Source organism: Pieris brassicae, chromosome 2 (genome assembly GCF_905147105.1).
Source record: "Pieris brassicae chromosome 2, ilPieBrab1.1, whole genome shotgun sequence".
Taxonomy (NCBI): domain Eukaryota; kingdom Metazoa; phylum Arthropoda; class Insecta; order Lepidoptera; family Pieridae; genus Pieris; species Pieris brassicae.
The window spans coordinates 13,642,974-13,787,152 of NC_059666.1; the positions used below are offsets into that span (position 1 = coordinate 13,642,974).

Here is a 144,179-nt window from a genome sequence, read left to right on the forward strand (position 1 = left end):
AATATATGATTTGAAACAATAGAAGTTCTCTCATAAAAATATTGTATAACTTTAGAAATTGTGTGATCATTTTAAGGTACGGTTATCTAGTGCGTTTATATGGTTATACCTGGAAAAGAACAGGTTCGATTCCCGATAAAACTGTAAATTGTTTAAAGGTCTTTTGTATGTTATAAAACCGGGAGAAAAGTTCTCGCAAGTTCGTTGTCAGGTTCTGAGAAGTGGTTTGCTCTTTTTGACCTTTATTTGACTTGGTTCGATGGGCAGCTGGTTCCAAATAATGCTGGTTGCTTTCATAAGAGATCCTTGAGTTCTTGATGGATATCGAGTGGAATTTAACCTCAAAGTTCGATACTGATACAGCAGGTATTATGAAATTGTGTTTACACTATGGTAAAAAGAGATAGATAAGAACTTTAATTTTGTTGTATAAAAAATTAGCCTTTCAATACTGTAGTACTGACATTTTTTAATATTTTTAAACTGTCATACATGACCATAGCTTTGTAAAAACAACGTTTTTGTTCGAACTGTCCACAACTGAAATGAGTGTTCGTGCCTGGCACGTTAAATAAAACCTGTTTTGAATTCAAATTTGTCTTTGTACAAGAATCCACAAGTTTGTTTATGACATTGAAACCTGGATATAATTTTGCATAGACTCCATAAAATGTACTAATTTCTTAAACTTTCTACTTCCTCCTAACTTAGTTATAATCTATGGATTATATAAATATTTCTTTAGTCTCGCAGATAAGCGTGTTCAATCTATCAGACAAACTCTAACGCGATTTTGAAAAAAGATCAGATAGATAGATATTTTGAAGTGAAACTTCTTAATCGGCGATGTAAAAAAAAATTACCGTCACATTTTTCTGTTGAGCGCCATCTTTTTCTTGTCCCTACCACGCTTGATTCGAAGAGATTCGAAGCCATTAATAACAAAAATATATAATAACGGTAACAATGGTAGTAATAATTGTCATACAATTAATTAAATTCTGTAATAATCTTAGTAGTAATAAGGTAAAATAAAATAATTGTATTATTTGTATTCATGTCTATGATAATAAAAGTCTTTTGTTAAACTTTATCTTATTTTACTTTATTTAACGAATTTCTGTAAAGTTGCATATAGTAGATAATTTTTCGAAAAATAAGGTCATAAAGAAGTTTCACGTCCTACGTATGAATACTAGTACACGCTTACATTATTTTTATTACAGCAACACAGAGTATGTAGTTAAATATTAAAAAAACAAATCACCTAATGCTCATATTCAGTTATGGAAACACAAATATAACGACGAACTGACCATTATCGTAAAAGTTATAAGGATGAAAAACACCGCCGAAATAAAATTTCAGGTGTTTTATAGAACGGAAAAGTAATGTTAGGTGACACTCTCTGTACCAAAGGGCTCATGAGCACCTTGTCGGCCTTTTAAGTATTGGTACACTGTTTTCTTAAAGGACCCTAAGTCGGATTGGTTCGAATTGGATGTGTGCGCGGCAAAAACTGTTTCATATATTGAATTTATTTCCACTAACGATTTTGATAGAATCAATGTATAATAAAATAAAAGATATAAAGTAGCAGTTAGTTTTACATTAAATAAGCCGCCCACCCGTCGTTTATTTGTTACGTAACAGCTTAGAACATTCTAAAAAGTAAGTCAACATATTAAACTTTCCAGGAACACGGGTTAATCTTGAACCGATAGTTAACTTTTTGTGTAGCAATCATTACGTGTAAGCGTTAGTTTGTTTAACCGGTCACTGGTCTATAATTATCCGTTAAAGGAAAGTTGATCAAAGTTTTATATTCGTTAAAATATCATTTATATAATTTAAATCATCATTTTGCCTCCATATTATTCTTAAACGCATTCGTAATAATACAACCTCATTATTGAACAAAAGCCGTGTAATTACGTGCGTAATGCACATTTAAATATAACGAGATTATTTGATCTGTGATAAATATTACATCAATTTTTTTTAATTACTAAGTTTGACCATATAGTTAAGGTACGGATGTAGCTTTTAAACAAAAATTGTTTTTTAATATTTTTTTAAAATTATTATTCGCATAGGAGGGCCAGGCTATACTACTGTCGTAGTAGGCCTGTCGACTACTACTTACGTATATTTTTTATCTAGGAAATTCCAGTCTCGTGGGACGAAAATATGCGATTATTTAATGGAAGTCAGTCCGTATTCAATCACATTTAGCTAATTAAATAAAAATGAAATAATACTGTCATAGTCCGCGTTTTATTGTAATTTTTTTTAATGTACAGACTTTATAAAATTTGTAGTGTTTCTTTTCACGTACGTGCACCTATTTTTTAAATCTTGGGTAACAGTGACTACAAAACAAACTATGCAATTAACTTTTTTACAAACAAAACCCAAATAATTACAACACTGTTTTACTCACTTTACGAGTTGTTAAAATTTTGTGACAACTGACAGCTAGACCAATTCATTTTTTATTTCTATGTTTAAAAATTATCATGTTAATTGACGCGTGAAGTCATAATATTTCCAAAAACAACATTGTCTTTGATGTAACATTGTTTTTAAAAAGAAAAATACGAAATCTTCCATTTCTAATATATACTACCTTATTCAAAGATCTGAATATTTTAAGCCTTATATTACGTTATCTGATAAAAATGTTGTACCACAATGACCGGTTAGAATTAAAAAAAATGCGAAATGTTTAAGTTTTTCCACTCTTTACTGAAAAACGTATTAAGGATAAGCACTTAAACTATAAACCGCAATCGTGGTACCATTATAAATTAATAATAAGGAGCTCCAAAGTTGCAAAGAGGTTTTACTCTTCACCTCTCATCTATATTTCGAACTGCATGCACAAAGCCTTAATATCGGTTAACGTCAGTACTCAGTGCATTGTCAACGCGGCGTGGCGTCGGTCGTGCTGTGAATCGTTTTCGCGCCTTTTTACGAACTTTTTACGGAACTATTGAACTTTAGTGTGTGTGCATTTTGACTTTTGTGAATTGTGATGGATTATTTTAAGTGAATTTAGGTATGTTTTAAGTTATTGTAAATTATGTTATACAATAGCATTTTATATTCTTGAATATCACTAGAGTACTGAAAAGGAGGAAACATATTTTACTTACATAAACATTAATAAAATTATAATATTTTTTATTACGACGTAGTGTACGGTGCATATTACACATTCACTTTTATAACTTAAATATAGGATATATATAATATGGTATCTTCAAACTTGATAGTATGATTGTCAAGATGAGAGATTTATAGTTATTTTATTAGGATAGACTTGGGATATTTTTCGTATAACATTTTAATTATTTAGAACTTCGTATAAAAATCTTTTTGTATATTTAGACATTTGTTTCTCACCTCCTTTATTAGATGGCGTTATGTGAAGCTTTTTATATTAACTTGAACTATTCATTTTTTTTGTGATCGAATTTAATTTTGTCTTTATTCAAATAACAGATAACTGAGTATGAAACTGTTAATAACTTTATTAGATATTCGTAAAAAAACATTGGTTTTTCTTAATTATGTCATGCTAATAGATCTTGTTTTTATAAAACGAAATATTAAAAGAAGCAAGTAGGCGATCTTCGATACAATAATTATTAAAGATTGTTTTATTCAGTCACTGTCGTGGTAAGTAATATATGTAAAATATATTTTTAATATAACGTTTCAAACCCTTTCTATATGAGAAATATTTTTCATCGGAACTTGTAAGACAGATTCAATTTCCGTTTCTGCACTATTTCTATTTTAGGTTTCGCAAAATTGAAACGTATTTTGCCCTTATATACCTCAGAAAGCCGTTGGTCGTAAGACACGTTAAAAACATATTTTTAAAGCTGTCTGGCAAATCAGTGTATGATATTCAAAGTGAATTTGTAATGTCAATTCTATTTCTATATTAGCTTTGCTGGTTTCTCATGCATTAATACAGTCATAGCGGGACGATATAACCTTCCTCAGTACAAATACAATTCTCACTAATAGTTCCTGACACGCACCATCTACGATGAAAACAAGTGAACGTTATTAGCATAGTTTTAAATGCTTGGGATAATTTTTCATCTATAAATACGTGTCTATATATTTTTTTTCACTTATGGCGCAGGCTAGACGCAGTCTATCGACCAATATAACCATAAAGATATAGTCTTTCGACCATAGCGTCTAGTCTTTCGTAGAATTTTTCGTTTACATACATTGTTAATTTATGAACTGTCTATATTATAGCTTACTGTCACTTTTAATAGGGTTGTGGGTTAGTTGTAATCGTGATTATCTTATGACAAAAATGTATTTAATACTTGGCGCAATGTCGCAATGCATGTTACCCTCCCACTGTTGTCACTGACAAAGTCTTAGGCTATACTTAAAGGGTTTTAGTTTGTATAATTGTCATGACAACAGTAAGATTTCAGACTTAATTGCTAACGAAAGCTTTGTATGCAAGAGACAACTGAAGCTGTATACATCCATTTTCAAACTCTTAATAGTAATTGATATTTGGATTTATTCAAATGAGTTACCCATCAAGAATCTGGCTGCAGCAAATAGTACTTAACTTCATCAATATTAAAGACAGTTTTTTATATAAGAACAGGCGGCAAACGGGCAAGAGGTCACCTGATGTTAAGTGATACCGCGACCCGTGGTCACTCCATGCCAGAGGGCTCGCGAGTGCGTTACCGGCCTTTTAAGAATTGATACGCTGTTTTCTTGAAGCACCCTAAATCGAATTGGTTGAGAAATACTTTAGCAGCTGGTTCCATATGGTGCTGGTGCGCGGCAAAAACTTCCTTAAAAACGCTTAATTGGGGATGATGAAACTTTCATAAAGTTGAAATTTCGCATGTAAGTGCGAATTCATATTAATAGAAAATGCTGACTGGCTTTATTTTCCAAGTAATTAAATTAATTATGCATCTAATCGGCTTAACTTTTCATCGTCCTAGTCAACCTAGGGTTGTACAAGGTTGTATTTACTATTTATGTTCGGTACGTAAGTGCTGTGGTATAGCTAGCTATCTATCTAAATAAATAAATATGGAACTCCAAGACGGCTGGACCACAGTGAGTATTGTTTTTATTTATTATAAACTCTATGGAAGGTTTAGTACTTTTTATTACTGGATATAAACAGTCTTTGTGGTAGCTAGGTAGGGAGCATAGCAGAATGTCCCATATGTTAGTATGTAGGTAGCTATTAGAAAGGTTGGCTACGACACAAAAATATTAAGTCGAAACAAACTTCGCGGGAAACTAGCTGGTAGTTTTCAAATAGAAATGATTAATAGTTATATTTGATGTTTATAATACAAATACGATAAAAGATTTTAAAAAGTTTATGAAATATTGTATAAACTGTCAGAAACAGTTGACAATTGACTGAGCTTGACTTTAATAATATAATTTTAGCTATTTTTATAAACTTTCAAGTACATTTGTTACTCGTAATTTTATTCTTACAGTGACTTTTTGAATATACTTTTGACCGAAAAGCTTTTGATTGTTTTGTTTTGAATAAAAACTATTTTATTAAAAATACAAAATCGACCGTTGACAACCATACGTAACATGTAATAATTTAATTAATTTAGCTCAAGTGCGCCCTTAGTTAAAAATTCTAAATGGCTTAATTAGTTTTTCTTGAAATTAGAAAAATAATGCGAGCATTTATTTATTTTCTTGAAAAATCAAATTTACAGTTACACCGCTTTTTTAACGTTGATTTTTCACTATACTAAGACCTCGTTTATAATTTATAACTTTAAGAGACTATTTATTTCGATTATATAATTGATGAATAGCAGTGATCCCAGAACAATGTTGGCCTAGTGGCTTGGCCGGAAGTCTCATCCTTGAGATCGTAGATTCGAACCTCATGGACTTTTACTTTACTTTCTATTTAACAATCAGTCACCATGCCTTAGGGTAAAAGAGGCGTGAGTTAGAAAGTTGATAACCTGATGCTTATTAAAACAAAGATGATTAGGAAACAGTTGTCCAAGACGATGGGTACTTAACCAGTAAATTAGGTTAAGAAAGATGGGGAATGGCAGCAGTAGATCTCGCTTTTCCATATATGAAGGTTTTCGTACTTGAGTTGGTAAAGGAAGAGTGGAATGCGCGAATAAAACTATAAACGCGCACGTTGTCTTAATTATTGGTATTAATTGTAATCCATTCAAAGACAAACATGTCCAAATTAAAAACTTGTCATGCACTTCATCTCTCTAATGATTTTTTTCAATTTTTTTCAATTAATTTTAATTTTTCATCTTTATGACATAATGAGAGTAAATTTCTTTAAACATAAATAATAATATAATTTTATATTGTTTGTATATGACTAAATATTTATAAATCGTAAGATATATAGAATATTTGTATGAAGAAGATTTCGCGACAATAAACTTTTTACTATTATTATTAATGTCATGAATGAAAACCTTGTTTTTATATTATTCGAAATGTTGTTTTATCAGTTTTATTTTACATTTAAAAATTTCTTGTTTACACTCCACTCGATTTGTGTATCAAAGGTATATAATTTACGTTTTTAGATTTAAGACAAGGACAGATTCATAATATTGTTCAAGAGACAAGATCGAGCAGGTGTTGGAAACTTGTTTGATCCGAGATAAAAAAAGTAGCCGAGTATATTCACATGTGGAATCGGACTTAGATTATAATTTTTTGGATCAAAATAGAGAAATATATTTATCAAAACTAATATCTTAGTCAAGTTGTTTTGCGGAAGGTTTTAAATCATTTGGATGACAGTTTGAAATATGTCTGTAATCTACGGTAATATTCGACAATCATAAGGGGACTTGAAATGAATATGGTAGCTAGTCGAGTATATATTATATAAATTAATTGCTACACAACAAAATTATATGTATCATTAAACGTTTTTAATATACAGGGTCACTATTGCTTAAGTAGAATGATGTTAAATGTGCATTGTTCAAATTCAGCTCGTTGTTTTACCATTGTTATCTGTTAGTGTAACTCAAAACCTCTCATATCGTTTTCCATAAACAATTTTGATGATTCGAAAATGACTCTTCAAAGTGTCTTTGTTCTACTTGATACGTTTAAGTAAAAGCTACAGTATGCACACTTGCACAGTCAAATTATATTTTGTATTGGTTTATAAAGGTAACACTCCTTATAAGATTTCAATGTATTATCTATAGGTATCAACGTCAATAATAATAAGATAACCCAAGTAGGCATTAAAGTTGACTAGTTATATTAAACATTAGTATATATGTCTATCCAAGGATATTATATAATAAATTAACATTATCTTACTATAAAATAATCATTACTTTAAAATCAAACGCCTCCGAAGCAAAATACTGTCTTAATAAGAATCAAGTAAAAACTCGTGAGACGAGATGAAACCCGCAAAGTTTGATTCCGTTCTATTTTTAAATTAACTCTATAAACAACCTTAGCTACTTGTTATAAGGGCGTGGCGTTTTATTAGAAGCGCAGGTAAATTATATTGTTTTTGTATGAGCAAGTTCTGATAGTTGATACGTTGGGGTACCGTAATTGGAGCAGGTGGCCGATAGACTTGATATACAAGGTTTGATTGTGGTTTAACTAAAAACTTGGAAGATATTTTAAGACAGTACCGATAAAATTATCGTATATTACAATTTACTGGTTGATGGTTTTGCAACGGCTATACTTGACTGCACATTAATTTCTCTATATTGGTGATTTAGGTTCTACTATTATTTTATGTTCTCCCATTTAAAAACAATTATAATTAATTACCCTAAAATGACGCGACAATGGATACGGTTTTGTTTGTGGATTTTGTCCAATAAAATCTCAACGGCCTAGTTGTAAAACGACGATTAAAGTTACCATGGAAACCATGTAATTTTCATATAAAAATTATACCACGGAAACAAACGTGGTACTTTAATCAACGTTATAAGACCGCGGTTATTTGATACAATAGTAACGCGGACGCAGTAACAAGTCGCGGTTTCAGGATATTAAAGTTAAGAACGTTGCATATTTTTTTATTATTTTTAACTGCTTTTAGTACACGTGTAAACAGCCACACGGCTTTGACAGATTTAGATCGGCCGATGCACGCAGTCCCTTCAAATAAAAGTCCAAAAAATTCGGCCACACCAAAAAATGTTTTATTTGAAACAAAAACGAAAAGTTCCGAGCATCGAAACATCGCATGTTTGTCCAAATTCGACATTTTCTCTATTTCCAACTTTTCACGATGGATATTTTGATTTGATTGGTTTCATATAACTTCATTTTGCTGATACTCGATTTTATTAATCAAATTTCGATGTTCTATCAACAATATTTAATTTACAGAATTCTTTATTTCAATCGAATGCGTCACTGTGATATTTGGGGTATACATTTAATAATAATTATTAAACTAATTATAATAATATTGATTTAAATTTGTGTTTGTAAACGCATATTGCGTTTAATATATATGCTCTTAATTAATCAGATAATTATCTCTAGTAAAAGACTCGGCTAAAGTAAACAATGAGAAGAAGGAGAAATCTTGAATTTGATAAACCCTATTGAAAGCACCAAGAGAATTTACAGAAAATGAACGAACTTATATTAATTTGAAATGTTTTGTTTGTTTGATACAATCAGTCTTTTAGTATTAATAATTACTTTTTCTTAAGCTACATAAAATAATACCTTTTTAGTTTCAGATTTCTGTAGCTGTTTCAAGATCATTTGTCTAATGGGCAAGTAGGTGATCAGCCAGTCACTTACACACGCCATCCATTTTTTGGTCGAGGTGGCAAGCCGGTTTCCTCACGATGTTTTTCTTTACCGTACGTGCGAATGTTAAATGCACACATAGAAACTCCATTGGTACACAGCCGGGTATCGAACCCTCAACCTCAGGGATGAGAGTCGCACGCTGAATCTACTAGGCCATCACTGCTCTTCTGAACCTACATAGTAATAATAATAATAATTAAATATTGATATTGATTGATGATAGATACAGTATCCATACATCGTATATTTTTTAATTTATGTAATTTAAATTTAATTAAAAAATATCCATTTCATTATTATTATATTATTTTACATTTTGTAAAAGACGATCGCTAAATCCAACCGAAATTACCAATTTAAGCCTTAACCATAAATATTTTTAGACAATAGACAAACTGTGACTGGTTGTTAAGAATCGTAAAACCGATAATTGATTATACTCAACGTAACACAGATTATAAAAACTCCATAATTGCACAGCAGTATTCTTGCTAAATTCGACTTTAAAGCTTGCTAATTAGGGTATAAAATTCCTGTATTTGGTAACGACCTACGCAAATACGAAAATTACAAAAGAATGCGTCGTTATAGACACGACATGCATCCAATTTATTGTGACCCCAGTTGTTCTATCAATTTGTGTATCTCTCTTGAACAATAGAGGTCTTTTTGGTTGGTAATTGGACAGCTATTGTGAATAAAAATTGAGAAACGCGTATTGATTTTTTCGGAATTCAATAGTAAAGTTAACAAGAGTGCAAAAATGGGACAAATTAATATTTATCTTTGTTGAATGAGGTAAAAGAGCTTTTTGTAGTCTCTGTATGAATTGAAATAGTTGGCTGGATGGATGTTTAATTTACTATAAGAATTATCCAATCAAACGTTACCAAACAACATCCTTTCTATAGTAGAATAAATGCCAGGGAAATTCACCATCGGTTTCAATTTCCAAACAAAAAGATCCCAGTTCCGAGATCAACGGTTCGTTCAATGAATTCTTCACTCACGGCAATTATGGCTTTCGACATGTCCGCGACAATCATTAATATGGACAATTAAACTGTATGGACGAATGTCGAAAACATGATTCACGTTAATCAACCTTTCCGCAGCGGACGTGTTAATATCGTTCAGTTAGCTCTCATTTTTTAGGTCCTTTTCGAAGTATTGTTTCGTTCATCCCAATTCTGAGCAAAATGTAAATGCTTTACTGAACTAGCGTTGTACTCAGACATACACACAGTAAATGACTATATAGATTTTTATAGCAGTTTTTGGTAACGATGTAACGATGGTAAAATATTTTTTAAGAGTAACTCTTTAAAAAAAAAATCTTTAATATAATAATTTATTATGTTTTATAAAATAATAAAGAACATTTAGTACCAACATATGCGTATTCAATATATTTACTTTTTAGTACCTACCAGTGGCAGTACAACTTTTTAGGTCTCAGATTTCCGTATCATTTGCTTTTTATAATAGGTTCCGATACACGCCGGAACATAATATGTTCACGATGTGTTTCTTTAATTCGCGCGAGTGTTTATTTCTTCTTATGACTATAATTTCACTATGGCTTATGTCAAAATAAATGAATAACGCACTTGCTAGAAATTGTAAAGAATAAAAAATGTAAAGAGGTTATATACATATATGAATTTTCGCTTTTCTGCGTATTAATTTTAATTAAGCTTTGTGTTGTGTTCATACTTATTTTGTAAAATTTAAGCCACTATGATAATAGTATATAATTTATTTTGATCTTATTAAAAACAGATTGCAACAAAATCTATAGGTGCATATTAGCAGAGTAATTGTTTAGCTTAGAAGCCGTAGACAGCTTACACTGGTCAAGTCTAGACTAATACCTAGATAATTACATGAATTAAATTAGCTAATGAGAGAACAGTAATTGTCAGCTATCCAAAATGTACTTTCATGAATCTAAGCACACACTACATATTGTTTTTTAATGTTATTTAAGAAACTTAATATTTCTAAAGATCTAGATAGTTATACATTAAAACTTATTTGATTACATAAGCTCGCCCACGCTCGGCACACTGATATATTAGTTTAAGAATTTTTATTGTGACAAGTACTTATAGGCAAACATATACAAACAAATAATAAACCAAACAATAAATTACGAAAGCTTATTTTGATAAGCAAGTTCTCAGTTATATTAAAGGTAAGTTGTTTAACTTATCATTCATTTACAATTGAATTCTAAAATCAGATAATTTAATTTAATAAATGATCCGCTTTCTTAAGACGTAATTAAAAAATTGCTAATAAATCTACGCAAAAAGTAAAAGAATCTGCGCCATCATATAGATAGAATACATTCTTCTAAACACGTTTGAGTGGAATTCAAATGTATTGGAACCGGAAATCCTTGTTTTAAGTTATTTGCTGATCGTAAAACCGTGAATGCAAAATGACATTTAATTGAATCAATTATCATAAATATGAAATGTATTGATCGTAATATTATTAAGCGAAATATTAACATTAATACAAAAAAAAATACCTTATAAATCTAATATTAACAATAATCACAAAAAAGCAAACATACCTTATGTATTAAATAACGGTTTTCCGTCATTAGTTCTGAAGGGAATTGAACATTGAACATAATTGCACCTCCGTATTCGCACCTTGCTAACTTGGATAATATTAAGGTGTAGACACACAAGTTATTAATTTTAATTAATACACGCCGTAAACTTTTTAGGTGTAAGTCAAACCTGTTTTGCTTACGATGTTTACGTTCACCGTTTGAGCAAATGTTAAATGCGCACATAGAAAGAAAGTCCATTGGTGCACATCTGGGGTTTGAACGACCTTAGTGATGAGAATCGCATGCCTTGCAAGATATTACCTTACAAATTATTCTCAAAACAAAACGTCAGCACTGCGTTCGATTTGCAATTTCCTACTGATAGCAGTATCTCTTGCACTGCTCGGAATTGATTTCTGATAGGGCAATACAATACCGTATCAGAGGTCAACCCTTAAAGGTGAAGTTATCTCGTATTTCCCAATAACGGGGCGTATTGGAGGCCCCTCTATACGGTAAACGGGCAGGAGGCTCAACTGATGTTAAGTGATACCACCGCCCATGAACTGGCGAGTGCGTTGCCGGCTTTTTAAGAATTAGTTCGCTCTCTTCTTGAAGGAATTGGTTCGGAAATACTTCAGTCGGCAGCTGGTTCAACATAGCGGTGGTGCGCAAAAATTGCCTTGAAAAACGCTCAGTCGTGGAACGGCGGACGTCGAGGTGATACGGGAATTTCGTATTCTGTCTCGACGTCCGATGATGAATTCAGCTGCAGGTATATACATTTTTATATATATATATATATATATATATATATATATATATAACCTCCTTGTGCTCGCTATCGTAGGACAGCGTTGTAGAATATTATACGTACATGGTCCACGCCATGTAATTCTCTAGTAAGCTAGCCATGGAACAGTGTAATCGTAGTAGTAGTCAGCGAGCGAGCTCTCATCCCTGAGGTCGATCCCAGCAATCCACCATTGGACTTTGTATCTATGTGCACAATTAACATTCGCTCGAACGCTGACGGTAAACATTGTGAGGAAACCGACTTGCCTTAGACCCAAAAAGTCGACGGCATATGTCAGGCACAGGAGGCTGATCGCCTACTTGCCTATTAGATTGACAAACAGATACAGAAATCTTAAGCCCAGAACAAAAAGGTAGTAGAGGCTGTGGTAACCTAGCCATTGTAGTCACAGCTTTACGCATTAAAAGTTCCCACGGGGCGTGCACAAATCGATTATACGTTAAACTGTCTCACACCACACGTCACGTGCCATTATCCATTAAGTTTTATCAATATTAGTTTTATCACATTTTTGCATATAACATTAATTAATCTATGCATATAGCATCTTTCGCTAAATAATTAGCTTTATTTTAAAGTGCAGTGACTTAGTAAAACACACTTATCTGGTCCTGAGTACGATTGCCTGCGAAACAAATTGATTACAGTCAAAAATGATGATATGCAACAGCATACAGAAACGTTATTACGTATCTTGGCATGACACTTACTTTCCAAAAAAAAAAACACTCGCACGCTTATAACAACTTTCAGCTACACTCCCAAATACATGCGCACTCACATGCATTCACACACTGACACATTCACGTATACTTAATGTCTTATAAGACTCGTGTTTGTTAAGTAACACTAAAACTACTTTTCGTCAACAAAACTGTTTTAAATGTGTACCATGTACCACAGAATAATTGTTATCTATTTACCCATATAACAGGGATATTTTTACAAAGTATTTTACATGAGTAAAGTTTTTATTATTAAAAAAATTATAATAATATATATATATATATATATTGGTTTGACCTATGCCGCTGTACTGTAAATACGTACAATCTATAAGTACTTATAATATAATCGTGTATAACATCTGATGAATATATAAAATATAATACGTATATTATACTTTGACTATAACTCACGAATTATAACTGATATATATATACGTAATTTAATATATTGCTTACAAATTTTCTTAGAAAAAATGCTTAATTAACAGGTGTCTTCTAATTCGTCGAAGATTTTGAACTAAATACTCTGTGTGAAAATAATTTATCTATAAGAACCAGTTTTGCAGCTACCGGCTGCGAATGTATGGCTTCGTTTCAACTTAATAAGATTTTAAACTATGGCTTCTTGAAGATGTAATTTGATTCGAAAAAGAGCTCGCTCCTAGAAACTTGCACTATTTAGGAATTTAAAAGGCTTACGGATTACTTTTTGACGCCTCGATTGCACGTTCGACTTTTAATCGATTTCTAATTGATTATTTTAGTGCCACTATTTGTTCTTTATTTTATTGTTTTGTTTCTCAAACAATTTTTGTCTCCCAAACCAAACAGTTTTTGCGGTGTATTAAACGCTTTAAATAGAATGGCGCATGAGCTAAATTTGACCGCTTAATAATAACGGCTATTTGTTCTAATGGTTGAGTGATAGGTTTTTTCTGTGTGATCAAAATATATCTACAAATAGTAACTTATTACACAGTGTATTTACGATTAGTTTTATTTTTGAATAGATATTATTTTTTCAAATACATATGCGTTTTTGTTGTTAAAGATAAGTTAATAAGTTTCATTCAAAGATAGCGCGAGAAAGTTTTTGAAAAAATCTAGGACACTGTCTGTATCTAAACTGAAATAAAACAATTATTTTTAGAAATGTCGGAAATATAAGACTATGATTTGCTTTTGAAAAAATTTTTTTTTCAAATCGTTATTTGTACGAAAAGGGAAAATTATAAGGAATATGCAAGCATTACAATAAGCATTGTGCAAATTATTTTGTGTCAAAGCCGCTGCACAAGTTAAACGAAAATCGACCAAAGTCCGTTCCGACCTATTAATCTATTCCATAGTGTTAAACGAGTAGAAATAAGTGCTTCCACAGTATATAGTACAGGGTAAAAAGCCTTAAATGCTATTTGCATAGATACGCTCGCAAGAAAACCCCGCTTGTATAGGTTGGCATTTAGTGGCTTCTGTTAATTTTAGTTTAGTTCTTGCTGGCATATCGTTACGTATAATATTGAATTACATTATAAGAGAGGATGTTTATTTTGTTTTCTATTAAAAATAACAAAATTCCTTCACCATTGGAATGTAATACACCTGAGTAACATTTTTTTGCTTCAAAATATAAGTCATTTAAAAAAATCGAATGCGGATTTATAAAAATAAAAAATTGCATTTATAGAGCAGTGTTGGCTTCAGTGTGCGACTCTCATCCCTGAGAGTCTATCGCTGAGTTCGATCCTATACACAATGGATTTTCTTACTACGTGCGCATTTAACATTAGTTCGAACGATAAAGAAAAACATCGTGAGGAAACCGGCTTGCATTAGACCCAAAAAGTCGACGGCGTGCGTCAGGCACAGAAGGCTGATCTCCTGCTTGCCTATTAGATTAACAAATGATCATGAAACATATACAGAAATCTGAGGGCCACACCTAAAAAGGTTGTAGCGCCATTTTATTTAAAAAAAATATTTTTTAAAATACTAGTACACGATCTCCGAAGGAGTGAAGGTCTCCTCGAAACTCTTCACTTATCCAATATCCCACTACTATTTACCAATCCTTCCTCGCTATATCTTTTATTTCATCTTACCTTTTTATTTCACTGGGCCATCCTAAGTAAGGACCATTTCGAGCCATCACAAACGGGGCCCATCACAAAACGGATTTAAAATATACAGAGTAATCATAATAATGATTATTGTAACAATCTTACAGCAAGTTATCTTCGAGATTAGATAGAAAAGGTTTAAAAAATATGTAGGTTAATCTAATCAAAACATCTTCAAACGGCCAAAACTAAAGTGTTTTCTATGTAAAATACGAAAGTTGAAAAATGTAATGAAATAAGTCGATGAGTTGAAACGGTATCGTGTTTCAAAAATAGACAAGATAAATAAAAATGATATAATTTTTAAAAGCTTTCATTCACACGTTGTCGATATTCTGGGTACAACTAAACATCTATTAGCCTATTAACGGCCGGGATTCAAACGCACCAACTTCCAAGTTCAGAGTCGTCCGCTTAGCTACTTAACTTTATTATTAAAATTGGGTAATTATTGATATTTATACTTAGTAAGGCGCCATATAAATCTTTTAATTAATTAATATTCAAAATACACTTGCTTGTAATAAATAAGACAGTTGCGTATCCTGTCCTAGATCCTAATTAAAATTCTTTGCTAGATCAGAATAAAATTTGAATAACGCTATCCTATTTATTGAGGATGTCAAAACACTATCTTAAAAAAATATATAAAATCTACGTGGGATTCAGTTTATATTTTATATAAATTAAAAAAAAAATGTTTTATGGTTAATATATGATGTGTTAGTGTTGGCCTAGTGACTTCAATGTGCGACTTTCATCCCTAAGGTTGTAAGTTCGATCCCCGGCTGTGCACCAATGGATTTTCTTTCTATGTGCTTATACATAATTTTAAATTTCTCCCATACATAATTTTAAGTCCGCACGGACCGCAAGTGTAGAAAGTAAGTCTAAACTAGTAAAGTCTAGTTAAAATCCACGAGAGTAATTAATTTCCTTGCCCAAGCAGGATCCTAGCTGAGCTCAACAGGATATTTATATAAGTACTAAGTACTGGTAATTGTAAATATGGTCAAAGCCTTAAGAGGCTTCAGCCGGTTTTTGAACAAAAAATGTTTGGATTTTCATATACCTGTTACGATCTCAAATAGTTTTTTTATCGATTCATTTCTGCAAGTTTTTGTTCTCATCTTATACATTAATCAGTAACGAATATCTAAGAGTGCCTCTTTTACTTATGTCTAATGGTATGTCAATACTATTCACATCATATAAATATTTAAAAAATGCCCTAATTTTTTAAATATTTATCAATTACCAAGTTTCAACCGTAAGGATCATAAGTTATTTTAAATACAATATACGCTTGATATGATACAGCTGACGTTTTGATAATCCTAACGAGTACTATAACAGATATATGATAGCATTGAATCATCGGGCTATGCACAATGGCATGGCATTAATTTTTGTCGTAAGACCGTAAACTATTATTACTATACGATAGGAGTATTTTAGTATGTATTTTTATGTGTGAAAATTAATTATAAGACCGCACCGTCGTACGTAGAGGTCAATCCAGTCAATCCAGACCAACCCCCACATGTAGCACAATAAAAAAGGCATGGTCACTAACCAAAGGTTGGCAGAGAACAGATGACCATTCAGGTATCCTGCTAATAAATATTCGCAGACGTTTCTGACCCGAGAGAGATCTATAAGTACTACTTTGAGTTTTAAAATGTTACGACATAATTATTAATTGTAAGAATCATTGAGGAGAAGTGTCCGATATCGCAGTAAAAACTTGTTTTGAAATTATAGAAAATTGAGACTCAATTATAAAACGGGTTATTGATCCAGTTCTGAGAATATTACTGTACCAATAATATGAAGTTGACAAGCCTATAACACAAATGTTTGATCTGTTGACACGTGTTTTTACCGGATTTTGTATTTGAAATATCGTTATAGTTTTTGTGTATGTATGACATATGTAATATTTTGGAAATAATAAGCTTATGTTGTATATATAGAATGTAGTATTCTAATAGTGATTTTTATAAATTGGTCTAGTTGTGAGTTTATTCACAATATTCGTCATAAAAATTCAAAACAAATTAAAAAAAATCAATGGCGCTACAACCATTTTTAGGTCTGGGCCTCAGACTTTTGTATCTGTTTCATGATTATTTGTATATCGAATAGGCAAGTAGGTGATCAGCCTTCTGTGCCTGACACAGGCCGTCGACTTTATTTGGGTCTAAGGCAAGCCGGTTTCCTCACGATGTTTTTCTTTACCGTTCGAGCGAATTTTAAATGCGCACATAGAAAGAGATTGATCCTACGACCTCAGAGATGAGAGTCGCACGCTGAAGCCACTAGGCCAACACTGCTCAATTCAAAACAAATAGTTCCTTTTAATAATATTAGTATAAAGTAGCTTCGCAGAAACAAGGCATGTCCACAGAAATAATATTTCAGATTTTATTTTATAGTGCATTATTACTTCAAATCCTTTCCAAAACTAGAAGCGCTAAGAGAATTTTAAGTTTGTAATTTTCCTGCCAATATTGTGAATGAAATACACTGAATTTTAAAATGTCACACGTTATGATTCCCGACATATTTTTAAACTATAATTAATTACACTTGCAATCAGGCCCATCAAATTATGCGAAAATCTCAGTTATTATTGGTAACAACGTTTAACATTTTGTCGTTGAAATGTTCAAACAGGATAAAAAGTTGTAATAAAATGTAGGAAAGTTTAATTTGGGTTAAACAAAATTTATTTTTTATAGAAAATTTGATTTTTACACAGACGAATTCTTCTGCTATTATTATTTTAACATACTTTTTCTTGTTCGTGAGGCGCAAACTAACAGTTGTGGTGTCTGGCAGAATGACCAGCGCTGTAAAAAAACGTCAGCTCCATAGCATAATGCTGAGCCAGGGCCACCACAACACACACACATTAGACACTTAAAATGTACATTATACTCTGAAATATTTTTTTTTTTTTTTGTTTTTTGATTAATATGATTATTATTTTTGTGTTTATGTGTGGGTGTTTCGTTAGTAATAAATGTTATGTCTATGCCTATGTCTATATTTATTAAATATAAATTTTCGTTTTACATGAACATTCACTCAAACGGTGAAAGAAAACATCGTGAGAAAACCGGCTTGCCTTAGACCCAAAAAATCGAAGGCGTGCGTCAGGCACAGAAGGCTGATCACCTACTTGCCTATTATATTAACAATTGATCATGAAACAAATATAGAAATCTGAGGCCCAGAACTAAAAAGGTTGTAGCGCCATTGTTTTTTTTTGTATATGAACGTTGTTCTAAGCTTGTTTTAAGCTTGCGGTTTCAACCCAGAAGTCATACGTTCGAACCCGGCCTACCACCTGCGGGCCGAACAGTCAGTAGTTCGACTGTTCAAATACCCTAGGTCGGAGGAAGAGTACACTGTCTTTTCTCCACAACTATGGAGAATAAAAAATGATGTGCGAATATATGAATTCTCCAAATATAAATAATTTTGATCATTTCTACTTATGCAAATAATTATGTAGGAATTTGCATTGCATTCATTTAAAATTATGCATTATGTTTAAACAAAATATTGAAATCATTAAAGCTTACGTCCATTAACTAACATAATCAGTTGAATTAATTAGTCCTTTATCTGTTCCAAATTCGCATTCATTATTATTAAATTACATTCTATTTTTACTTCATTAAATATATAATTACTAATTTTAGAAAAAAACGAAAACTATCTTAATATTAAAACGTATTATTCTACCGCATTTAGCACGGAGAGTGTTCAGAGGAGTTGTTGTCCTTCAAGAAAAGTCTGTATCAATTCTTCAAAAGCCGGCAACGCACTCGCGACTCTACTGTAATTGAGTCTCCATGGGACATATCACTTAACATTAGGTGAGCCTCCTGCCTATTTGCAACTTGTTCTATAAAAAAAAGTAATATTTCTTTTATAGACAAGTTGGTGACTAGCCTTCTGACACGTCGATGGAGTGGCTATACAAACAGATAACATATACTTAGATATGACCTTTGTACGAATACCTTGGCAAAACTGCTTTATTAACATACTTTTAGCGTGGAGGAACTAATTTAGTTGGCGCCTGGTAGACAGTACTGGTGGAACACGGCTCCAGGGACCAAACGTTTAAATTTGTTATAGGTTTTTTATTTATCCAGTTAAAACTATTATTACTATACCATAGGAGTATTTTAGTATGTATTTTTTATATGTGAAAATTAATTGTTTAAAAATTTGTAATAAATAAAAGCATAGAATATGGTATACTTTATTTTATTTATTTACAGTATATATGCCAGACAATAATTATAATACATAAACTGACTTCTAAACAATTTTTATTTCTACTTAAAAGAAAATACATTCATCTCTCAGTCTTCCCAAAACTGTTAAGCTGCGAGTGGTGAATTGGTGACTGCTGGCCGAGAACAGCTCCTGGACTCCAATCAGGCGTGCCGCAGGGATAAAGAATTTTCAGACACATACAATCTAACCGGCCCCATGCCGTATGTTTTAGTCCTCAAAATATGAAGGAAAGTAGATCGTCGATTGCTCTTTCCGTAGTTCAAGTGATTCTTACCACAACGTGTTAGCAAAAATGTAGAGAAGGTATAAAAGCAATATAATCTTAACCTCAGTCAAATATATATAAATATATGTATGTCTAAAATCAGCTACCATCTTATTTGACAACAGACCAACTGATTTTTTACACTTAATACTAAAAATAAGTCATTTAAATGTTTAAAGACATTTTCTCATCGCCAAAAAAGAATACGACAAGGATCACATAGGGGGAAACCTGTAACAGCATTAAGGCGGTTCTTTCAAAAATAACCCCCGCAGACAGGCTATTTTAGTTACCGATCTTTAAACAGCTGTTCCAATATAATACAATGTCTGGGTATCCGATACATTTATTGGTCGACGGATGTTTATGTGTTTAATCGGGATTAAGTTATACAGGATGTGATGATTCAAGTAGCACATCTAAACTTATATTTACGTTATAATAAAAAACAGTTCTGGAAGTTCTTATTTCGTGATAAATATACAATCGAAACCGTTTACGACGACATCGTTTAGAACAACATACCGGTTATATTGGCCAAAATCAAAGGTTCCGAATGAATATTATCTGATAGGTACTTATATTTTGACTTTAATACCATTAATGAGAGCTAAAAATTCAGCAATCCGTGAACAAAGCGAGCATTATGTAATTAATTATTTGTTGACCACAATTGCTGAAAAGCACTCGAAACGTCAAGTTATTTCAATAATGTTATGTACTCGCGGGAATCAAACACAATTATAAAAAATTATTTACAATAATGGAGATGATGAAATATCATCGGACGTTCCAAAACTGAGAGTTTTTGAGGATAATTTTCGCCGCGCACCACCTCTATGTGGAACGAACTGTGCACTAAAGGATTTCCGAAGCAATTCAACTTAGGGTCCTATAGAAAAGGGACCACCAATTCTTAAAAGCCCGGCTACATACTTTCAAGCTCTCGGGCAATGTGAGTGTCTATGGGCGGCGGTTGCACTTACTTATGCATCAGGTGAGCCTCCTGCCCGTTTGCCCGTGTAATAAAAAAATAGGTCTCCTACTATATCACTAAGAGCAACTTTTGGCTATTTTGAACTGTTACTTATTGAATTTTGACATACTCGAGTCATACTTAGTGCTAAGTGATGGCTCGGAATCTTATCCTTACGGATTGTACACTTATTATGTAATAAATGATAATATAACTCCAAAATCATAATAGTTTCACCAAAAAGATAAACATAATTCATTTTCACATTTAGAGATCTAATATTAATGATCGTGATTGTAATTTCAAGTATGCTATAATTAATATTACTAGCGAAAAGTGGTATTGAAATTTAATGATTTATATTTAACGCCTGTGTTTCGAGGATTTAATAAATGTAGTTCATTTAATGAAGAGTATTTATTTATTAGGATAATATAAATATAAAAGGAACATTAAAAAAAAAAACAGAAAAAAATAAAATATAAAGTTAGAATATTGAACGGAACTTTATTTTTATATTACACACAATGCGTAAGATTTCAGACACACTCAATTTATTTACACAATTATTTTTTCAAAATAGTTATGTTATGTTGGGTACATGTTAGGTAATTTTTGAAGTAATTTCAATATTTTTTGAGTTTATTCGATACAAACATACAAAAATGTATCCTCTACAAAGATTATTACGAATGGTCTTGTTTTAATAAGATCCCAGGCAGGTTTGTGAAAGTAGGCAAACTTGTCGTCTGCACTCATTTGTTTTGATAATGTGTATTATTTGCGTAGAACACGTTTAAAATACGGTTACAATAGAATGCTATACACTGAAAGTTTCAATTTATAAAACTGTTATTTTCATCTTGCTGTTAAAGTGAAATGTGTATTTAAGACATGTATTACTCGCGTGATGGAACACAATATTTCAATTCCGGAAGTCTGGTTACGTTTTAACAGTAATATAATATGAATTGATTGACCTATGTGACAAGATTATTTAATAACATGTATATATAAAAGGTAATCTTAATACGCTATGTAAGGCAAGGCAAAGTCTTAATATAGTTACATAATGCCAATGATCATTAAAATTTGTTAATGGATAAGCGTCCAGCACAAACTCATTTATTATATGTATTTAGATTTAAATTGAACAAAATAGTTCACCACCGCACGAATAAGACCAAATTGACAGGCATTAAATTTAAACCATAAAGTCAGGAGCAAAATTAAATGCTTAACGAAATTGCGCCCAAAGGGATCACTTCAACAATTCGTTAGACGTTTCCGGTAACGTAATGTCGCCGTTATAACGAGGTACCGTAGAGTCGTTATTGCCGTTGAATATCAAAACTGGAATGCTTTAGTACTTTCAACTTTAGTATATTAAATGAGAGTGCAGTTTTGGGTGGTATTTGAGAGTCTAGATAAAAAAGAATAGGGACAAATTTAGCAGAGACTATGCAAGTCCGCAGAATATAAGCCCAGACGTTCGCACCCTTTTTTGAGTACAGTAAAATATTAACGCTATGTTTTGGCTATTTTTTTGAATGCTTTTAGCTTTGAGCTAAAAAGTGATCTCTATACAGCTGAATAACGGATATAAATAAAGTTTAATTCACTCCTAATTATTTTTAGGGTCATAAATATTTCATTCTATAATATGCTTGCGGCTCAATCTGGCTTTGCATGATGTTTAATTTTTAAAATATTTGTAAAAATCCATACTTTTTTTGTGTATAAAAATGTGAGTGAATTACATATTTTAGATTTAGGATGGCTTTTAAGAAAAACATACCTGTGTAAAGCCCAGGTCAATCATAGCAACACTAATTAGATTTTACCGATGTACAATTTTTAATAATACAAAATTTAATTCCTTTGATTTTTTTAATAAGTGCAAATAGCCATCTTAGACGGACATCCTCTTATAAACAAAAGGGTTTCCTAATCTTACCAATAAACAGGAAAATACAATTTGATGCGCCTACAAAAATATTCTTAGCAAACAATATGCTTCAAAACTCTCATAACAATTATACTTACGAAAGTATTTTTATTTAATAGTTCAAATATTGTTCAAATATACAAATAGATACAGATCTTGTAAAGCTCGTGGCGTGTTTATCTGCTGTTAGTGTTACAATTACGATAGGGAAATTCACAATGTCAAATTAATTTATATTATTTTACTTTGTGTAAGTGTAATTTAATTGATTCCCATATTAATATTTAATTTGACTCTAATAATAGTTTAATTGAACCAAAAGTAGAGACGGAGAGTATATTCTCACGTTCGTTCTACGTTCGCCGTTGATTTAAAAATTGGCAGTAAATTTAGAAGCATTTTTTTACTAACAAGAAAAAAATTGATTGATGTCGTTTTCGTTCTTTTCAATTAATCATATCTATTTTTAATTAACTCCAATAAAATGGGGTGTTATGGCCTGTAGGTGTGCGACATTGTTTGATTTGATTATTTGAGCTTTATTTAGGCCTTGAAGCACATGTATTCAATTATGTATGTCACACAATTATCAGAAATTAAAAAGTCATATCACGATAATTTTATTGATGTAAGTCAGTTCTATAGTGGGGAAAAGTCCTAGTTTTATCAAAATCGGTTCAGATCGCATTCGAGATTTCACGCATTTCAGAACTTTTTTTATTTTTTCATTTTATTCAAATTTTATTACTCATTCCCAATACTTTAAAATATTACACCATATTTTAAACATGTAAAGTCATGTAGTTTATTCATACCGAATAGCGTGAGAAAATTAAAAGCATGTGTTCGTTAATTATTTTAATTTACACAGCGATCGTTGAAGTTCAAGGGATGTTTATATGTTCGCTACTTTGACTAAAATAACAAGACTGAATCTGTATTGTTTTGTAATTGTAATTAATAGTAAAAATACATTCATTTTTTTTCTGAAACTTTATGTAAAGGTTATATTTATGTGTTATCCGCAATCCTAGGTAGCACCAATGGACGTTTTGTCTATGTACGCATTTGACACTCGGTTAAGGAAATCTTCGATTTAAAAACAGATTATTAATTGATTGTTATTGATTAATTGAAAACTCGATGACGTGTGATGCTGTCTGATCTCCCAATTGCCTATTAGAGCAACGAAATCGGAAACCCAGACCTATAAGGTTGTAGCGCCAGTATTTTTAAGTATTACCTATTTCTGTTCTGAAAATAAAAGTGTTGTTTAAATATAGTTCTCTTAAATTCTTGTTTAAAATTATTTCTTTGATGTTTCTGATGTTCTAAAAGTATTTCCATCATGTACATGGGCCAACTTTTTGTGTATGTATGTCAAAATTTGTTAAATAAATATATTTTATTAAAAAATGTGTGTACTAAAATAACACTAATAAATTAGATATATGCAAGTGCAAGGGATGGAAATTTGTTTATCACATAACAAACTAACTTCAAAGTGATACAGTTAAACAAAAATTTAAGGGATAATAAGTACAATGAAAACCCGTTTTCTATCATATTAGCAAATTGACATTAATTAAATTCTCGTGAATTCTATGTTCAGCTGAACCAAACATTAGTAATTTTCTCTAGTCTAATTAAAGTAAGTTTCAGTAATCGCTACAATATTAGTACAATTAGCCATTAGTACAATGGTTAACATTTTGCCAAAATTTTAATGGCATAGGTCATCTACTAATACTGTGTCTGTTCACAATACCTATTGACATCACGTGACACTCACATCGAGCATTTTGTGGGTTCCAATATCCCAAAAAAAAATTAATTTTATAATAAGGTAATAATTTAACTAAACGTGCATCTATACTATAGCGTCCAGTATGAAACCGTGGGCGTTATAATAACGAAATTCCTGTTTGTTCTTATTGTGAAATAACGTATCGTTTTGGTCCAGACAGCCACATATGTCCAGCTTCCCTTCATCCTTTTTGAGATATTTAGAATAACCCCTCGTTCCTTCACCCTCAGCGGAAACTGTCCACGTGGTTTCAGTGTTCTTCTGAAAGCATTCAGGGGGCGTATTCTAAAAATACACGACACAGAATAATCAAAACGTACACCCAGTCGGGTTAGTCACGTCGCGTCGCGCGGCCCGAACCGATTCGAATTCCCAATTCAAATTTTGAAATGTGAGTGGAACTACAGTGGACCTTGTGACTTTGAACCAGGTGACGTTTATTTTGTTAGTTAAAAAAATATTCTGAAAATCGTTGGCTATTGTTTATGACGCGTTATTTTTGATATTGAGGGCAGAGTGGGCACAGTAATAATATAAATACGCGAGAATTAGAATTTGTAATTTAGCTCAAGATTTTTTTGGTCTATTTATTTATTTTCAGATGATTGCATGCAATTACAATAATTTCATTTGAAGGTCTAAATGAAACTCGTTTTTGCCGGATAGGACAATATCTTTCTGCATGAACAAGTTATATTCACATGCCAAAAAAATATACAAAATCACAGAGCGGGACATTTGTCCACAACGTCTTTGATTATATCAAATAAATTATCTAAATTTTCCTGTTTATTAACTGTTAAAGAACTAATCTTTGGTGTGAAAAATACAAATTTCATCACATTTCATATAAAAATGCCGATGGTGTAATGATGAAGCATCGAACGTCAGAGCTAAATGATCAATGTGGTCTGAACTGAAACTATAAAATTCGGCATTCGTAAACATTGTGAGTCAAAAAACAAAAATGTGCCTAAAATATAAACTTTTCTGGCATTGATGGATCGTGTGTTTTGTGACTCACTATAAGTATTGAGGATTTAAATTGGATTAATTTAAACATATATATCTCTCATCTTGTGTATGTGACATTTAAAATATACACGTTTAGAGTTGGTTAAAAACTTATTTCGAAGGATTTAAAAAAAATATATTTTAGGATATTCTTTTACTATGCACTTTATTGTTGGTATACTATAATAACAAGCGTATCAATTCTTAAAAGGCCGGCAACCCACTTGCGAGCCTTGTGGCAATGTAAGTGTTAAAAGACGACTGTCAACATCCGAAAGGCCTCCCGCTCGTATGTTATAAAAAAAAATATGCCAGGACAGCTAAGGATATTTAAAGTCATATCGGCAATTTATTGGTATATAATATTCTTAAAAACCAAAACTTCAAAACCAAAATTCTATAAACCATTTAAAGAGGGTATAAAAGAATAAATTCCGATGAAAATCGTAGAAGTACCGTCTTATGTATTTTTGTGTTTCCTTTGAAAAAACTACTAAAAATATTTGTAATTATGTAATTGTACGTGTTTGTAATTTCTTTTTGGTTCTTTTCACATAAGCACTTTAAACGATAGAATGCAGTCAATAAATACAATCATTTTCCATTAGAAGTAGGGCTGACATATTTCACAAAGGAATCTCTAAAGATATTCCCTGGGGTTCAACGTTCGTGTAAATATAGATAGATTGGGAAACAAAAGTAAAATAAACCTTGAAATGTGGCGTCCTATTCTAGAATCATGCGACCGCAGAAGGATATTCAAGTGATGCATTAAATCTAAGCATTAAAAGTCACACTGACTGTTACTAAATAGTTGTATTTTTTTTAAAGAACAGGCTACACACGGAGGCTTACCCGATGTTAAGTGATACCACTGCCTATGGACTGTTAACGCCAGAGGGCTGGTCAGTAACGTACTCACCGGTCTTTTAAGAATTGGTACGATCTTTTATTGAAGGACCCTAAATCCAATTGGTTCGTAAATACATTACTGGGCAGCTGATTCTACATAATAATAATTGCTATATATATATATATATCAAAACATTCTATATAACTACAAATTTTAAAAAAAATCCCACGGAAGTGATGTAATTGTAGTTAATAATCGTAGTGATAAGAAAAAAATACAGAAAAAGAATATACTTTTACAGGCTTATGAGCGCTAAATAGAATTACACGTATCTATTGATATTATTTATTCACGACATGCAATTTCTATTAATCAAACATGTACGAGTAATTTGCAGTGTTTATTCATTCACCTATATCTATATGTTGAAGAGAATCATTCCCCATATGACTGACATCCTATTTATATATAAAGGGTATCGAATTTTAAAACAGTCTAAGAATATCACTTACATAAGAATAGGGACCAGCTCTATTTCGGCTCTAATGTCTTTGAATATTAGGATAATTACAGTTTCCTGGTAAGCTTGTGCGCATTGAAATTAACGCTCAAGAAATTGATTGTTTTAAACATTTGAACAGTTGGCCTAGTGGCTTCAGCGTGCGACTCTCATTCCTGGAGTCGTAGATGCGATCCCCGGCTGTGCACCAATGGACTTTCTTTCTATATGCGCATTTAACATTCGCTCGAACGGTGAAGGAAAACATCATGAGGAAACCGCTTTGACTTAGACCCAAAAAGTCAACGCCGTGTGACAGGAACACTAGGCTGATCAACTCCTTGCCTATTAGATTGACAAATGATCATGAAATCGATGCATAAATCTGAAGCGCTAAAAAGGTTGTGGCGCCATTGATTTTTTATTTTTTATTTTTGAACTCGACCATAGGATACCTAGACTAGAATTAAAAAAGTTTTCGGGAACAAAACATGTTACCCTACATTCTTGTCCTATCTCTTTAATTTTTGTGATAAGAGATAAATATGATATTTAAATATTTGTCTGTATTTTTTGAGATGTAAAACACTCATGTTCTTATTCTGATAACGTTTTGTTATAGTATTGTCTTTTGTTAATATAGCTTTTACACATTCATTTTAAATTATGTAAATAATTATAAGTTTATAATAATAATACATAGCTTCAATCCGTTTAAAAAGTGTTTTCTTAACTTTTTTTATTATTTTACAGATATATAATACATATAATAAAATATATTAGAAAATTGCTGTAGTTTGTATAAGCCACAGCTGTATTGTGGTAAAGAACGCGACAATATGTAATTAAAAGTATTTTTTTAACTTAGTTTTTGTTGGTTTACGTAAGGGTATCTAATAACTGACTGGGTAGTCCATGTATTAGCTGAGGTAGCAAATATCTCAACGTTCTCGCGCCGTATACGTTGCATGCTGTCTATACGTTTATATTCAACTCGTTTATTTATGACATCTCGAAAAAAACTTCTTAAGATGTAATTACCAAAAATAAATATGTATACCATCTACTAAGTAAAAAGTTACACTAGACACAATTATTTTGTTTTGAAAGATGAAAGGATGAAAGCGAACTTCGTTTCGCGTAACATCATGTTTTTTACTAGGTCTCCTTTTTTAGTATATACCAACATATAGAACATTTTGATATGCTGCTACATAATGCTTTACCGGAATAAAAACATAAGTACTAAATCTTAAATTTTATTATGTTTGATTTCAAATATCCTCTGATCTCTATCCATTAAAAGCTATTAGTCCAGCTGTCTTCCATTTTTGCGCTTAGAAGCATATTTTACGATTCATTTTATAATACATTTAAAAAACAACCTGCATTCGTCGAGCCCTATAGAAATAATTCTCAGAAAGCAAAAACCGGCGAAATCTCCATTCTGTCAAAACACTTAAACTGATGACACTTAGCAAAAGATAAAACAGCACATGTTTTACCAGGAATCGAATTGCTGTGACATTTGATACATTTGCAACACGGCCACACGTGAGTTTATGGGCGTAAACGATCTATATATCTAAATTTTCGCATCGCTTTACTTAGTTTTTACGTTCATAAAGGTACGCCGAAAATATTGTGTCTATAATGAGTATGGCCAGTGTTGGCGTAGTGGGTTGGTCGGTCGCTCGCCTTTGAAATAAATAATAATATTGGCAATGTAGCCGGGACGTTTTGTCTCGCGAGATGGGCAATTTTCTGTTTCTTTTTTATGTACAACTATTTAATTCGAAACCTATACAATATAAAAATGTAACAGTGAAAGGAAAGTCCCTGGACACTATGTCATGTGAGTATATTTTAATAAACCCTCAGGACGTACGCTAGTTTGGCCGTCAGTCTCGTAAATCGTGTCTGTCTGTCGTCCTGTGCCGGATCCAGCAACTCTTCCGCAGTTGCAATGCCCGACCACTCCCTAACCTTACGAAGTCATGACAAGTTTTTCGTTCTACCAACACGTAACTCCTCTAACGAATTTTAACCATTATTAATTGAACGAGGTGGTAGCGGTCATGCCGCAACACGTGGCCCAAGTTCGCAACTTTTCGTTGTTCAATGTTCTGTATAACTTTTTTCGACATTCCAACTCGATTAAGAACTTTCTGGATCCAGCCTATACGAAATATGCGACGATTCATTAAAATAACTCTCTCGTACTTGTTTCTATGCATTACATTCGGCCCTAATAAACAGGGAAGTGGGTAGAGAATATGACATGGTCAGTCATGCTGTCACTGCTCATGCTGCTGTAATTAGTATTGCATTCATTCGGTAAAAGAGTAAAGAGTGTAAGAATATTTAGGACAGTATTGCCGGTAGTAACAGGATCAGTAGAAAGCGTGTAAATGAATATTACATATTTATTAAATACACTAATAAGTAGAAATATTTTTTTATAGATACCTACATTTTATAATATGGAAATGTATATTAACGCTTGCGATAGTCGTTATTGTAATGATGTCATTAAAAATAATATACCTTCAATAAAAACATCGTAAAAATATATTTTAAACAGAATCTCTTTGAATACATTTCTGGTATAAATTCTTATTGAGCTTCTACTTAGCTTAATGATGTGCAGATAATTGTCTAGTTGTATCATTCATAATACATATGATAAAACAGCAATCAGTAATAATAAAAATTTATTCATGACAGAATATAGTTGTGACAAAATTGATCTAACCTACATGTGGACTAGCCACATACTTGTAAGTGATTTTTTGGATTTAGCCATGTTCGTTTTTCTCACAATTTATTTTCATTAATCGCGAATACTTACTCATACACGGCTAGTCTCGATAATCTACCTATATAGACCACTAGTCTTAGCAGCTTCGGGCAAGTTTTTCCCTACTACTGCTGTTCAGAGAGCCTCTTAGATGATTAAAACGATATACTGTGTGTGGAAAAAAATATACAAATAACTTGAAATTTACATCAAAAAACAATTATAATATAGCAATTAATTTAACAATATTAAAACACATTTTATTAAAATTATACCTAATTAATTGTATAGAAAAATCATTATACCTATCGGCTTTGATTTCAATAATTTAAAAACTCGTTTCGAATGTAATAAATCATTTTGTTGGTAATTGATCTCGATCTATTTAAAAGAGGTTTTATATTTAAATATTTTTATATATAAAACCTTTTCGGTAAATGAGGACTCATTAAAGTATTGAAAAGATTTGAATCTTTTTTGTTTTAATATCGAGCTTAATTAAATTACAATGTAACCTATAGGCTATGTCTATTATTTATCAATAAAAATGCTTGCATTGGGAAACCTGTTTCGCGATGTGTTCACCGATATAACGGATAGTGTTTGCGACAAAATGGTTATATCTATTTTAGATTTAGACTTCCGTGGCTTAGTAGTTGCACTAGTAAAACCACGAAGGGTTTAAAGCGAGACAGTTGTCTGGAATTAGTAAACAGAACAGTCCAATGCCCCTGTCACTTAAACCGATATAAATAAATTGCCCAATCCGAAACCGAATAAAAATGCTTGTAATTAGTAAATATTAACTTCTCTAAAACTTAGAGGAGGTAAGTTAAAAATAATTATCCTACCATAAAGTTAATTTAATAAACTATAAACAAACCAAAAAATCATGGGAAAGTGAGCGCATCTTGGCCACAGACGTTAATTAACTAAAGTGCGTACAATTATAAAAAGGAGGCCTTAAAATAATATTTGTTGCGGCCATATGGTGGTCTATTTCCGCTATAGATATCTAGAAGTGGCTATTATATATAGTGGCTATGTAAATAAAACTTATTTGATGGCTACTACAAAGTGGTAGTCTTTATACAGACTACAGTTTAAAAGCACTGATCTGACACATGAGATATACATAACTTTGTAAACAATATAAACAGTATTAAAAAAATCCGTAAAAATATGGTAAAATCGTAAAATTCCGTAAAATTTAGCATGGTATAGTAACTTAATATAAAATTAATTATAAATAACTTTAACTCCGGTACATCAAAACCATACTTGCGAGATACAGGAGTCATAGTTCGTGCAAGACTCTTTTGATATTAGATGTAGATATTTATAAAAAAATATTTTTCGTTCGTTTATCATTCCAATACTGAGCGTAGTTTAAGACATTACTTTCCATGGACATATAATTATTTATACTATACGAACAAAGCAATAATCACCAATGGTTATGGTTGGTGGACTCAGTTTTCGCACTTAGACTCATAATTGGTCCGTTGTGCGTAAAGTCCTGGCTAATTTGGCCAGCCTAGCTCCTTCCAGAAGTATAGAAGTCTCCTGGGCACTTGCTGGTCTCACTGCTCTGAGGATTTCTACACGTTGTTTAGCCACAGCCTCGCATTCCAGGACTACGTGGGTGACTGATTCCTCTGCGCTGAAACAGCCTCTTCACATAGGGCTGTCTGTCACGCATAGGACAAAAAGATATTTAATAAACATGAGACAATGGCCCGTAATTGTCCCTATCATTGTTTTGAGATTGATTCTATTTAATCTGAGAAATCGCTTTGTCAATTGCGGCTTCACTGCTGGCACAGTTAACAGTTAAGCAATAATCACCAATAACAACAGTTTAATGGTTCATGCATTCCTAGACAGTTATATTATAGTTAAGTAATAAGTATGACAAATTATATTATCCATTAGTAACAGAAATTTGACTCATCATATCTAGCAACTTTATTGCTGTGTTCCATTGATAAAGTCTGTCGCCACATGGCTAAGCATGTGCGACACACAACGAATAATCATACTAAAATAGATTAAAAGAAATTAAATCTATATTTTAAACCGGACGCAAATTTGTACTTGGTTTTATTGCACTTAGTTTTTGTTATTCATGAAAGAATTTTTTTTATAGTATTTTTCTTAAAGAAATAATGGGGAATATTAACTGGTTTCGATAAGGAACTAATCTTGTTAGATAAATCTTATGATATCTTTTATAACATTTAACGAACAATTTACACGGTTATTGTACGCCGTGTTTGCATTATTTTAAAAAAATTATTAACAAAATTAGTTTATAGTTTTGCACAAGAATTAAATGACAATAAACTTTTAAAGAGAACACGGTACAACTAGCGGCAATATCGATACTAAGCGATCCCTTCCAGGCAACCCTGAACAATATAAAAATAATTATGAATGGAAATGAGGGCGAAACTTAATTTATAATACATAAAAATCTATGAAATCTTAGTATTAATAAAGACAACCAACCAAAAAACCAAATGTGATTTTTAAATAAATCTATGATATATGTTATTGATATTTTATCATCCCTCGTAATTATTGTATATATAGAATAAAATAATTTTAAATTTAAATTTGGATCAAAGATACTTTATTATCTCAAAGAATTACATTCACTCAGTGAGAAAAATTTAATTTTTCATCCGAAGAAAGCTTCTATGTTGGCTATTTATTTTTTAGTACAAAGCTTAGAAATTTATGCGGTGGCGCCAGAAACACGTGTCATACATCCGCCTAAATTAACACATACTAATTTATCTTTTTCTTTTCCAGATAATATCATTAACTAGATGATAAGAGTGTTCAAATGTCTCAAATTTTGGACCACGATGCGCCGAAGTAAAACAAAATGGCGCTAATCGAATCTGAGTTACGAGAAAAGCGCGCGCGGGATGATTCAAAACTCAAAAATAGAACATCCATCGCAAAACGGAAATGGGGGACGGATGTTTGGTTCCTGTTAGTGATCTTTGTTACCGGTTGCCATGGTTACGAGGAACAGAGGTTCGCGATGGAGCCACAAGATCAGGTAATCTATTTTTCTCGTCATTTCCTTATTGCAGAATGAAGAATTGCTTTATAGGAAAATCATATCAATAAAATAAAAGTTCTATGTTATTGGTATGAGAAGTATTATGGTATATGTTTTCCTTCATTTTGATCGTGTGGAATGCGAATGTTTTATGAAGGACTTTTTAAAGCATGTAATAAAATATAAAGTATTTTATTATGCATTAATGTTTTATAGTCGTCTTCATTTTCTGTTGTATCTTTGAATCCCTATTTGACATATGACACTTTTTATTGAATATTTGTTTACGAACGAGGTGCCGTTGTAACTATTGTTTTACCGGGAAATAAACCTATTAAAGTGATACTGAACAATTATGTGTATATAAGAAAACGTTTTCTCATCACAAACACGTCACCAACGAACGCTTTATAAAGCTTCCACGAGCTTTATATGAAACTCATAAAATAACACGTCCGCTGATAAATAAATAACGATCCTAAAACAGTTATAAAATTAAGTTTTATTACGGTATTAACTTATGTTCATAAGATATTAGGACCCAGGAGGGCATTAACCTCCAGGGAGCTTTAGCAAATGTTATCTTATAAACTGTTTAAAAATATCTAGTTTAGACTTTCTATTTTTTTTAATTGTCGTTCATTAATATTTATATGAATAAATTTTAAAAGGCCGACAACGCACTCGCGAGTCCCCGTTCGTTTTATATAATTTGCGTCAGCTTTCTTCGTTCACCGCAAGTTATCCGCTCTAGAAGTTTTATTATTGGACAATCTATTATTAATTGTAAAGGGAATAGTTTTTAAAGATAAGAAGAAGCATGGTAGTAGATACCTAGGAGCTATATTCCCCGGTGAATAATTTGTTTTCGAAAAAAACATTTTACAACTTTTATTGGTCGCGACTGCCTTGTGGTGTTTTATCTGGAATTCGCTACTGAGCATACCCCCTAGAACCCCACTTGTCCACCACGGTCACGGTAACAGCGTAGCCTTGTCCGGAAACGAGCCCCATGCCCCATCAAGTTGTGGGACCTTAAAATCACAGAACCCGTTTTCTCTTACATGTAACACGTTCGATCAATTTATGCAAATAATGTAATTACTTTCATACATCGTAACAATAAATCATGGTACGGGCGTATTAAAATCAGATTGATATATTAAATTTGAATAAATTACACGAAATAGACCGCGTTAATGAATATTCATTAGTAAATAACGGTTCTACGATAAAATTTTTAGGTTTACGTTTATTTAACAGCCGTATTTTCCATTTGGCAAGTATTCTGTATTTTTTTTATTGTAGATGAGGCAACGGGTAGGTGGTTTACCTGATGTTAAGTGATGTTACAAAATCTTACCAATAAAAAGTGAACGCGTGAACGAAACACTTTAGGTAAAATTATCAATTTCTGGCAACGGGGAAACGGGCAGGATACTCACCTGATGTTAAGTGTTAGGCCCATGGACACTCACTCACACGCAATCGTGCTGCCAACATTAAATAACTAATGGACGCTATAAAAAACTACTAAAACAACACGTGAAAGTATATAAATATTAATTAGGAAGATTGCATCGGTTTTATTATGTATGAGATTAGCGAAAAGCTTGATGGATTTTGATCAATATGGAATTTCTAATACCGGTAACTTTATTTATGACAAAGTGAAAAACTGTGAGCGTTTATGATTGTGGTTTTGTTTCGTCTGCATAAGGATTAAGGTATCTAAGCTATACAGTGCAAGAAAGTTTCTTTCGAAACGGTGCCTCATCTGATGTTAAGTGATATCACCCATGGCCACTACCTATGCCAGAGGGCACGCGAGTGCGTTGCCGGTCTTTTAATAATTGGTACGCTCTTTTCTTGGAGGAACCATGAAGTCGAATTGGTTCGGAAATACTTCAGTGGACAGCTGGTCCCACATTCTGTTGGTACGAAAGTTGTATTATTAGTTTATTTATATCAGTACTTCAACTTATACAATGTATATATAAGTTGAAATACTGATCGGTATCTTACAATATACAATTTATTAATAATAAACGTAGTACTCAACTAGTAAAGGATAATAGAATTTTTACATTATGTTTAAGTATTTTTTAGTTACATTAAATATTATATTGCTGGTAATTTGTGGTATAATCTGAGTTACGTAAATAGTTTGTATTAGACCGAGGAATCTGGAATAGTTGGATTTGCCTTGTATTGTATGAAGAAGGGATGTGAAATAGTAAAAGCGACAATAAGTCGGGGCAGGCATAGGGTGTAAAAACATCAAGTCGTATTGTTTACGTCTACATTCTAGGGTTTCAATACCAAAGGACTTACAATAATCTATAGAGCAACTGTACTTTCGGAAAATACTTTAAATTTTAAAAACGTAACAACTTTTTTTAAATGTATTTATTGCTTCAATGTATTTCTTATAGATTAGAGACCAAACAGTTTAGATATAGATGTTAGTTATACTACTTATTGTCCGCGAGATAAAAACCGTACTTACGGCGTACACGTATGTTTAATATATTTTTAAATATAAATATGTTTATATATGAGTCAATAAATCTAGATGGTTGTAACTTTAACGGTCTATTAAAAATAACTAAAGAGTTGTTTACCATATTTGCAAAACACAAATATTTGTTAAAATCTTGACATCCATAACTTGCACCATACTTAACGTCGAATAATAATTATAATTCTAATAATTAACATACCTATGTCGTTTTGTTTACTGGTCTTATCGCCTATTATAATTAACAGGTTTTGACATAAAACACGAAGCAATATCCATAAAAACTAAGATCTAAATCTATTCGTAGAACTAATAGAGTTCATAAAGGTAACATGGATTTCATTACATGATTAGAAGACAGATGTTCAGATCAAAGATACAAAGACACTATTAGGACGATTATTTGAAGGTCTTCATGTTCTAGAAACATTCAAAAGCATTGATTTGGGAGTTATAAGTCTTCAAGTCTATATCTAAAAATATGATCTCAGATATTCCATCCTGTTCAACCCTAAAACATCTTCCTTTCTCAAAAATGATTTCAAATTTTTGGGAACCCATAGCACTCTTCCGAAAACTGTGTCCTTGATATCCCATCTCATAACTAGGAGTAGTTAGTAGTCCTTGGTGAATCTTTTAAGATCTCTCGATACAGTGAGTCTATGGAATTCACTTCCCGTCCCTATTCGCTTAGCTCCTTCTCTATCTTTCTTTAAATCTCTACTTTCACACATTGCTTGACCACATCGTATTCCTAACTTTCGTACTAACTGATTTAAAATTATCGTAATTCATTGTTTGGATCACCGCTTAGTTTTGTTTCATTAGTTTTGTCTAAATAACTATATGTATTATGCATTTTTGGACTTCTTGCTTAGATTAAGTAATTTAATTTATATTTCTCACAGTTGCCTAGAAGAGATTGCTCAAACTGATAAGGCCGCCAGTCGATAAAGCCTCACATGTTTTAGTTGTATTATGTTTCTGAACTTGCAACGTGTTGTGAAGTGTTAATAAATAAAGAATTAATCAAAAATAATTTAGTATCGTAAATGTGTTAATACAGAGGCCGCTGCTGTTATCTTTTTAAATAATGAATGAATTTCGTAAACTGCTTTAAACTTGACTATACTTATTCTGTTAGTGCAGCAAACTACTCCCTAGGGTGCCGCAACTAGCAAACGACTTTGACCTTAGATAAGAGAACGTTACATTCGACGATCTTGCGCTGTTTGCTAATCGTCAATTAGAAAGATGAATCACTAATCGTGAATTTGTTTCACTTAACTTTGTATTCGTATTGAAAATGGAATCCGCCGATCAAAGTTCTTAAATTAAAAAAAGGATTGTCGCTTACGTGCGAATTGTTACATCCCTAAACTGTCAGGTGTAGGGCATTCATTTATTTATCATCAGCAGTTAGAAAATAGGAAGGTGATTTCAAGATAACAATTACAGTCATTCTGCGGGGGCCATTGTAAGAGAGATGTTGCCTTATAGTAAATGAGTAAAATTAACACTTAAATAAAGTTTCTTTTTCGTTAAAAACCTTTAAATTGTTTGGCCTAACAGAACGAACTATCTTAATTAAATATATTCAGAGGCATTGACAAATTGGAGAATGGGCTTATATATTATAATATACGTTTTAATGCGGTCTAATTATATCGTTAATTTATTTTGAAGGCTATATATTATGACGTCATGTCTGATATTAGCAGTATTGGCCAAGTGGTTCCAGCGTACGACTCTATGCGTAGGTTCGATCCCCGGCTGTGCACCAATGGACTTTTTTTCTATGTGAAAACATTGTGAGGAAACCTGCTTGCCTTAGACATATATTTTCTCATAATAACTTTATGTGAGTTTCAAATAAACGTTCGTTAAATATAAACCAAGTACTGAAACAAGTTATTTTATTATCGTACCATCCCAATTAACACATGCAATGTGTTGTAAGAACTTGATTTCTTCCTCTAAATTATACGTCACGTCACAGTACATTACCAATCAGAGTATCACGATTGTCATATAGGTCATTGATCTACATGTATCAGTCATGAAAACTAAATATATCAGTGGTGCAACAACATTTTTAAGGCCTGGGCCTAATATTTCTTTCTAATAGGCAAGTAGGTAATCGGTCTCCTGTGCCTGACACACGCCGTCGACTTTTCGGATCTAAGGCAAGCCGGTTTCGTCACGATATTTTCCTTCACCGCTTAAGCGAATGTAAAATGCGCACATAGAAATAAAGTCAATTGGTACACAGCCGGGGATCGAACCTACGACCTCAGGGATGAGAGTCGCACACTGAAGCCACTAGGCCAACACTGCTCTTACATAAAGATTACACCAAAACATATATTTTTTCCGGGCATATGGAAACAAAACTGCTTAACATAATAATACAATGGAAAGTATTATATTTTTGATTATTATCATGTTCGGTACAATTGAAGAATATATCGTACTGCGTTCAGCATTACACGTGAGGATTGTGGTTTTAACCAGGTGACGCTTTGTAGTAACCTTTAACTATCGCCATAAGTTGATATGTTATAGCAATTTAAGTTTAAGCAAACTCTTCTTTTCAGAGCGCGATCGTTGGCTCCCGAGTCACGCTACCATGTCGAGTTGAACATAAGGCTGGGACCCTGCAATGGACCAAAGATGACTTTGGGCTCGGAACCCATAGGAATTTGAGCGGCTATGAACGATACTCCATGATTGGGAGTGATGAGGAAGGTATGGTAATTTCATGATGGAAATGAAATGTTAATATATAGTTTCCAATGTATATAGGGATACTACCTTTGTTTCGGTACATTCGGTTTTTAAAATAATATTACGATGTTTAAAATTTATATGTTTTATTCATTAAATTACACAAAAATACGTCTTATAACATATCTTGTTTGCTGTTTTCGTCGTGTGTACGGTGGTGACTGTTTTTCAAATAATAGTTGGTACAATTGGTAGGTCATATACTTAGTCTGGCTATAAATTTAAAAGAAACAAAATATTGCATTTGAATTTGGAATCTGTCATTTTTATATGATTGTTCATTGAGTTTTCGCATTTTGGCGCCAATACATTGTACAACGAGACCTCCTCTGTTTGTGACCTGGCCGTCCACGTAGTGTTCGTACGAAAAAGGTGGTCAACGCAGTATGGGAAAGATTTCGAAGAAATCCTGTCGAAAGCAAAAGATTTTATCACGGGTGATGAAGACCTACCTCGCTTACCTATATTAAAATATGACTTAGGACTCGTAGCCTATAAGAAAGGTACTGGTCATCTCGTAACTAATAATTATGTCAAGACTAGATATATTAAGTGAATCCACATAGAAATTCGTTTCTCAAATAAAAAAGTACGGAAGGCATAATTTGCAAATTAAATGTTTTTAATAATCAAATATATGTTACGGTTTAATGAGAGATGCAAATAGCCAAACAAATTTTACTAGACTACTAATTTACATAATTCGGTACTTCATCAGAAATGATAGTCATTATTTAACTCGATATAGGATACCTAATTAGATAGTAGTCACAGTTGGAATAATTTCAGTTGTTTTATAATTCGTGACCTCAAATGATACACACAGAATTTAGAACATAGTAAAAACGAGTAACAACATTACGTAGAATTTATTTTGGGAAGTAATTTCTGCCCACCGAACTGTTTTTGTCTGTCGACACGCCACGGCATGTTTGAATTTTTAGGCAGGAATAAGCGATATAACATTTTTGTCTCATTGTTTACAACAAATACTTAACGTGACGGTTATTTACATTAAAAATTATAGTAGGTTGTAGTTTATATAAAAATGCTAGCCACGATAACGTTAATATTAAATAAGAACAACCCAGCGGCGTCACTTGTCTTCCATCCGGTTAACCTTTGTATTAGACAGAGGTGATTAGCCTTTTCCAGCAATGATATAGCGATGTTTGCCTTTACTGTAAGAGTAAGTGTTAATAGCGCTGAAAGAAAAATATGCACATTCGATTCAAACAAGATTGGTATTGAAAGTCCCTTCAGCTACTAGGCCAACACTGATATTTGTCTGCGTATTATTAAAATAAAAACTGATTGATGAAGCTTTCCATGAAATATTCCAAATACTTAGGTTAGTAGCGTAACATTTATGAATAAACAGAAATTATTTAAAATATTTTAGGATGGGAATAAACTAAATCCCTTTTAGATTTAAATTTGTTCCAGTTTTTTATAACCTAAATACATACTTCTAAACAGTAAAATTCCAGTTTTAGAACTATCCAACAATATGTCCGTGTTTTTACAACTATTCCCGCTAAAAGTATGGAAATTACAAACAAACAGAGTTGTTTGCTCCCGAACCCTTACAAAAACTCGCAAAACCCACTCTGGAGAGGTCAAACGAAACTTAAACACGTGAAATATTCAATAAAATTTACCCTCTTTAATCTAACTATTAAAACTTTCGAGGGACTAATCTATAACATTTTATCGAAAAGACAAGGGGGGTTATAGTTTGTTTACAGTCCATAGTTTGAGGTGTGTTTTTAGATAATCAGCCCCAAACGTTGCATTAGTACTTTTATTAATTCTTAGACATTCAATTTTTCAAAGTTCTTTCACCCTACGAAATATTAGTTACGCACGTACAAATATTTGGGGTTCGAAAGTGTGAATCGCGTGCTTACCTAGGCTCATGCTGAAGGATAGAAGGATCAAAAAATAATTTATGTATTCGTAGCAACACAATGTGAAATACTGTTATATGAACGGCCTTGAAGGGATGCGTCAAGCAATATTTTTCGCAACTCCATAGTGCAATAACCTCTAGCGTAATACCTAATAATATATTCTATTTGAAATGAGTTTTAGCTCTTGAAACGAAATACTTTGAATATATAAATAGGTTTTACCCGCGGATTTGCTTAAGTCTAGTAGGTTAGTCACCTTTGAATTTTCAGTTTTCAGTTTCATAATGTAGAATTTAATGGACCCCGGGAATATGTAAAGAAACAATAACTAAGAGGAATACAGTGTTAACTCTATGTAACAACACTGAAGAGACTGCATTTTATAGGGTTATAGAGAGTTGTTAAATGTAGAGAAGAAAATCGTAGAGATAATCCATGACTCCTACTTATTAGTCATGGTCAACAACAGTCTACACGTGCAAGCAATCCCAGTTAGTAAACAAAAGAACGAATTTCTTCAAGTTCGTATATGTGATGCCGACATTCGAGTTTATTGGGTGCTAGCATAATAAAGCGACAAAAAAACGCACACATCTGCGCAGTTTTTACTAATTTTAGCAACTTAAAAAGTACTTTATTACTAAATTTTTGTTGTGGTTATGTAGAGTGGAACATTGTATAGAAGACAAGCTAAACTAACCGCAGCCAATAATTGATCTCGACGCGACGGTAGATGGAGTTTGTAATAAATTATTATTTTAATATATAAACCAAGGGTTGGGTTTGTAGAAAAATATAAAAGTTTACTATCAGACTACGCAATTCATATATTTTTTAAGTTACTTTAAATAAAAATTACTATGTATTAATAATTTACTGGATTAATGTAACCAGAAATGAAACGGATATTAAAACATTGCCAGGTATTACACAGTTACTTTAAACAAATTCGTATCTTGTTCAAAAACTGATATTATTTTAAATATCATATACATACACAACTCATTGAACAACAAACTCACCGATTTATTCAAGTTTAATATATTTCACGATGACCTCAGAAGTAAAGACATTTATAACCAGTTATGAGGAACACAAAGACCTTATTTTAATTTAAAAATAGTTTATATTTAATATTTAGTATTTTCATAGTTAAACTAACCATGTTATTTATTTTACTTACAAAAGCTCTTCAACAATCGGCACATTGATCCATTGGTACATAAATAAAATAAAAGATTTAACGTGACAAGAGCTTTTATGCTAACAACACAAACACGAAGAAAAAACGTCAATTCCTAAATGAAAATAGAAAATTGATTTCAAATATTTATATGTTGTAATATTTCACACTTGGACAGCTACGTCCTCGATAAAATACTAATTAGAAAATTGAAATCGATTGATGTGACGCGATTGATCTCAATAAACTATCAATCATTGATTAAGAAGACTGATCTGTGTTGTATTACGTTACCTGATTGAAGAAATTTATTTAGATTTAAATGAAATCTAATAGTTTTAAGGGACCCGGTTTTATTTCGGATTAACGACCTTCTGTAATCGGATGGGCACCGCAAGATATGTTTAAAGCTTACACTTATAACTAGCCATCGAAAAACTTGTAAAAAATACAGTCTCGCAACGCATTTGTACCATAAAAAGTTATGAGATCCATGTGATACCAAGTCCGTTAGTTTATGCAGTAAGTAGGGACTTAAGGGACCTTCTGTCTTTAGTTATGACGTAATAAGCTAACCTAACAACATCGTATAGTGACCATATTAGTATTATCAATATTTTTTGTTTTTAATTAGATTTATTTGGCAATTCCACTAAACAATCTAATTTAATAAAACATGTATAGCTAGTGAGATGCATTATGCTTCCATGCCGTGACCCCAGATTAAAAACTGTATTTAATTTTTGTTCTCAGGTGACTATTCTTTGGATATTCGCGACCTGACATTAGAAGACGATGGCAATTATCAGTGCCAAGTTAGTTCGGGACTAAATGGTAATAATTTTACTTGTTTGTTAATGATAATTATTTTTAAAGTACCTCTTTAGTTTTGTATACTTTTTAGTTTAATCCTTTATTTGTATTTAACACTTTGTGTGTCAACTATGTGTCAAACTCTTCAGCCTCTTATAGAACTTTTGGTCTAGTACTATTAGTGTTTATAGAAATCCAACAGCACTAAATAAATTTATAAATTATAAAAAAAAATATTCAAGGCTTAAAGATTCTGAGGAGAAAAGTTTCCAATATTTCAAACGCAGTATATAGTTTTGAAAAATTAACTTTTCTTTCAATATCAGAATCTCATCATCATCTCTTATTTATGGATTACTTTTAGGTGTTCCAGCAATTAGGTCAAGATACGCTCACCTCACAGTATTAGTGGCACCAGATCCTCCAAGGATACTTCAAGGAGCTTTCATAGATGCGACAGAGGATCAGCCAGTTGACATCGAATGTGTATCTGAAGGTGGAAAACCGGCTGCTGAGGTATTTTTTTTTTGTATTTATGATAATCAAGTTTATTTCTATTTGTTATCGGACACATCAAAATTCCTTTACAAATTACTACACAACATTATTTTTAATACATATCTTCAATTGTTTAAGCGAGGAATTTCTAATTTTATAATAATTAAACTTTTCTTTATTAAAATTGTGAAGGGTTTCGATAACAAGATTAACTTTATATCATGGTTTTGCTTACAATTTGGGACACTTGCAGATAACATGGGTCGATGGTAACCAGAATGTGATCAGGAACGGTGTCGAGAATAAGGTCGAACAGCTGCCAGACGAACAAAGATATAGGACGAGGTATGTATTTTGGTGTAAACAGTGTTGGCCTAGTGTGACTACCATTCTTGTCGTCGTAGGTGGGATCCTTGGCTAGGCACCCACAGACTTTCTTTCTATGTGCGCATTTTAACACTCGCACGGCGAAGATAAACATCGTGAGGATACCGGCTTGCCTCAGACCCAAAAAGTTGACGGCGTGTGACAGGAACACTGATCCTGATCTAATCACCTCCTTGCCTATTATTACTATTAAGAGATTGACAAATGATCATGAAGCAGATACAGAAGTCTGAGGCCCAGACCTAAAAAAGTTCTAGCCCCACTGATTTATTTTTACTCAACATTTAATACTTAAAGCAAGTGCTTTCCTTTTGTTATAAAAAAGGGTTGCTGGTCTACCCAACGTTTCTGTGTTATCAGAATCCAAAATTTATAAATTTGTTTTTATTTAATTTTTATTATTATATAGATTAATCAAGTAACACAATACTGCGCCTGTCATCATCACTCTTTATAAACACTTGTCTACGAGTCTATTACGAGTCTAATAAATAATAAATCTATCTATAGACATTACAAACTCTGACGATTCAGAGCCTACAGCTAATAGAGGAATTACAAGGCGTTATATATTACGTATTGCTTGACTTGTACCCGTGCTTTTTAATGTGACATTTCAACAATAATTAACAATTTGTTATTACTTGCCATCGCACCCAATAGCTGTTATTATGCGTAATGACTCGTCTATTGCAGGTCACTATTGCGGTTGATACCGAGTATAGCCCACCACAATCAAACATTGACTTGCCAAGCTCAGAATACAGCAGACCGAGCGTACCGAATGGCCACCGTACACATTGAAGTAAGTATATTATTTAATTATTTAAAAATGGTTTGCCAACGGGTTTATAAGATTGCAACTAGGAGCAAACAAAAAAATAATGATTGTACAGCCTTTAACAGCCAAAGTTGCTAATTAACAGAATTATTACAAACTACGTGTTATCTAAAAAGCTTATAAATGATAAATTATACAATTTTAAAAACTGTGCGTAACAGAGTTTTTTATTTTTAAATTGTGGTAAACGGGCAGGCAGCTATGAACACTCACGTTGCTAAAAGCCTCGCATGCATTGTGTTCTTTTTAAAATTTGTACTGTCTTTTCTTGAAGGGCACCAATTCTAGGTGGAAGGAATCAATTACACATAATAAATATGACGTTTATAAAAGGAATTTTATATAGATAAATTTTTTTAGGTTAATACGCAGTCTTTATATGATAAGGTCATCTATATAGTTGACGAATGTATGATCTAGAGTAGTTCCTTACATCATTTAATGACATGTAGAACTTTAAACATTTAAATGAAAAAATATTAATAAACAAATTCAAATATATATTTGTTGTCCATATAAACAAATACCAAGCGAAAATATTTCAATTTCGTTCCATACTCAAAAGCTTATTGAAATTCCAGGAACTAGGATAAATATTCAAATAATCAAGTAGAGGTTTTTTTTTAATAAACAAAAATTTGTTACAATTTTTAAGCATAATTAAAATTTGTTATCCCTTAACTGTCCCTGAGCTTGAGCGTGCATATCCCGGCTAGCAACAATGTCTATTTCTTTCACTCAGAAAGAAAAATAATACTTTACTGTTCGGTGGAGAAAACACGTCATAAGACAAAGGAAGCAACCTGCCAAAATAAACGTAGAAATGAATCTTGTATCATTAAGGGATTTCATACAAACTATTTTTATGATACTGCATTATATTGATTCAATATTAACTCGAACATTCTTTCCAGGTGAAGTACGCACCAAAAATAAACGTAAGCGTGAAGTATGGTGCTGTAAATGGCAAATTTCCAGAAGGTTCCGAGGCCAGATTTCGTTGTCTAGCTGATGCGAATCCAGCTGCCCAGGTGTATCGCTGGTACATAAACAACAACCCTGTTATTGGGGACTATGCTGATGAAATGGTAAGCATTTGTTATATTTATAGAATACACAACAAAGTGATGCCACAAACAGAAAAGTTACTTTATTTAAGAACTTCATTTAATTTACAAAATTATTTTATCTTATTTGAACCTTATTCTTAATACCTGCCACGTTCGTGGACATAGTATCAGCTGTTTACAGTGATTTGTACTTAAAACTGATTACCGCTGACCTGCAACGTGCCAATCATCTCACTGGTAACATTTTTCAATTGAAAGAAAACAATTTTTTTACCGTTTTAATTACCGTAGCTATTTGTATTATTATAAACTTATAATTATTTTACATAATTTTAAATTTCAATTTTTCCGACGTTTCGCGTGCTTTACAGCGTGCGTAGTCACGGCGACTGAAGATAAAAGGTGTTGAATGTCAAAAGTATCACAGCCTTTTGGCAATGTGAGTGTCCATGTGTATCCCTTAACATGAGATGAGCCTCCTTCCCGTTTAACCCCAGTTGTATGGAACAAAAATGTAATAGAACCGCAAGTCAGTCAGTTCTCACTCCTGTAAATTGTGTACTTTGAGTAATTCCCAACTTATCCTCTACGCATATTTTCTTATGCAAAATACTTTGAAACAATGTCGAAAGTCTTCCTGTCTGAGGTGTTTTTACAATCTCATATGCAAACTGACAGATAAGAACAATATAAGGGTACGTGTTTAGTAGTTACTCATACTTATTACTATATTATGTACAATTCTGTAGGTCAGATATTTCTGCGACCGATTTTAAGATAACAGGTTAGGTTAGGTTAGGTGTCTGGGAATCGAAACCCGTATGGGTTGTTGTTGCATTACCAATTGAGTAAGTTTATTTCTATCCCAAAAGTGATACGTATTAATTGATATATACAAGGTTGGATTTTTTAATATCTCTGACTTATAACCAACGATAAAATCCTGGTTGTATCAATTATTTTCATATGTTGTATCAAAATTTTCCAACTAACAATATTTGTACTTGTAGAAAAATTAAAATGGTGGTGAATCCACTATTACAAACACATTATTACAAAAAAAATATCATTTAACTGAAATGATCTCTACGTGACATCAGTATTACAAATTTCGTAACCTTTTTACCTTTGACTTAATAATTTCTCACATTAAACATTCATTCAGCGCGCGGTATAATACCGTTGAAAGTCTTTATGAACGATTTTTTGTTTATACATAGTGGCAATTAATATATTATATTGCTAAATTGCAAATAATTACATTGCTGTTAATTTTGCAAATAATACTATTTTAAAAAGGTACTATATAATCTATCATTTCGACTGGAAATGTTAATAATAAATAACAGGTTTATTTTGTATTACTATAATTTATCATGAGTCCTGAGAACGACAAAATAGCGTGTTTTTAAACCATTTGAAACCCTAGACGCAAGGGAATTTTAGATATTCTTAAGGCCATCTTCACATTAGTAGTCTTTTTCGAGAAATCAAAGTTGTTAAGAAGCTTTTTATTCGCCAGTTTTTAAAAGCCAAAATAAAGTTTTATTACCATTTCAAAATTCAAAGTATCGAAAAAGAGAATAGAGACTGAAAATAAAAACAAAAGTCAAACAGAACTTTTTGAAGTCGTTAAAAATGGAAATTGGCCATTTAGGCCACCTTTAATTTGAATTTGGAATTGCTACGAATGTGTAGCTCGAGGATTAGCCGTGTAATCTTCGCTCGCTGCATTAAAGTGAATTTTTCAGGAGATCACTTCATATGTTATGCAAGCCTGGTACTTTAATAAAATTCACGTAAATTCTTACTCCATCTTGTTTGATAAAACTTTTTTATTCATAGTCTAGTTTGCAATGTTATAAAAAACAAAAAAAAATATATATTTAACTTTAAAAATATATATTTATCCAGAATATAGAACTTCACTATTAAATAAAGTTAGCGATTTTGTTATGTCAGTCAGTCAAGACAGCAGACATGTTAGAGAGTTCTGTGCATTACATAACAGTAACTTTTTTTTTTGAATCCATAGATAATAGAACCATGTTGTGTAGGTATGAATTATACTGTGGGTTTACGTCAGACACCTACGTAGTAGACGCCTAGTCACTAATACGGCTATATTAAGACCCGCTGTTTTATAGCAAATGGAAATATTATAGTTTATTTTTATGCTATCTATAAATTGTGTGTATGTCATAAAGTTGATCGGTTTACTGTTTTAGTGTGGTTAATATAATAAATTAATAAAAAAATTATTGACAGTATTTCTTAAATAAAATTGTCTATACAAATCAATATAAAGAAGCGATGAATTCAATACACCTTATATTTATTTTTGCTATAATATTGCTTTACGAGTTATTTTACAAATCAATAAATTGCGTATATAATACATGCAGTATTAATTAAAGTATACCGTTAAATATTTTGTTATCTTTAAATGAAGACAGTTTTAACCATTGGTGCAAAAACACTAGACCGTAATGGGTCTTAGGTACCGATTGCCCTAAGACAGGCGAGGACAGGGTACAGAACGGAAGGCATTGAATTTGTCACCGTGTGTTATTGATATTGTGACTAAATATCAATAACTGTCAAAAATTCCGTGAAATACTGCTAAAGGAAATTAGAATATAAAATGTTAGATATTTGTTGTCTGTGAGACGTCACTGCTCGCATAGTCTGTTTATTTGTTATATTTATACTTTTTTAATATAGAGGTAATGTCAAAATATTTGTTTCAGATAATTTTCAACGTGTCCCGAAAGCATAATAAGGCGGTTGTAAAATGTGAAGTTAGCAATTCCGTCGGGAAAAATGAGGCTTCGCTGAGTTTAAATGTCACTTGTAAGTCTTCCGTTTGCTATTTTTAAAATGTTCACTTGAATTTCGAACTGAATAAAAAGTTTGTATTTGACCGGCGAAATGGTTAGGTTTTATTTTATTTCAGTGCTTTGATATGCAAATATGTTCAGTGTAGCAATGTAACATAGTGTCTTCAATTTTATCAGCTTTAATAATTCCAATACTGTTTCTAGTTGTATTTTATAAATTTCATCCAATACATTATATTCTGTAAATTGTTTTTAGTAGTATTTACACCGTAATCCGAGTACTTGGCACATGGAATTGTAGGCGTTAAAGCCAATGACGAAAGGCGTTTCGTGCGTCACTACACATACCCACCCACTTGATCTATAGTAACTTAAATTTGAAGATTAACAATGTTATTCTTACAGATCCTCCATCATTTAGGACACGGCCGCGGAACATAGAAGCTGAAATCGGTTCGAGTGTAACCCTGAGCTGTGATGTGGATGGGCAGCCTCAACCAGAAATCCGTTGGCTATTTCATGAACCAGCGCGCATCGGGGTAAGTGAATACCATATTTATTGTTTTAATGAAAGAGAAAAGTGGTTTTATGTTAGTCTAAACTTTCAATCAAGTTATTTTAGTAAATCTCTGACTGAAATTTCTCATAATTCCTTATTTGTCTTGAATTGTCAATGAATTACATAAAAACCACGTTTAGTAGAATAATATCAAATTCAAAGCAGTCAGCTGATAAGACAAACATTGTTTAAAACTTTGTTTCCTCCATACTCCTCCCATGTGTCCATCGGCTGCGATGACTCACCTTTTTGGACGTCCCATAGTATCTTTTGTCCTATCCTATAAAATATGGGCAGAACTGTTTAGCGGATGTATTTTATTTTAAATTTACTTTTACAGCACATTTCTTGTTCTTACACCTGAATAGTGACTAGTGATTGTATGACAAAAACAAGGTCATGTTCAAGAGCCAACTTTTAATGAAAATAATCAGAGCGATAAATAAAAATGCCCTTTCACCTCAATTATGCTACCGTCTTAAAACTCGTGTAGCCCAAAAGATCTAGTTCGTACAAATTAAATATTCAAGTTGGGACGTAATAAAACATTTTATTACACAGGAGAAAATAAAAATGTGGCCCTAATATGAGTAACAAGACAGCATTGTTACATTGCGTCAGTGGCTTTGAGATTACTTTGGGAAAACCGTAGTAATTGGGGTATGAGAATGCATATTTAACTTGTATGGCTCCGGTATTATATGTACCTAAATATAGTTATCCAGTTTTCTGGCTTCACCACCGCTAGTAAAAGAATGATAATGCCGTACCTTATAATCTTTGCCCTTAAGTCATTAATGTTACAATATACGTACGTCTTTATATGAAAATTCTTGGTATTGCTTAACCAATGAAAGCACTATATTTGAGATTTGACGTTTTTAGTAAGTTGAGTTATAAACAAACTGTTAAGTTACAGACGTCTTTTCACGTCCCTAAGGTGTGTTATAAGTTTGACGTTTCTAAGGCATTGTAACTCCTAAACGAATGGACCAATATGTGAATCCGTTTTTAGTTAGAAGGTTATATGCTCCATAAATATAATTTATGAAGAATTGTTCAGGGGATTCAAGGTTATCTGGTTTTTGTTAGCTGTCAAAAATCGCGTAATGGTATCTTTTATTTCAAACCTGTTGACCTAACATTGATGGATGGATTGTATGCTGCTATCACAGAGCTACTTTGTTGAAGGTGAAGGTTGACGGGGATACGTATTTTTCTTAAAAAAATTATTATCGAAATCGTATATTATCTTACGTGTGACAGTTACTGCTCGAGTGTTGTGATTTCTCTAGTATGTCAACGTTAGAACTGAAAGTTGTCACTATAAAAGACTATGGATATTTTTTATATTTTAAATCTAGAACAACATAAATATCAGTTATGCTATTCAAAGTTCTCATGAGATAATATCAATATATGTATTATTTATCCCCATATATATTAATCAAATACCACACAATTCAAATACTGTCTTATCGGTCAAACCCATTTGTTTTTAATTAAAACTTTTGCCCTTTTAAATCTCATGTGAAGATTTTTAAATGGTCATATATTTCCAGCAGGTTAAAGGGAAAGCTCCCAACTTGAAGGTGTTTGTGGAGGAGGCAACAGCTGGACGCTACATCTGTAAAGCCAGTGTAGAAGGTTTTCCTGAGATTGAGAGCGAAGCTACTATATTTATCAAAGGTATATCTATTAATACTTATGAGACACATTAATTCGTGTACATATTTTTTAAAAATCTGGATGCTAATTTTGATATGTCGAAAGATTTAGTATGTATGAATATTCTTTGCTTTCTTACAGTAAGAAACTCGTGAAACACAGTAATAGTTCACGTTACTGTCGTTCATGGTTTGCGTATTAAATTAGTATTTAAACGACGTACAATCATAGTTTAATTTATGACCTATAGACTTAGTTATAATTTGTTTTGTCCTCAGGTCAACCAAAGATATTATCGAACAGGACTCAAGTAGGGTCTGAGGGCGAGACGGTGTCTATAGAATGTGAAGCCCTCTCAGTTCCCAAACCAGACGACATAAGATGGTACTTTGAAGGGAAAGAAATTAATTTCATACAAGATCCCGTAAGTCGGAACTGTCTACTGTTTGGCTCAGTTAAACTGCACAAATTTTAGCACCAGTAGTTAATTTATTTATTTATAAGTAATCTTACAGCTACATTTATACATCTATATATATAGTCTTTGGTTAACATAGCTTTTACACATTGAAAGAAAACAATTTTTTAACCGGATTAAAGCATTTTGTATTATTATAAACTTATAATTATTTACATAATTTTAAATTTAAATTTTTCCCCGACGTTTCATTATAAGTTAATAATAATACAAATAGCTTTTATGCGGTTAAAAATTGTTTTCTTTCAAACTATATTTATAAAATTCTCGTGTCACAATGTTCGTTTCCATACTCCTCCGAAACGGCTCGACCGATGCCTATGAATTTTTAAAGCATATTCAGTAAGTCTGGGAATCGGCTACTATCTATCTTAGTGATTAGGGGTGTCCACCCCAAAATTTTATTTTTTAGTAATTTTTTTATGATACACCATACAAAAATACATACAATCCTTAATTGTCACCCCTCTACGATTAACCCCTATTTTTATTATAGTAGATAGGTTATTTTTATTGACCAAAAATTTTTTTCCTGGAAATGCATATACATGGCACATGGCATATATAAAAAAAAACAGATGAATTACATGAATATATACAAAAATAAAACCAAAATTAAATGTTAAACAAACTACAAATTAATATTTTAAAGAAACAATAAATTGTTACTACTGCTAAATATTTCCTCACATCTTTGGTAAAGTGGAACATGTCAACATTTATATCTTCATAAAAGTAATGTCTAAAATATTTCCAAATTAAACTGAGTTTTTATTAAAATTGGAAGAAATTATAAACACCCCTTAACTGTTCCCGTTGAAGGGATTTATTACTTGTATATACTAGCTATTTTAAACAATAAAATGTCAATGCGCGTAATACTTTTAAGAAATTTGTCATATTGAGATATTCTGGTACATGTACAAATAATTTGAATACCCATTATATTTAAGGACTACGCAACGAAACTAGACGAATCATCGGACGGAGTTGTAAAGTCGAGTTTAGTGATACGACAAAGCCAGTCCAAACACTACGGAATGTACAATTGCAGTGTGACTAACGAATACGGCAATGCTAATGCCGCTATAACACTAAAACAACTCAGTGAGTATCAACTTGATGTACGAATGAACGATGAACGTATGCGCCTTGTAGTGGCGCCTAGAGAATAAAAACATTTACCAATAAGTGGTCGAAAAGACGACGTTTTGTAGTGTCTTTATATTTATAATGACCTATTACATTTTTTTAAATACCCATTAAAGTGGCAAAATTATATTTTTAAAAGCGAAGTAATGCTTAGTGTAAATATGAAGATGTTTTTTTCAGAAACTTTGCCCTTATTTATAATAATAACGGGAGTGACATCAGGTATCATATTCTTCTCTGCCTTCATTGTGCTCGTAGTACTTTGCCACAGACGAAGAAGACAGAAGACACAGATTAACGAAAAACCAGATGTGACAGTGACAGGTGATCCATATAACAAAGAAAGTGATAGAAGCTCGAATATCAGTGACTTGAAATTACAATTGCCTCAGGGAGACAGTTATGATTTGGTATGTATTTTATTAAACACATCTATTACCTTAAGTCGCAACAGAACTTAAAGTCTTGCTTAATTTTAATAAATAGAATATAATACATAAGTAGCTCGTGGTGCGACCACCTTTTTAGTTCTGGGCCTCATATTTTTTGTATCTATTTCATGATCTTTGTAAATGTAATAGGCAAGTAGGGGATCATCCTCCTGTGCCTAACACACATCGTCGACTTTTTGGGTCTTCGGCAAGAAGATACAACCTCAGGGTCCTTGAGAGTCCCTCGCTGATGCCACTTGGCCATAACTAGACTAATTACAGACTAAAGCTTAAACTTAGTTAACGGTTATAGGAACTTTATAGTCAAATCCTGTCTAATTGAAAATATTATCATTTTGTTCTATCTACAGGATTTGTATCTAATGTTATAACTATATCTTGAAAACGTTATTAAACCAATAAAAACTGTTAGTAAATAAATACATTTTGAGTTATGATTGTTCTTAATGTATTCATATGTTTCGGTTGTTTTGGTCACTTAAAACGGTAATTTGGTAATATATTTGCCTATAATATTTAATTTTAAATTACTAGGAGTACACCAGTTCAGATCGATCGGATTCAAAGAATCCCAACGGTTTGCCGCTGGCTGGACCAGTCGCTCTCCCAACGATAAGACACGATGATCCGATGTTGCAATTCCGTTACAGCAACGATTACTCTGATCAAAGTTACGGAGATCATTATTTTAAAGTGAGTATCATTTCGTAGAAGAATAAATAAAATAATAAATCAGTGGCGCTACAACATTTTTATGTCTAGGCTTCAGATTTATGCATCTGTTTCATGATTATTTGTGAATCTAATAGGTGTACAGCCTCCTCTGCCTGCCACACGCCATCAACTTTTGTGTCGGTATACTCAGGATGTTTTCCTTCACCGTCCGAGTGAATGTTCAATGCTCACATAGAAAGAAAGTCCACTACGACCCCGGGAATGAAAATTTGCACGCTGAAGCCACTAGGACAACATTGCTTTTTCGAATAATAATAATAAAATAAACAATTAAACGTTAGTAATTTCTAAATCATTGACAATGACTATTAAAAAAAATTCTGTTCGTTTGTCTCATTAAAACTCGAGAATGGCTGGACCTAATTGGATAATTATGATCTGGATCCCATCGTTCCCTGTAAATAATAAGTCAAGAAAAATACAAAAAACGACGATTGAATTTACCAATAAAAACTATTCCTAGCTGTGAAATATTATTATTATTATATTTATTAGTCTTTTTAGAAATAAACAATTGTCATTTGGTTGTCACATATTTATAGATGCCTCCAGAAATTTGTGTTAGCTCCGAGGTCCGATCTCGTTCGGCTGTTATAAAAAATATATTGAGTTTCGATACAAATAACATATATTTGTATATACTAACTGTAATAAGATATAATCGTGGTGATATAAAGTTCACGGGGTTACCTAGTAAATAAAAAAAATACCTGTTAAGTGTGTCGAATTCAAAAGATTTTTTTTCCAGAACCCAGGTGCTTACGTATACGACTACCCGCAAGGATATGTGCCGCCTCCACATTTGAGAGTGCATTCGCCACCACAACTTGATGTGCCGTCGACGAGGTAGGACATGTGTGCATTATTTCGCTTACTATTCAGTACAATACAAGATCGTTTTATGAGATGTGAATCTAATTTTTATAATAATTTTAGGCGCTTTGTATAATGATATATATAACTAAAAATAACTCAAAATTTAAAACTCTGTGGCTAATGAAAATGCAAAAAAAAAATTCTAAACAATATACAATCTATTCTTGATACTTTTTCTCCGCTCCCTGGAAATATTTTATTTGATAAAATGAATAAAATCAATGTGAATTGATCCACTCAGTAATTTGAAATTGTATTCATGTATTTATTTGCATTCCATAACGTTACAAAAGATGTTTATGAGGCTTAAAGCTAGGTACAATATTATGGACCCTGTTAGGGCACAGCAAAAGAAGGCATTACAAAACCTATATAACATAACTAATAGCAACAAAATAGCACATAAAACTTCACACTCCAGGCTAGTACCAATTTCATAGAATAACATTTTTTTTTATTTATTTAATTTTGAATATTTAGGGATTAATAATCATGAAATTAAGCTATATTTTTATCTTCTAGGTACTCATTAACGCTATAATAACATTTACGTATAAGAAGTTTTTTTAGTTTGTTTGTAAATATAAGTATCTTTTTTTCATTTCTTAGTGTCTCAGGTAGTTTATTATAAAAAGGAATCTTGCTCACAAAAATGCGATAATTTAAAGTCTTGCCAAATCTTGTATTTAATTGTTAATATATATTAATAATACAGAAATAATAAATCACGATATTTGAGCAAAATCTTATTAACTTAAATCTCCCTCCCCTCGTGGATCACCTGTTTTTTTGATCTTTTGGTAATTTTAAATGTAACTCATGTAATACAAGTTGTATTTGAAACAATACGCAAGATAGGCTATGGCTTTTTATACAGGTCTCTACAAGGCTCGCTGACGCGCAGCATCGACACGGCATCAACGTTGCCGATGTCAAACGGCAACGGATCCCAGAATAATTCATTGCAACGTCCTAAACCGGAAGTAACGGACGCTATCAATAATTTAGGACTGCCCATCGGCGGGGAAGGTATGTTTTTCCCGTTCCATTTTTGAATTTCATATATACATTTTTTTCTTGTCAAATTTTGTTTAAAATTAGGAAAACGCCGAGCGGCACTTTGCTATAAAGATTAATATACAATTAAGAAAAACACTTTTTGAACGGATTAAAGCTTAATTTTAATTTTTTTCCGACGTTTCGCGTACTGTTCAGTCTGCGTGGTCACGGTGACACAAAACAAAACAAAAGACTATTATTATACAATTATATCGGATTTAGAAGATTAGTTTATAACCCACGGAGCTGGGAGGAGTATATTTCGATACAAACTTTTACTAAAGTTAATTTTTTGATGTGTTGCAACACGTTACAAACGTTAATTTCTCTATGGATACTCATTTTTCAAACCATATTTTAAGCTCAAATCCGGTTGGAATTTCCGTACTATAAGTTTAGCACAGAGCACATAGATTATATATATTTGATACTTCAAAATACTACAATAGTAATAGATTTGATATCTGTGCTATTAGCATGATTTTTAATTATTGATAGTCTTCATGCTACATGTTTAAGAATGCGTCTTCAAGAATATATACAATTTCGTAACATGTTACGGAATATATCATTCACCATATAAATGTTAATAATGTATTTATAGGTCCGCAAGTGCCAGTGCCCCCACAGACGGGTAAAACCGGGGTAGATTTGCGGTACGCCGCCACTTACGGCAACCCGTATCTTAGAAATAGTTCAATTGGTAAGGAATCTTAAACTTACATACTGTTGTACTTATATTGTCCTAGTATTTAATCAGAAACATGCTTAAATTATAATTATAGAAATTGTAAATCCCCTTTAAGATGATTGCCAAAGGACAAAACAATTTTTGAAAGACGCTATAGAGCTTGTCGGCGTGTTGTCTTTTCTCTTTAAATGCTAATGAAAATTCATACATATTTTACTTATAATATTAAAGTATACATTATGTGGGGAATCGTATACATATACACATCCTTTTCTAAGTCACTTATTAAAATAATATTAATAACTACGTAGCATACTATACTAGCTATATGTTTCTTTGATCTAGAGAAGTAGGTGATCAGCCGCGTATGTCTCAAGATCATGCATCGTCAAACATTTTAAAACTAAGACATTCTGGTTTATCATTCGTTTTTTCTAATAGGCAAGTCAGCCTTCTGTTTATAAAATGATGAAACTATGCACAATAATAAATTCACTTTGGTAGCCGGGGGGTTGTACATCTACTAGGTCAACGCTACTCAGTGTATCAGTTAGTTTATTAAAGTGATACTTCTTTATTGATGTTGGAATAAAATTACCGTCACATTTTTCGGTTATGCGTCACATTGTTCCTTTACGCGCCATCTTTTTCTAGTGCCGAAGAGATTCGAAGCCATTAATAACAAAAATATATTATAACGATAACAATGGTAGTAATAATTCCATTACAATTAATGAAATTCTGTAATAATCTTAGTAGTAATAATAAAGTAAAATTAAATAATTGTATTATTTGTATTCATTTATTTGTAATTAACCTTATTTAACCAATTTCTATAAAGTTCAATATAGTAAATAATTTTTCGAAAAATAATGTCATAAAGAAGTTTCACTTTTTACGTGTGTACACTAGTACACGCACACATTTTTTATATATCTAAACTCCCATTTATAAAATTAATCGCTAACATGATAATTATTATGCAGGTTACCACGTGCATACAGCAAAGCCTGGATCGACGCCTGCGCCGCCGCCTTATTCAGCAATAAGAAATTCCCAGCACATGCCGTCAGGTACATAATGGGTACATAATAGGTGAATACATTATGCATATATGCATGCGTTTTGGGAATGGCTAATCTTATCTCTTGAACAAATTTTCCACTTAAACACGTTTGGACTTTTTATTATATCCTCTTTTACACATATGTCTTTTTATACCTAAAACTAATAAAAAAAAATTGGTCGGAATAATGTCTAATCTGCCTTATCTATTATTATTTATTATTTTTAACTTAAAAAATCTATAAACAGATTGTGTTAAATGAATGTGAATTTCCGATAGTTATTTTCTGTAAAATTGTGTTATGTGATCCAATTTTGTTCAATTCAACACGATCGAGATTAAAAACATTCAAAATTATAAGATTATAATTATAATATATAATTATATCGATCTGAATCCTTCTATCAATAATTATTATGTTTAAACCGTATACATAATTTAATTTGGAATTCTAACTCATGGTTAAACACATCGCTCACATCCCTATGATATTTAATAAATATTGTATGTCTTTTGGTTCTGGGATCTAATACGGGCCTTTATTGATTACACTGGGACTACATGTAAATTAAAAATATCAGTGGCGCTATATCCTTTTTAGGTGTGGGCCGCAGATTTCTGTATCTGTTTCATAATCATTTGTTAATCATCACATGATTTGCCTGACACACGCCGTTCGGGTCTAAGGCAAGCCGGTTTTAAGCCAATGTTAAATGCGCACTTCATATATACTTACCGTAACTTTAATTTAATGCATGTCTCTGAGGAGGGATTATAATGTTCTAAAAATGTATGGAAATGTCAACTACATATATTTGGTGACTTAATGAATGTCTTGTTACAGGAGATGTACACCAAGCGACGCATGTATAGCAGGAAAGCCGCTTAGTGTAGAAAATACACTAGTGAAAAGTGATAGTGACTTTGACAGTTCTTTATTTGTAAAAAATAACATAGGCTAGTATTAGTCTTGAACTTTTTACTGGAGAAGACGATGTCAGCTACCATAAAGGTTATATTCAGAATGATTTAAGGTTTACGACACAAGGTACCAGTCTGTATTTTCAATATGTTGTTGTTGAATTAAAGGCCGGCAACGCACTTGCAAGCCCTATGGTTATGTGAGTGTCTATGGGCGGTGCTATCATTTAACAACAGGTGAGCATCCTGCCCCTTTAGTATATAAAACAATCCGAAAATTTGTTAAAACATCTCTAAAAAATAATCTCGTTTTGAATTTTTAAAATTTGATTGATTTTTGACAGCGTTATACGACTAGCGCCAGAAATTGGATACTACACGAAATTTAGATTCAATTAGGCGACTTTGAAATATAGCTTTTTGTAATATATTATGTTCCTAAATGCGACTGAATGTAAATATTAGTGTAAGTGTATAAAATGTATAAAACCGGTTCGTGCATGCTTTAATTACAGTAGATAAATAGTGACGCGTAAGAGACGAATCTAAAATGACGGCACTAGCTACGATAAGATTCGTTTTTAACGAACGCAACTTATAATATTGTTTTACAGTTTTTTATTATACCAATTGTATAAGCCATTTGCTAGTTAATGAATATAATAAAATGTATCAATTAGACCATTTTAAATATGAGATTACAAGAAGCAGAATTATTTATCAGCTAATATGCAATAGTAAAGAATTTTTTTCACGCATTTATTGCTCAAATATGTCTTCAATGAAAATATTTGTCTAATTTTCTTACTCAATCAACGAACGAACGAAAAATCAAATACTGTGATAAAATTAGATAAAAGTATTTCAAATTATGGTCAGTTTAATTGTTTATTATGTATGTTGAAAGTGATTAAAATGCATGTTAGATATTGCATGCAGTTTTGACATTTCTTTGTTTTTCAATAAATACGATGACACTATATTGATTTTGTTTAACTACCTTCTTATCCATTACGTCCAGATTTTCTGCCACAACCTTTAATGAATTGAACTGTCGTCCGATCGTATTGATCTTCACCTCAGATACCTTCCATATCTGTTTCCTAGATTATTTTCCTTAATAGGTAAGGTAATTAGTGTTCTGGACATGATTCACGCATTTTTTAAGTTCTACCACGTAGACGTGATGTTGTTAGATCTTACATATAAAAAAAGTGCAAAATAAGTCTTATTTTGTCTTGTTTAAAGAAAAAAACCTAACACTTATTTTGGATGTTATATCGTAGATATTATTTCCTTGTTACAAGTCTTTCACTTACTAAGGAGGCCTCAATCTATATAAATAAATAAGACTTTTATTTTTTTATTTAGAGTAGAATTTAACACGACAAATTTTATCACAGCGGTAATCATATAATATATGTCCCAATTACTAAATTTTTTATCGGCGGAATTTGAGGTGTATTTTTCGAAGCATCGAAGCAGGAAAAGAAATTAAACTTTCTCCCTTTTTCCCTTCCCTTTAACAGACAGTCTGTTTAAAGCTCGTATTGACGTACCAATTTCACCTGGCTTCCTAATAGCGGTACTTTACAAAGTTCAATCATTAAAGAGCAATCAAGGCGCCATTCTATAGTTTTTCCTTCGTCGGAAACATTAGCGCTAGATGAAGTGATCAAACCACACTTAGGGCTTAGATCACTAATAAGATTCTTAAGGTGAAAATAACTTAGAAAATTTACTGGGAACCAATATTTCTTGAAAATATAAACTCAACACTAATTTTTAAATAGTCTCTACTCTCTGTTCTTGTGATCTATTTGTTCCACGTCTTTAGATGAGCACTTAACAATAACATTCACTATCACTTATTCATATGATTCACTGAAACAAACAATAATTAAAAAGTATTTTTATTTACCGAAATATCCAAATACAATAACATAAAATATATAAACTCCGTAGCGGTGTTAATTGTAATTGCGACAACAATTTAACAGCGTTCAAATTACAAATTTCTCGATATTTAACAAAACCGATTATATCTTTTGGTTCTTATAGTACAGAAGAATATCTCGTATTGAATTAGCTGTATGAAACGAAGGGCGTTTACATTGCTTGTATTTTTTACCGCAACGGACTTGTCAACTAGCGTTACTCCAACCGTGGTTGCGGTCATTCCTCTGTATCGGATTGAAATATTCAATGCGTGTTAGTGGATACACGCAATGAGGAAATGCTTGTGAATTAAAAAAACAACTTCATATATTCTGCGCTTAAACCATTGGCTTTGTTAATCACCTACATGCCTCCGTATTTTAATTTGATTTGTGTGTATCTTTACGTCGCCCTGTGGCCCTAGATTGATGATTAGGATGTGATGTCACTCACTCACCAGAACTCATCTTCTTTTAAATCAGTCAATACTTATTTTTATTAGTATGACCACTACCACCTGCTTCAATTAATGATAATGGATAAAATCAAGCGTATTGGTAGAAAGAAAAAAACGTGGTTAACGTGTAACGTGTAAGTGGACGGATTGTGACTGCGGAAAAGACACGCTTCATGAGACTGACGGCCTACCTCCAGTAATTGACAAGCACCAAAAGAAGAATATTATTAGTCAAACTTGATACGTTGTATATATATATATATTTGTATGATAGCAGCAATAATAAAACATATAGAATCCTGTCTGTCCACTAATTAAATATTTCTATGTAAGCAAAGTTAGGTGTAAGTTCCTAAGAAATTGACATCTCCTTAGACAATAAAGTAAAATTAAAAATGAAACACATGCTGTACTGGCTCTCATCAATACCACATACTATATAGATAGTTAAAACAATTAAAATCGCTGTATATCGTACATAATTTCCAACACAGATCTATTTACTGATATTATACAGACAACATTTGTTAGTTTGTTACGAATTAACGTAAATACAACTGGACCATCACTTTCTTGCTCTTTTTCACCATTGTTGCCACATTATGCTTAGGTTATATTTATTTCCAAAATATTTAAAATTGTTGTAATATTATGTATAGTATGTAATGTATATATATAACAATTCAGTCTGTTGAAAAATAATAAATACACTTACAAATATAATATACATATATTAATACAAGATTCGTTAAAAATAGCGCACTATGTACATAATATTATTATAAATTTACAGTGACGAGGTCACCATACTGTTTTACTTTGCGGCTTTAAAATGGCTCGCGACATAAAATGGTTGAGAATCGATAGTTTATATAAAATGACACAATGACAATGAGTTCTTATTGGGAAAACTTTAATAATACCTATTGAAAAATAATTTTTCACACGTTGTGTTATCTTTTGCTCCTGTGGTTTCCTGTATAATCGCTTGAAATTGCAAATTAATGTAATATATTTTTAAACACTGTATTTAAAGAAAACACGTTTTTATCGGATTGAAGCTATGTATTATTATAAACTTATAATTATTTTACATAATTTTAAATTTCTCCCGACGTTTGGTCACGGTGACTTAAAATGATGTATGGGAGAAATTTAAAATTATGTAAAATAATTATAAGTTTATAATAAATACATAGCTTCAATACGGTAAAAAGTGTTTTCTTTAAATGTGTATAAGCTATGTTAATAAAAAACAATACTATAAACACTGTATTTTAAAATTTTGGTTACTGATGTTAATTCATTCGTAACGTCATGTCAAAAACAATCTGTTTTTAAATGATTTATACAGATTACTACGGAATATGACGTAACTAAATTTATATATGGGAAAATATTTTTATGGTATAAGAATACGCAGTTTAAACGGTTATTTATTGATTATATTTCTATTAACATTAATTAATAATTAATCTTTGCAATTTACGTTTATAAAAGAATATATGTGTTCATGTGTTTTTCGATTATTTTGAGGTAAGTTTAAATTAGAAAAACTATTTAATATATAGTCATTGATACTATAACAATTATGGAAAATTTGTTAATATTAAATTTTCCTATTTAGTCATTATTTTAGTAGACTGTTCTCCTTATGAATAAAAACTTGATGAGTCTGGTTACACTATTTGAGTTTTTTTGTCAAATTAGATGGAAGATTAGACTTATAACTTTACTAAACATTTAATATTTAGTTGAAATTATGTATGCAAGGTATTTAAGTGCATTTATAATTACGCTAAATTTAAATACATTTTTGATCGTATTGTATGTGAAAAACTACCGCAAACTTTGATAACGTTTCCTGCGTTATCGTATCAAGGCACTATATATATCTGGAAATATGCAAATAATTACTAAGTTTTACTTTACTAATGTGTAAAATAAGTATTAAAAGGTTGCACAGCGGTTTCTAAATAATTTGTCGGTAAGTACTCACACAAGTAAAAAACTAATTTTATATAAATTATAGTAGTTTTGAAGTCGTTTTATATAAACATATTAGGTTATTATAATTATTTTACCATTTAATGATAATACTTACCCATCGACGGGATATCTTTATAAAAATCTTTGTTAAAATAACATAACTTATTCCACTTATGTATGTACATATAGAGCAGTGTTGGCCTAGTGGCGTGCGACTGTCGTCCCTGAAATCGTAGGTTCGATCCCCGGCAGTGTACAAATGGACTTTAATTCTATATGCGCATTTAACAATTAACATTCACTCAAACGGTGAAGGAAAATATCGCGGGGAAACGGCTTGCCTAAGACTCAAAAAGTCAACGGCGTGTGTCAGGCATAGGAGGCTAATCACCTACTTGCCTATTAGATTGACAAATGATCGTGAAACAGATACAGAAATCTGAGGCTTAGAACTAAAATAGTTATTTATAATTTTAATCTACTTATTTATTATAATAATTTACAAAACATCTTTAAAGTATTGGTGAGTGTATAATCTTTTCTTCATTTTAATTTAAACTAATTAAACATTAAACATACAAGAGTCGTTCTCCCAACTCTGATTTTATGCCTTTTCGAGGAGATACTATTAGGACGTGGAGTTCAAGTACACAGGCGCTAATTAAAGATTTAGGCCTGAGGCCTGGTAATACTGCCAGCATTAAGGGTACACTACCACCAGAGCCACATAATTATTTAATTTTATTTTTACCATGGATTGCTTCAGAATTGGATATAACTTTATTGTAACTGTTAATTTTAATGAAATTTACATTTATTATTAAACATTATACAAAATACCCTTTCTAATTATATGATTAATAATATTACATTAATTCGTAGGTTATGGGATCAGATAATTGCAGAAAGCATCTGTCTTCCTTAGCAGAACACCTTACTAAATTTGAACAGGCACCCAAAGAAATAAAAGGCCGGCGTCTTAACGCCTGGTTCCTTGTTGGAGAAGATATTTTTAAAGAATTGTTTGAAATTGGGCGCAGCATTAATTGGCAATACTCAGAAATAAGAAAATTTGACTTAACGTCCAATATCTGCTCGCAAATTGAAAGAAACGCTGATTGGATAGAAACTTTAATATCGCTTTATCCAAATTATCGAATTGACTTTGACCTTGTCGGGTCATCTGATGATATTTGCCAAGTTAGATCTGGTATTGACGTTCTTTTCAAAGGATTTAAAGGAATAAACACAAATTTTGATAAAGTATTGCAAGACTTAAACAAAGCGGAAGGAGTTGACGAGTTTGACAGGTGTCTAAAACTGTGGATAGAGACAGGACACCGACCCGATTTTATTTCAAAAAGCTCAAATTTATCATCAGAACACTGGTGGTGGTTTTAAAGCTCTCATACATATTTTGATATATATATTATTTGCTGAAGATGGACGTTACTGAATATAATTGGGTTTCCAAAGCTACAGATAATATTGATAAGTACCTCCACAGAGGAGGAGATGGTAAAGGAAATGAACCACAACTTCTTGGAGGTACAGCCCTTGCAAATACAATAGGTATAGCGTTGGGATTACCTCTTAGCGATCCAACTACTTGGTCGGAATCCGAATTACGACAGGCAGAAAGTGCGAATTTATGCTTTTTCGAAGGAACTGCTCGCGAAGCCATAAACATTATTATAGAAACAATTAAAGATTGTTGCAATGGCGATGAGACCAATTTTATCACAGTGATTCCCATTGAGCTCTATTTTAACAATAAACTATATGAAATACCGATATTTAAAGTACAACGCTATCGAAACTCAACTATTTACTATGTTGACAATATAGGAAGATATTACAGCAGCTTTTATGATTGGGACCACAATAATAAACTACCACCATGTAAAATAATATACCCCAAAGAACTCGAGTTAGTATCTAATGGAAATCATACTGCGGTTACGCCGCCTTATGATACACCAGTTGCTAGAGTAGATCATCAAGTTCTTGAAGGCGTTGATATTGCTGCTGGAGTGATAGGAATTGGCTCAGCCGTGGGACTAATGATCCTATCAGGCCCATTTGCACCGTTTTTAGCAATAGCAGGTGGAGCAAGTGCTATATGGGGCACTACCAGAGCAGTTTCTGAATTAGTTGATAGAGGCGATCATGGACAAACGATTGATCCCTTTAAAGATGAAACAGCGAGAATGTTATGGTTAGGTGTCGCCGCTAATATAGCTGGTTTTGGGGCTATGGGTGTCAGTATGAGAGTTTCAGCGGTCGCAGCTCGTGGAATACAAATATCAAACGCACTAAAAGTTTTCACAAATATAGTTAATGGCGTTAGCCTAACTCTTAACTCTGTAGCGATTATTAACAACACAGTTTACTTAATTCAGCATATTAAGGAAATGAGTGCAGGTGAAATTTTACTTAATCTAGCCCTTTTAGCATTCTGGACCAAGGGTTCCTTTACATTTAAAAGAGCAAGTGTTATTATAAAAGAGGCTCATAATCAAGCGTTTGCTCGTATAGCTCAAGAATTACCTCCAAGCTCAAGAGCTGAATTTGCAGAAGTTAGAAGTAGAGTGGAGAATGACGAAAATTTACTTCATTTATTTCATACTGCTCACAGGTCAAATATTTCTACAAGTGAATTCTCTCATCTAATGATAGATGGTTTGCATTTCTATGATAACGTAGCGAGACTTAATCCTGAACAAATCGAGGCCTTTTTAAGTTTGCGTAATTATCTTCAAGACGATTTGCGACTCCTTTCTGGTTTACAGCGGTTTTCTCAAGCATCTAATTTAGACAGGGACAGTACACTTGAGTTAGTTTTGACACTGTGGCAAAGGTATACCAGTTCACCTTCTCGGGGCGATACTAAATTAATCGACAGCAGTATTGTACTGGGTAACGCTCCACCTATCAAAATAACTGAAATGCCTCAATTGTCGTCGTCCCTCATTAGATTTGTCGGTGAACATTTAATTAAAGTAGATACAAGCTCCATGGATCAGTGGTCAATTCGAGAGTTAATATCATTTCAGGATCATGGTTTGTTTACTGTATGTCCAGTAACTGCAGTCAGTAAAACGGGCCATTCAACAATTACATTAAATGGTCAAATACAAATTAGTTTAAGAAAGCTACAGTCAATACCTACTGACTCACGTGAATCGATGTTCAAAATGATTGGCGAGCTAAAACCAGAGGATACCGTCACTAGCTCAAAATTACCTTCTGATGTTGTAAAATTATGTGTCCGTCAATACAGGTTGCGTTTTGACGTACATAGAAAAGAAAGTTTAGAATGGGCCCGCGGATCAGTTACTCAAGAAAATTTAATAAATATACTCAAAGAAAATCTTTTACCACACGAAAAGGACAGATTATACACATTTAAAACTGAAGTAAATATGATGAAAGCTGACGTGTATATGAATGAAATGATGAAGTTTGTGTCTGAGGTGAACCCTAAGAATGTAAGTGAAATGGTGGCATACAGTGAATTTGCAATGACATACGTTGATGAAACATCCGCAAACATTGAAGCAAGCCTTCGCAATGGTACTATAAAACTACCACACAATGCGAAGAAGACTGTCTGGTTGCGTATGTATTTACCTTTATTTATACTACCATTATGTCAATATGTAATTAATGTGTATGTACAAAATTAATTTTAATCAATATTTTCAGGTCAACAAGCAAAAGAGAAAACTTTTCATAACACAACAGAGCTAAAGCAAAAGTTGAATGATTTCATGAAAATAGTAGATGACAATGACATGGTTGGAGTGCAAGTTGTACCAAAGGGACTACCTGATGAGAAACTAGTAGAAGAAATTCGTTCATTACAGATAAAATTTGGCGGAAGAGCTTCCGCTGCCTATCATATTTATAAACATAGTACCGAGCCACTTACTGCTTATGTAGACCAAGCTAATAGCACTATTAGATCGCCTTCAAGTAGTTATATGGTATCGATTGGCCAAGAAGGTGATTCAAGAATAATATCATTTACAGATGCCAATGGCAGTGGCATAGTTCTTGAGAAAGATGGACGTGTTTTGCTCGCAAGCTTCAGAGCAAGTCATAGAAAGTGAGTCATAATGCATAGAATGTAGATATGCACAATTAATATAAGGAAATAGTTAAAACGAAGTATTGATGGTAGCACTAAGTTTCTTGCCGATTCTTCTTAGTAGCTCCTTTTCCGAATCGGTGGTAGATTTGTACAACATTAGAATGTATATCTTTTATTACCTTAGCATTAAGAATATGTATTAACTTAAACGTGAAAAAGTTTCTTGAATATTATTATTGTACATGACTTTCGTTAATCTTTTCTTAGTTCTGTTTAAGTTATTGATTTTCATTTATATTTAATAAATGTTTAATCGCATGTTTCGTCTTTTCTTTTTCAATTAAATTATGTATGGCACTCGGACTATCTGACATATTTACTATCAACTGAACTGAGCGTCTTATTTCATTTATGAGTACTTTTTTTAAATCAACCTGTACCTTTACCTGGACTTATATATTTTTGTATTTAAGTTTATACATTTACAATAGGCTTGATGTGCTGAATATTCTTATGATATAATAACATAGTATACATAGTTTTTTTTATATAACTAGGGACCCCTACATCCTAGCCTATCGGGCACGTCATTCATTCTGATATGTGACCGAGTAGCTACTCGGTTAGCTTAGCTAAGCAGCAGAGGAGTGTCGAAGTCTCCCCTTTCTTAAAAAGGGACATTATTAACTTAACGGGTTGGCGTCTTCCGCCGGGAAGGGCGACAACTACTCTGAAAATATCGTCATGATATTTATGGGTGAGTCGAGTGAGGTGAGTCTCTTGTGCTATTTATTGCGCAGAATTTGTCAATCCTTTATTCTGCGTTTTCAAAGCTTGTTTTATGTCTTCTATATTATTATAATTATCGCAGGACCTTTTTTATTTTTACGAGGGGGTTTTTGTTGTTTACTGCTTTAATTGTAAGTCGTTCCTTTCCTTTCTCTTGACAGATTTTCACTTTTTTCCTTTCCTCTTACGTTTTACAACCTTTTACTATCTTCCCAACCGTTCCTTACTCTAGTCTTTTCACCACTGTGATGAATGCTGTCTTAATCTCACCTTTTAGTGTTCTAGTGAAATCTAACTGAAGAAGAGCACTTTGTTGGAGTGCGGCTGCTTCTATGGTTTTATTAAAAATTGTTTAAAATAACTAAATAAATAATTAGTTGCAATGATACTTAAAACTAGTGGGGCTACCCAAAAAGGTAAACCTCAGTTGTACTTATGAAAAAACACAATATCGCAGTCAAGGCTAAATCACAACAATTATCTTATGTCTAGCTTAGTATATGAGAATCAGTTAATTTTAATAACTATGTCAAATTAATTCTAATATCGCACCCACCTTCGAGCTTGGGAGCTTGGGAGTCAGGAACAATAAAATCCCCGAAGTGGACAACCAGACGAACAGACTAGATCCGGCCCTGAAATTGCGCCAGGACTCACCATTACCGAGCTATCCCGGTTAAGGTATTTAATCCTCCTGTCATCCTGGAGGAGTGGTTTGTTGTTTTTCCAAAAATTGCGAGGTATCCCTGAGATCGTCACATCAGGGTCTTGCGAGTGTAGATTTATCCAGGGCTCCGTCCAATACAATTTATAAAACAGACTTGATAATGCCGATGTGGCACCAATGGCCTGAAGATGGCGAATTTTTGATACATGTCTCCCTGCTCCCAGTGTTCCCGAGGGAAGGGGTCCGGTTGTACTGGGTCTGGATCCTTATTCTCAAGATAAGTGTCAATAAAAGCACCTTGACGCACTGATTTGCTCCCTGGTTTCTTCTTCGATTTCTTTTAAATGGGTCTTAATCGATTTATATCCCGTAATACCACCGTTTTCCGGGAAAGTCGGGATAGCTTCCCGATTTCAGGAATTTTAAACCCAAGTGGGGCATTAAAAGTTCATTAGGAATATTTATAAAAAAATATAGCTTTAGTTTTCAAATAAATGTTGAAAAACTATTTTTGTGTCTGTTTTTTCCACTTTTTCATTATCTTTTTTTAATTTTTACACCACTGTCTAGATCTTTTTCTCGCACATTTAACAATATATAACACACTGCGGAATTTTTTTGAAATCAGACCACAATCGTTTCGTGTATGTTCCCTACCCTTACCAACGAATTGACCAAGTATACATAGTACATGTGTACTTTACTAAGACGTGATGGAACATTACGATCTAGCCTTTCCTAAGACTAATATGTAGTTAATGTAAGCATCGTTTTAACGTGGAAGAGAAAAATAGTTTTGTGTTAGTCTAAACTTTTATTCAAGTTAATTTCGAATATCTCTGACTGAAATTTTTCATTATTCCTTATTTGTCTGTAGCTACAATGAATTACATAAAAACTTCAATTAGTATAATAATGTCAAATCTAAAGCCTTTAACTGATAAGACAAACATTATATCAAATTTTGAAAGGCTTGAACGGCCGGAAATTCATGGGGATTAATTCAGAGACTGCCCTTTTGTATGTCCCGTAAACTTGTTAGCCCTTCTTTTCTAACAAAAATTGGGCAGAACTGTTAAGCGGATATGTTTTATTTTACAGTTCATTTCTTGTTCCTATACCTGAATAGTAACTAGTAATTTTATGACGAAAACAAGGTCATGTTTAAGAGCCAACTTTTATATGAAAATAGTCAGAGCGATAAATAAAAATGCCCTTTCGCCTTTGCTTTGAGATTACTTTGGGAGAACAGTAGTAATTGGGATATGAGAATGCATATTTAACTTTTACGGCTCCGGTATTATATGTACCTAATCATAGTTATCCAGTTTTCTGGCTTTACCACCGGTAGTAAAATAATGATGCCATACCATTCAAGCATCGCTCAGTCTTTGCCGTTATTTATAGTTAATATTACAATATATCTACGTACGTTTTCATATGAAAATTCTTGGTATTATATACTTCTTTTGTCAAATTTATAAGCTACTGACGTCCAAACAGAGTAGTTTTAGAAGTTTGACGTTTCTAAGGCATCGTAACTCCTAAACCAATGGACCAATCGGTCATTTGGTTTTGTTAGAAACTTGATAGGCTTCTTAATTTAATTTAAGAACTGTTCAGGCGATTCAAGGCAATTAGATTGTTGGTAGCTGAGAGAAATCGCGTAATGGCAACTGATTAATTAATATTAATGGTAGCTCGTTTATTTTCAAACATGTTGACCTAACATTGTATGCTGCTATCAGAGAGCTTCAAATTAAAGTGCGATTTTATTAAAATTGGAACAAATTTTAAACACCTTTTAACTGTCCCCGTTTAAGGAGATTCATCATATACTAGCTATTTTATACACAGTACGATATCAATGCGCGTGATACTTTTAATAAATTGGTCATATTGCGATATTCTTTAATTATGTACAAATTATTTTGGGTAGGTTGTTAAAGACGCAGTGTGAATATTTACTAAGGTATTTGTACTTTTGAGAGTAAAAACATTTAGTAATAAGTGGGAAAAGTATAGACAAATTGTAGAGTCTTCATTTTGATAATATTTATAAACATAAAATAACGTGGCAAAATTATATTTTTAATTTATCACAAAGTAAGACAATACAATTAGCGTGTGTTCACACAATTTAATAGCGACTTGATGCTTATAAAGAATACATATTAGAAGTATTTTTTTTTCAGAAACATTACCACTATTCATAATAATATCATGTTCTTTCGCTGCATCTGGCACAGGACAAATCACGCTTCACGAGACTGACGCCCAACCTCCAGTAATGGAGAGGCACCAAAAGAAGAAGAATATTGTGCAAATATGATGCATTGTATAGCGATAATAAATATATAATATGATATACCAAAAGAATCCTGTCTGTGCACTAATAAATTCTTTTTATTTACCCAAATATTTACTCCTACGTGAAAAGAATTTGACAACTCCTTTGACCTAAAGATTGACAGCTTTTGTCAAGCCAGTAAAATTAATCATGGAATAGATGCTGTACTTGGTCTGCAAAGTACCACACTGCATACCTATATGCTAAGAAATACTAAAATCACTGTATATGGTTCATAATTTCCAACACAAATCCTTCTATACTGGTATGTGTAATATTTGCATGTTTGTGTTTAAGTTTCGTTTTTACCATTCCAATGGTTACTGTTTTTAATATATTAAAATTGACACGTATACTAGTTTATATAAAATACACTGTCTTGTCATTATGAGTGAACTTTAAGAATAGCTATTGAGAAATAATTTTTCACACGTTGTGTTATCTTTTTCCTCGGCTGTGGTTTCCTGTCTAATCACTAAAAATGTAAAATCGCTTCAAAGATACTTTATTTCTCAAAGAATTACATTCACTTAACGAGATTTAGAGTAGGTTAGTTATGTACATGTGTTATTAAATTATTTGAAAATAAGCTATATAAAATAAAAATATTCGTTTCTAAAAATATGTAGAATATTTTTTACAAAAGCTCAGGTAGGTCGCATTGATGTTACAACATGCATTATGTGACTATTTACTATTGAGAATTAATTTATTATATTTTTAAACACTGTATGTTTAAATTTCGGCTACCAAAGTGAATTCAATTGCGATTGAATTTTCGTGATGTCGTAACGTCATGTCAAAAAATCGACAAAAAATAATTTGGTTTTCAATGATTATTATATATTACATATGAAATTGGCGTATTTCGTACTGGTTACTTTAATCACGATGTTCTCCTCTTTGGTAAGGAATTCCAAATTCAAATTTGTACAGCTATTTGTGCTTCGATGACCGTCATTCATTTGTTTTTTTCTGTTTGCGTCACTCATTTTACAAAATGGAAAACTTAAAGTATCGCATTATTTACGAGTACCAGTTCCGCCGTGGCACTAGTGCTGCGGAAACGACTCGAAGGGTGAATGATGTGTATGGCGGTCATGTTGCAAAAGAAAACACAGTAAGTTTTTGGTTCCAACGTTTTCGTTCTGGAAATTTTGACCTGCAGAACAAGCCCCGTGGACGGCCTGAGACCCAAGTTGATAATGAAGTATTGAAAGCTATTGTGGAAGCGGATCCATCGCAAACCACGCGCGCGAGTTAGCTGCAGGCTGCGGTGTTAGTGATAAAACTGTTTTAATTCACTTGAAGCAAATTGGAAATATTAAAAAGCTTGAAAGGTGGGTATCTCACGAATTGACTGAAGCAAACCGGCAAACGCGCGTCGACTGCTGCGTTACATTACTGAACCGGCACAATAATGAAGGTATTTTAAACCGAATCATTGAATGTGATGAATCACCTGTGATGAAAAATGGATTCTTTTCGAAAATCGGAAGCGCTCAGCGCAATGGTTGGATCCTGGCCAGCCAGCCAAATCCTGCCCCAAGCGAAAATTAACCCCAAAAAAGTTACTTGTAAGCGTTTGGTGGACTAGTGCCGGTATTGTTCATTGCAGTTTTCTCAAATCTGGCCAGACTATTACGGCTGATGTCTATTGTCAGCAATTGCAAACCACGATGGAAAAGCTAGCGGCTAAACCACCTAGGCTGGTCAATCGCTCCACGCCACTGCTACTACACGACAACGCTAGACCACACACTGCACAACGGACGGCTACCAAATTAGAAGAGCTTCAATTGGAATGTCTAAGACATCCTCCGTACTTCCCGGACCTTGCTCCAACAGATTACCATTTTTTTCGAAATTTGGACAACTTCTTGCAAAGGAAAAAATTTAACTCTGATGGGGCAGTCCAAATCGCCTTCACAGATTTTATTGATTCCCGTCCGACTGTTTTTTTTAGTAAAGGGATCAATGAACTACCTACGAGATGGCAAAAGTGTATAGAAAACAATGGTTCATACTTTGATTAATTAAATATATTATATTTAAAAATATATGACTTTTTGTTCCTCTCATACAAAACGCCAATTTCATATGTAAGGACCTAATATTACTACGGAATATGACGTTACTAAATTGATCTATATGAGAATTTGTTTTTTTTTAGGAAATAGCATAAAGGTTAGTCAGGAGGCAGCTTCTTCGGACGAAGATCTAGTCTAGCTATTCAAAGGGGAACGCTGCTAGTATCTTGCTTAAATTTGCCTTTATTTATATTTTAGTAATTACATTTTAAGGTTGGTTATTGTTTATTTGTTATTATTTAAATATTCAGAATTATGTTTTGGTGAACTTTACTAAATAAAATATACTCTCAATTTGCAGTTTAACATTTATAAAACAATATTCATATTTATGTGTTTGCAGATTATTTAGAGTTAATTTTAAGTTAGAAAAGCTATTTATTATTTAGTCAATAATATTATATTGATTATAAATATTTCGTTAATATTACACTTGCCTATTTACTAATTATTTTACTAAACTTTTCTCCATATGAATGAATACTTGATTAGTCTAATTACACTATTTGACCTAAAATTCAGTTCGAATGATGAAAAGATGAGTGTTTTGGTTAAGACTTTAACCTTTAATATTTAGTTGCATAATTTCTACTAAATATTAAAGTATGCAATAGAATACTTAGACCTAATAAGGTCTAATGTATTTTGCAAGAGCACCATTTGTCATTTCGCTAATTTTAAATGCATTTTTGATCATACTATATTGGAAAATATATCAACTACCGCAAACTTTGATAACATTTCCTGTGTTGTCGTAACCCTGCAATATATATATATATATATTGAAATAATTAATACATTTCACTAATGTGTAAAATAAGTAATAAAAGGTTGCACAGCGGTTTCTAGATAATTTGTCGGTAAGTACCCACACAAGTAAAGATCTATTTTAATATAAATTCAAGTAGTTTAGAAATCGTTCAAGATAAAAATAATAGGTTATTATAATTTGTCTACCAGTGAATGCTATTATTTACCCATCGACGGGATTTAATATAAAATCTTCGTTAAAAATAACATGACTTATACTTTTTATTTATTAGAAATTAATTAATTAAAAAATACCTCTAAAATATTGGAGGAAGTCTATAATTACGTGTATAATCTTATAATAATTTAATTTAAACTAATTAAACATTAAACATACAAGAGTCGTTCTCCCAACTCTGATTTTATGCCTTTTCGAGGAGATACTATTAGGACGTGGAGTTCAAGTACACAGGCGCTAATTAAAGATTTAGGCCTGAGGCCTGGTAATACTGCCAGCTTTAAGGGTACACTGCCACCAGAGCCACATAATTATTTAATTTTATTTTTACTATGGATTGCTTCAGAATTGGATATAACTTTATTGTAACTGTTAATTTTAATGAAATTTACATTTATTATTAAACATTATACAAAATACCCTTTCTAATTATATGATTAATAATATTACATTAATTCGTAGGTTATGGGATCAGATAATTGCAGAAAGCATCTGTCTTCCTTAGCAGAACACCTTACTAAATTTGAACAGGCACCCAAAGAAATAAAAGGCCGGCGTCTTAACGCCTGGTTCCTTGTTGGAGAAGATATTTTTAAGGAATTGTTTGAAATTGGGCGCAGCATTAATTGGCAATACTCAGAAATAAGAAAATTTGACGTAACGTCCAATATCTGCTCGCAAATTGAAAGAAACGCTGATTGGATAGAAACTTTAATATCGCTTTATCCAAATTATCGCATTGACTTTGACCTTGTCGGGTCATCTGATGATATTTGCCAAGTTAGATCTGGTATTGACGTTCTTTTCAAAGGATTTGAAGGAATAAACACAAATTTTGATAAAGTATTGCAAGACTTAAACAAAGCGGAAGGAGACGACAGGACACCGACCCGATTTTATTTCAAAAAGCTCAAATTTATCATCAGAACACTGGTGGTGGTTTTAAAGCTCTCATACATATTTTGATATATATATTATTTGCTGAAGATGGACGTTACTGAATATAATTGGGTTTCCAAAGCTACAGATAATATTGATAAGTACCTCCACAGAGGAGGAGATGGTAAAGGAAATGAACCACAACTTCTTGGAGGTACAGCCCTTGCAAATACAATAGGTATAGCGTTGGGATTACCTCTTAGCGATCCAACTACTTGGTCGGAATCCGAATTACGACAGGCAGAAAGTGCGAATTTATGCTTTTTCGAAGGAACTGCTCGCGAAGCCATAAACATTATTATAGAAACAATTAAAGATTGTTGCAATGGCGATGAGACCAATTTTATCACAGTGATTCCCATTGAGCTCTATTTTAACAATAAACTATATGAAATACCGATATTTAAAGTACAACGCTATCGAAACTCAACTATTTACTATGTTGACAATATAGGAAGATATTACAGCAGCTTTTATGATTGGGACCACAATAATAAACTACCACCATGTAAAATAATATACCCCAAAGAACTCAAGTTAGTATCTAATGGGAAGCATACTGCTGTTACGCCGCCTTATGATACACCCGTTGCTGGAGTAGACAATCAAGTTATAGAAGGCGTTGATACTGCTGCTGGAGTGATAGGAATTGGCTCAGCTGTAGGATTAATTGTCCTATCAGGTCCGTTTGCACCATTTTTCATAGTAGCAGGTGGTGCAAGTGCTATATGGGGTACTTCCAGAGCAGTTACTGAATTAGTTGATAGAGGTGATCATGGACAAACAATTGATCCCTTCAAGGATGAAACAGCTCGAATGTTATGGTTAGGTGTCGCCGCTAACATAACTGGTTTTGGGGCTATGGGTGTCAGTATGAGAGTTTCAGCGGTCGCAGCTCGTTTAATAGAACTATCAAACGCGCAAAAAGTTTTCACAAATATAGTTAATGGCATTAGCCTAACCCTTAGCTCTGTAGCCATTATTAACAACACAGTTTATTTAATTCAGCATATTAAGGAAATGAGTGCAGGTGAAATTTTACTTAATCTAGCCCTTTTAGCATTCTGGACCAAGGGTTCCTTTACATTTAAAAGAGCAAGTGTTATTATGCAAGAGGCTCATAATCAAGCGTTTGCTCGTATAGCTCAAGAATTACCTCCAACTGCACGAGATGAATTTGCAGAAGTTAGAAGTAGAGTGCATAATGACGAAAATCTAATTCATTTATTTCATACTGCTCACAGGTCAAATATTTCTACAAGTGAATTCGCTCATCTAATTATAGATGGTATGCATTACTATGAGAACGTAGCGAGACTTAATCCTGAACAAATCGTGGCCTTTTTAAGTTTGCGTAATTATCTACATGACGATTTGCGACTCTTTTCTGGTTTGCAGCGGTTTTCTCAAGCATCTCATTTAAACAGGGAAAGTACACTTGAGTTAGTTTTGAAACTTTGGCAAAGGTATACCCTTTCACCTTCTTGGGGCGATATTAAATTAATCAACGGCAGTATTATAATAGGTAACGCTCCACCTATCAAAATTACAGAAATTCTGGAATTGTCGTCGCCCTTATTTAGATTTGTCGGTGAATATTTAAGTAAAGTAGATACAAGCTCCATGGATCAGTGGTCAATTCGAGAGTTAATATCATTTCAGGATCATGGGTTGTTTACTGTATGTCCAGTAACTGCAGTCAGTAAAACGGGCCATTCAACAATTACATTAAATGGTCAAATACAAATTAGTTTAAGAAAGCTACAGTCAATACCTACTGACTCACGTGAATCGATGTTCAAAATGATTGGCGAGCTAAAACCAGAGGATAGCGTCACTAGCTCAAAATTACCTTCTGATGTTGTAAAATTATGTGTCCGTCAATACAGGTTGCGTTTTGACGTACATAGAAAAGAAAGTTTAGAATGGGCCCGCGGATCAGTTACTCAAGAAAATTTAATAAATATACTCAAAGAAAATCTTTTACCACACGAAAAAGACAGATTGTACACATTTAAAACTGAAGTAAATATGATGAAAGCTGACGTGTATATGAATGAAATGATGAAGTTTGTGTCTGAGGTGAACCCTAAGAATGTAAGTGAAATGGTGGCATACAGTGAATTTGCAATGACATACGTTGATGAAACATCCGCAAACATTGAAGCAAGCCTTCGCAATGGTACTATAAAACTACCACACAATGCGAAGAAGGCTGTCTGGTTGCGTATGTATTTACCTTTATTTATACTACCATTATGTCAATATGTAATTAATGTGTATGTACAAAATTAATTTTAATCAATATTTTCAGGTCAACAAGCAAAAGAGAAAACTTTTCATAACACAACAGAGCTAAAGCAAAAGTTGAATGATTTCATGAAAATAGTAGATGACAATGACATGGTTGGAGTGCAAGTTGTACCAAAGGGACTACCTGATGAGAAACTAGTAGAAGAAATTCGTTCATTACATATAAAATTTGGCGGAAGAGCTTCCGCTGCCTATCATATTTATAAACATAGTACCGAGCCACTTACTGCTTATGTAGACCAAGCTAATAGCACTATTAGATCGCCTTCAAGTAGTTATATGGTATCGATTGGCCAAGAAGGTGATTCAAGAATAATATCATTTACAGATGCCAATGGCAGTGGCATAGTTCTTGAGAAAGATGGACGTGTTTTGCTCGCAAGCTTCAGAGCAAGTCATAGAAAGTGAGTCATAATGCATAGAATGTAGATATGCACAATTAATATAAGGAAATAGTTAAAACGAAGTATTGATGGTAGCACTAAGTTTCTTGCCGATTCTTCTTAGTAGCTCCTTTTCCGAATCGGTGGTAGATTTGTACAACTTTAGAATGTATATTTTTTCGAGATAATTCGTAGCTTTAAGGAATATATTTAGTACTACTGAGTTTCTTGAATACTTCATGATTTTTGTTACTCTTTCCTTAGTTCTGGTTAAAATATTGCTTTTTATTTATACTCAATAAATGTTTAATCACATCTTCAGTATTTTCTTTTTCGAGTAAATTATGTATGGCAATTGGACTATATGACATATTTGCTATCAACTGAACTGAGCGTCTTATTTAGTTCCAAGTAACATGCGGCATAAGTTTATGAGTACTTTTTTAACCTTTACCTAAAAATTAATTATTTTTAGCATTTTTTTTGTGTTTAAGTTTACACATCAATATATATATACACTAAATACTCTTGTGAGTAGTTATCACAAAATATAAAGCGAATTAATCTTTGCTTAAACATGTGTATTTTAGAACACGGCCATGCACTTGCGAGCCCTCTGGCAATGTGAGTGTCTATGGACGGCGGTATCACTTGTCATCAGGTGAGCCTCCTGCCCGTTTGCCTCCTATTACATAAAAAAAGAGTATATACACCGAGGTGAAGTTTAGTGATATGTGACACACATCATCATAGCTCGTGGCACACACGGAATATTATTACTTAATTTACTAGACTATACAATACAGTTTCTACTGTATTCTTGAATGAGCTCATTTTAGCTACGAAAATAGCGATTATATCATAATAAAACAAAGTAAGCAAAAAGCGAATGCCTGCAAACAGTGAATTTTGGAATGAAGTTGGCATAAAGCACATGGCTGCCACAAATTACTCTACTATCACCGATAGGTTTTCTATACTGCTTTTAGCTACTATTTGGTTATTAGAATCTCCTAATATTTTTTTTTAATACATGTGTCTTTACTAACTTATTTAATAATAAGGATATTTAACATAAGACAGCGTCCAATAACACTACTATTAAAGGGAAGACATTCTGATCTTGTATTCTATTTTTTCACTAACCACTAATAGTTCAATCTTCTCGCTAGGCCCGTGGTGTGGTGTATCTCCTAAATGAAAAGATTTCTTATACAAAACCTTTTATTCCATAGCGCAACTTTATTACCCGAAAATAATTGTACTAGATTTGATATTGTTGTACCTTATACTTGAGCAATACAACTGTATATTTCACTGGTATTGTAAAGTATATATTATGTATACACTGATTGTGTACATAGTGTATAATCTCAATAATATTTTTTATTATATAACAAAAATTATAATTATATGGTTATTCCACAAATTGCCATCATGACATTATATTTATCCGTCTGTTTGTCCAACATTAAGTTTATGGTATCTTTTATTTGCCAGACGCTTGCGACGAGTTCTTTGAGAGCTTCATAAAATAAACGACATTATTATCTATAAAACCCCATAGTGTTTCACAAATAGGATTCGGGTTTAATTACAAATACATAGTCTTTATGAACTTTTCTTATGTTAAGGATTTGTCTGAATACAATATGAAAAAAACGTGATAACTTATTTAATTATCTTAACTTTTAACAGACTTTAAAATACTGAAGGAAAAGGTTATCGATTCACGTGATTTTATATTATTCAGACAATTTTTTTTAAGATCAATACATGCCGGCTTCATGTATTACAAAATCCCGGGGTTTCAATATACGGCCTAGGCCTACCTCGCATCATCAAACGCTAAGTAAGTTCTTTGAGAAATCGTTTCTAGTTTTCAAATGACTGCATCACATTAAATATGCACCCCTCAGCAAGGAAATGATTCGTCTGAATAATCCTTTTTTTCAATATCTTTTTTATAGAACAGGGATAAACGGGCAGGAGGCTCATCTGATGTTAAGTGCTCATGGACACTCTCAATTATAGAGAGTTCGCGAGCACGTTTCAGGCCCATTAAGAATTTCCCTTGGAATTGGCATTATCTTTAGATTTTTAAGGAAGTTTTTGCTGCGCATCATCACTAAGTGGAACCAGCTGCCCACCGATGTATTTCCGAACCAAGTCGACTTGAGGTCCTTCAAGAACGAAGCGTACCAATTCTTAAAAGGCTGGCAATGCACTTGCGAGCCCTATGACAATTTGAGTTTGTCTGGGCGGCGGCATCACTTAACATTAGGTGAGCCTCTTGCCCATTTATTTTGCTCAACCCAGATGAATGTTCGACGTCTTGGTGGTCAGAAATGGTGTAGTTTGTATCTACCATATTATTATAATCTCCAATATATATATATACACACATATACAAATATAAGCAAATATTACATCGAGTCAATAGATGGCGCTATTCTATTTGGAAAGACTAATAAGACGGCTAAGGGTAGGATTAAAAAATAGACTCGATACTTAGCTCAATTCCTGATTCAAGTAGTTAATTACATACGGTACCCTAAAGAAGATCGCTGACGTCGCGGTACGTGTATGATCAATGTGCCGGCTTCGAGGAATCATTCTGCTGTTTCAACATTTACCGCATTTTATAAATTATAATTCAATAAAATATGTTAGCATTATATTCGTATCTAGCATCGATAACGGATGTAGTTTTTGTAACCTAATTATAAGTTAATTAATAAAGTAGTTATATAATTATTGGTTTTTTTTGGGAGTCCGGGCTGTCGAATTCGTAATTGGCGCAGTCGGTAGGATAGTTTCGGGGCTACTAACGATCGCGTTATAAAGAAGATATCCGGGGTCTAGATTCGACACCGCGCGCGGTCGTTCTAGCTGTCGCTCTCAAGCGTTCACCGAAGCATCAAAGATCTCTAAGAAGCAGCCGGAGCGTACTCAAACTTCAGTGCAACTCAAAGAAAGCCAAGGGAAGTCGACGAGTTATTTTTCCATCAGTGTTGCTTTCTCCTCGTCACAATTTTCCATCCTATGAAAAATAGTCCTGTGTCCTTCAGGCATAAAATACGTAGGGGTAGTTTAGTAGACTTGAATCGTTAATTAAGTGAAGGCTCGAATCGCCCTTCAGTAGATTTAAATAATTTTCCTGAGAGCTTGAATTGCCCTCAAAGTTTAAAGTTAAATTTAAGTAATTTAGAATATAAAATGGATCCTGATACAGTGTATAAGGCCCTTCGCCCAGTTCCTGAATTTGATGGGAACCCATATATTCTTCCTAGATTTATTAGGATTTGTGATCAGATCGTAATTCAATGCGTGAAAGACGAGTTAGGATACGAATTATCGAATTTATGTGTCATTGTCATTCATGAACATTCAATATCTATTCCTAGTTTTTCTGAATTTAATGATTGTAAAAATATTAAACTATTTATCTATAAATTTCATAATTATTTTGATGGTTTAATAGGATTAGATTTGTTAGAAAATTGTAGAATTGATTTCAGAGATGATGTATTAATTACTGAGAATGCAAAAATTCCTTTATTACGTTATCAATGTAAGAAATACAAAGATCAAATAATACCAGCAAAATCATCTCGTTTAGTTGGTATTCCGATACATAATGACGATGGTGACGTATTTATACCAGAACAATTAATATGTAATTGTATTATCCATGAATGTATTACTAATGTGACTGATCAGACTGGTATAGTAGAAGTCGAAAACATGACGGACGAAGACACAGTTATTCCAATTGACAGACAACTTGACTTATTTAACTTTGAAAGTTCTTACAGTGAACCAGACTCAGACAGAGTAAACCAAGTTTTAGACAGACTTAGAACTGACCATTTGAATAGCGAAGAACGAGTAAATTTAGAAACTCTTTGCAAGCGCTACGCTGACATATTATACATTGAAGGTGAACCACTAACTTTCACTAATAAAATCCAACATAGCATTAGGACTTATGACGAAACCCCAGTATACACCACAAGTTATCGATATCCTTTTGTACACCGTCAAGAAGTTAGGGAACAGATAGGTAAAATGCTTGAACAAGGTATCACACGACCCTCTGACTCTGCTTGGAGCTCACCCATTTGGGTAGTCCCAAAGAAAGCTGATGCTTCTGGTAGACAGAAATGGCGACTTTGGAAAGTTAAATGACAAGACTATTGACGATAAATACCCAATACCAAATATCACGGACGTTTTAGATAAATTAGGTAGATGTCAGTATTTCACGACTCTTGACCTTGCATCTGGCTTTTACCAAGTCGAAATGAATCCCGAAGACATATCGAAGACCGCATTTAACGTAGAACACGGTCATTATGAATTTCTACGTATGCCAATGGAACTTAAGAATTCACCTTCGATATTTCAGCGTGTAATGGATAACATCCTTAAGGGTTTACAAAATGAGATATGTCTATTGTATCTTGATGACATCATAGTCTTTAGTACATCTTTGCAAGAACACATAATTAATTTAGAAAAGTATTTGATAGATTGAGAGAGTCCAATTTCAATATCCAGATGGACAAATCTGAATTTTTGAAACTAGAAACAGCTTACCTTGGTCATATTATCAGTAATGAAGTTATTAAACCGAATCCTGATAAAATTAGAGCCATAGAAAATTATCCTTTTCCTAAAACAACAAAAGAAATTAAACAATTTTTAGGACTATTAGGTTATTATAGGAAATTCATACCTGATTTTGCACGACTGACGAAACCAATGACAAAATGTCTTAAAAAGTCTAACAAAATAACTTTAGATTCTGAATATATAAAATGTTTTGAGAAATGCAAATCCTTACTAACTAACGATCCTATACCACAATATCCCGACTTCAATAAAGAGTTCATTCTGACAACAGACGCCTCCAATGTAGCTTTAGGAGCAGTACTCTCACAAGGCACAGTAGGCTCTGACAAACCGATCTGCTATGCTTCTAGAACATCAAGTGATAGTGAATCAAATTACAGTACAATCGAGAAAGAACTTTTGGCAATAGTATGGGCAACTAAGTATTTTAGACCCTATTTGTTTGGTAGGAAATTCAAAATTATAACTGACCATAAACCACTCCAGTGGATTATGAATTTGAAGGAACCGAACTCGAGACTGACACGATGGCGACTAAAATTGAGTGAATTTGACTATACTGTGATCTATAAAAAAAGAAAGTTTAATACTAACGCTGACGCTTTATCCCATGTACAAATTAATAACGAGGAAATAGAATCACTTCTCAAAGAATGTGGTATAGATGTGTCTATAAGACCTGAACCACCAGGATCTACTACTGCAACAGCACATACATCCGCTGAAAATCCTATTCTTGAAATACCCATCACAGATGAACCTCTGAACAAATTTCATAGACAGGTTTGCTTGACTATAGTAGGTGACATTAAAAGAAGACCGCATGTAACTAAACCTTTTGATACTCACACATGTACACATATACAAGTTTCAGAATCTTCATTAGAACAAGACGTTATAAATGCAGTAAAAGAATTCATCAATCCTAAAATAAAGACTGCCATTAAAATAACTCCACCATTAGGTATGGTATTCGATAATTCCAATTTTACAAAATAACTTTAAATGTAATTCTATGCATCTGGTTTTAGTAAAAATCGAGCTAGAAGATGTTAAGGAGTACTTACGGCAGCAAGAAATAATTAAACACTATCATGAAGGAAAAACTAACCATAGAGGCATCAATGAATGTTATTTAGCCTTGTCACGTCGTTATTACTGGCCTAAAATGAGGGAAGAAATTACTAAATACATAAATGAATGTACAATTTGCGGACAGACTAAATATGACAGAAACCCAATTAGACCACAGTTTAACATAATACCACCTGCAACAAAGCCCTTTGAGATAGTTCACAGCGCAAGCTGAAAAATACCTTACCTTTGTAGATTCCTTCTCAAAATACGGCCAAGCATACCACTTACGAGATGGTACAGCTATAAGTATCATCCAAGGTCTATTAAATTTCAGCTCTCATGATGGACTACCTTTGACTATTGTGACAGATAACGGGACTGAATTCACTAATCAACTCTTTGAAGAATTTGTTAGGCTACATAAAATTAATCATCATAGAGCTCATTCGCCTAATGACAACGGAATTATTGAAAGATTCCATTCCTCCTTACTAGAGCACCTTCGTATCCTTCACCTGAAAAATAAAGATGAGCCTGCAATAAATCAAATACCTTATGCAATCCTAGCTTAAAACAGTTCAGTACATAGTTTCACCAAATGTAGACCACACGATATAATTAGAGGTCATTTTGATCCTAGAGACCCTTTAGATCTTAATTTAGCCGAACACCTTATGCAACAGTACATTATAACGCATAGAGACCAAATGAAGACAGTATATGAAATAATTAGTGAAGCTACAAATACTGACCGTACGAATTTAGTGACTAATAGAAATAAAAATCGCGAGCCAGAAACTGAATATGTACCCGATCAGCAAGTTTTTATTAAGAACCCCCTAGCTAGTAGACAGAAATTAGCACCGCGATACACTCACGACACAGTCCTTGCAGACCTTCCCATACACATTTACACTTCGAAGAAAAAGGGACCTGTTGCTAATTGTCGTTTGAAACGAGTACCAAAGTCATCGAAATTGTTACAGGTACCGACTAATACTGATACTGACAATGACGAAGGCAGCAGACATGAGACTTGAGACTCTTGACAATGGACCTGGACTTTTACCTTTTAAACTTGGTCAAGCTAAGTTAATATCCCATTATCATACCTTTATACAATATTTAGAACTTTCGGAACTAGAAAATCGTATTAATTCTATAAATGAACAGTAAACTATTTTAAAATTCAACTAGACAATACTACTTTGTCTATATATGAAATTCAGATTGATTATCTTTATACTAAATTGTCAAAAATAGATTCTCAATTAAAAACTTTGGAACCTTCTAGGGTAAAAAGAGGACTTATTAATGGATTAGGATCACTAATTAAAGGTCTTACAGGAAACTTGAATCATGCAGATGCTGAATGATTTAATAAAGCTATACAGTTGTTAGAAGCAAATGAAAATAAATTAGTTTCGGAGTTAAATAACCATATCAGTATTAATAAAAATTGGACGAGCCAATATTCGCAACTTATTAGTAATTTAGCCGAAAACCAAATTAAAATTAATGAAACATTGCGATTAGTTGTGGATAAGCATTATTTTTTGGAAGCTAAGTTTGCTAAATTCGCTCAATTATTAGATATTATTACTGAAAATAAAGATGATTTATATTTAGAGTTAATCAGAATAGAGAATATCTTAGGATTTATACGTGCAGCGAGCACGCATCATAGTATGATAAGCATAGATATCTTAGAATATATGATTAGTAGATTAAGAGAAATATATAGTAATAATGAAATTTTAGATATTGATTTGCGAGAATATTATAATCTTATAAAACCAGGTAGTTATTTTATAGGTAAGAGAATTGTTATAATTTTTAGAAGTCCTATAATATCTAAAGATAGTTACGACTTATTTAGGCTTTCCATTGTTCCTAATAAATTCCACCAGACCTTTATACCTATACATCCTTTCATAGCAACCAATGGGAAATTTTTCATGTACTTGCAAACCGAATGCCCGAAGATTGGCGAATACCTTCTCTGTGAGGAAAGTTCAAATTATTATCAGCCACGAGAGCACGCAGATTGTATCCAGAGTATCATCATTCATCAATCTTTAGATAAATCATGTAGCCCCACTGAAGTCTCCATCACAAGACAAGCTATGGAACAACTAGATGATAGACACTATACTATTGTCTTCCCAAAGCCTACGAAAGTCGAACTTCGATGTGAACGGCGCGAATATGTATCTTTATCAGGCAGCTACCTAGCAACCATTCCCCATGAATGTTCACTACGAACAGATATCTTTAAGATAACCAATAGTGAAGATGAAGTCAAGGGACAGCCGCTGAAGATTACCGAGATACAAAGTAATTTCACTGAAATTCAAAATGATGAGATTCCACATATTACTCTAAATTCTTTAAATCTCGATAAATTACATCACCTGGAAAATAGAATTATGCTACAGAATCCCATACGTCTTGCCCGCTTTGATTCTTCACTATACCATACAACGTTGCCTCTCTATGCACTTGTATCTGGTATAGTTATAATTTTCCTTGTCTATATTCTCCGACGATACCTACGAAAGAACCTTACTACACCACAAGGAGAACCAATAAGAAACCCTATATATGCTGTTCCGTATTGTTCTGAAAACCCTGGAGTACCAGCAACTTTTTCCCTCAAAGTGCTCAAATAGTTGCTGTTCTGAGGATGGAGGATTTACATTACATACGGTACCCTAAAGAAGATCGCTGACGTCGCGGCACGTGTATGATCAATGTGCCGGCTTCGAGAAATCATTCTGCTGTTTCAACATTTACCGCATTTTATAAATTATAATTCAATAAAATATGTTAGCATTATATTCGTATCTAGTTCTCGTATCGTTCTCATCGATAACGGATGTAGTTTTTGTAACCTAATTATAAGTTAATTAATAAAGTAGTTATATAATTATTGGTTTTTTTTGGGAGTCCAGGCTGTCGAATTCGTAATTAGTTTAATTCTTTTATATTTTCATTTTTTTATTGTTGTTTGCATTATCACTGTTTTTTATACTTGATTTCGCTGGTCTTGTCCGCACGTAGGGCACACTTTTCATATGTTGTATTTACGTCAATTTTTTTTGTATCATGTCCTGATTTTATGGTCCTAATAAAAAAACAAGTTGTTATATATTATGTTGGCTTACTCTGGTAGTTGTTGTTGACCATGATTTTACATATCATGACTTAATATCAAAGCTTTCGGAAGTAAACATGTGAATAATATTGGTGTTTTAAGACTAAGTGTTGTACCTTTAGACAATATTGAGGATAAATACGCAATTTGGCATGCAGTTTTTCTCAGTTAGTCAATGTTCTTGATAAACAAGCTTTAATAATTATTATTGGCTTAGTTATATTGTTAATGAGCCTTCTTCTTTTAGTGCCTCTCCATTACTGGAGGGTTGCCGTTAGTCTCTTGAAGTGTGTCTTGTCCTGTGCCAGATGCAGCAACTCTTTTGCAGTGGCAATACCCGTCCACCCCCTAATGTTGCGAAGCCATGATTTCTTCCTTCTACCAACACGCTATTTACCCTGGATTTTATCATTAGAATGAAGGATGTTGTAACAGCTATGGCGCAACGCGTGGCACAAGTACACAACGTTCCGTTGTTTAACTACTGAGTAGTATGAGGCAATGGCACTCCCTAACTAAACAATGACCCCACTAATTTGTCACTGTGTCGCTAATTGGAACTGTGTTATCTAAAAGGGAGACAGTTTATGTACATATTTAATATCACACATAAGAAGGATAAACAGATAATTATACAAATTTGTTATTAAAAGGATATTGTGTGAAAATTATATAAGAACTTAAGAAGGCGCGGCGCTAACCAGATCAACTGCCTCAGAATCGAGTAGCCCTCAATATCGCAGTACACAACACACGATGGGACTCTTATATTGAAGGAGTCACACTGAATCTACACTGTAAATACATAATTATGTAGGAATAAAGAAAATAAAATGAATACACAGCAAGGATACTTTTAATCTATATGAGCATAGATAACAAACTAAAATAGATAGTATTAAAAACTATGATGTATGGTCTCCATCATTAGATAGTAAAAGGAAGGATTAAGAAGATAATCAATAAATTGTATTCGTTTTTACAACAAACTCCCAAGCGAAATTAGAGAATTATCACTAAATCAATTCAATGCCCTCGTTTAAAGTAAATTAATCAGTAAAGCTTTTTATTAATTTGACGAATATTTAAATGATCTGAATCCTTGGGATCGATTTGCTCCAGTTCAAACAATTTGTATGATTCAAAACTTAGCTATTCAAAATTGTGGCGGAAGGTTTCTTGACAGTTCTTCTTGCCCGTTCTACGTCCTTGACTTGCGAACTGGTAGTAAATGTAAATTTAGAATTAATTTAACAGCTTTTCTGACTTTCATCAGTATACTTGTTTACGTATATGAATAATGTTATTTTTAGTTTGAGTTATATATAAATAAAACAATTGTTGACGAAAAAACCAAAATACACGAAATCATGTGGACAATAATGCGGAGTATGAGACGAGAAAGACCAGTGGCGCTTCAACTTTTTTATCTAGGCATCATATTTCTGTATCAGTTTCATGATAATTTGTCAATCTAATGACCATATAGAGCCTCCTGTGCTTAACAAACGCCGTCGAATTCTTGGGTCGAAGGCAAGTCGGTTTCATCACGATGTTTGTCTTCACCATTTCAGCGAATGTTAACTTACATTTTAGAAAGTCCATTGGTGCACGGACGGTGATCTAACCTACGACCTCAAGGATGAGAGTTATACGCTGAAGCCACTGGACCAACTTTGCGAATATAGTCAGGTAATATGAGAAGGCTTGTAATTACTTGAAAAGATAATTAAATATTTAAAACTACAAGATTGAATATTTAAAAACTATTCTATATATATACATTATATAGTAATTCATAAATATTAGATAGTACCCCCCCATAACTGGTGCTTTCCTCACTCATCAAATAAGTATCACAATACAGCTAGAAAATGCTGCCAGCATAAAGGTACACTATTAAAGGTATTAAAGGTACACTGCTATAGATACCAAACTTTTAAATATTATGTTTTAATTTTCTATTTATTTCTTATTATTATTACCATATTGGTTAAAAATATTTTAAGCAATGTGTAAATAAATATATTTTTTAATATTACTATCTAAATAAAATATGTACGTATAATTTTCTTTATTGTGAAAACGCGTTAATAAAAATACATATTTATTTTATAATATAACTGGTGTTACCAGTTATAGTTACTGAATAAGGCTCTCCATGTTTTAATTGACGCTAACATACTGTCCCCGGAGATCTCAAGAAGTATAAGTTATCCATATTATAAAGTTCGACAACTACTCATGAAAATTAAAACTTACAGTAAATGTTCTTATATTAATATATGATACATTTTGTTACCTATTAGTATGTATAGCAGTTACAGTCTTAGCAGTCTTAGCAACGCTAAACTTGCGATTATCAACCCATCCAAAAAATCATGAGGAGTACTGATGTTTGCACATTTGTTAAAATATATTTTAATATATAAATAACGAAATCTTGATACAATAAATTTCATTCAAAGGGGTAAATGTTTCGGTAGAAGACAACTAAGACGTATGTGTACCTATGTCTCCTTATCATATGATTGCTATTGCGTATTTTTATATCAATGTGTAAAAAATTGTGAGCTAATCTACAAAACACGCTTACTTAAAAATTTCACATTCTTGTGTATATCAACTACATCAGTCTAGTTAGACCCGTTAAAGTAAGTCTTTATCTGTCTAGTCTGGGGGCACAGTGCGCCCGACAAGTCGAGCATAAAAGCGACACGGTCCTACTATTATATTCTCGAAGCAGTTCAGAACTATGTATATAAAATTAGAAGTCTAATTTTGACACATTGTGATATCTAAATTTGATAGATAGGGACTGAATAAATTGAATAGCATGGTATTTGATGAATCTTACAACATTTTACGGTAAAAGAACTACGTTGCTAGAGTTTTTCATGTCATTATGGTTACGCGAAAAAAAGTAATATGTGAGTAATATTAGTCATAAAAGCAATAATATTTTTTGACAAATAGTGGCTCTATAAAGTCATGGTCTTGGCTACATAATATTTATGTTTCTTAATAGGCAAGTAGATGATCAGCTTCTGTTCCTGAGATACGTTTAATAAGTCTAGCGGGTTTCCTTACAATGTTGTGAGTACACACGTCCATTGCTATACTGCCAATATTCGGCTGAATTGATATTCACTAAGGTTTTAATTAATTTTTAAATTAAATAAAATTACATCGTTCTATGTTCAAGTCAAAATCAGACGTTATATATGTAATATACAGTTTAAAGCAATTGCATAGGAACATGCATTTAGGTAATACTACAAATAACTACTAACAGATTAATGCATAGATAGAGCATTCAAGCAATGAACTCTGAACTGGATGTATACATTCAGTATTCACATAGGAATTAGAACAGTATCTATGTATTACGTAACCTGTGTTGGCCAGTGCGACCTCTGGATTAGACAATATTACTGTTTCATTATATAGGATGCACATTTCTGCCATCGGACCGAGAAGACAGGTCAACAACACAAAGGTGTATGGACTGGTATTTTGGCATGACATATGGCTTTCGTAGTTAGTTGTGTTAACCTGTGAGTATACACTGAGACTATGACAATTATAGACGTACAATAATTCAATTATTTATTTATTTAGATGGTACAAAACAACACAGCATCACATTAGCACCACCACTATAGGGAAGCAGCTGCATACTAAAGTATTTTCTAACCAATTCGACTTAGGATTTGAATGTCCTTGGGCTGTGGTATCACTTAACATCAGGTGAGCCTCATGCCCGTTTGCCTCTAGTTACAAAAAACATTATTTCAGATTGAGATGGTTATATTATTGGAAATGAAGTAAACAGAAGTTCACCATATTGCGGAATTCAGGTTGCCTCTTGGACACTGGCACTAAGATGTTATCAGCTGCTTCATATGGTTTCCTCATGGTAAAATTGAAAGTGTCCGAAGGAAGTTCCATAGAACCTTAGATAAAAGAAGGTATAACTTCTTCTCCTTTAATCTACTATGATTACGAGACTGTACGTTCCGGACAATTATCACCACTACCGGAAACAACCTTTTTGCTGTGTATTCGACTCGCACTGTCTAGCGTCAAGAAGCTCCGATTTGCTAACAGCTTGTTTTATCGACTCTTCAAAATATGAATAGATAGCTAAATATTTTCTGTTTATTATATTAAAAAAACTCAATCGTTTTATAATATTTTTAGTTGAAATTTGGCAATATATAAGCTATAAATAATAATATTTTCCTCTTACTCGCTTGACGTCACTTTTACTATCTAACTTTCTTCAAAACCCGCAAAGAAGATTATCCTATCGATTAAGGATGGTGGCGTGTGGGCTTAGTGGGTTCAGCGTGCGATATGCGGCTGTGCACCAATGGACTTTTAGTATATGAAAGGAAAAGTTCTTGACCCATCTTGTGTCCTTAGACCTTTAAAAGTCGGCGTTTGTCAGGCACAGAAGGCAGATCACATACTAGAAAAAACTATCAAAAGCTGAGTCAGGGCTAATTACAACCACAGCCCACACGCATTACACACTTAAAACGTACCTTGTTCGATAAAAGAAAAAAAATATCTCTCATTCATTTTTTTTTTATTTTTATTATTGTTATTTGGTGTATTTATGTGTGTGTGTTTTGTTGGTAAAAAATATTGTTTATTTCTGAAAAAGTTATCACGATAGCTACAGTAATCTGATACCCAGACATTAAAGGCTTGTTGGAGGCTTACCTGATGTCAAGTTATACCCCATAGATCACACCTAATGCCAGAGTGCTCGCGAGTGCGTTGCCGGCCTGTTGTTGGCCGGGTTGTTTAAGCGCCACTGGTATTTTATCAATAGTTAATAGGCCCTGCTGCCGCCGTCGCTGAGTTCACATGACAAATATATTTATATTATATTCAATTTACAGATGTGTGGAAGCGAATTTGTTTCATAATATTATTATTAATTACATAATCAATTACTCTTTCTGTTGAAACATTCTTCAATTATTTTTAACTTTCTACAGAATATCTTTGTAGCACCCTGTATACGACATGCAGGTAATCCTAATTGCTTGGATTTGAACCTGGAGTCCGTCCAACTCACCCCGTCATCACATCCCTAACCATTTATTATCATTTATATATAGGCGCTTTGCTATGAAGCAGCTTCAGCTCAACTCTGGGTTGGGTACAGCGAAAAAAAGGTTGTGTATATCACTTGATTTTCCTATTCACTAATGAATGAAATTGTTAGTTAAACCGATATACTTGAGAGAGAGTATGATATACAGAGCTCTAGGCTAAAGCTTTATAAGTTGTCTACAGATTTAACACTCGCTACGATGAAGAAAATATACGTAATAAGAAATATATCGTGAAGGATCTGAAATGCCGTAGACCCAAAAAGCCGACCGTGTAAGTCTGACATAGTGGGCTGATTACTTGTCTATTAGAAAAAAGAAAGATCACGAAAAGGTTATAGTACTACTGGTTTTTTTTTGTTTGTAACTTCTAAACATTATTTCATAGTGGACGAGGTTTTTTATAAAAGAAGGCTAGGTTAAAGATTCATCTGATGTTAAATAATAAGAAGAAGAAAGCTTGTACAGGCTTTGGGAATTGATACATAATTTCCGAGAAATATCTTAAGGTGATTTGACGGTAGGCAGCTACCATGTAGTGGTGGGCGGCAAGTTATTTTAAAACGGTTTTTCATAATAAATAACTTGTATAGATATAAGTTAAAGGAAACATTATTGAAAATGTTCTCTTTTTATCAAAGTTATTGTAAATTACTTTGTAGAACTGCTTTAAGGAATTTAATATTCAGACAATTTATTTAATATGATTTTTAATTCGTAAAAGATAAAACTGTGTTCAAAGATGCCTAGTGTGAGTTTGTATCGTTTGTAACGTCAGGTAAATATCGAAATGTAGTTTCTAGGTGTCTAAGATTCATAGTCAAGAACGCCACTCTTACTTTCTCTTCTCCACTGAATGTTAGCCTTAATTTATAAATAAAAAGTAAAATCAGTAATGCATATGGTTTTGTTATGAACATATTAGTGAAAAAAATTATTTCAAATGTACTTTTGATTGTCTTATTCAAACTACAGGAGTAGTCTTGACGTAGTAGTAGGAGTAGTCCTGAATTCTTGAATCTTAGTTTAACCACCGATAACCAAAGTTAAGACAACTGGTTTAACACTAAAGCAAGTAACACGTCAGTTGATAACAGTGCAAATATTTATTTTATTTATTAAACACTGTTAGCAGGTTCAGACAGCTTATCAGACGATGGACGACGAAAACGTTACGACAAACCACGATCGTAACGCTTTCGTTAAACGAGACAATTTGCGTTATTTTTTTCATACTTACGCAGGTATGGTAATTTTCACATCAAAGGCACTTCATTTATAAATTCATAAAGACAGTGTCGGTACAAAAGTTAATTGAAATTATCTTTACGTTGTAGAAGTGTAGCTTTTCGATAAAGCGTTCTTATTTTTAGACTATTTCAATATAATTTTATTGTAAATATTTTTTTAATGTTTTTCGGTTTTACTCATCCATCAAAATTATGTCTAATGGAATATTAATTATAACGAACCTCAACGCTACGAAATTTTATTCGAGATCACTTAACGTTTATTTAAAAATATATTTATTATTAATGATAAATATTTTTTCGATTAGTGATGTGACATTTGAACCGCGAACTAAATATTTAATCCGAACCAAATATTTATTCGCGATATAAGGAGAAATATTAAATTCCAAATATCATCATTTATACCCGCAATGGCGGTAATTAAAAAAGTTTAAAACATCGTTTACGAGGGGATGAAATAAAAAATCTCTAACGGAGATAAAAATATATGTAAAAAATTCACCAGCGTGATTAAATATATGAGTTTTTGAAGATCGTCCAATGTTTTTAGGATTCGCTGAGACATTACTAAAGCATAAAGCTTTCATATACATACTGAGACATTACTAAAGCATAAAGCTTTTCATAGATACCTATTATTTTTAGTCTTTATGTAGACGCAGTTTCGTCAAATGCAAATGAAAAGAATGAATAATATGAGAGTATATATATGTATATATAAATAAATGCAAATTCTATATATAGCTTTTGACCGAGTGACGATGCGCATTTTATTCACCAATCATAATCAGACAAAACGCCTCGTTTGGCTTTTGTTGTACATAAAATAAAAACAAAACAAGGGCGCTACAACACTTTTGGGTTGGGCCTCACATTTTTGCATCTATTTCATGATCTATGGCAATATAAGAGGCAAGTAGGTGAACGGTCTTCCTGTGCCTGACACACGCCGTCGTCATTTTGGGTCTAATGCGAGCCGGTTTCCTCAAGATGTTTTCCTTCAACATTCTAGCTAATGTTAAATACGCATATAGTAAGAAAAACCATTGGTTCATAGTCGGGGATCGAACCTACGAAGGGATGAGAGTCACTCCCTGAAGCCAACGCTGCTCTTTTTTGTACCACGGTCTCATATGGGTTGTATGGCCGTTCACCAACCAGATGTACCGATCAAGCGGAAGACTCATCGTACTCAAAACTATACACTGTTATAAAACAGGCACTGGACAGAAACCGGTGGAAACAGCTTGTCCGCTCCAGATGTTTTCTTGCTGACCATGACGGTTAGACACGAGCTACCGACTGAAGAGTGAGATTAACCTTTACTCGCCTGTAAAGAGTTTTATGTGGATTTGATACTGTGCTGTTATGAAACAAAAAAATACAATTCTGGCATTGGTACATAAAGAACCCAATTTATAAGCATTTCACGCTTAGCCATTCACAAATGGACGTGTGGCAATATGCGGCACGGATGGCAGGAATCGCAACGATTTAGCATTTAAAGCGAACCCTAAAAAATAAAATAAGCAAATGTGGAAAACGTATTAATGTTATACACAAATTATTTTAGCCGGCTTCGAATCCCGAATGAACTTAGCAGTAAGAAACGCTTAACCGCTGGACCTATAAGTTATTATTAATCTAATAAAGATTATAATGAATTAGTGAGCTTAATAAGTTTAAACTGTTCCTTCTACTTTGAGCTTTAGAATCTCTTATCTAACTTGGTTCAATTTATTTTAAGGTATTGTTTGAAGCATAATTTAGTTTAATGTTTGCAACTTTAACGTTTTTATTTGAGACGCTTTTGAAAAAATTTAAATGATTTTTAATTGAAAATTTGCTGTTATATACTAGATTCATAGGTAAATTAAAGACAATTTTCTTGGAAACTAAAATATTTTCAATTTCGGGAAACGTCCCGTTTTTATTTTTTTGAGATTTATTTGTTTTTAAATAACTATACACTAGCTTAACTATCTTAACAATTAACTTGTTAGATTATACCATTAATTATAGAGATCTTAGTACCCTCGCATTTCCGAAGGCGATATGCATAATACCGAGGTAAATAATAAATTCTATCTTTATTTGACAGGCTCTGTGCGTCAGGCAGAGATGGCTACTTCTTGCTTATAAGGAAAAACAACTGATCACGAAATAGATACCTAAATGGTCCAGACCTAAAAGGCTGTAGCAAGTGGCCACTAGTTTTTTTTAAGTAATTAAAGTTCGATTACTTTAAATAACCATCCTATTTCTGGAAATCATTTATAAGCCCGTCTATACTGTTTGTAATTTCAATATAGTTCTGTTATTATTCGTAGCACTGATATCGCAACTTCACAAAACCTCAACATTGGAATGGACAGAACTTCGGCGCAGGAAGTATCCGTACACCCGTCTTTTGAGTTTGGAATTTCTTTATTTTCTTTTAGTATTCGAGATATTGACTTAATTGTCTTCTAGTATTTAATTTAGAAATACTTTGTTCAGCTTCAATTGTAATCAAGTTGATAATTCACACTTCTGAATGGAATTCCTAAGCAAATAACTAGAGCATACAATCTTGCATTGAGTGCTCTTGAAACAATTTGATCTAATTTGACCTAGTCGATAGAATGATTTCATTAATAGGGTCTGAGACTCAGATTTCTGATTATAAGAAGGTAGGTTCTGTGTTTGAAACACGCCGTGGACTTTTTGGGTTTAAGGTATTCCGGTACGTTTCCTCACGATGTTTTCCTTCAGCCTATGAACGAGTGCTATATGTGCACATAAACAGAATTCTATTGGTGCACAGCAGTGCTTCGTACTTATGACCTCAGGTACAATAGCCGTACTGCCTTGCCAATACTGCCTCAATATATACCTTATTTCAAAAATGTCTCATACCTACACGTTAAACTGACAACTTTTTATTGAAGTCGGTTATAAGGTAATTTATTTATATTTCCTTATATATATACAAGGAATATTTTAAAATTTTAAACAGCCCTATGTCAATACAAAATGCTCTGAGATTAAAAATTTCGTATCACGATTACAAATTTAAAAGTAGGCAGATGGGCAAAGGAACTGAATAATTTAATTTTTTCCCTTTTGACTGTGAGGGTCGATGTTATGATGATTTATTAAGTACTCTCAATTACTTGTGAACTTTTAGAATACAATTTAAACTTGCAGCTTTTGAAGTATGTTTCGTTTATAGGTTTAAAGAACTGCTGAATTGAATTAAGATTCAGGCCAACACTTAGCCTGACAAACATGACTGCAGTATGTCAAAAAGTATTTAGTACGGAGAATTTATTGTCAGTTCTTCTCTTCCGTTCTACGACCTTGATTTGAGATTTAACTTTGACTTTGATTGTATTTAGACAAACTTTCAATTTAGTTGTGAGAGCAAGTTACTAAGTCCTAAGTCCTGGTGCTGAGTCTGGCCATAAATACTGTTACATAAAAACTTTTTTTTTAAATTATTATTTTGAATTTGGAACAAGTATTCTTAATATTTTTATCGATTTTGGGCCATTTCACCATTTTTTCGTGTTCATTATCAAATTACAATATGGAATAGGGTGTTAAAGAAAATAGGATTGCAATGATCGCCCTAATGTGGGTATGGAGCTTCGGTCATATTCCAGACACTTCAAAAGCTTGGTATAAGCTAAGGTATAATAAGGTAAAATCCAGAATACATGGTAACCTCATTAGGAAGCAAAAACTTATCGCGAGAAATCTAGATTTCCTCTAGGACTCTGTCGCGTATTATATAACAAGATCTCAAGAGAAGCTTATCTTCTATATACAGGACAAATTCAAAATCAACCATCCTGCGTCAGTGATGGTTTGGTGGGGCGTGCTTATAAAGGAGACACAAAACTAAATTTTTGTTCAAAAGGAGTGATGCCTTCAGCCAAAGTCTTGGATCATGTTGTAAAATCTCTCAGCAATACACATTAAAAATATATATATATATATATATATATATATATATATATATATCGTGGTCTAACCAGCAGGATTCTACACCTGGTCACAAGGCCAACCAAGGAAACCAACGTTCCGGACTTTATAAGAGCTGAAGCCTGGCCCACATCTACCCCAGACCTCAACCTTTTAAATTATGGTCAGTCGTAGAGGACATGGCCAGCTCTAAATAACACGGCGATATTGAGTCTCTTAAAAAATCTTTAGAGCATGAAGTGGCGAAATTTCCCTTGGAAACAGTGCTTCCATAGATTCATGGCCAAACAGGATTTAAGACCTGTATGCCAATGGTGGCCATTTCAAGTAGAATATTTTCTTACTTTTTGCTAAGACTTTAATAAATATGTAAGCATTAATTTTAATAATATTACTTCATTAAAAAAATGCATTTTCATTTGTAACACAACGTATGGTTAGAAGTTTAGTACATTTGAGAACCACTTTGGCTACATTCAAACAGATAAATATGTAAACGAATAATTTAAAAGTATGCTGGTTAAAAGTTGAGTGTCAGATAATAATTCTGTGGTAGCAATTTCAAATAAAGAATGTAAGTAAAGCCGAGCCTGAAATATTTCAATATATTTAAGTGCTCGCTTCACTCAATCATGATATTGATATTGACAATACATGTGTTATTCATACAACAAAAGTATATTATATACATTGTTTGTGACATTCTAAAAAGTTTATGTACAAATTGTTCTATGATATGTTTTACTCATAATTCATTCTAAAATATTTTCGTTTTACGTCTATGTTACTGGAGGCAAACGGGCTTACTTGATGTTAAGTGATACCGCACTGCCAGAAGGCTCGCATGCGCACTGCCGACCTTTTAAGAATTGGTATGCAAAAAACGATTTTTAAGGACCCTAAGTTGAAAGCAATCATAATAAGGAAAAAACTAAAAAGAGTTATGAAGGGGTTAAGTAGAAGAAGTGCATAACCAGATCTTACAAAAAAAAGAATATTTACCAACCTTAATCTAAAATAATACAAAAAAATTAATTAAACAAAACTAAAAACTAAATAGGTTAAAAATAAACACGTATTCATGAATTGCGATGCAATACAAAAGAATAAGAAAACAAAACCTTTCCAGCACATAGATACACTAGAAGCGTATAAGTTATTTTTCCCAACTGCATAATTTTGGGTTTAGTAACTTAATAAGAAACTCTAGGTAGGGTTATAAGCTTATAAAGAACTTAATCCTAAAAAAAATCAATAAGTAATTTAATTAACAGCAAGTACTATATTCACAGTACTAAAAATATCTAGCAATCTGGTGTCTACTGGGCCTTATCGATCTTTTGGCATTAGGCTCAAGTGGAGTACACCGTTAGAGAGATCTACCATAGGGTGAATACTGAGAGGTCATCAATGTTAATTTTATCGATATAAAACAAAATACGAAACGATTGGCTAATTATTGAAATTGTCTCACGCGTTGATGCATAACAATCTCGAATTAAATCATAATTGAACGCATGGTTTCGTCTTGCGTTCATTTCATTCTCGCTTAGTGATTAATTTAATTTTTTGGTACGGCCCTATGCGAGTGTATTTTCTCGATTATTACGATAAAACATGGTATTAGTAGGTAGAAAATGTGAACTAGTTTTTCGTTTAGCACATTTGTAAAGAGAATGTTAAGAATATCGTCCTAATTAACAATCCTATTAGCGTACAAACGAGCCATAATCCGTAACCTAGGTAATTACCGACTATTTTTGTTACGGACGCAATAAATAGTCGATAATGCCGTGAAATGTATGTGGTTGGGAATTAGTACCGAATTAATACTGGGTGCGGTTAAAAACTTATGTCGTAGGCCCGAAATAGACTGGCGACTTAATTGCCATGTAGATATTAGTGTAACAGAAATTCCTCTCTTAAATTTAAACTAAAAACTGGTCTATAAAGTATAAAATAAGCTTATACTAAAGAGACAAATTAATATATTATTGATTAGTGAATTAACTGTAAACCGCTACCTTTGGGATTTTTGTTTGTTGGTTAAAAGATGATTTTTTGTAATTTTTAGACGCCCCACTTTTTTATCAAAATAAGGTTTTGGGCTAAAGCTACTGTTTGTATGCCCTCCACAGATGCTGCTAGTAAGCCACAGAGGTGACGGCTTTAATTCCTGAAAATTGTCCGATTTTGAAGCTACAGAAAATAATTCACCGTTTCACTTGTTAAGCAAAAACATTCACAGCAATGGTTTTTCCGAGTCGTGTGATGCAATTTTTTTGAAGTGAAAGTTCTTTATCGGCGTTGGAAAAAAAAATACCGTCACATTTTGGGGTTACACGTCACATTTTTCCGTTACGTGCCATCTTGTCCCTACCACGCTTGATTCGAAGAGATTCGAAGCCATTAATAACAAAAATATATAATATCGGTAACAATGATAGTAATAATTATGTTACAATTAATGAAATTCCGTAATAATCTTAGTAGTAATAAGGTAAAAAAGGTGATATAATTGTAATATTTGTATTAATGTCTATGATAATAAAAGTCTTTTGTTAAACTTTATCTAAGTTAACTACAGTAAAGCATATAAAGGTCATAAAGAAGTTTCACTTCTAACGTGTGTACACTACACGCACACATTTTTATACACATGTCTGGTACTCGTTCTTCAGCCGCAGAGCTATAAAAACCCTTATACGATAATTCTCTGCGAACAATTATTTTGTGTTCCGAACAAATACGATTCTTATGGAGAATTTTATTACACAATTATATGTATCAAGATAATTACACTTTATGCTTGTAATTAATGAAATTTCTTGAATAAGGTTTTTAAAATGGTTGCACTGACTTTGCAGCCATCATTTTCTCACCATAGATATTTGTGTTGTGTTTAACGACATGGGCATGAGCATGAGCAAATGAGCAGGCGGCTTGGATGAAGTGCTAACCACCGTCCACGGACACATGCAACGCCAGGTGTTTACAGGTGTATTGCCGGCGGTTAAATGGTATGGTTTTTTCTTTTATAGAACAGGAAGTAAACGGGGAGGTTGCTCATCTGATATTAGGTAATTCCGTCGCCCGTCGACATATGGATACTCTTAATGCCAGAGGGCATCTAACATCTTCTCGGAAATACCTCTAGTGACACCTGCTTCCACAAGGAGGTAGTTTGATGGATAAAGTCTTTAAAGATTTCAATTATGTAACACCAGGCATTCTGCCGGTACAGCTGTAGTTTAAAATAGCCAAAATTGTAAGCTAACCAGTTTGTTATGCTCTCCAACATCTCATATATCAAACAATTATGAAATATGTAAATCAAAATACTTAATGTGAAAATGACATGAGAACTTATGAATCATCCACAATCTTCTCCGTGAAACGTATTTGTACATTACTTGTAAGATTATTTTTTAAACTAGATAAAAACAATGGGTTTCCATTTAAGTTTCAGATATTAAAAAAATCGATTCCTTTTATTACATAAACTTATCACCAAGCTTTTCAAAAATTCTCAATTCAATTTGTAAGGTATCGTACGTATTCGGCATTTGCATATTAAAATGAGTTCTTCATGGTTAGAAGAGGTTATTTGGTAGCGTGAATATGAATTTTCTTAATAAGATGAATATAAGACGGAGCATTTGCTTAGAGGGGTGTGAAAGTGAGCAATTATGAGTCAAGGATATTGTGAATTTTAATCACACATTAGTATAACGTACTGTTGTTATAACAAAGAACAGTGTTAGCCTAGTGGTTTCTCAACTTGGAAGTGGTACGTTCTTTTCTTGGCTCCACCAATGGACTCTTTATGTGCGCATTTAACATTCACTTTTACGCTCAGGACAATATCTTAGATCCAAATCGGCGTTGGTCAGGCACAGAACAGGGGTTTATCCTTATATCCTTTATATACCTTTTATTAAATATGAATGTTACTTGGGAAAGTGGCATGTAAAAGGGGACCTGGCCGCAGACGTACGTATTGGTTGAAGAACATTAGATAATGGTTTGGCCAAAGCAACAAGTCATTGTTTAGAAGCGCGGCATCGAAAATTAAACCAGCCATGATGATTACCAACCTTCGCAAGGAGATGGCACTACAATAGCAGAACAAATATGATCTCGAAACAGATATATCTGAGGCCCAGATCGAATAGGTTGTAGCGTTGTGTTTTTAAATAATGTAATATCATGTTTCAATGTGGCAAAAATATATTTACGCGCGTTTAAAATAATAAAATCTTGTATAAACTAGTTACAGCTATAAAACGCAGTCATAACTGAGATATACATATACATTTAATACAATTGAAAAATTGATTTTAGTACTTAATATTGAAAAAAATTTCGCCAGTCATACGCTTTCACATTTAATTAAAAATAACCGACGCATAGCGTAACTTTAAAGCTTTTATACACTCTGATTTTATTATGCTAGTTGTCCGGAATGAGCTTTTGCTAAGCTGCGAGTTTCTTCGATAGTTTTTTGACATTATACTTCTTTAGGCGGGTTAGGGAAAAATATGAGAGTAATTTTTACGATGCGCGCGTACACCGTCACAAAAAACCGACACCCTGAAGTTAGCATAGTCAACATTTTAAAATAAAAAATGTCCATTTCTTTAATTATGTAGAAATATTTTTTTTGTGATATTAAAACAAACTTTATTTAACCAGATAATGAGTTATAATAAATCTTTCAATGAATTAGGTATTTTTTCTATTGAAAGTGTCGTTTTGTCAAACGTAGAATAAGGCGAAAGATAAAAATTTATAAATCTTACTCCAAAGTTACTCCAAAGAAGTATAACTTCTAACGCGTGTATCTACATTAGTACACACATATGTTTTTTTATTAGTCCTTAGTAGATGTATGGACTAACCTAACATCCACCATCGGTCTAAGTAAATAACAGTCTCTTATAAAAAAGTGATAGGGGAGCTGATTTTGATAATTGCTTTAAAATCAGCACAATTTCTTAATTACAATTTCCTATATATTATAGTTGTACAGATAACTATATTATTTTAGAACTTGAAAGTTAATAAAGTCTCTTGTTAAAGGCCAAATATGTGCTGCTTTTTTCCCTTCTCTTCTTCTATACACTACTTAGCTGCGTAGGGCTAGTGGTTGCGATTCGAAATTCTAAGTCCTGGTTTTGAGAAGCAACGGACCGATTACCAAAGAATTATAATGATCTCTTCTTAACCAGACAATAAAAGAAGAAAAGAAAATCCAGCAAAAGGAAAGATACTGATCTTCATATCCTTCCTCCCTTTTATATATGGCATTGTACTCTTTACTAGACTGCATTGTCATTGTAATTTTTAAATAAAATATTTTTATATTTTTATGTTCCTTATTTAAAAATATTTCAACAGAAAGCTTCGATAAAATTTTTTTAAGTAATACACAGCGGCACTCAAAATTCCTCAGTGATTTATAAAGCGCCATTGCTGTCCCCGATTCTCAAACTTTGCTATCGGGTTATGTGAGAAATTTCTTTATACTTGTTCTTTGTAACCCCTCATCTAAGATTTTTCCAAAAGTTTTTTCAAGTTTTCCTTTGTAAGCCGATATTTCAAGACTTAGGGAATATAAGAATTTTTAATAAACAGCTTTGAGGATAATTTTTCATTTTTTTAAGAGTGGATCGTAAAATATGCTTTAATTATGTATTTGGTGAACCCTTGGGGTTCTTGTTTCCTAGGCCGGTAGGCCAGTACACATTTGAACAAAAAATGCTTTATAATTTTCTAAAGGAATAATTTATTTTTTTTAAGGGCAAAGGTCGTAAAATATGCTTTTATTATGTATTTGGTGGTTTATGTTGGACGCTTCAATTTTGTGGGGACTGAGCTCTGGAGGTGAGGGGCTATTTTAAAAACACTGACTTCGTGTTTAATATATATATTCCAAATACTCATTATTACACATATACGATAACTTATGTTTAAACCCTAGGCTGTTTCACTGTCTGCGTCTAGACGAGAAGTCCCTTTTCATAATATAGGCATTATTATAATCGAAATAAAAAACACTTTCTTCACAAGTGACAAGTCTTGCCTGCCATTACTTACATATTAAACTCAACAGTTTAATACAAGGTCGGTCGGCTGTACCCTTTGGAACAATGTTTTAAAGGAATAAAGAGAATATGTATAAATGAATTTATTGGTTTGTTTCTCTCTGACCACGACTACAGTAATTAAAAAATAAAAATAATAATCATGTAAGGGGTTTGCTTAAAGTTAAATAATTACGCTCCGAAGACATCGAATCCATTAATTTTATATAACATTCTTTTAGGACTCCAATGGGCAGACATATTTCTGCATCTTTTTTATTAATAATTTGTATTTATATGCCTTTATATGTATTCCAGCAGCGTTGAACTAGTGGCTACAGCGTGCGACTCTCATCCCTGAGGTCGTAGGTTCTATACCGGGCTGTGCATCAATGAACTTTCATTCTATGTGCCGATCAAACATTCGCTTGACCCGTAAAGGAAAACATAGGGAGGAAACTCAAAAATTCGACGGTTTGTGTCACAAGAGGCTGAGGCCCAGACCTAAAAAGATTGTAGCGCCACTGGTTTATTTATTTTATATGTATACTTAGTTATGATCGTATTGTCTTTATATATTACGACCAATATACAATTTGTTTAAAAACGAAACATCAATTTTGAACGTTAATTGAAATCCATTAGTAAGCGAATACTGGAAAAGTAGTAACGGAATAGGGATTGTAGTACACTTAGACAACGTAAATACGGACTAGCGCACACTGAACCGTTTGGATCAAGCGGGCTTCAGGAAATTAAAAACCTTACTGTACTGGGAATGCCGCTTGAAATATAGACGAATATAGCTCAAAAGATAGTGACTAAATGACTCGACTTAATTGTCAAAAAGATTATATATACAAGTAAAACTTTTGGATTAGAATGCTACTTGTGTGGACACGTCCCGTCCCGTCTCATCTCCCTCGAACAAGCATAAAAACTGGCATGGCCGAAAATAATAAACAGCTCAAATATAACAATGATTTTGTTCCTTTTGAGTAGAGACTCTTGGGCCGTGGGGTTGAACCCCACGGCCCAAGAGTCTCTGGGGTTCAAGCTAAATTGGCGCCTGTAGAAAGTACTGCTGACCCCAGAGCTGGTGCTGACCTCGCAGACCCCTGACCTCCACAGGGAACAATTTTTTAAAATTTGTTTTCATTTTCTATTTATTAATTTAATTATGTTAATTAAATTATGTCTACTATGTAGGTTTAGAATATTGGAAATACTTGTGTGTTAGAAATAAACTTTTGTTTGTTTTAAGAAATTTGATGATTTTCAAATTGCTTAATAAGTTCTTAAACAAGTATCTCAAAGTATAAAATTTATATGAAATTAAGTTATTCAATTAAAAATTCATATAGATGATAAGTTATATAGTGACTCGGGCATATTTCACTTGGCAGTTGTTGAAGACTTCTGGATAATCAGGCGGAAGATAAGACATCACTTTTATGCAGGATGCGAGTCGTTAGGTATAACATCCTAAGTAATATTGACTGTTCTCAGTCGCAAGTTGTGAGTTTTGTTTCTATACTTGTCGGCTCTGTGGGGAAGTGTGACATTCATCTAATTTTAATGAATTTGTTTCTTTTAGGTACTACAAAAATGTTACTTACTAACCAGAATTGAACTTAATATTGAAGTTTATTTAATTAAACTAATTTATTCCTTTAATATAATAAAACAAACCAATGTGAGTATTCATTAAAACAATGCATTATAATATATTATAATTGGGAACCCTTTTAAATAAAAAATACCTTTGTCAGGGTTTCCAGGTCTTCCATAACAAACTTAACTGGTTGAAGTCTAAGGTTGGTTTTTACGGCGAGAAAAATTCTAATTATTTTCGGGATTGCTATTCAATAAAGTTCATATTAAATTACAAGCACTCACTCAAACAAATCGCGTTAAAAAAGGATTTAATTTTTGAATTATTAATTCAATATCCCTATTTGAGCAAAATTATTTGAATACATGGCAGAACCATCACCCTCATGAGAATTTTTTGCGCCGACTATAAAATTGGTAGGAACAAAAACTGCCACATTTCAAATCTTTTTGACAAAACTAATTCTGTGGGTTCCGCTAGTATCATATAAAAATAACGATTAGAATTTAGCTCTTACGCTGTAACTGTGGGACTTAAAACACTAGAGTCGTTACGAGATTTAGGAAAAGTTTATGTGGAGTGTTGACAAAGCTCTAGTGCGTATGAGATTAAAGGAAAATATGTTTTTCAGATTTTCCTTTAAACAAGCGAGCTTTAGTTAACTATTTCTATTGGTACAAGAAAATTTTATTAATAATATAAAGGAATTGAAAAATTTCTTGAAAAAAGGAATTGAAAGAGATTTAAATTGTGACTATGACTGAAATCAATTCTAAATTATATAATATAAAAGAACTTTATCCTTAGTTGTTAGGACCTCTAAGGGCTCGTAAATGTCGTTATGGCAGCAGTCAGCGGAACGTAATAAACCTAAAGTAAGATAGAGGAGAGAGGGGCACTTATATTACAATGAGCACTGCATTGGATACTACTTTTTTTATATAAAGGGATCTCACTGTTGGTCTTAAGGGCCTTTACAGCTCAGCACGGACTATTTTGGCGAATATAGCGTGGCCGGTTACTGCTACGATAAATCTACATCTTAAATTCTTTGCTAGTGTTTATCCGCTCCTCTTCCTGGGCGAACATAGGCGAGTTTGAGCAGAGCGGAGAGGCCTTGCCGGCGCTGTGATTGTTCGCGGCCTGCTGATGCTGTCGGCACGGGGGCGGGCGGATAGCCATTGGTGTGGTGGAGACGAAAAGCATCATGCTCGACTTGTCTCATCCGTCGTGAGGGACCCTAGGGTTGTGAGGGTGCCTATTGCCTATATAAAGCTGCGTTATTTTTTTTAAAATCTAATCTCGTAGTTGGCCTTATGTGCTTCTACAGCTCATGGGTGTCTGGGTGTTTCTACCGCAAGTAGCGCAAGGGTATCTCCTGCAAGAATCGGACCTTGGCTTGGGCTGTGGCGGGATGGTCAATCACCTAAAGGCAGGACGGAAGGACGCCTTCCCCGGTGGAGGTGGTTTTTTGCCCTAATTTTTAATATCAATTGCCGCGGGCGGCAAGAAACTTGTCTTTGGCTACCATGATTGGACCATCCGGATCCGTGGACATGTCGCCGTGTCCTTCGGGCCTTTTTTGGCGGAAAGGGAGCTGTTATCTGTCCATGACAACCTAAATAGAATCCTAAACACTGCATATTTCCATGGCGCCGTTTAGCTATCGCGTTTTAGACATGCACAACGCCAGTGAATAAATGAAATGGTGAATTTAGACAAGCCATATAGACTCACTCAGTATGAATTAATTGTTATAATATCTCTGCCAATTTACGAATATGAATACGCTATTCGTTGCGGCTGAATACAATCATCTAACGTCGACGCACAATGCGAATCTTTTTTACCGCACTGCCCGTCCTCGTCGTAAGAGGTATTTCCGAACCAATACGACTAAGGGCCAGGAAACTAGCGAACCATACCCTCAAAGGCCGGCAACAATCCCCAGGCGTTGCGAGTTTCTATACGCGGCTAGCACATTATAATCATAGTAAAACTTTAATAACTCTGAAATATTCAAGGTAAAATCGCCTATAACTCAGACTGTATGTAGGAAGATTCGAAACAAGTTCGAACAAACAGATAATATCAAAGCAACTCATATTGAATATTAAAGTTTGTGTTAGAATGAACTATATACAAAGTTTCTAATCCGGAGTTTCATTTCCTACTTAGCGGGCGCCTGTCACACCGTCGCATAAGATCGATGATGTTTGCTCTGCGTTTTTATTAAGAGATTTGTACGGTAATGGAAACTGCACTGCTTGTATAGCAATTGTTCTGTTTTGAAATACATTGTTTGGAATACAGTAATGGCCAGACGTGGGTGTCAAATTATAATAGATTTCGTTAAATAATAAGTGACACTATCTTGTTACCGGTATCATTATTAAAATATGGACTCAGAAAGCTTTGTAAGTTGTCTAAAGAAACACTGATTTTAGTGTTTACTATAAATGAAAATATCTTAAGATTTTTTTGTTGATTGCGCACAACATTATGATGACCCAAAAATAGTCAAACTTAAAAGAAACGAAACAATGAAACTTCTAGAAGTCTCCACACCATATTCCCCATTCGGAATCCATGGCTCTATATACTTTTATTAGTGTTCTTTAATCAGTTCAGCTGGTTCTCTATCTTTCTATATCTATATATAGCAGAAAATTAAATTCCAAAAGTGCTGTATCATTCTAAAACAACATCTCCTCTTATTAAATATAGGGGTCTATAAATATTTATTACACAACGGTATTAAGATCGATCTCTAACATAATCTGATTCCACTTCTGAATAAGTACTAATTACTCTGTATCATTACTCAAAAGCGTTATATTCAAACTATTTAGAATGGAAATAACTAGAGAATAACTATTATTGTTACATGTCACGTCATACGACATACTGGCGTGATTCGTCTATAATCTGTATTTATAATTACGCAGTAGTTTCATAATGAATTCAGTCTATAGCATTTGTCTACAGTATAGCTATAGATGACCTTTGTTGTGGTGGAGTTTATGAGAAAATAATTAAGTTTATATTTTTTCCTTTAGAACTATAAAAATTATATGTTGATATTTGATATTTCTCTCGTCGTTTATGTCGTGCTTGCCTTTAAGCGCTTGTCAAACTAAAATTGTATATTGTGGTTCTTTCACCAATGTATCAGTGTGCCGAGCGTTGGCAAGCTTATACCAACAAGAAAAATATTCACGTGCATTTATATAATTTAGATATATATTTACTTTAATTTTGCACTTCCCTGTGTTATAGTGTGTTCTCTTTTAGCACGCGGTGTCTGAAAGTTGTTGCTTAGAAGCGATTAGTCTACCAGTTTCAATCGGCCTCTTAATTTATTTATGTCTTTTATGATTATTGTTTTCTTGTTTGTAAAGAAGTAAGATCAATATTTTATATTCAAACGTTTTAAAATTCGTTTTTTCGGCGTCGGGACGTGACGACCCCATCGTCCACTGGTGAAATAATCTATGACAGAGGTTATTTCATCAGCGCAATCAGTCATCCCCTTCCTGGTGGGAGTGTCATGCCCTTGCCTTCGGTCTTCAGCCAAATGGGCAGGCACGACCGGGGCAGTACCACTGTCTTTCAGTCTGCGCCTGTTTTGGCGAGCGTAGCTCTATCTGTATGGTTCCATATTAGTCGCATTTAGGCTCGCTTATATATCTCTGGGAATAATCTTGAACGAGAACTCTCTAGGCAGTATTTTGATACTGAGTAGCGGCTGCACAATTATATAACGTACGTACTCTATTACCTCTTTCGCACGTTGCTCCGTCCGTGTCTTACGGCGTTCTAAAGTTTTCAGCCTAAAGCCTGTTTTCAGACGGGATTCCAATACTACTAGACTACACAAGTTCTGATACTGCCTGAACAAATCCTCCTGCCTCCTGAAAAAGACAGTAACAATATGCAAATTTCAATATTATAGTATGTAATCGACCATCACATAAAACGACCACAAATCACATTTTAGCTTATTGAAAACGTCTCTAACTTGCGCAATAATCGAGAAACATTTCAGTCAACCCGTCTTCCCAACAACATTTTAAGTAGGCGTCTCCTAATTAAATTTGTATGAAAAAGATCTCGCGATTTTCGAGGTATTTACATATAATTTTATTCTCATGTCGTATTTTAGTATCGAAAAAATATCTGGCATAAGGAAAAGTGAAAAGTAATAAATATTAAAACCTCATGAATTATTCTTCGAATAATGGAAGTGTCACCGGTGTTAAGCAAAAGTAACATTATGGTAATAAAATTTTATATTATTCTGTGGGAATTTTAGCATGTAATACAAGAGATAAAAAGACTTAGTCGAATACCGCTTTGAAGTTCATGGGGCTCCCTCAGTTTTACATATGGACAGTTTAACCAACTTAAAAGCTCATACCTATATACAAAAATTAATTAATTAACGTTATATAGATAAATAAATAAAAATATTATTTTAATACTTTTTTTGTATTTTTGAAATCATTGCATTTTTCGATCAAAATTTATTTTATGCAGAAAGAAATCCGTATCTCTGATGAGCGTGTAAGGCAACGGTCTTGCTGGCGCTGATAAGTAAGGCTAAATTGCCCTGCCCTAAGAAGGGACATTGCAAGACGCATGCGCCATGTTTCCTGCAAAATATCGCGCGTTAACTTAATTTTGTACGCAAAAACAATGCTTTTTAAGTAAACAATTTTATTTTTTGCTATAAATAATTGCGTTTTAATCTGCTCTTTTCTCCGTCGTATTCTTCATTGCCGAAGGTCGTGTCCACTGTATGGTGCCTCTTGATATCTGTCAACTTTGTTCTACAGCTTCCCTTACCGCAGCTGTTATTGGGATACCCGTAACTTGGTTACACCAGCATGTTGGCGATCTGCCCCGCGGCCTGCTTTCCACCTCGCCCACAACCAGCTTGTATATTGCTTCTATATCATGTTGATGAGAACCTCTTACGAACTCTGCTGCTAAATCTACTAAATAATCAAAATTATTTATTGACATATTCTCTTTAAAAATATTATTAAGTGACCATTATTAGAATCCTTAACTTTTTACATTAATGGCAAAAGTATGTAATCTTTTTGGTTCCCTGTACTGTAGTAATTAAAAGGACATCAATTAACAGCAAGTAATATACTTTAATAGACTTCCACACGTAATAATTAAATATTTATAAACACCCAAAATGCTCATTAGTTAGTCTAAGAGTCGACGTATGTTTAAAAGTTATTTTTTCGTTCTAACCTAAAATGCTAACAATTTTTACGGTCTGCTGAAACATTCTTCGTGAAAGGGACATTAAATTAGTCTGTATTTTTTGGGAATATTAACTATTTGCCTGTTCATATATTTAGGTTATTAAGTATAAGGGCGATAGATTAAATTTCATATTAATATGAAAGATTTTTCTGGAATAGATTTTTATATATAATACAAAAATAAGAGTCACTTATATAAGCTTAGATTATACATCACTTAATATAGAATATAACAATTAGAAGAGATTCCTTTATGTTTCTCAAGTCAAGAAGAATGAGAAGATCGACAAAACTGGTGAAACTAATTCCCATCATCCGCTCCGTTGGGTCATCTTAAGAGAATAGGAGAAAATTGGAGTGTATCAAAATACGGAAAGCGTATTTCGATATACAAATCGGCACCCGACCCGTCTTCAAACCCAGATATCGCTAGAAAGATGCCGTGGGCTCCAATTGACAAAGGTGCTTGCTTCTCTAGTTTCAGCCTAGGCTCACGTTTGGTCGTTTTGCCAGTAAGATTAAGTTTTTTTCTTATCAATATAACAGTATTACAACATAAAATCATTAATAGCTCTTTGACTATTAACATAGTCTTGAATTAATCATTTTTGTATCATTATTCACAAAATTGTTCCAAATTAACAATCCCGTTACAGTGAAACCCTATAGCTCAAAGCTGAACTCTACGATGACGCTTGTTGCCAGTATGAGACCTCTGTATTGGTGTTTCACTTTAAGTAATTCCATTAAAAATGGATAAGTTACAATCTCTCTCTTCCTTCAATCGGCAGCTCATGTCCGAGCATCGTGGTTAGCATGGAAGCATCTGGTGCGGACAATGTTTCCAGCGGTTTATGCCCAGCGCCTCACTTATGACAGAAACAGTTTTGAGTATCATGAGTTTTTCACTTGATCGGTCCATCTGGTTGGTAATCTTTTTCTTTCTATGTTACTAACCAGGATTAATTTTTCCAAGTTCTCATCGCCCCTGCGCTGTAAGTTACAATAGTCAAGCTGATATTAGCTCAGAATCATTCAACAATCAGTCTCCGAAATCTCATGATATCAGATAGTCAAAAACTAAAGTACTCTTTAAAATGTCTAAATCTAATATATACTCATAGGACTATGAGCTCCACTGCCGAATCCCAGTGCCTCGGGCATATTTGCCCAAGCTCATACAGACTTCTGGGTGATCCATCGAAAAAAAAGACTACTTTTTCACAGATTGCAAGGTAGGAACGCTTCTCAGTACAATAGGTGACTGTACTGTTCATGTTGGTTTGGTGTGACAACTAAACGCGTAGGCTGTATATTTATTGTTGGTGGTCATACTTAAATTAGCTTTTAAGTTGTACTTACATTTAGAATAATTTAGTATATAGAATAGATTTCTGCTATCTAAACAGAATTAATTATTACGATCAACGTAGATCCTGACCTACTATTATCATGGAGCCACGAATCGTCCTTATATCCTGGTCGGTCCGCCCTTGATTACCTTTGCATCGCTTTGATTAGTAGATCAAATAACGCGGAAGTAATTATGAACCTTTTAATGAGTAGGTATCAGAGACTCATTCAATTATTAACAAATTAAACTTAATAATCTAATATATAATTGATTAATGATTAGATAGTTGTAAAGCTTATCAGATCAATTGATATAAATTACCCGTTTTTGATTGTAAAAGACTAAAGCTTGCGACTGATTGTAGACAGTATGTTTTATTATAATCCCGACATGTCTTAGACCCAAATGACTCTTGTCTTAGATATACACTATATTTCATGAACAAATTTGTCTGCATCAAATAAATATATATCTTTGTCATTAAATACGAAAATTTATCAAAATTCATTATACTGTATAAGAGACGTATTTTGTCATTACCTTACTGGATATATATTTAATGAATAGCCTAAAGCTTTTAAATAAATGACTAGAATTAAGCGTTAATCCAAACTAGAGTGACTTAATAACCTTTGTGGTTATCGCTACCTGAAGGTCTTATCTTTTACCCTTCTCAAACTGACGTTATAATATAACCTAAATTTAGAAGATAAATCCAATAGAAGTTAAAATTAGTTTACCCAGCTTAGTTTGTAGTAAATTATATAATTATAAAATATATACGCGTTTCACTGTCTCTATGAACGTGATACACTTAAAAATGTAATCTAATCTGATTTTTGTATTGTTGCACATAATGTGATTCCTAAAGGCCTAAATGAATGATTCATTACGGCTTTATGTGTGATTGAAATATAACTTATATTTATTTATTTATACTTTGTTACCATAACATACATAATTATACAAACAAAAAGTAAGTAGAAAATATAAATACATAAGTTATTAGACAACAGGCGGCCTTATCGCTAACAAGCGATTTCTTCCAGGCAACCTTAATATGGGAGACTCAAAGAAAAAAAGAAACTTCTAATTAAGAGTTTATATTTACAATATCCCAACAACTCACACGCTGTAATGTTTCTGAAAATAAAATTCAGCGTGCGACTCTCATTACTGAGGCCGTAGGTTCGATCCCCGGCTGTGCACCAATTGACTTTCTATGTGCGCTCGAACGGTGAAGGAAAACATCGTGAAGAAACCGGCTTGCCCTTGTCTTTTTATTTTTATTAGACCCAAAAAGTCGACGGCGTGCGTCAGGCACAGAAGGATCACCTACTTGCCTATTTGCAAATGATCATGAAACACATACAGAAATCTGAGGCCCAGACCTAAAAAGGTTGTAGCGCCATTGATTCATTTATTTTATTTTGATTTCATTTCACCGAGCTGCGCTTTTATCGCGGACATTGTTTATCGTATATTTATGCCAAATCGTAAAATGGGTCCTTCACGAAAGTTTAAAAATCCTCTTTAAGAGTTTAAAAAGTGACGTACAGAATCGCAAGGCTGCTTCCATATATCGGTGTCAGGCCGGTGGAAATGCTTTTAAAAACTCTCAGTTGTGGAACGACTGTCGAGGTGATATGGGAGGAATTTCATATTCTGTTTCAACGTCCAATGAGCTGGATGTCCAAACAACTAATGTAACCAATTTTATCGCCAAGTTTCCTACAATCATTTTGTAAGCAACCACACCATATGGCATATCACAAGTAGGACAGGTCTGCATTGACAGAGAAGAGATCGAGTCCTGAGTTCACCTTAGCTCAGTAGTCTGGGTGTATGAACTAGCAATAAAAGATACAGATGCAAAATGTTTATAATGTGACAGACGAGTATTGAAATAATGTATCGTATTAACCCTTCGAAATTGTAAATTCTGAAACCCATTAATTAAGCAGAGTGATAAAATTGAAACCAATACAGGTAATATGTAAATAGGCACAATTTCAGCGCTATGCTCACAATAATTGTATACCACCGCAATCATTAACCATCCTATTTACACAAATTTTATCACTAAATTATACTCATATAAATTTATGAAATCGTTTACTATATTTCATGTATATTATGGTGCTAAAATATGTAACTCTATCAGTAGTTTCTTCTCTAGTTTCTTCGATAGCCATATTAGTAATTACTTGTGTTTGTGTGTTTCCTAGTGATATTCAAACTCGCCTTTAGTAGCTTGACTAAAATTATACTGAACTTGTGGTTGGCGATTTTTTTCATTTGTCAAGCAAGTCACCTTCTATTGCTTGTATTATTATATCAACTATTACATCATCAATGTAATCAGCCATACAGACTTAGGCCAATTGTTTTGCTACTTTACAGATAATTAGATAAATAGACTCAGACGTAAAATCAAAATATTTTGAGTGATAACATACGTTTCTTGGCCGGTAAGAGGTCTAACTTAGATCTAGGCTTATATAATAGGTTTCATTATCTGTACTATTAAAATAATATTAATTGCCATTGTATTGAATAATGAAAGAAAAACAAATGAATACATTTTAGTTCGATTTTTATTAGATGTTGGTAGATAGTAAAATTATTTATTCTATACACCTAGAAATAACAGAAAATAAATAATATCAGTCTAACATTTCAAAATCTCGGCGATAGTACGAATTTCAGCCGCCGGCCAAGAAAAGTATGTGGCTCTGTACACTTATGAACGTCAATATTAAAAATAGATTTAATTTTATATTTACTACCAGATTCCAGAAAAAAGAACGCGTCAGATTGCCATAACATACAAGTATATAGATGGATGTACGTTATACAATTATCACCAAATTAATAACTACTAGTTGCAGCTCCTTACAAACATGTTATAAAACACCCGTTCCGTTCCCTTAACTTAAGAACTAGCAATGACTATAAGTTATGTAGCATTTCTTTTTTTATGACATATGATAAATTTACATTGTTACTTATATTAGTAAATGATATTTTATTTTCATTTAATCGAGTGACTAGTATTTATTTAGTTTTAAATTCGTTTAAGCAGCACTGTTGTCATAAGAATGTAATGTAATTAATATAATTATGTAAACCAAGAAATATATTAATAAACAACAGTTCGAGGATATAATATTTAAAAGAAATTCATATTGTAATTGTTTACTGGCATAATGAATGATTTTGCGTAGGTTTTAGTATGCTAGGCGTAGGCCAAGTGGGATATAGATCCCACTTGATAGAAAGTGTAGAAGTTTAAGGTCGCCATTTTGTTTTGGTCTAAATTTAAATTCATACATTTAAGATTTAAAACTCTATTATTTTTTCTATCACCTGCCAAGTGGCATTCAGTCTAACCTTAGATCAAAAGGTTTCAAAAATCATGATAATTACGGGTCTCAAAAGGCTGAAAACGTTTGTAAAGGTTTAATCCGGAAAGGGCCTAAATTAAATCTGTACGAAGTAACGGCGAGTTGTCACCCCGTAAATGAGATAATTAGTGAAGAATTCCGGGGCTGAAATTAACCCTCGTTTGGTTAAAGCATTATAAGAATAAATAATGGGAAAATTATTATTACTGTTTTATTTGTAGTGTAATCTGATAACTCATAGTTTTGTCAAGCATTTTTCTTTTGGAAAGGAATTGCATTTTTGTCTTCATAGACCTTGTTAATTTTCTATATTTTATTCCTACATCAGCTGCGAAGTGATGTCTGCGCTATCTGTGTCCGAGATCCACCATCCACCAGATGCCTACTGACGTGTTTCTAAACCATTTCCAGTTAGGGTCCTTCAATTAAAGAGCGTACATATTCTTAAAAGGCCGGCAACACACTCGCGAACCCACTGGCATTACACATACATACATTGTTGTTATGGATTGTATTATGAGTTATTCATTGTTCTATAAAAAAAAACCGTATGCGACAAGATATTCACAATTGTTCCCTCTGCCTCGTACTAAAACGAATTATCTGCGTAATCGCCGATGTATCGTATAATTTATTTATAAATTAAAACCCGCTAAAACAGTAAAACATCGATAGACATCGATATCGAACCACCTACACGTGATGAAGTGGAGAGAGCGGTCATGGGTCTTAAGACTGGTAAAGCACCAGGGCTTGATTTAATAGCCGCAGAAATGTTAAAAGCGGACTTGGCTACTACCGTCGACACGCTGACACCTTTGATTGGGAAAATCTGGGCCAGCGAGAAGCTTCCGGAGGACTGGAATAGGGGCCTTCTTATTACTGTGCCCAAAAAAGGTGATCTAAGCCAATGCAGCAATTGGAGAGGTATCACCTTGCTCTCGCCCCTTTCCAAGGTTTTCTGCAGAATTATCTTGGACAGGTTGTCTGCAGCCGTCGAGCCTTTCCTTCGCATAGAACAAGCTGGCTACCGGCCTAACCGCTCGTGTACCGACCAAATTAACACTCTTCGTATCATTCTCGAACAGGCATCAGAATGGCAGAGAGAGATTTATCTTACCTTTGTTGACTTCGAAAAATCTTTCGATACGTTGAGATTGAGCAGCATATGGTCGCGACTCTCTAACATTGGTGTCCCGCCAAAGATAATTAACCTAGTTAAGGCCAGCTATAGGAACTATTCTTGTAGAGTGATTCACGATGGTCTCGTCTCAGACGATATTCAAGTGCACGCAGGCGTCCGGCAAGGCTGCTTACTCTCGCCACTACTTTTCCTGGTTGTTCTCGACGGGATTATGGATCGTATACATCAGAACCAGCGTCGCGGAATAGAGTGGGGATTAACCAACATCTTAGAAGATTTGGATTACGCCGATGACCTCTGTCTGCTGAGTCACACACACCGCGACATGCAATCTAAGTTGGACGACCTGGAACGCGAGGCGGGATTTGCGGGACTCAAAATCAACACCCGGAAAACGAAAGAAATGCGTGTTGGAGTTGAGAATCGCACCCCAATGCGGGTGGGTGCAGAGGACATAGAAAGCGTTCAACAATTTGTTTACCTCGGAAGCGTCGTGTCTGAAACTGGAGGTACAGAAGAGGACATCACTTCGCGCATTGCCAAGGCCAGAGCAAAGTTTGCACAACTTCGGCCTATATGGCAGTCACGGATGTTGACGCGTCGAATCAAGGTTAAAATATTCGGATCCAACGTCAAATCTGTGCTGCTCTATGGGTGTGAAACGTGGAAGGTCACCAAACACATCTCGCACCGACTCCAAGTCTTCGTTAACCGCTGTCTTCGCCGTATTCCGAACATCTACTGGCCTGAAAAGATCTCTAACGAGCAACTTTGGGAGCGCTGTCGAGAAACCCGGATCAGCCAGCAGATCAAGCGACGCAAATGGAATTGGATAGGCCATACACTCCGAAGGGATCTCAATCATATTCCCAAGCAGGCGCTTGATTGGAATCCGCAAGGGAAGCGGAAGCGTGGCCGTCCCAAACAAACCTGGCGCCGAACAGTTGCGGACGAGGCAAAGAGAACCGGAAAGACTTGGAGCGAGGTGAAACACGAGGCTCAAGACCGAACGCGATGGAGACTCACTGTGGACGCCCTCTGCCCCATCTAGGGGTTATAGGACATTAAGTCAAAACAGTAAAAAAAGTAAAGTTCTAATGTAGTAGTAACAATTCATTTTTTCATTAAAATATTGTACATTGTGTAATGTCAGATTTATTTTTTATCCATTCATGTACTTAATTGTTTTTTATTTCTTCTGTACAATGTTTTGGCTTTGTATATTGTCTAACTGTTTATTAATATATGTGTAGCTGTAAGATACCTTATTAACAAATAAAAAAGCTTGATGCTGATTGATCGTCTGTAACGGTGCATTAAAATTTTATTAGATTATAATTTTTTGTGCATATTACTATAGTACCAATAATATTAAACATCAACAAAATATTACATCCAAATGACCAAGTTAATAATTGTATAGAGATGTTCGTAAAGCCTAAAACGCCTAACTCTAAATGTGAACTTAAATAAAATAAACCGAGGCAGACTTGTGTTATTAATGCGTCTTGTTTGTTTAGCCTTAATGATCCTTTTGTGGGTATTTATTTTTGTTTTTCAGCGTTTTCGCATACATTCATTAAATGGTTAATTAAATGGGTACTACATTGTCAACAAATACTAAACATTAACAGTTAACAATTGAAAATTATGTAATTAAAATAATAATCCTGTAAATATGTATTACAATCATATATAATTACAACGAAAAATGTGTGGGTGTACTAGTGTACACACGTAAGAAGTGAAACTTCATTATGACCTTATTTTTTAAAATTATCTACTATATGCAACTTTACAGAAATTGGAAATAAAATAAAATTAGATAAAGTTTAATAAAAGGCTTTTATTACCATAGACATAGACAAATAATACAATTATTTTATTTTACCTTATTACTACTTAGATTATTACAGAATTTCATTAATTATAATAGAATTATTACTATCATTGTTATCGTTATTTATATATTTTTGTTATTAATGGCATCGAATCTCTTTGAATCAACCGTGGTAGGGACAAGAAAAATATGGCGCGTAACGGAAAAAAATGTGACGCGTAACGGAATAATGTGACGCGTATCCGAAAATTTCACGGTATTTTTTTGTACAACGCCGATAAATAAATTTCATTTTAATAATTTAAACTAAATAAAAAACTTAAGATTGATCTAGAAATTATTGATATTTGAGACATAGACATATTTTTATAAGTTTCATACTTTTCCAAAAATTCTTACAGTGGTTGCCTGGAAGAGATCGATCCAAAGCGATATAGTTCACCTCCGTTGACCTCCGTATTATTTAACTAAACTGTACTTTTTGCAACTTAAATAAAATGGTATTGTTTTGCCGGCAACCGAACTCGAACCCTTTGCCTTATATCTAAACTCAAACACTTATGTAAATAAATAATAATTGTATATATTTCAGCAAGGGGGTTGATTTTTGGCCAACACGCCAAAGCGACAAGCAGCAGCTACTTAATAAAATGAGTGGCGTGTTATGTAACCAAACGTTAGCTAATTTATATATATATATTTTAGTTAATAATTAGAAGCGTAAACTAAATGTAAACAATCATAACACTTGAAGCCAATATTGAGCCCTTTAGTTTTTGCCACACTTATAAATTGTATAACATAGGTGTCATTGAGATTTGTGAATTAGATAAGCGAAGTTAGTGTTTTAATAGCATCGCCCACTACCCGTAATTTTATGTTAGATAAAAGCTCATATTTAAAACCATTAAAGTCAGTTGTTACCCAGGTGCAAACAAAGTGTTTTATTTGAACATACTACAACATATAACATACTACAACCGCCACCGAACTTAATTGGCGTTATAGTCGTTTTTTAAGTCTGGGCCCCAGGTTTCTGTATCTCTTTCATGATCATTTGTCAATCTTATAGTAGTCGATGCCTCCTGTGTCTGGCACACGCCGTCGACGTCTTTTTGCAGGTCAGTTCTTTTCACCCTACGACCTAATCTTAAATATAGAAAAGAATTCCATTGCGACACAACCGGGCTCGAAGCTATGAACTCAGGGATGAGAGTCACACGCTGAAGCCACTAGGCCAGTATTGCCGCACAGCTTCTTATGCATTTAAATAAAAATTAATAAATTGTATCCTGAAAGCTTTGGAAACGCTTTATGATTGCCAATAAAATACAAAGCTCTATTGGAAATCAGCGTGAAATCGGTAAAAATCTGTACGAATCGATAATGTCAATCTCATACATCTAAACCGTTGGCGCCGTGCCATTGAATTGTATCAGCTTTAATACTATTTTATTTTTCATAAATAAAGCAGAAAATTTGCCGTTTTGTATATAATTAGTTTTCATTTAATTTGATGTTTTAAAAGGAAACACACCAATTATGTTTCGTCTGTTTCATTATTACAAATAAAGCAAGCTTTAGTTTAGTTTAGAAAGCTCAAATCTCATGGTAAGCTTTATACTTTTCTAATGTTATAATGTTTTTCATGGCACGCCTTAAATATTATTCCAGTGTCTATATTTTTACCACTACGAGCAATTATTGTTATAACATTAAATACCTATCGGTCCACGGCTGAGATTCGAATACACGACCGATAAGGTTAAGAAGGGAAAAAAGTACATTTATGTAATGTTTTAACAAAGGCACTTTAATTTCTAGAATCAATATATACTTCACTGAACGTAATACAAAGAATGATCATACGCATGTGCCACAGCCACTCCGACTTGGCCCTTACAGCGGACGTTTGACGTTAACAACAGAATGTGTCTTTTTTGTATAGAATCGTTTGGGCGAGCTTAGCTCCGCGGGAATGGGCTTTTTCGTCGCCTGCGCGTCTCCTGCGAGACTAGCGATAGCGTATCGAGTCTTCGGACACGAAGTCGTGTACGATGCGCACGAGTTTCAGGGAGCTTTTCCGGAAAGGCCCTGCTCCCTCATCTTATAAACTTGATGAGCGCACGAGTGAGACGGCTTGAAGCCAAACTGTTTGTCGGGAAGGAGCCCCTTTTCTAGGGCGAAGGTTAGGAGTCACCTTTAGACTACCTTCTCGAACAGCTTGATCAGCGTACTGATTCAAATGAAGAATTAAAATGAAATTGTAAGGAATATATTTATATTCAATTAAACAGATAGGTTACTGAACAGCTAGGTGTGAATCATAGTTGCTCATCTCACACTTTTTAATAAATTTTCCTTTAGTTTTTAAATTGTAATCCTGGTTTATTTTTTCCTTTGTGTTTGTTATGTAGTGCTTATCTCATTAAATCTTGTACTGTATTTTTTGTTCCAATATATCGGTGTGCCGAGTGTTCGAAAGCTTTTAAAAATGAGTTAACAGTTATATTAAACTTGGATTTCGTATGTCCCACTATCCTTTAATCTACCCAACATTATTTGACTTAGGAGGGTACAATAAATTGGAAACGAGACGGTACTTACAAATGGCCGACTATGTACTGAAAGTCATGCGGGGGTTGTGCAGCTGAAGTGTTCTCCAAAAACTCGGGTCCTTTGTATGTGCGACGGTGAAAGCCAAGGTTATTTGCATTACCAAGGGCCTGGACCAGTCTATGCAGAGATCCCAGTTATCAAAAACGTTGCGCCTACTGAATGCTTATACATATATGTTCGCAAAGTGAATTCACAATAGCGACATATATTATGTGTTTAATATCGTAAAATTTATGATATTTTATTTTATATTTTCTCGACAATATCGTATTGGTATAGCCAGTAATGATAGTGTTTCTGCTTTTGTAATAAATAAATAATCACTTGAATAACACATGTATTACTATGGTTTGTATGGTTAAAACAAATAGCAAAGGCATCCAGGGCTTAAATGCGTAAAGAATTCGACTTAGAGTTATGGCCTAGCAAAGGCGCGTTTTAAAAATCGCGAATAAATCAATGCTCACACCACAATAGGACGCCATAAAGCTGTAAAAAGCAGTACAATCGATCGATAACGTCACTTTTCAAGTGTCTAAACCGAGCTTGGCGCGATGCCATGGCTCACAATGATCCGCTATGGCGCGCGATAAGTCATTCCTTTCGATATTCAATTCGTTGAGTATTTGCCTCAAAATGTATTACAGAGACTAATGGTAATGATTGGGGTGTCCATGATATTTGAGCCACGTAAACCTCTGTATTCCTATGTCACCCTGACCTTCGCCACAACTAAATGTTTTTTAAGGCTATTACTGCCTTGCACCATTAGTACTGAAGTATTTACAAACCAATTCAACTAACTTTAAGAAAAGAGCGTACCAATTTTTAAAAGGCCAGCAATGCACTGGTGAGCCCTCTGGCATTTATATGCGGTATCACTTAACATTAGGGCCTCTTGCCCGTTTCCCCCAGTTCTAGAAAAAAAAAGTCATCTTAAATTTAATTAGAAATCCGTTAAAAGGAGAAAAAATTATCTCAGTGTATTATAACTTACTGTCCAATGGCCCACAGATAGGACAGAGGGCATCCACGGTGCTTTGCCATCACAACTTGTCCTAAGCTACGCATATAATTTCAGCACACGTCACGTCACGTTACACGTCAGCCTTCTTCAGTCAGTGGGTCGTGGTCGTTAGTATCTTACGAAAGTCTCTGCGCCTGGATGATTTTAACTCGAGATGCATAGCGTATTGAGGGATTTCAAACACATAAATGTGATTCACCTTTCGGACCTGCGAAACCGAAACGATTATTGCTTCGCTGGTTATCGAACTCAGGACTTCAGAGCATACGATTTTCGGATTTAAATAAAAAAGATTGTCAAAATTTAAGGTTGCTTCGTTTAATATTGTTTTTATTTGGTTATAATATATATGTTTATCATACTAGTGGTAAAAAAAATCTTTATTATATGTATAGCTATCATGTGGCTTGTGGTGGCTATGATATATATTTGTATTAACTAAAAACCAGTTTACAATATGAAAGTTTTAATTATTTGAAGTGCAAAAAGAATTTATGTCATAGATAAGATATTATCATAGCCACCCTATTAATGACGAAAGCTATTCATTGGCGTTTGATTAAATATCCCCCACTTAAGTACTGCAAATTGTATTAATCACTATTTCAATACCAATAAGGTCGACTATTCAGCAAAAGAGTCGTAACTATCTCAACGTAATCTACACTAATGAATGGTAACGTGCAATAACTTCTAGTTTGTGCTAAGCCACCGATTTGGATAGACGTTAGATCAGAAATCAAGCTAAATCTGGTTTAGTGCTACGGCTTAAACTAGGCCTTTTGTCTCTAATATGACTGGCGTGCATTAGTAATAAACAAGACCGCTTTGCACGCAAACGAATAAAAATAAATTAGTGGCGCTACAACCTTTTTAGGTCTGTGCCTTAGATTTCTGTAACTGTTTCATGATTTAATAGGAAGTAGGTGGTGATCCTCCTGTGCCTGACACGCCGTCGACATTTTCTGTCTAAGGGAAGCCGGTTTCCTCACGATGTTTTCCTTTCCCCGATCGAATGTTAAATGCGCACATAGAAAGAAAGGCCATTGCCGTACAGCCGGGGATTGAACCTACCACTTCTGGGATGAGAGTCGCACGCTGAAGCTATTAGGCCAACACTACCCTAAATTTAAAATTTAATTTGTTGCTTTGGGTACATGTAATTGATAAAATCTCTTAATATAAATAGAAAGCGTTCTGTTTGGTATTGGCTAAAACTAAACAGTATTTGTGGTATATTGTGTTACTTTATTTTAAAAACAGAGAGACACAAATATGTTTACTGTCATATTTTTTAATATTATATATGAGTTTTGAATCCAAATTTTCGTCTTTTCAAAATCAGACTACTCGATCCACTCCAAATTTATTTATGTATTAAAATATATTTAACTTAAAGTCCTTTGTTCAATCTTTGCTGGATTGGATGATTTCCGCTGGTGCCCTCTGCACGGGGGAGAAGGCGTACAACACCAGGCTGATTACTCCTGGGCGGCTGCTTTGAATTCATTGCGGCTTCTATTAAAATTAATTTAGTTATTATAAATTACACTTTAATAAGAAATTAACCATCATGTTGTAAACGAGATGTAAACTGCAATAAAATATATATTAGCTTTCAACACAAGTAAGTAGAGCTCGCAGCTACTTTGGACAAAGATTCTCTAGCTATTCAAAGAGGGAACGCTGCCAGTATCTTTGGAACCTTGCCTAAAGGGACTCCTTTTCATAATATATTTTAGTTAATATATTATACTTAATAATTGTTTTTTGTTATATTAATTTATGTTAGGCGTATTATGTTATTTTTATTTTATTTAGCAGAAGTTTCATCATCAAATGTTTTGATAAAATACTGGTAAATAGATGTTAATTACATGATTTCAAAAATATCATTAGTAGTGCCATATAGATCTAACTACTTGGTTATTTTAATTCTATTAATTGTCATAAGCTTATTATAAGTCTGAAAGATTTTTAAGTAAGCAATAAAAGCACACGTTGTACTCGTAAAACCTGATAGTTCTGTTACAATATGCAAATATAATAATAAAATAAATCAAAGTGCAATTTCATTAAATGTATACTCGCATAAAAACGTAATTCTTATACATTCTACGTCTCGGTAAAATTGAGTACAATATTCTCTATGACCTCTTAAATCATAGTAAATTCTTAGTGTATTCCAGAAAGCGAGAATACGTGTATCAGAAATCGTTTTAAATCCAGCATAATAGCCTATAATATTTAAAATTTATCGTCAATTCTCGTTATAGATTGCCTCGTAAAAGTTTAGTTTTAATATTGAAGTTGTGAACAAATACATTTGAAATTTACTGATATAAGTCATATCAAAGTCAAATATCTGCACATTGAATTATTTATTGATTAATATTTCACTACAGAAGTGGTGAAGCAAGTAATGTGACAGTTCAAATCTCAGAAAAACTGTCACTGGCCGTGAACTTATCCAAAACTTGGTGTTGGACTCAGATTTCTGTATCTGTTTCGTGATCATTTGTATGTTCTAATAGGTCATTTTGATTACTAATATTTAGGTTAAGTTTTCATTTAGTATAGGTTATTATCAATTTTTAGTTTTTATTTTGTGTTTGTTTGTTTTAATTTTTTCCTTGGATATATTATTTATGTTCTAATATAATTGATGTGTATGTGTTAATTTTGTGATGACGTCATATTTTCTTGTAATTATTTTAGGCATACACATTGTTTTAGAACGTATATATAAATAAAATAAAAATCAAATCTTTCATTTCTTTATCATACAAGAGTATTAATCACAAGAGTCACACGCTCTCTTGTTTTACGCTTCTTAAAATTTATCATTAAAGTTCTTGGTCAGTGCGCTCGCCCATATAATCCAGAAAACTTGTATGCAGAAATAACGATGGGCATAGCTCGTCGAAGAACCAATGGCTATTTGGGAAAAGATCGAGGGATGGAGATCGACCAGCAGGTGATGCGTGAACTCTAGATGGAGGGAAGACGCTGGATACAGAGTTTTGTATGGTAGTCGTACTGGCATCTAAGGGAAAAGGCCATCTATGGATGTTAGATTAAACGGTTAATAATAAAACACTGGAGGCGTGGGATATATACAAGCATACTATAAAGTGGTATCATAAAGTGCAAATGGCTTCCGCAGCTAATATCAACATCGTAATACTGTGTTTGTAATGTTTATTGCATGAGTTTGTTTTGTTCCCAGTTTCTATTTCAAAACCGCCATATTCGTTATTAAGCGTTTACTCGCGTTTGTTTGTAGTCCAACTATTATATTGTCATAATGGTGATGTAATATTACAGTACATAATACAATGAGTAGAAAATACAAACATGGGTAGTGTTACTAAAATCTCGACTTCCCTAGTTGGGACTAGATACGACTAGGGCTATTTTTTAGATCGGTTCAGGACCACTTACTAATAATTAATAGTTTGTTTTTCGAATTCTACTAGCGTAGCTTTTTTTATAAAAAATAGGGGGCAAACGGGCAGGAGGCTCACCTGATGTTAAGTGATACCGCCGCCCATGGACACTCTCAATGCCAGAGGGCTCGCGAGTGCGTTGCCGGCCTTTTAAGAATTACTACGCTCTTTTCTTGAAGGACCCTAAGTCGAATTGGTTCGGAAATACTTCAGTGGGCAGCTGGTTCCACATAGCGGTGGTGCGCGGCAAAAATTGCCTTGAAAAACGCTCAGTCGTGGAACGGCGGATGTCGATGTGATACGGGTGGAATTTTGTATTCTGCCTCGACGTCCGATGATGAAACTCAGCTGCAGGTATTAATCCGAACAACTCCTCTGAACACTCTCCATGGTAAATGCGGTAGAGGATGCAGAGGGGTCACCCACATCTCTACGCAACGCCAAAGGATCGAGCCGTTCAGAGAGGGATTGGTCATCGACGATTCGAACCGCTCTTCGTTGGATACGGTCAAGTGGAAGGGTAGCTGGTAGGGGAGCTGGTACTGGGGAGCCCCCGCCCAGAGGTGAGAACAGTATTCCATGTGGGGTCGTATTTGCGCTTTATAGAGTTGCAAGCGGTGGCCCGGAGTGAAGTACCGTCTCGCCTTACTGAGCACACCAAGCTTTTTGGAGGCTAATTTAGCCTTTCCCTCCAAATGACCGCGAAACTGAACGTCGTTCGATATGTCAAGTATTCCGATGCTGGCTGAGGCTTCAAGAAGAGTGTTTTCGAAAAGAGGAGTAGCGACAAAGTGTATTTTTTTCGCGGAAAACGCGCAAACTTGTGTCTTCTTGGGGTGAAATTGGACTAGGTTTAGTCTACCCCAGTCCGAGACTCCACGTAGTAGAGTTTCGACTTCAGACACAAGTTTGTTCCGGTACTCATCGACAACTGCTCGAGAAATACCTGCCCGGCCAGTGTAAAGAGTATCCCCAGTGCTGTCGTCCGCATAGCAATGAATGTTGCTAAGTTGCAACATATCATTGATATGCAGAAGAAACAGGGTCGGGGATAGAACACAGCCTTGTGGGACCCCAGTATTCACGGGTTTAAGGTTGAAACATGCTCCGTCGACGACGACCTTGATGCTCCGATCGGCCAGAAAGCTGGAGATCCAGTCGCATAATTTCTCGGGAAGCCCGTAGGCTGGAAGCTTCGAGAGCAGTGCTTTGTACCACACCCGATCGAAGGCTTTCGCTATGTCCAAACTAACCGCTAGCGCCTCCCCCTTGGACTCAATTGCCTCTGCCTATCTATGTGTAAGGTATACTAGAAGGTCACCAGCCGAACGACCACGACGAAAGCCGTACTGATAATCGCTAATCAGCTGGTGGCCCTCTAGATATCTCAAGAGCTGGCCATTAATAATGGATTCCATTATTTTGGAGAACAAGGAGGTTATAGCAATTGGACGATAGTTGGACGGATCAGAGTAATCGCCTTTTTTAGGGATCGGATGTATCGAAGCGGTCTTCCAGCACTTCGGGACAGTGCCGAGCGAGTACAGGTACCGGAATAGGCGCGTCAGGACCGGAGCCAACTCAGGAGCACAAGTACGCAGCACAATTGGGGGGATGCCATCAGGCCCGGTCGACTTATGGATGTCCAGGGAAAATAAATGATTACGGATGGCACGTTGCCGGAATGTAACTTCAGGCATCGTAGTATCACACCGCAATAATGTCGGAGGTTCCTTCCCCTGATCATCCAAAGTTGAGTTCGACGCAAAGAGACAGCCTAGAAGATCGGCCTTCTCTTTTTCAGTACGGGCCAGTGAGTCATCCCCCCTATGCAGTGGTGGAATAGAGGGCTGACAGAAATTCCCTTGGACAGCTTTGGCAAGAGACCAGAAGGCTCGAGTTCCCGAAGGAAGATGGGCCAATTTTTCACCAAACCTGGCAATATGCTCTGACTTTGCCTTAGAGATTTCCCGTTTGAAGGACCTAGAGGCTGAATTGTATGCTTTTTTTCGTTCGTCGATAGTCGCATCACAGGATGTCGCCACTTCTGCCCAGGCTTTAAAGCATTCACGCTTACGGCGCAAAGCCTCTTTGCACGAACGCCTAAACCAAGGCTGGGACTTGCCACCGACCGGCATCGCAGAGAATGGAATAAAAAGTTCCATGCCCTACAGGACCACATCAGCGACAGAGTCAGCGACGGCATCCGGAGTACTCAACGAAAAGCAAATGGGCCCCCAAGGGTAGGACGTAAAAAAAGACCGCATCCCATCCCAATCTGCTGACTTATAGTGCCACACACGGCGACAGCCCGCAAAGCTATTCCGTAAATTCAGCAGAAGGTCCAACAAAGAAGGTTTATGACCATCCACATCTGGTATTTGCGTAATCGCAGGGACTATTTGCGTCTAGTTGTAGGCTAAAGCAAAGTCGTGAAAGGATCTTCCCGCGTGATCGGTGGTTTCAGAGCCTAGCCAATCGGCATGGTGGGCGTTAAAATCGCCAAGTATCACGATTTCAGCGATAGGAATCCTTTCGAGCAGGGAATCTGTAGCCATTTGGATGTGCTCAATGAGTCGGTCAGTTTCGGCATTTCCGCTATGGGACCTATACAGACATGCGTAGAATCGCGGATGGTCATCGCAGTCTACGTGCAGCCAGAGGCTAGATAGGTCCCTTCCTTCAAGCGACCCGAGGCGACGAGAACAGATATCCTCTCTGACGTACACGCAAACTCCCGCCCGCGGCACAAATGAATGTTCCAATTTGTACCCCGGGTAGGAGAGGTAGGAAGTATCAGCCGGGGAGGACATCTGAGTCTCAGTAAGGAAGAATAAGGCCGGCTTCGCAGTTTCGAGGTGAAAGTGAACCACGTTAAGATTAGAATTGAGCCCCCTAACATTGGTAAAGTCCACTGAGAGCATGGAAGGGGATGCCTTCGGTAAATTATTCCGTTTGCCCCGAGATCAAAACCTAAAGTTTTTTGCGCATTTTTTGCCCACCCCAGAATACGAAGGGCAGCCTGTGCATCCACCACCAAATACTGATTGTTCCGATGATGGACGCTCAGAGGGGGATTCTCCACAGCGGAAACGTGTGGTACCCCCCTGGGGTAATCTCTGTTTAAACTGCATCTTCATATTCTGGGGGGGGGGAATTGATGGGCTCCGGGAGTCTCACTCACCGCACGAAACGCGAGTACAATAAGATGAACCTATTACATCACTTCACGCCGGTTTTCTGTGAGACAGTGGTATTGCCCCAGTGGTAAGTCTGCGCTATTATCGCGTCCCTGATAGGGAGATTGTTGGTGGGGTCATGCTTTCACTAAAACTGTTTATGTATAATAATATTTTAATAGTTACTTCATCCTGTCTAAAACTGAATTTTAACAAATAAACACTTGCAACTACATCAAAGGAATCACCGTATAAACCTTATAAGGTTTGAATGATTAAAAAATATAGCTATTTTAAAAAGTAAATACAGTCAAAATCTCTAATAACGATATCGAATGGACTACTCATAAACAGGTAGTAGTAACAGCCGATAACGTTGTTATTAAGTACCTAATACATACTTTTACCCGCAGAAACCTACGAACTTGTTCAATATAACCGGTGTGTTGTTCTAAACGATGTTGACGTAAACGGTTTTGACTGTAATATTTTTTAAATTACCCTGCGACATCGATTGAATATTGTAATTAAATTGCAGCCGTTCGTTGCAGTTAGAATAATTTCTGTACGACACATAGTTAATTTCGTATTTAAGCTAGAACATCCCTCAAACAATTTGCGCTTCATAATAATTATCAACATTCTGAAGTTGGTAAAGTAACTTGTCGGAACATTAAACTTTCACATAGAACCTTATACAACTGAAATGGCGTCATATCGCGCACAATCCGAGGGTTGCAGACAAAGAGATCAGGAAATGGAATTTTCAAGTAGAGACTAGCGGTCTAGACTTCTAGATTATCGCTACCTATTCATACCTACCTGGTACTTGCGTTTAGTAGGGCAGGTCTCAGATACATTTACATACACAGTACCTGTTAGTAAAATTATTAGTCACAATATTTTTTTAATAGATTTTCTGGAGACTAAAGCATCCTGCACGGTATAAGCGGGAAAGCATATGTTTTTTTATTGAGTTGTATTACTGTTTTAGTTGTATGACTCTTCTTCGACTTAGAGTCATTTAAGAAAAGAGCGTAGCAATACTTAAAAGGCCGGCAACGCACTCGCCACTGATTCTCATTGAGAATGTCTATTGGCGTCTGTATTGATCTGTATCAGATGATCCTCCTGTTGTATAAAAATATATTTTTAATAACGATTGCTATAACGAGACTTTTAAAAGATTTTTCATTTATACATTTATACTGATAATTTACTCTAGATTTACAATAACTATACGAAGGTAACGATTAGATGGTTCCTCTTACCGTTATATACTGAACAGTTTAAAAATATTGGATAATCATTAAATTCACTACAAATAGGCCTTGGTAACCATGATTACCGTTAAAACTACGATTTATAAAGTCACCAAGTGATTTTACGTAACAGAAAAATTTACGTAATTTTTTTTCGATTTATGTTAATACATTTCTATAGAAATAACACGACAAATAATCGTTCCCTGACATTAAACATTAATTAACCCGACACCCATGTATCAAACAATAAACCTGTTGCGAAATTGTACGGAGAGCAAATTTGCAAATTAACTAAATTTTCGTACAAAGCCTTTCTGAACGCACAGAAAATTGCCAGACCGATAAGGATTTGCATAGAAATAAGCGTGGAATAACTTTTCTATATTTATTAGGGAATGTGGCATTTCAACGGGTTTTTTTTCGTGTGATTCTTTCATGCATTATTAATGTGATAGTTTGATACCCTTTATTATATATAGTATTGGTTAGGGTTTGCTATATTTAAGCGTTACCTAGCTGCTCTACACACTTATTATTTAATTAAACTAGATGAAGTTAAAATTCAGCTGATAGGATTCGGCCTACAGTCTATATGTTATAACAATAAGATTTGTCACGCCGGTTTTCAGGTACGCAAGATTGTTTTTTAGATTTTCCTTTTCCCATTCTAGTAGAACAAAAATGCAAGTAGAATTGTCGTATAAATTTATGTTAGATTTTCTGTTATCCGAAGAAACTAAAACCATGCCGATGAGAAGATGGAAACAGAAAGTATACGCAAATATTCAACATTTTCTTTTACGCACAACGGACCTATTGAGAGTCTAAGTGCGGAAAGTCGATAAACCAATAACCAATCTGACTTATTTCAGATTTAATATCGTTACATTTGACGATACTGTAAGAAGTTCTCATGGTATTAATGAATTTTTGTATTAATGGAATATGCTTGTACGTCTGCATGTGTAGTCTGACCGTATAAGTTTAATTCATGGTATTTGCGGAGATTAAGAATTTTATTACTTAACCTTAGGCAGTATAATAATACATAAATATTTGTATAATATTATTAGTTTAATTAAGGATTTTTAATATTATTATTCTCAAAACTACGATGTCATAGACAAAGGACAAATAGCATTTAATTAAGGATATAAAATCATTGTTATTTATTTATTTATACTAACACGCCTTTTTCCAGATGAAGTAGCCAGATGCTACGTTCCTGACAAACCTGTCTTACTTCATCCACTTTCATGCTCGTCGATTATGGGTACTTTAAACTTGACCCTTCTACCTCCTGGATTTGGTCCTGGTATGTACGACAAGGCTTACTCAACCCAATATCATCATTATCCGCTTATCATTGTTTGTTCTAGTAATCGGTTTTATTTATCCCATAAATTGTAATGATAAGTGAGATCAATAATATAATTGTTTGGGTAAAATTCAGATGAAAGCATATACGCTGATGGGTACCTATACTGCTAGAAGGATTGCGAGTGCTCACTCGGCCTTTTATGCTTTATCAAAAGGTAGTTCATACTTACGTATTGATGTAGCGGAGTCCCCAACATCTATTTTGCAATACGAAAATGTAACACCTAACACATTGACAGAACATCACTAAATGAGTTTTTGTAATGAAATGGCGGTGACAACATACTGATATACCTCAATACTCATTCCTATGATATGCATGAACTGTGTCTGTTAATTCCATATTATTTCGATTTTACAAACACTGACCAACTTTGACGTTTTGTTTAAACGCTTTATGAAACTAATAATGGGCTAAAATATTACAAGGAAGTATCTTTGATCTTGTTAGCACTCTGTTGACATACATTTACTCAACTCAAAATAACTTTATTCCTTTAGGTAGATAAGAACACTTATTAGCCTCAATAGAATCGATATTAAATTAATTCTAAATGTACATTCACTACCAGTTCACAAGTCAATGCGTAGACAAGAAGAACAGGCAAGAAATTCTCCGCCAATCTTTTTAATCGCCAAGTTTTGAGTCATACAAATTGTTTGAACTGGAGCAAACCAATCCCAAGCATTGGGATCATTTAAATATTCGTCAAATTTATAAAAAGCTTTATTAATTAATTTACATTTAACAACAGTTTTGAATTTATTGAGTGATAATTATCTAATTTGGCTTGTAAAAACGAATACAATTTCCATATAAGGAGTGGTTTATCTTCTGCAGTCTCAATAATAATAATCCAATGGCGCTACAACTACGGGTCTTGGCTTTGGACTCCATCCGTTTCTTTGATCATTTTCATTTCATAGACAAGTAGGTGATCAGTCTATGTGAGACGTCGTTGTTTTTCCTCACGATGTCACGAGTCTATCGGCCGGTGATTGCACCTATAACCTTCGGGATGAGGGTTACACTTCAGCCACTAAGCCAACACTGTTCTAATATTTATTTACTTTATTTAGTTACTAACATATAAGAAATATAACTAAAAGTCATATACATTAGACAATATTTCATAATATTATGGTTATCTTCACTTTAACATGTGAAAATTATAGAATTCAAAATCATTCATTCATATAGGTAATGTACACTTATGAACGTCAAAAAAGATATATAGTTTCTAATTTTACATTTACAGCCAGTTCTCAAATCAAGGGCGTAGAACGGAAAAAAAGAACAGGCAATAAACTCTTCGCTACTCTTTTATAGCCTAGTTTTTTAGTTTACACAACGTTTGTAAGGACCTGCAATCAGGACACCATGTTCCACATGACTTCTTACGTAATTAATAATAATAAAATAAATTAAAAACAAAGATTTGTCATCTCTCATCAGCAGGAGGCAAGGTGAAATAGGAGCACGCACTTACATTCTCGTGGGAATAACATGCAAATACATAGTCGTATACATGTATAATATGTTTGAGATACATTTCAAACATCATACATATTGTGTCAAGATTTCTAATACATATACATCCAATTTGTATAATGTCAAAAGGAATATTCTTTTTCTTTTAATGTTAAAAAATTACATCTCAAGATAAATGGACCTAATAGATCTATTAGAATCATATCTATGTAAGGAGGATATGTTTTTTTATAGAACAGGGGCAAACGGGCAAGAGGCTCACCTTATTAAGTGATGATAGATGCCCATGGACACTCAATTCCAGAGGATTCGCAAGTGCGTTGCCGGCCTTTAAGAATCGGAATGCTCGATTCTTATAGTGGTTCTGAAGTACTTTAGTGGGAAACTAATTGTATATAGTGGTGGTGTACTGCAAAGGTCCCTTAAAAGTCGCTCAGTTGTGGAACCACGGACATCGAGGTGATACATGTAGTGGTATTCATATTATGCCTTAACGTCTGTTGATGAACCTCAGCAGCATTCATACGAACAACTCTTCTGAACACATACTTTGTAATTCTTACAGCTAGGGTACATTATGCAATGTGGTTATTAAAGAAAAGCTGTGTAAAAAGGCTCACGATATCTAACGATTATCTAGTTGATAAAAGGGACTGGGACAAGTGCTAGACAGGCTACTTCTAATAAATTTGCGATATTTTTTTACAATAAGTGCTGTTTGCCATTTTGTATGATGATTTGCTATTTTAAAATACTATACAAAAGAGTACCGAGAGTTTTTTACGCCAGCTTCTTCTCTCGGCCAAACCCTTTCTTCTTTGCCGATGAGTAGGGAGATCTGCGATACAAAGTGAAATTAATGACGTAGAATAAGTGATACCTGTATCTTATATTCCATAATAAATATATTTTATCGTAGTTTATTTTTAGAGTTTGCGGGTACCTAATGACCAGACTAGGTGTGGAAAACGTATTACTGAATGTGCCGCGTGCGCAGATCTACACTATTCGAGAACTACATAATCAGGATTAGTACTTTCGACCTGAATGCCTCTAATGCCCAACGCTGGCAATGTGACCAGCCCATTTCCACTTTACATTTTTAGTTAATTGTTTTGTTTAATATTTGTCATCTTCATCTCAACGTTATTAACTTTGTCCTTAAGTTTTAACCGAGGAATAGAACGCTCCATAGCCCTATAGTTCAATAAATAAACATTTACTGAACAGAATCAATTGTTTAGATTATAAAAATATAACGCAGTTAACGCTTTATATTACAAGCGAATGCGACGCGTACGACATCCCCTACAAATGTATGCGCATTTATTACTGTACTAGCAATGGATGCTAAAATGACGCTTAAATAAATTCGATTAGTTTTTTTTGTTTTTACTGATAAAAGCTTGCCAACGCTCGGCAAAATAACCACAAAATACAATTTTTAATGTGACAAGCACTTAAAGGCAAACATGACATACACGTAGAACTCATACAAATATTAAACATTAAACAAAAAAAAAGTTACTAATAAATTTTTTTTACAAAATACTCAACAATAATCGATTTTAAAGTGTGAGGGGAGCAATTATGGATATCAAGATCTAGCTCGTTTACCAGAGTGCTTCATCTGGATATTGGTAAGGTCTGACCAAAACGCGTTCTACGAAAAAAGAGGGGAAAATGGGATGCCCGGGGGATCGGTATTAGTTAGTTGGATAAATATAATTCTTTTATAATATTAATATTACAACTTTATTAACAATTAAATAAAAAGCTTAATTAGATAAACAATAGTTAATAACTATTACGATTTATGGTATCTATAGGAACCCCTATCATAGGTATAGGCTTCGTATAAGGAATGCCATCATTTCCTATTCACTTAGCCAGTATTGAAACCAGCCATTTTTGAAAGGTTGCTCCCAACGTCCTTAGTACCATTTACCTTTTAGTCCTTTCCATAATATTACTGGTTTTGTTCATCTTACATATGGAAGTATAGACACGTGTATCACCTGCTTTCATCTTTCCATCTGTCTTCTCTCATATTTAAAAGTGCGCTCGTCGACTGTATGTCACCCCCAGCTGTGCATCGTTGAAGAAAATGATTGACACAGAAAGAGAACGATACGACTTTGTCAAATTACCCGCATGTAAAACCTTAAATTGTACTGAGATGTTTGTTTTTATACAATATTACTTATCCTTAACAATTCAATACTTATATTTACAAGAATACTGCTTAGATCACAACGTATGAAAATACTTTAAATAAATACTAAAAATATATTTCGTTAACTGTTATATAAAAAAATCATATCGGTATTAAAAGCTGTAGGTCTTAAATACATTGTAGAACTGAAAAGCTACTATAGTCTAAAAAATAGCGACGATTAATAAAACAAAAGCGTCATTTTAGGCGTAATGTAGGTCATGTCGATAGGCCTCCGATCATGAATACGACCGCGCTACTATTTACTGGATTTTGCACGAACCCGCGGAAAATGTGTAAAATTTGAATATTTTTATGCCCAATTTATAAAACAATATAATGTCTTTTATTAGACCCGTGTTGGTCTAATAGTTTAAGCGCGCTTCTTGAATCCCAATAGTCTTTTGTGTTTCTAAGACTCGCTGAATATGAATGAAAACATTGTATGGAATGTGTCATGTCTCAAATCAAAAGACGGAATATATCAGAGGCTGATCTTACTTGCCAACGCTTTTTTTTAAAGGCTTTTAGTGCCGGATTATTTTAAGTTGAAGTTCTTTATTGACGTTGGAAAAAAATACAGTCACATTTTAGGGTTACGCGTCACATTTTACCGTTACGTGTTTGATTCGAAGAGATTCGAAGCCATTAATAACAAAAATATATAGTAATGATAACAATGATAGTAATAAATCTATTATAATTAATGAAATTCTGTAATAATCTTAGTAGTAATAAGGTAAAATGAAATAATTTTATTATTTGTATCACCGTCTATGATAATAAAAGCCTTGGGTTAAACTTTAACCAATTTCTGTAAACTTGCATATAGTAGCTCATTTTGCGAAAAATAAGATCATAAAGAAGTTTCACTTCTTACGTGTGTACACGGACACATTTTTTATTATTAATTGGTAATACAGATAATTTGTTGAAATTGGAACTCTTTTTTCTTAATTTAAATAACTTCCATAAATATTTTTAATGTTTCGATCCGAAAAAATATTTTTATACTTAAGCAACCTACAAAAATTACAAGAACAAATAACTTGCCATAACTTCTCCCCAACAAAACAAGTTTTTATTTTATTATATTTTATAACAAGAGTATTTAGAAGTCACTACAAAATATACACATACCATATAACATTTTTACTGTTGTTATATTCGCTTGTAAACACTGAAAATGTTTGTTTTTTTCCGAACATCCAATGGATAAATCATAAACATAATATTTTTATTATCTTTGTATTAAATCCCGAAATTAATAGCGCACCCCGATTCTCGATACATAACTCAAGTAAGATGAATTTCGGGAGCAAATTGAATTTCCTGTTACTGAACAAACACTGGTATTGTTTCAACAATTATTAAATTTGGCTTTACCGGTTTTTATTTTGAATGCAATTTTGTTCCCATTTTTAAATTTATATATAGATTTGTTTTGTTTATAAAATAAAATAAGTAAAAATGTGTTAATTCATTTTAAGTACATATGCATTACAATGTGTAAGATTTGGGAACCCTTTTAAGTAAATAAACACCTGTGTCAGGGTTCCCAGCTCTCATAACAAACTTAATTATAAATTCCTTAAAATGTATTTATATATAATCTGATTTTATCTTTTATTGTATTAATTTTTATTTTTCAACTGCTATCAATATGCCTGAATGTATGAGTGAGTGTGTGGGTGCAAACGTGTGAGTGAGTGAATGAATAATGTGTAATTACATACTAGGTCAGCAGCTCTAACACTGAGTAGGGTTCATAAGCCAGTCCTTTAGTCTAGTGTTATGAATAATGTTCGACCAAGAAAGCTTCTAATAAATACCGCGCCTTCAAACACACGGCGTTTTATATAAGTAGGTCAGTGATTAGCTTTAAGCATCCAACAAAACATTTAGTAACGCTTAAATATGTAAGTGTTGTCTGGAGATTGCTTAATAATAAATACTGCTGTGTCTATTAAATTTTGTAAATAATTTTTAAATAAAACTAAAACATACGAGATTATTTGCTAAAGAAAACCTTTGTGGCGTAAGGTAATATAGAGAGATACTTTAGATTGTAGCAAGTTTGTTATGGAAGAGCTGGGAACACAGGTATTCTTTGCTGAAAGAAGATTTTGGAACACTTCCCAAATCTTACTCATTGTAATGCATTCTTATAATGAATAAACATATTTTTATTTTCTAGTTCATAGATCGGAGATCTAGGTCTTACAAACTTGTATTTGCTGATTTTTTTTGCTGTTCAACACATTAAATGTTTATTACATTTAAGTAACTGTTTTCAAATATAAGAGAAGAAACTCAGTTAAATTATTGAACTAAATTTATATTCTGCAAATTGATTGTATAAGCATACCTTTGGTTTAGAAAAGTACGCAGAATTTGAATTTTTTTAAAATTGAACAGTAATATCGCAAAAGCCTTAATCTCTCTAAAGTAAAATATAGGGAAGTTTTCCTACTAACTCCGACTGGCCTCCCGCCAAGTTCCGACTAAAAAGCTGTGTAATAGATAATAATGTTCTGGCAAATGTCCCCATGAAATTACTGTTTACGATCAATTGAATTTTGACATTAATGAATTTGATAGATGAAATATTAAAAAAAATATATGTTGGCCGAACAATGAAAATTGTAATCCACAGGGGATGGAGGTGTGGTGGTGGATTTTTAATTTTTTTGTGTAGGTACACTATATATATATATATATATATATATATATATATATTATAATATATATATATATATTATTATAATTTGTATGTATAGAAGATATAAAGGCATCTCATAAGATAGAAAGACAGACATATGATATACATACACAAGTATGTTTCTGCTTCTACTTGCCTGCTGGTATACGCTTTGTTGCCTAGTGAATAGAAGTTCATAAGTTTAATATCCTGTATTATTTTATCTGTTTACATAAGTCTCGTATTACCTAGGTAACACTGAAAATTTTAAGAAAATGAAAAACGGCTTAATATAGAAAGTTGCCAATACTTTTATTGTTTGTCGAAGTAATCTCCGTTTCTCTCTACACATCGTCGCATTCGATGGAACTATTGAGAAAAGCAGTGGGCCCATTCTTCCTTAGGGGTCTCTTCTATGGCATTTTCGTACTATTTCACTGCATCTTGAGGGGTCGTAAAGTGAATACCTCGAATTTTATCTTTAGTTCTTGGGGTATAAATGAAAGTCACAGGGCGCCAGGTCAGGAATGTTTGGTGCATGACTCATTATCTCGACACCTGCCATAGGCAAATATTCGCCAGTCCATGCGAAGGTGTTTCTGGTCATCGATTAAAGTATGGGGAATCCTTCTGGTAACAAGCTTCCTGACGCCTAAATGTTCGTGTAATATTTTTTTAACTTGACTCATACGCCCTTATGTACTGATAGGTGACTCTCTTATCTTCCTCTATAATGCGTCGCACAGCTGATTTTATCTTCAGTAGTCGCTGTTAAAGGACGTCCCTCACGCGGATCGTAATTGAGATTGCTACGTCCACACTTAAACTCCTTAAACCAATTGTAAATAGTGGCACGTGATGGGGCTTCATTAAGAAATGCTAATAGCAGCCTATCATAGCTTTATTGTTGAGTAAGCCCATTCTCGCGATAGGTTTATTTTCACGTGTAATAATAGTTTTAGATGGGCCGCCAAAATACGAAAACAAATAACAAATGAATGCAACTATATACTACGTTAAGTTACCAAAGAGTTCTAAAATTGAAATTCAAAAAAATATTTACTAGCAATGTTTCGAACTAGCCCGGTTTCTAAACATTTTCAGTGTTACCCACGTATAATAGCCAAAATGTTCCAAATCGTCTTGACCGGTTTCCAATAATTTTGTGTGGGTAGGTCCTAAATTATTTTTATAGTGTGACCCCAAAATACTTGTTTTAAATTATTAGGCACACCCTTAACCTTTAGTTTTCTCCGTTTTGCACCATCCATCATTATTTAAATATTGGTAACTGCATATACCAAAACAAAGTATGCTGGTTTACTTTTCAATTTAAATTAGTTTATATAGTTCATGTTTAGTTTTATGAGACGTGTAGACAAACACAGTTTAACATTTAACAAACAGCGTTAACCGTTTCACTTCTCTTAATACACGCAAATGATTCGAATATTTCGTTGCCATTAGGCAAATAATTACAAAGAGAACTCTGTTTACCACAGTTTACTTACAAAACTTGTCCGAAACGTCACGAAAGTTTAAAGTTTCGGGAATATCAGACGGGCGCTGGCCTCTATTGGTTGAAGTACCATAGTTATATATCTCATGGTACAGAAAAGAATTCAAAACGCATCAAAAAGCGCTGTTTGGTCAGAACTCCTAACAATATACCTTCAAAAGATTTTATTCTTCTAGATAAGTATAGTATTTGAAATTTCAAAACTATTCCAATTTTGAATTATTTCACTATTAAAATCGTATATTATCTGACATGCTATTTATTTTCAAATTAAAAAAAACCATTTTACCGATTGCAGTTTGGGTTGATATTTCTAAGAAATAAAAGATTTACTTATTTAAATGTAAGCCTCTTAATTTAATCTTATTATTATTTATACAGACTGTATAACATCAATCAATCCGTTTAACCTTATTCTATCCTATTCTTTGTTATGCGGGGCCGTGTTGATGCGGCTATTAAGAATTTAAAAATAATATTTACTTCATACCACTGAAAGTTATATTAACTGCGGAGAGAGAACCACTGCCCACTAATACAACAAGTTGTTTCGTGAGTTGAGCTTGTGCTTTGTCAAAAAGCGATGTATAGCTTTGAAAACTTGTATGTGGGATTTTGGACGAGCAACTTTTAGTATGACCGCATTTTACGTATATTATATAAGCTGGTATGGTCGTTTAGGTATACACCTACCGCCACATATAAATGTGATGAGAGGAGAGCGGATATAGTTTAAACAGCGAGCAACTGCATGTCTACAGCTCGTAATGGCCTCATAAAATATGTATTTACATACAAAACCCTTACCTGGGCTTCCGTGGACATGTATGGAAGCATAATGCAGAGAGCTTCTTGTCAGTTCTTTTCGTCCGTTGTACGAATTTAAGAACTGGCAGTAAATAAAAATTAATTTCTAATAGCATTTTTTTTCATTAATCGATAATTATATGAATAAATGGTATTTTTATTTTAACTTAGCTCTGTGTAAACTATCATTTATGAGCTTTATGTATCTTACACATGCTTTGAATTTGGTCCTGAATACGGTGTAAAAATAGACAATACGAATATAGTAATTATGTTTAACAAGAATAAATAATTTCCATCACATGTACGTTGCCATTAAGCGTTGTATAACCAAGAGTAATTGAAAACGATGAAAGGCCAGACCACCTTTTTAAAATTTACTATGACACACAGAACCTTACTTTTATAATACAAGGCTTATTTTGGCCTTTAGGGAATCAAAAGGTAAGGCAAACCTTTCTTTGAGTTTCTATGGGGCCACAAAACATGCCGTAAACGGGTCAGAAATGCAGTATACGAAATCCTTATGATATTACGAGTATATGTAATTGCATAGTTTTATGTTTCATTTTCATGATTCCTACATCAGTTATTATTAGATAAATTAATATTATTTTTTAACTTACAGATAGTAATAAATGAATTATTATTCAGCTATAAAAATTATTGCCCAGGATTACACTATGGTGACGCGCTGTGGGATCGATCATCCTTGCCCTGGTCTGGTGTTTCAGTTTACTGACTGATCGCAAAAAAAGTTCAAGATGCAGCTTCCATTTACCGCTAAATTCATAGACGACAAACGTTACACCCGTATCACCTCGACGTCCGTCGAGTCACAACTGAGCGTTTTTTAAGTCAGTTTGCCGCGCACCATCACTATGTGGAAACAGCTGCCCACTGAAGTATTACCAAATCAATTCGACTTAGGTCCCTTTAAGAAAAGAGTGTACTAATTCATTTCAATTCCAAAGATCACTCGCGAGCATTCTGGCCTTCAGAGAGTCAATGGACGGCGGTATCACTTAAACTCACATGAGCCCGTTAACCCACTGTTCTATAAAAAACAAACGTAAATTAGCAGATGCTGGTCCAGAGCAAGGTATGATCAGCAGGCATAAGAATAAATTCCCAGCTTGTGGCCCTCAGGTTACTCTTATGAATTTTAATCCCAAGGACCGCCCGACTGGGATCTGATCACGATCGAGGCGCAATGTTTTGGAAACATTTTTTCCTTACATTTTTTACCTACGACTGTATTTTCACGTTCTGTGAGAATTATTTTTATATTAATTCTACTTGTTTCAGTGTTATTATTATTATTGGCTCTTATATCGGAATAATATGTGTATATTTATTTTTAAATTCTACACAGTAATCAGTCATCAAATCAATAACTTGAATCATGAGTTTTACATTACATATAACATCAGGTATTAGGGTGTGATAAGTGCCTTATTTCCAGTGGTTGGCTTAGCAGGGCGAGGTGCTTATAATGAGCGGGTTAAATCTCTGACATAAAAAGTTGCAAGAACCTGTTGATAGTTGAATATTACTAATTATATTAAATTAGGCATATGCAATGTAAGTTATCCTAACCGTAGTAGGGAGGACGCGGAACATCGGTCAATAAAAAATTGTTGCTAACGAATATCACAAACTTTTTTTTAACAGCTCAGCTCAGCAGCAGTTTTATAAGGGTGTTTCCCACGGCCCACCGGCTAGGTGCATAGTGTTAGAGCATATATAGAGGTCGCATCGACATAGCATACATAGAGGTCACTCCGTTCTATTTGCGTTGCGAGAACGTGTGTAGGCTTATAGCTGTTGCCGTAACTAACCTATTATTTACAGCAACGGGAATCTATTGCGCTATAAAATACAATAGACAAACTATACGTTAATCGACTGTTTAAAGTAAACTACTTTTATTATAATAATCATAATAATTTTACGTCAGACAACAAAGATCCATCTTAGCAACAGTAGAAGAACTTAACACAAATTTTAGTAGCTTAAAACTAATGCTGACTTTATGATATATTTATTTTAACTATAATTTTATTACTTAAGATGTCATGTGGAACATGGTAGTTGCAGCTCCTACATTGTGTAAAACAAAAAACTTGGCGATTAAAAAGTGTGGCGGAGAGATTACTGCCAGTTCTCGTCCGTTCAACGTACTTTATTTGAGAACTGGTAATAAATGTAAAATTAGCAGCATTTAGCATTGAATATGTATTTCTTTATTGACGTTATGTCACCTACATGTATGTATGTATGTATGTATTCTTTTATTATTTATTATCATCTATTATTATTGATTTGGACTTGACTTGATTATCAGTTTTGTTTTATAATAAAATGACTTCGGTATAAGTCATAGGGGTGACCAATTATCACACCAATCCGCAAATGACCCCAGTGTTACAAAATAATCTTCTCTTTATAGGTATGGTGAGCATGTACCTTTAATGGGTATACCATTAATCTGACAATGATAAATCCATATTCATACCAGAGTTATGTTTCTGGCCTCACTTAGAATTTACCATGAATAATTCGAACGTTATAAAAAGGTTCATATAAATTTCCTTTCAGGCTAAAATATTATGGCTGTCCTTTTGCCCTATACCAAAATTTAATGTCATTTTCACGATCTCCTCTAGAGAGATACGACATAAAACTTTTGCCGGCCGCTGAATTGATAATCGAGGGACATCGCGATAACGCCGCCATTTTGGAATAGTTTCCGGTTTCCGGCAATCACTGACAAATGGCTACAAAACAGATGGCGTTGTTTTATGACAGATTCATTATTCAAATTTCGAGTTTATAACCTTTTATATTTTTTATATTCGGGTCTTTGACAGGTTAAATATAGCCTTAGATTGTTCAATAGAAATATCTGCTCGCCCTCTATTATACAGAAAAAGAATGACAAACATAAAAAAATACACTTATCAGCTATTTTAAATAGCCAAAACTCGTCTTATTATTATTTAGTTTATTGAATTTATATTTTGTATAGAACTGGTAAAAGTATTTTAAAGTCTTGTGGAAAAATTGGTTGTTAACGTATAGTTAGTATTGCACAATTAAAATGTTCGCTAACAATGTCAGAGTAAAAAGTGGTGTCAGTAAAAAATCACGATTCGATTCACTGGAGCGTTGTTTTCAACGATTTATTGTTACTACTGGTTTTAAATAGGCTTAAAATACAATAAATTTCAAAAGCGATGTATAGTCTATACATTTCTACGCCTTGTACCGTATAGCTGTAAGTTAACCAAGCCTCATATGAAACTGTCAATTAATATTTTATGGATATTTTTGATAGATGACATTTTAGAAAACCTATGAAACAAATTCTTCCGATAAAGGTCGCTTTGCTTATTTAGTATCGTTAAATTCCAAACAAGTAAGGATTACATTATTCATTATGAAATGTAATAAAGCAAATTATTAATAAAGAAAAAAGGAACAGAGATTGCCTTTTTAATCGAACATATGGTATATGTAATTTAATATCTCGATAATATCGATATTTATGTATCGGGAACACAGGAAATTAAATCATGGATGCCGAACAAAAGCAAATTGAGTTCATTTTACATAAAATAATTTCATGTAAGCAAAATAAGGTTTCCCTTTTATAATATCTGTAACTGAATAAGAAATAATGTGTTTAGTTAAAAGTCCTTGTTTGTTTTGAAAGATTCTGTCACATCAACATTTTTGGTAGTGTAGATAAATGTTATATTACGATACCCTGAATAAAAGAAGGTCGTTGCTTACTCAATACCAGTTCTTCCTTTGCCTATCTACCTATGAACCTTAAATATAATATTATAAAACATAGTCGAAAAATATAAATAACGCTAAATAATTCACGATATATTTTACTCGTCTTTATTTACAAAAAAAACACCTTCTCTCACCATCTGGCCTCAAAAAGAGACCCTTAAAGAGACGTCTTTAATAAACAAGGATAAAGAAATCTAAAGAATGCTTATAAATTAAAAAGTAATAACTTTAGATATTAAAAAAAATAGTATAACTTTTGTCAGTTCACTCAACGAACTATAAAAAAGGTCTGATCAATGAAGTTCGGTGACTAACGTATCATCGTATAATCTGTGCCATGCCTTTAATCTAGCCGTGGGTACATATAGTTACGGTGGACGATGTCACCTCCTGACGTGGGTACGTCAGAAGTTGACTTCGTCAGGTAAACTGAGGCATTGTGCTACTGTAGTTTGATGTCCTTGCCATATAAAAATGTTTAAGCACAAAGGGATAAGCAGTGTGTTTCATCATTTTGTCTATTTCATTGCCTGTGCTTCGTGTAATTGTTTGCCGTATTTACAAAGAACTATGATGGAGTCAGAATATAATATACCCACAGATATATACCGAGATGAGGCACAGCGTTAGGCTAACAGATAAGTTTTACATAAATAAATATTTTTTATAAAAGTCTATCTTATTCTAAACATTATTTATTTATTTATTGTATAAATGAACGTAATATAAAGGAAGTTGGTGTAGTGGAAAAAACAAAGTGCACACGTTTTTTCTGTCCACAAGGACGTCGAACATATTTAAATCATTAACTAAGCCCAGTAACATATAAACTATAACAATCAAACCATTCAAACCATTAAAATTGCACGTAAAATGTCATAAACCAATTTAAACACTGACGCGCCATAGTTAGCAGATGCAAGAAACCTGTTCTTGTCGAGAATTCTCAGTGTATAGAAGATTGGAGAAATACAGGAATTGAGACCTCAGATAACGCAATCAAACGAGACCATGTAAACGCGTTATAATTTTACGTTTCCATTTTATCATCATTATATACTTGTAATCAAAACCCTCCCTACGCTAAATAATGGCACAATCTATCTCACGCAAAACAGTATTTCAAATTTCCATAAAAATATAAACATAATGTCCGCTATTAATGTTTGTCAAATTAATGTGGCAGGTAGTCATTATTTGGGTTGTGAAATTTAATAATTTGTCCAATTTCTGTTTTAGCTGTCCAATTTTATTAATATTTTATATTCTGTATTTTATATTAAAAATAAGCACACATACAACATATAGATAAAGAAACAAAAATCTAAAGCCAAAGGATGTAATAGACTTATTGTAATAATAATTAAAAAATAGTTGCGTAAACGAAAATCAGTGCAATGTACAATCAAGTACAATCTAATTATTTAGCTTTTTATTATACGGAAAAGACAAAAAAGTCAGTTAACAATACATTTGGCTCGATAATAAAAAAATAACAGACTGTTAATGTCAGTTATTATGTTAAAATTAAATAAAGTTTAATATAAAATTGTTTTATATTAACTATGTTTATTGACTTATAATTTTAGATTCAACACTCAAAACATCTCGCTTAAGATAAGGTTTCTTTTTAGACTCCGATATTCAAATTTAAAATATCATTGAGACGTTTGACATTTAGAAGTATTAAGATTATTTATAATAGTATACTGATTGAATGAAATTGATCGTACGTGTGTAGTGAGTTAGCAGTTGCCAATTGGAGTTTATAATCTTCTATTGTAACATAGTATGCCAATACTAATATTATAAAGTGGAATACGAAGTCGCGTTAGCAAAAGTTCTTCCACTAACTTATAGTCATTACGGTTCGACATTTTGCTGAAGTTAAAAAATCTAAATTCAGTTACAACAATTTTGTTTGAAGTATTTAGTTATTAATAGAAATACATTCTGACTTATCTTTTTAATTTGGTTATCTATTGCATACACAATTTCGTCAAGCACTTTACGATATGTTTCTGTGTGCAGTGTGGTGTAGCGTTGTCGTGAAGCAGCAGCGGCCTGGAGCGATTGACCAGCCTTGGTTGCTTAACAGCTAGCTTTTCCATTATAGCGTTTAAAAAACTACAATTACAAAAAAAATTTACATGAGAAACTTAATATAAGATACACGTCTCCATCAGCCGACCCAACTTCAGTCTATTAGGCTCATTACGTATCTTTATTAATGCCCTTTTGAACTGGCTAAACGCGATAATTTAAAAATTTTAAACGGTAATTGACTAAATAATTGAACACCCTTATACTTAATACACTTCTTTAAATAATTTATATGCATCTTCGGCAAACTCGCTCGAGGAGTATTGCAGTTTCTGACAAAAGACATCTCCTATAATCGTCAGGCGAGACAAAACGTCAATTTCATATGTAAAGACCTAATATTATCAGTAACATATAATTAATTTTCACACATCTCTAATTTATAATAATATTTTAATAAGGTAATCGTCTGTAATAATATTGTCTTAGTTCGTAGCGCGTATGCTACAGTTGTTACGTCGTAGACTAACTCTACGGCGTAGCGTAATATTATGCTTGCATATAA

The 144,179-nt window shown here is 33.5% G+C and overlaps 2 protein-coding genes across 7 annotated transcripts; both read left to right on the plus strand.

Annotated features, from left to right (window-relative positions):
- The first annotated feature begins 2,929 nt into the window (after positions 1 to 2,929).
- Positions 2,930 to 58,138, plus strand: LOC123720420 (irregular chiasm C-roughest protein-like). 5 transcript variants are annotated; one of them, XM_045677016.1, is made up of 20 exons: positions 2,930 to 3,061; positions 32,390 to 32,645; positions 37,767 to 37,917; positions 41,806 to 41,886; positions 42,230 to 42,381; positions 42,617 to 42,708; positions 43,447 to 43,555; positions 44,506 to 44,679; positions 47,412 to 47,514; positions 47,907 to 48,040; positions 49,623 to 49,749; positions 50,007 to 50,152; positions 51,160 to 51,313; positions 51,539 to 51,768; positions 52,345 to 52,503; positions 53,294 to 53,391; positions 54,299 to 54,450; positions 55,085 to 55,183; positions 56,158 to 56,244; positions 57,082 to 58,138. In XM_045677016.1, the coding sequence occupies exons 2-20, from the start codon at positions 32,466 to 32,468 to the stop codon at positions 57,108 to 57,110; spliced, it is 2,457 nt and encodes an 818-aa protein (XP_045532972.1). In that variant the 5' UTR covers positions 2,930 to 3,061; positions 32,390 to 32,465; the 3' UTR covers positions 57,111 to 58,138. The 5 variants fall into 5 exon arrangements, with proteins under 5 accessions (XP_045532972.1, XP_045532975.1, XP_045532971.1 ...); XM_045677019.1 differs by lacking the exon at positions 2,930 to 3,061 and adding an exon at positions 24,751 to 24,836 and having other exon boundaries at positions 56,158 to 56,266; XM_045677015.1 differs by lacking the exon at positions 2,930 to 3,061 and adding an exon at positions 24,751 to 24,836.
- Positions 58,139 to 61,469: 3,331 nt separating this feature from the next.
- On the plus strand, positions 61,470 to 76,339 carry LOC123720181. Of its 2 annotated transcripts, XM_045676710.1 has the most exons (4): positions 61,470 to 61,540; positions 62,425 to 62,930; positions 73,456 to 75,688; positions 75,776 to 76,339. In XM_045676710.1, exons 3-4 carry the CDS (start codon positions 73,510 to 73,512, stop codon positions 76,180 to 76,182), a joined length of 2,586 nt encoding a protein of 861 aa, XP_045532666.1. In that variant the 5' UTR covers positions 61,470 to 61,540; positions 62,425 to 62,930; positions 73,456 to 73,509; the 3' UTR covers positions 76,183 to 76,339. The 2 variants fall into 2 exon arrangements, with proteins under 2 accessions (XP_045532666.1, XP_045532664.1); XM_045676708.1 differs by lacking the exons at positions 73,456 to 75,688; positions 75,776 to 76,339 and adding an exon at positions 65,251 to 65,896 and having other exon boundaries at positions 62,425 to 65,163.
- Positions 76,340 to 144,179: the final 67,840 nt, after the last annotated feature.

Bases quoted from the DNA above. Each gene is read 5' to 3' on its own strand.
- LOC123720420 (XM_045677016.1), top strand. From the start codon at position 32,466: ATGGCGCTAATCGAATCTGAGTTACGAGAAAAGCGCGCGCGGGATGAT. The intron at 43,556-44,505 runs GTAAGTATATTA...CATTCTTTCCAG, and splicing joins TGGCCACCGTACACATTGAA to GTGAAGTACGCACCAAAAAT. The intron at 44,680-47,411 runs GTAAGCATTTGT...TATTTGTTTCAG, and splicing joins GGGACTATGCTGATGAAATG to ATAATTTTCAACGTGTCCCG.
- LOC123720181 (XM_045676710.1), top strand. From the start codon at position 73,510: ATGGACGTTACTGAATATAATTGGGTTTCCAAAGCTACAGATAATATT. The intron at 75,689-75,775 runs GTATGTATTTAC...CAATATTTTCAG, and splicing joins GAAGAAGGCTGTCTGGTTGC to GTCAACAAGCAAAAGAGAAA.